Genomic DNA, 105,307 nt, shown 5'->3' with positions numbered 1-105,307 from the left:
CGGTGACGTCCTTTGCCTCCAGGAGGAACTGGAAGTGGGTGGCGTATCCTTCCCAGTCTCCTGATGCTGGGCTGAACGGCATGAAGCTGTTGTCTGTTGCCATTCTGGGTTCTTGGGTCCTGGGGCTGTAGCCTGGATGTGCAGTGCGATGCAGCAGTGCGGCCAGTGGTGGTCTGTGGTGCGGTGCACGGCAGACAGCTCAGCAGGATCCCACCTTCGTCACCAGTGAAATATATTTTGTGTTCTTTATTGCAGCTCATAAAACAGTGAAGGAATCCATCCTTCCCCCAAAAAACCTCTGACTTTATATACATTATTTACACAATGGGTCCCGTCTGGTTGACTGATTCTGCTTCCTTCCTGGAGCCGGATTTGGCTGCTCCTGCAGGCCAATCACGTTCTTGCATTCTAGGCTCCTACCTGCCTATTGTTCTAGGATCCAAGCTTAGTACATAACATGAGACTTAAAATGTTTCATCGCAGCACATCAGATCACTTAGGGATGTTTCTTCATGTCATTTAAAGTTTGCAGTGGCCATCAATCTTCCTTTAAAGCACACTGGCTGGTGGTGGTAACCTCTATTATTGGACTACTGCAGTGTGCTCTCTGTGTGGCTGCCCTTGAGATTGGTCCAGAAGTTGTAGCTGGTGCAAAATAATAAGAATAAGAACTTATTTCTTATATCCACCCATCTGACTGGGTTGCCCCAGCCATTCTGGGGGGTTTCCAGCACATAGGAAAACATAATAATCCCTAAAATTAGGGATTAAAGGGACAGAAATTCCAAAAAAGATGATTAAATTGTCTAGGCACAAAAGTGGAAGGAATAAGAAGTTCCCACCAAAGAAGAATGGAGGATAAGTAAGGTTGTTTCATTATGTTTTGATATATGTTGGAAGCTGCCTTGAGTGGCTTGAACAACCGTCAGATAGGGAGGGTACTAATAATAAAATGGTGGTTGTTGTTGTTGACTGTCAGGTCTTTGACCGCAATAAAGATTGATTGGTTGGTGGCAGTGGTGGCTGCCTATGCTGAACTGGCAAAGTTAACAGCCAAAACAGGAGAACCAAATAATTATTGCTTTGTGGAAGGATAGAAGCCGTTTTTGGACTATTTAAGGAAATATTGCAGTTTGATTAACTCGCAGGCAGGATTAGAAATGATAGCAACAGAAGAAATTAGAGATTACAGTATCAAGAAGGAAGTGTGCAGTAGAGGGGAAGAAATTAAATCATTGTGGAAAATGGGGTGGAAGTCGGAAAGAGATTAATTTCTTATTTGTTGATATATGTTAAATCTTTGAAAACTTAATAGAAAAATTATAAAAAACTAAACATTGAAAACTTCCTTATACATATCTGCCTTCAATGACTTCTAAAAGTTGTGTAGTTATTTATTTCCTTGACTTCTGCTGGGAGGGTGCCACCACCAAGAAGGCCCTGATTCCTTGAAACCTGTCTTCTCGCATGGAGGGAACCACCAGGAGACCCTCAGAAAAAGGCAGAGTATAAATAAAGATATATCAAGAATGATAAATACAGAGCACAAATTATTAGCAGTATTATTTGTATTCATTGCATGCCCAAGTTCCCAGGGCAGGTTGCAACATTTAAGAATGAAATGAAAACAATGGAAGCAGCTGACAAGGGAAAGCAGAGTCCAGCGACACACCAAACAATGAGATGTTTCATAGGTTGCTGGGTTAATCTCCTTTGGGTGAGTAAAATCCAGGTGCCTTCCCTCAAGATAAATCGCTGCCTGTGTCAGGATATTGAGAGGGTGGCTCTGGGCATGTCCCTACCTCTCTCTCCTTTCTCTCTCTCTGTCCTTTTTCACATGGTTATTGCAAGGAGAAAACAGATCCAGCTAATCCCAGGTGCCTAATCTGTAATCGCAAATTCTTCCAAGAAATGGATGGTGATTTCCCAATCGAGGTCCTCGTAGCAGGAAAGCAGGAAACTGGAAGAAGGAGGAAGGGTGGGGAGATGCACAACATCTGCCGCTCCTTGTCTCCCATGGAGCAACTCTGGCCTCTCTCCTTCCACCTTGGCACATGCACAGCAATTTGTAGGACTTTCAGGAGAGAGCCTGCAGCACCCGGATCAGGCCAAATGGGTCCCACCGAATCCAGCATCCCCACCTCAACCACATGCCTCTTCTAGGAAGCAGGCAAGCAGGACCGTCTGAATGCAACAGCCATGGTCACGGGGGGAGCAGGGTTTCCTTTGGGGTAGCCCCTCAATTGGTGGAAGCCGTCTTTATATAGCTATAGACCCATCACCGATATAATAAGCAGAGTCTGCTGGATCAGGCCAATGGCTTACTAGCAGTACATGTGAAAAGGATCGAGGGGTCTTGGTGGACCACAAGCTGAACATGAATCCACAGCAAAAGAAGCTAGCACTATTCTAGGCTGCATCAACAGAAGCCTAGTGTCCACATCAAGGGAAGTCATAGTGCCACTCTATTCTGCCTTGGTCAGACCACACCTGGAATATCCTGTTTCAAATTCTGGGCACCATGTTTTAAGAAGGATCTTGACAAGCTGGAAGGTGGGCAGAGGAGGGAGACCAAGATGATCAAGGGCCTAGAAGCCGGGCCTGATGAGGAACGGTTGAAGGAATTGGATCTGTTTAGCCTGGAAAAGAAGGGACGCGGGTGGCGCTGTGGGTTAAACCACAGAGCCTAGGGCTTGCCGATCGGAAGGACGGCGGTTTGAATCCCCGCGACGGGGTGAGCTCCCGTTGCTCGGTCCCTGCTCCTGCCAACCCAGCAGTTCGAAAGCACCTCAAAGTGCAAGTAGATAAAAAGGTACTGCTCCGATGGGAAGGTAAACGGCGTTTCTGTGTGCTGCTCTGGTTCGCCAGAAGCGGCTTAGTCCTGCTGGCCACATGACCCGGAAGCTGTACACCGGCTCCCTCGGCCAATAAAGCAAGATGAGCACAGCAACCCCAGTCGTCCACGACTGGACCTAATGGTCAGGGGTCCCTTTACCTTTAGCCTGGAAAAGAGGAAACTGAGAGGAGATATGATAGCCATCTTCAAATATATGAAGGGGTGTCACCTACAATTCTATGATTCTATGACTAGTTAGTCTCTTTGCCACTAAAAATAAAACAAAACAGAGGCTCTGTGCAATGCATGCTTCCATGGAGGAAAGCACCTCTGAGTTCATTAGGACTTACTCCTGAGTAAGCCTGCAGAAGGCTTCTTGTCTGCTCCCCTCCCTTCCACCATTTCCCAGGTGATTGAAAAAGCCTGGTTTTTGTGCTGCATACAGTATTTAAATTTCTTTCCTGTCTCCAGGGCAATCTCCCCAAAGATGATAGATTGCATCTCTTATGCAAAAACGCAGAAGAAAGCCAAACAAAGGGTGCTGTCATTAGCCTGACAGAACAAAGATTATGTTGCCTTTTTCATCTCCAAAGGTGTTCAGTGTTGCTGCCACATCATTCTGCAGGAAAAGAGAGGCGTTGGGGGGGGGGGGTTACTTGATTGCTGCATCAGGCAGAAGGACCACTTGGGGCCCGAATCAAGCTCCTGAAATTTGCAGCCCTGAAGTTCGGAAGCCCTGAAATTTGCAGAAATGCAGTTAAAACAGAAAACACCTCTAAACTTTTCTCTCTGTCTCTCAAAAACGAACAAAATCCCTCTGAACTGGACACAGGAATTGTAATGTTTGCTTACGATGGATTTGGAGCAGGATTTGCTCCCAGAGCAAGAAATTTGGTGGAGTTTTCTTGAGTTATATATTTTTCCACATTATTTTTATTAATTTTCCAAATTATTACAAATCAAATCAATTTAATTTTATATAGTTTCTTAAATTTCCCGTTCCTGTTCCATCATCGTTTCTTCACCTTGCCGCATCATTTCTTATTTAGAGTCCAGCTGACATCCTTCACTTGCTGTTAAACCATTCTTCCAGCTGGCCGCTTTTTCCACCTTACAAACAGCACCTCCATTGCATCTTATAAATAAGCGATCCATTTCGCGTGTGTAGTCCTTCATATGCATTGTTGTTCCAGACCCGGTGTGCTGGGAGAGTTCATCTTCCACTGTCCAGTTCTTTGCAGTGTTTATCTGGATGGTACAAGGTCGCATTCTGTTCCTTCCGCTGTTCACCAACTAGTGTATGAGCTGCGGCCATAAATAACCCACAGAGTGCATCTCCAGTCTCCGCCATTAAAATTCCGCTCTGGAGTTCTTCCTTGGCACACAGTTAGAAACATGGTTTTTTCTCAAATTCAGCCTCTTTGCCAGATCTGTTTGGCAGCAGTACATTCTTTTTTCACTACATTGCTCCATCAGCATTCCTGGTGCAGTCCAATAATTTAAATAAAGTCCATTCAGCCTCAGTCGCAGGGGGGTGGGGGGGCCATAGTAAAACCTTGTTAAATTTCTTGTTGAGCATAAATCAAAAGCCTCCCCCCTTGTCCTCCCCTTCCTTTCCCAGCTGTTGTCAGGATTCTCAAGCTTCAAAGAAAACATTCAGATACCTCAAAGAGCCAAGCCCAGTCCTTTCGGCAGCTGACTGATTACAGTCCATTAGCATATGTCAGCCCAGGAGCACCTCTTTATTAAGGTCAATTGTCCGAATTATGGAGGAACCAACCACAAATTATGTTGGACATGGAGGGACACACTCCCAGGTCGCACCCGCTGTGCATTTCAAGTTGGCAGACACGGGCTTGAGCAGCACAGCGGGATGCAGTGAGCTCCTCAGAACCCACTAGGGAACACTGCCAGGATTTTTGCCTCATAAATCCTGGCTTTCCCCTGCCTGAACGGAGGGCAGCGAGGAGCTACCACCATTGAGTTCATGACATGACCGGAAAGCCTCATTGATTTATATTTATTTATTGCATGCATATGTCTATTATTATTGCATTTGCCTTTATAGCGCACCTTTCCTTTTCTAAGGAGCTCAAGGGTGACCCACATGGTTCTCTCCCTCCTCATTTAATCACCACAACAACCCAGTGAGGTTGGTTGGGCTGAAAGGCAGCGATCGGTCCCCAAGATCACATCCATCAGGAAGGATTCTGTCCTCTTGGGGAAAGTCACATTATTCTTTTCTTAATTTTATTAAGTATTATGCCCCTAAATGCCTTTGGCTTAATGTAAGATCCACCACATGTGATAAAATGACCCCTCACTGGCCTTACATTTCCAATACTTATTTGATACATTTTTGTAAATTTGAGCCAGCTTCTTTGGGGGTAAATACCATCTATAAAGGGACACGGATGGTGCTGTGGGTTAAACCACAGAGCCTAGGACTTGCCAATCAGAAGGTCGGCGGTTCAAATCCCCACGACGGGGTGAGCTCCCGTTGTTCGATCCCAGTTCCTGCCAACCTAGCAGTTCAAAAGCACGAAGTGCAAGTAGATAAATAGTTACCACTCTGGCGGGAAGGTAAACGGCGTTTCTGTGCGCTGCTCTGGTTCACCACAAGCGGCTTAGTCACGCTGGCCACATGACCCAGAAGCTGTACACCGTCTCCCTCGGCCAATAAAGCGAGATGAGCGCTGCAACCCTAGAGTCGGTCACAACTGGACTTAATGGTCAGGGGTCCCTTTACCTTTACCATCTATAAAGCATCTTGTAATAGTTTTTTTTAAGCCATGACACGCTATAAATTTCCTTCCTATTTTCCCAAGCTTTTCCTAGGCAGCCATATCTGTATTATATACTTAGCTAACTTAACCATTGTTATTTTAAAATTTTCATCCTTCGTTTCCCATGCTAGCAGCAACTTTTACATTTCAGAAATTCATTTCTCATCCCTTTCACCTAAACCTGTCTCAAAGTTGGAACTTTGCTCAGCAAATCCATTCTTTAAATCCCTTTTATCAATTTCATTTAACTGAGGATATTGGAACCACCAAGTTTTGCACTTCATCAAACTTTTTAAGCTTATGTTCATTCCTCCCTTCCAAACTGACTCCGAAAATCACCCTTCAAAGGCTACGACTGAAAACATTTGTGCTAATCTGGGCAAACTCATTCTTGTGTGACCCACTTCCATTATTCATCAGCCACCCAGAAATAATAATAATAATAATAACAACAACAACAACAATAATAGTAATTTTATTTTCACCCGCCTATCTGACTGGGTGGAAACCAAATGCCGGATTGTTCCAGCTTAATGGAGTGAGTTTGGGGAAAGTTTTACAAAAAAATAAATCCAAAAAAGCAAAAGAAAACCCCAAAATGATTTCTCGCCCACGTATCTCTTCCCATATGTTTTCAGTGTGGGATTAAGCGCTCTTCCCCATAGGATTTTTCCAGGGGAGTCCCCAGGACAGTTTTCTGCATGTTCCTTCCTTCTTCAGTCTTCAGATTGGCATCTCAGGAGGTGGAGACAACTCTCACCTCACCTTGATGTCTCTCCAAGTAAAGGCCTCCTTCTTATCCTTTTTCACACTCTCTCTCTTTGTTTCCACAAAGCTAAGGATGCAAAAGCAAGCAGGGACTTTTGTCTGGAGATGTCGGCTTTCACAGCCAACGCCCAAACGCCACCCCAGGGCGAAACCTGCAGGCAAAATGGGTAACTGGGTCAGGGCAAAGGGGTTCTTGCACCTGTGGAGCCGCTGGCAAGAGCCTCATCCTGCTTCATCCTGAGGCCACAGCAACCGATACGCTGACAGCAAGCGGGCAGCTCTCCAGAAGAAAATACCGCACCCCCAAAAAACCCCAGCGAGAAATTCAGTGTCTGTTTTCCGGCTTTGCTGCATATGTTCATCTGGAAGGCAAATGAGCTTCTGCTCCCGCAAGGAGAGTATGGCGTCTGGGCAGTGGCATAGCAGGGGTTGCCAGAACCTGGAGAAAGGAAATTATTCATAGAATCATAGAATGGTGGATCTGGAAGGGACCCTGAGGGTCATCTATTCCAACCCCTGCAATGCAGGAATCCTGTCCACAGCCATCCCTGAGGTGGGCTTGAATCACCAAGCTTTTAATTAACAGCTAGATGCCCTTTCCGCCAGCTCTGATGTGTGTTTCATTCCAAAATGCAGAGAGAGACTCTCAGCTGTCAGGAGACTGTCTTCTAAGCAGCCCTTTGATTTTTATTTATTAGATTTATTAGATTCCAAGTGAGTGGCATACAAAGGGCGAACAGGTTAAGTCGGTAATGATATAATGGGCAAAGGACTTTGGACATAAAATACAGATGGTAGATTACAAAGGTTATGGAAAGGTTATGGAAATCAGATTCGGCTTGCAGTGTGAAGCTGCACAATCTTTATACCCAATTACTTGGTCGTAAGCTCCATTGACTACAGTGGGACTGAAAAATGGAATAGATATAAGATATATGTTCAAAAATATAGTAAAGGTTCGCTATCTATGTGTCAGGGAACTGCCATCGGAACTAGGGGAGGAGGTGAGGCTCCACAGCGATGCTGGAGAGGGGCCAAGCAGGGAGAGAGGCAGGTCTCCGGCTGGGGAAGAAAATCAGCGCAACACCAGGGATAGAGGGGGGCGGTAACTTACGCACAAGCAACCCCTAAAGCCATTACAGCAATCCGTCAGTCCCTGAAGTTGCTTGTGCGCAGCGACAGGCAGGGGAGCATAATGAGTCAAACCGGAGAAGCCGGCACCACGGAGCGAGCAGCTGGAGTGCAGAATCTGGAGAGGAACCGAGATTTAGAACAGCATGTAGCTCTGCTGACGGCGAGGCTGGACGAACGGAGGGCTCAGGATACCAAGGTCAGACCCACCCCCATCGCAAGGAAGGTGCCGGGGCTGGTGCACAAGTTTGGGGGGAAGCCCCAGGACTACAACGCGTTCCGAACGGAAATAGAGTACGCTTTGGAACTGCAGCATGATGACTTTGCGGATGATGGGGAGAGGGTGGCCTACATCGTGGGGCATCTGGAGGATGGGGCACGGGAATGGATCAGGCCCCTAATGGCAACGCAAAATGCCGCCTTGAAAGACGTCAGGAAATTTTTTCAGGCAATGAATGCAATGTATTCCAGCGAAGTGGAGCAAAATGTGGTTCGACGGCAATTGATGGGTGCAAGCAGGGGAGCCAATCTGTTAGAGACTACTGGTTGCGCTTTGCGATGTTAATCCACCGGCTAGGGTGGGATCTGGACGCTGAACCCATTCAGATGTTGTTTGAGGAGGGGTTGTCCCCAACGGTCAAGGATGAGCTTTCCCGCGCGCCCCGCCCGCAGTTGATGGGCCAGCTGACCAAGGCTGTGCTTGCGATTGGCGTAAGACAGGAAGCGCGGGCTCAGGAGAAGAGTGAGGGGAAGGGGGAAACGGATCAGGCCCAGGGAAACGGCCAAGCTTGGCTGCCAATCAGCGGGGGCAGCAGCCAAGCCAACAACCAATAGAAGTGCCCCAACCAGACCCTCCCAGGGCAGCTATAGCCATAGAAGTGGTGCTAGAACTCCCAAATGGGCACTCAGTCAAGGTGAAGGGGCTGCTGGATTCAGGCAGTTCCTGCAATTTCTTCAGCAAGAGCTTCGCTCTAGAACACCAACTCCACCTGCTGCCTCTGGAATTTCCCTTGCAAGTGACAACCATCGGCGGCAGGGAACTTCTGGGAGGGGAGGTGACGCACCAGACCCCGCCAATGAGAATGAGGGTTTCCAGGCACACAGAGACCATTGCCTTTCACGTAGCCACATTGTCAGGACCCCCAATAATACTGGGAATGAGCTGGCTGGCACTGCATGATCCAGTAGTGGCACGGCATCAGCGGTCAGTCACCTTTGGGTGTTACTGCTTGGAACACTGTATGGGGGGGAAACCCCAAGGATGACAGTGGCCAGGGTGGCTGGAGTGGCTGTGGAGCCAAAAGGGAAGGTGCCACCCCAATATGCTGACCTGCAGGAGTTGTTCAGAGAGAAGGAGGCGGATAGACTACCCCCCCATAGGCCCTTTGACTGCCAAATCAACTTACTCCCAGGGGCTCAGCTGCCGGTGGGTAAACTGTATGCCATGTTGGACAGGGAGATGCAGGAGTTGCGGGAATTTATTGACAAGAACCTGAAAAGAGGTTTCATAAGAGAATCAAAGGCGGTGGGGGGCAGTCCGGTGTTCTTTGTGGACAAAAAGGATGCTAATAAGCCCAGGGTCGTTGTGGACTACCGGGGCGTCAACCTGGTGTCAGAACCCGTGACCTTCCCAATGCCCAGGATTGACGACATTTTAACATGGGTGAGGCAGGGGAAAATTTTTACCAAGCTGGACCTCAGGGGAGCATACAATTTGATCAGGATGAGGGAGGGGGACGAATGGAAAACCACCATGTTCACCCCCCTGGGAGCCTTTGAGTACTTAGTTATGCCCTTCGGATTACAGTCGGGCTCCGCCTGCTTTCAAGCTTTCATGCACCACATGTTGGGATCCCTGCTGTACAAAAACTGCGTAGCCTTCTTGGACGACGTCTTAATCTATTCTGACAATGAGAAGCAACATGTCAGAGACGTCAGGGAAGTGCTAAAGAGACTGCAGAAGCACCAGTTGTGGGTCAAGCTGGAAAAATGCCAATTTCACGCAAGGGAGGTCGAGTTTCTGGGGTACACGTTGTCAGACAAGGGCCTAGCTATGGACCCCAGCAAGGTGCAGGCGGTACTGGAATGGAAGGCCCCCAAGACCCGGAAGGACGTGCAGAGGTTCCTAGGGTTCAGCAACTTCTACAGGAAGTTCATCAAGAACTTCGCCCATTTAACAGCACCCGTCACAGATTGTCTCAGTAGCAAAAAGAAGTTCGTCTGGACGGAAGGGGCCCAGCAATCCTTTGAAGGCCTGAAGAAAGCGTTCGCGTCGGAAGAGCAGCTCCTCCTACACGTGGATCTGGAGAAGCCCATGAGGCTAGAGACCGACGCGTCAGACCGGGCCATAGGAGCCGTACTTTTGCAGCCAGGAACCCAGCAAGACTGGAGGCCGTGCGCCTTTTTTTCGAGGAAGCTGAGCAAGTCGGAGCAGAACTACACGGTGTATGACCGCGAACTGCTAGCTATCTATGCAGCGTTTCGCCGATGGAGACATCTGTTAATAGGGGCTCGGCACAAGATCCAGGTTTGCACGGATCACAAGAACTTGGAGTACTGGAGGACTGCGCGAGTACTCAACCAGAGACAGATTCGATGGGCACAAGAGTTCTCCAAGTTTTCCTTCGAGATCCGGTATGTGCCAGGAGAGGAGAACGTTAGAGCCGATGCTCTCTCCCGGAAGCCGGAGTACATGGAAGGAGAGGGACCGCCGGAAGCCCGACACGTGTTCCCCGAGGACAGATGGGTGTGTGGGGGAGTGTTGGTTGGGAAACGAGAACTAGCCGGTCTCACCAGGGACGACGAGTTCGCCCAAACTAAAATCAGGGAACTACGGGAAGGAAGGGAAAACCATGGAGAGTTTGAGGAAAAGGAAGGGGTACTGTACTATAAGGGAGCGCTGTACGTACCGGGGGAGACCTCGAGGGGAAGGGTACTCAAACAACTCCACGATAACCCAACAGTGGGGCACTTTGGTCAGCACAAGACCATGCTGCTTGTCACCAGGCAGTTCGGGTGGCCAAGGGTAAGGGAAGATGTACGGGAGTACGTACGGGGGTGCGACTGCTGCCAGAGGGTGAAGGGGGAGAGGGCGGCCCCTGCAGGGTTACTGGAACCCTTACCCACGCCAGGAAGACCCTGGGAGGTGGTGTCCATAGATTTTATGACAGATTTGCCCAAATCAAGGGGGAAGACAGCAGTCATGGTAGTAGTCGATCTACTGACAAAAATGTGCCATTTCATAGCTTGCTCACATGCGGTGACGGCAGAGGAAACGGCCAGATTGTTTGTGGATCACATCTTCAGGTTGCATGGGACTCCCTCGAGGGTCATCACAGATCGCAGGAAACAATTTACGTCAAGGTTCTGGAGGAAGCTCATGAGCTTGCTGCAGGTCGAGGTGGGCTTCTCGACGGCGAGACACCCGGAAACCAACGGGCAAGCGGAACGAGCGAACAGTATACTCCAGCAATACCTACGCTGCTACGTCAGCGAGAGACAGAACGATTGGGTAGAGAAACTAGCGCTGGCTGAATTTGCGTACAATAACGCTGAACACGTGTCCACGGGAATGAGCCCGTTCATGGCCAATTATGGGTGTCACCCCAGGGCCTTCCTGGGGAGGGGGGAGGAAGGATGGAGTGTACCTGTGGCAGAGCAGTTTGTAGAAGAAATGGAGGCCTTGCACCAGCAACTCAAGATGAACTTGGAGCGGGCCAAGGAAGTTTACAAGAGGCAGGCAGACAAGCACCGTCGGGAAGGGGAGACCATACGGGTGGGAGACCGGGTGTGGTTGTCAACCCGAGGGTTACCCTTTAAGGGAGGGTGCAAGAAGTTGCAGCCGAGGCGGCTGGGACCTTTTGAGGTAACACAGCAGGTGAACCCCGTGGCATTCAGGCTCAAGCTGCCTGACAGCATGAAGTTACACCCGGTGTTCCATAGGTCCCTACTCTCTCCGTACAGGGAGGGGCGGGAATTCCCGGGACGGGAGGGAGAAGTCACCACACACCCGCAGGTAGAGGAGAGGGAACACCACAACCAAGCCACGGAAATACTCGATTCCAGGTGGCGAGGGCGCAAGGTGGAGTACTTGGTAGCTTGGGAGGGAGAACCCCGGTCAGAAGACACGTGGGTTCCCGCGGAGGCAATCAATGACGGGTATCTAGTAGAAGAGTTCCACAGTCGGTTCCCACACAAACAGAAACCACCAGCGAGATTCTGGGAGGAGCAATTTGGCACCACCAACGACGAGGAGGACTTTGAGGGTTTTCCTGCCTCCGAAGAGGAGGGAGGAGAAGCGTCGGAGAGGGAAGATTCAGACTGGGAGGCCCACCCCGCAGGGAAAGATCAGAGCGGGTGGGAAGCGGGTTTTGAATCCTCTGAGGATGGCGACAGCTCCTTCCGGGGATTCCCTGCATCGTCGGCCGAGGACAGGGACGAAGTTGGATCCAAAGGTCAGGCCGGGGGTGGAGGGGGTTCTGGGGGGGAGATGGATGTCAGGGAACTGCCATCGGAACTAGGGGAGGAGGCGAGGCTCCACAGCGATGCTGGAGAGGGGCCAAGCAGGGAGAGAGGCAGGTCTCCGGCTGGGGAAGAAAATCAGCGCAACACCAGGGATAGAGGGGGGCCGATGGGGGAAGCAGAGAGGAGGCTCCAGGACTCTTCGCAGGAGACCAGCAAGGAGAGCACAGGTCCTCCGCTGCCCACACCCACCCTGCGCAGAAGACTTCCGCGCAGGGAAAGTAGGCGGCGACTTGGCGTCAAAGAACTTCTTTGCTGGAAGAGGTTCAAGAAACGCCCACTGACGGATTCTGCTAGCAACTGAACAGCCACGGAGTGGATGGCTGTCCAGACAGAAACGGTTTAACCAGGCAACCTAGCCCAGAGCGGCGGTAACTTACGCACAAGCAACCCCTAAAGCCATTACACTATGCTAGCATTCAACTGACATTGGAGAGAAATTGAGTTGAGAAACAAGATTAAGGTTACATATTGATATAGGAATGTATTAGATAAAATGTAAAGAAATATACAATAATAAGAGTACATTCATTTGTAAAAAAAAGAATATACAACGAGACTGACAGGAAGTTTGTAGTGCTGGTACAAATGTTATTTTGAAATGGCTTTATGTATTTTTCTTTTCTTTTTTTCTTTTTCTTTTTTCTCTCTTTAGGTACATAAATTTGGTATATAAACTTTGTATACATGTTGGAAATTATATTATAATATGCCCTGTAATGTAATATGCTAATGTATACATATGTGACATAAGAATGTTAATTTTTTAAAAAAGAAACCTGAGTGGGTGAACAGGGTGGAGTGGGTCTCACCCAGCTGTGCCCACCTGGGTGCTCAGTGCAGCCACAGACCAGATTCAAGGGTCAGGGAGGGGGAGTTGCTGTGGTCTATGAGATTCTGTCTCTGTCTCCAGGCTCTGTCCAGTTGGGGCTCCCTGTCTGTGGGAATGCTCTCCCCAGGAAAGTTCACCTGGTGCCTTCATTACAGGTAAAAAAAAGGTAAAGGACCCCTGGACGGTTACGTCCAGTCAAAGGTGACTATGGGGTTGCGGTGCCCATCTCACTTTCAGGCCGAGGGAGTCGGAGTTTGTCCACAGACAGTTTTCCAGGTCATGTGGCCAGCAGGACTAAACCACTTCTGGCACAACAGGACACTGACGGAAACCAGAGCGCACGGAAACACCATTTACCTTCCCATCACAGTGGTTCCTATTTATCTACTTGCACTGGCATGCTTTCAAACTGCTAGGTTGGCAGGAGCAGGGACCGAGCAACGGGAGCTCACTCCATCGTGAGGATTTGAACAGCCAACCTTCCAATCAGCAAGCCCAAGAGGCTCAGTGGTTTAGACGACAGGGCCACCCGCATCCCTGTCTTCATTATACACCTTTAGGCGCCAGGCAAAACTGTTCCGTTTTAACCAGGCCTTTGGTTGATCTGAGTGACATCCTCTGCCCTCTTTAAAATGTGGCACGCCTGGAAGAAGCGGACCATTTGGATCCCTTCCAGTCGGGATTCAGGCCTCATCATGGGACTGAAACTGCCTTGGTCGCACTGGTTGATGATCTCCGGCGGGCCAGGGACAAAGGTGAGAGCTGTTTCCTAGTTCTGCTGGATCTCTCAGCGGCGTTTGATACCATCGACCATAACATCCTTCTGGACTGTCTTCAGGGGCTGGGAGCTGGAGGCACTGTCATACAGTGGTTCCGCTCCTTCCTCCTGGGCCGTGTTCAGAAAGTGGTGGTGGGGGATGAGTGTTCAGACCCCTGGGCTCTCACTTGTGGGGTGCCTCAGGGTTCTGTCCTCTCCCCCATGCTTTTCAACATTTACATGCAGCCACTGGGAGAGATCATCAGGAGGTTTGGGCTGGGTGTTCATCAGTATGCGGATGATACCCAGCTCTACCTCTCTTTTAAATCAGAACCAGTGAGGGCGGTGAAGGTCCTGTGTGAGTGTCTGGAAGCGGTTGGAGGATGGATGGCGGCTAACAGATTGAGGTTGAATCCTGACAAGACAGAAGTACTGTTTTGGGGGGACCGGAGGTGGGCAGGTGTGGAGGATTCCCTGGTCCTGAATGGGGTAACTGTGCCCCTGAAGGACCAGGTGCGCAGCCTGGGAGTCATTTTGGACTCACAGCTGTCCATGGAGGCACAGGTCAAATCTGTGTCCAGGGCAGCTGTTTACCAGCTCCATCTGGTACGTAGGCTGAGACCCTATCTGCCTGCGGACTGTCTCGCCAGAGTGGTGCATGCTCTGGTTATCTCCCGCTTGGACTACTGCAATGCACTCTACGTGGGGCTACCTTTGAAGGTGACTCGGAAACTACAACTAATCCAGAATGCGGCAGCTAGACTGGTGACTGGGGGCGGCCGCCGAGACCATATAACACCGGTCTTGAAAGACCTACATTGGCTCCCAGTACGTTTCCGAGCACAATTCAAAGTGTTGGTGCTGACCTTTAAAGCCCTAAACGGCCTCGGTCCAGTATACCTGAAGGAGCGTCTCCACCCCCATCATTCTGCCCGGACGCTGAGGTCCAGCGCCGAGGGCCTTCTGGCGGTTCCCTCATTGCGAGAAGCAAAGCTACAGGGAACCAGGCAGAGGGCCTTCTCGGTAGTGGCGCCCGCCCTGTGGAACGCCCTTCCAGCAGATGTCAAAGCGATAAACAACTACCTGACATTCAGAAGACATCTTAAGGCAGCCCTGTTTTTAACGTGTGATATTTTATTGTATTTTTGGTTTTTATGGAAGCCGCCCAGAGTGGTCGGGGAGGCCCAGCCAGATGGGCAGGGTATAAATAATAAATTATTATTATTATTATTATTATTTGGGGGGGGGTTACTGGGTTGTTTTTATTTTGATATACCTCTGGGTATAGGGCAGTATATAATTCAATAAATAATTCAATAATTCAATAAATAAATATAACCATCTGCTCCTCCCCTCGCCCTCCCCTGCCTCGACTGTGGTCCTCAGCATCTTCTCCGGCAGAAGCGGCAGGAAATGGCTCACAGGCCTCTGAAATTCTCTGAAAACAGGAAATGGGGTCAGGTGCTTTTTGACGTACCAGCAAATCTCATCTCCGCAACCAGACGTTAGGAGGTTGGCCTGCGCCATCTCTGAGCTCCCTCGAAGGAAGCTCTGCACCCAGCCGGGCACCCAGCGCTGGCCCCGGACTCTCCTGGGATCCTGGAAGGACTTTCCTATGAGAACTCCCAGAAAGGTAAGAGGAAGCGACACCAACCAAAGAGAGGTGGCTTATGAAATGAATGGATTGTGCTGAAATGGCGAAACAGGCTGCAAAACAAATGGAAAACCACAGAATGATAGAGTTGGAAGGGACCCCGAGGGTCATCTAGCCCAACCCCCTGCAGTGCAGGAATTGCAGCCAAATCCTGGGAACTGTAGTTTGTACAGGGTGCTGAGAGTTGCCAGGAGACCCCATTCCTCCTCGCAGAGCTAGAAGAGTGGCTGAGCAGTCAAACCTCGCAGCTAACACAGCTCTCAGCGCCCTGAACAAACAACTCTTCCCAGGATTCTCTGGAGGGAAGCCATGGAGGTCCTAAAGGATCTTCACTGGCTCCCAGTACATTTCTGAGCTCAATTCAAAGTGTTGGTGCTGGCCCTAAATAAACTTGGCCCTGGATCCCTGAAGGAGCGCCTCCACCCCCATCGTCCATCCCGGACACTGAGGTCCAGCTCCGAGGGTCTTCTGGGGCTTCCCTCCCTGCAAGAAGTGAGGTTCCAGGGATCCAGGCAGAGGGCCTTCTCGGTGGTGGCGCCCGCCCTGTGGAATGCCCTCCCGTCACATGTCAAGGAGATAAAGAACTACATAACTTTTAGAAGACATCTGAAGGCAGCCCCACATAGGGAAGTTTTTAATGTTCGATGTCTTACTGTGTTTTTATTATGTCAGAATCCACCCAGAGTGGCTGGAGCAACCCATTCAGATGCGTGGGGTATAAGTAATACATTTATTATTATTATTAATATTATTATTTTATTATTTTGAGGCGCTTCTTTGTGTGCCCCCTCCATAAAGAGCAGCAACCCCAGAAGGAGTGTTTCCTACAGCGTCTCCCCTTGTGACATGCGTTCCCCAGGGAAGCTCACTTGGCACCAGTCAAAAATATTGTTCTGCAATCAAGCCTTGAGATGATCAACATTCTGTGTTTGTGGGCCGGGGGGGGGAGTAGTTTGCTTTTGTTTTATTATGTGATCTATGATCTCATTTTGCGATTTTATGAACCACTCTGTGATCTTCAGATGCCTGGTGGTATTCAAATTTACAATAACAAACAAGGATAATCGGGTTCCCTTTCTCAGTATATTTTGCCCTTCTTCCAAGTCAAGCATCTGCTTCCAGTCTTAGCCCTTGGACAAAGCAGCAGAGATTTTATTTTTTTTTATTTCATTAATATTCACTTATTTACTGCTTAATGACAGAAAGGGCTTGTAAGTGATTTACAATGATAAAATAAAATAAAATCATAAATGTTGACACATAAATATCCTGAACTAAAATACACAACAGAACAATCCTATTAGAAGGCCAAGATAAATCCATAGTTTTAAAAATGCAAGGAACGCCCCACCCCATAAAAACCGCACAGGAGGTAAAACAGAGACGCTTTTCAAGAGACGAAGGGAATGCCTGGGGGCTGCCAAGATAGAGGACCCTGCAGGCATTTCAGATCCAGGAAGGGAGGGTGTTGTGATGCCCATTCCGTATTACAAGTGAGTAAAATCTTAGGGAGACTGTTGGTTCTTGCCAAGCTGCATCGTTCCACGCTGGGATCCTGACAAAGTCATTGCATGTATTTGAAAAGCTGGCATTAATGACTGTAGTTTGTCCGTTTCCCCAAATTAAGAGCTTGAAAGTGATTTTGAATAAATTGACTGCAAAAGTTTTGGGTTTTATTGTACTATCCTCCTCAGTGGGTCGTACAGACGGCTGTTCTGAATCATGCTTTCCATAGGAATGAGTTTATGGGAGCCGAAGAAAGTTTGGCGAAACACTGATTTCACTTCCCCTCTGCACAGGATCTGAGCTTGAATTGTGACTGAGAGCTGGGGGGGGGGGTCTGTCACCTCCAACAGGCCTCAGCGATGCCTCCCGTCAAGGAAGAAGAAACCCCCTTGATCAGCAACAGAAGCAGCAACCTCTCCTTCTCCAAGACAGACGGCCTCCAGGTATATCTCTACCACCAGCTGAACGCGGCACATTCGGCCTCGGATTCAGCCAGCACCCTAAACTTCCCCGTAGGGGAGTACACGGCGGAGGAGCTCTGCATCGCAGCGGCCAAAGCATGCGGTGAGTTTGAACACTTCTCAGCTGGAGCGTCACTTTCCGCCAGCTCTGATGGGTGTCTCATTCCAAAATGCAGAGAGAGTCTCTCGGCCATCAGGAGGCTCTCTCCTAAGAAGCCCTTTTATTATTATTTTTTTGACTTATTAGATTCCTAGTGAGCAACAGTAACATTACTCTCCCACTTTTAACATTTCCACATGCAGCAGTATTGAAATCTGAGGGGAAACACAGATTCGGAAACCCAGCCTTGCTAACACCTGCCTTCTTCTTTGCCAGGAATCCTCCCTGTCTGCCATTCCCTCTTTGCACTGGCCAGAGAGGACCTCTCGGGGTGGTATGCGCCCAGTCATGTCTTCACCGTGGACGAGTCCTTCAGCCAAGTGCTCCTCTACCGGATCAGGTAGGGCACAGCTGTCGAAACTCAGCTATGACCCACCAGCGCTGGTGCCCTCCTGATGTTTCGGACTACAACTCCAGTCATCCACCAACCCGTATTAAACTACAAGTCCCATCAGCCACCAACCCGTATTAAACTACAACTCCAGTCATCCACCAACCCGTATTAAACTACAACTCCCATCAGCCACCAACCCGTATTAAACTACAACTCCAGTCATCCACCAACCCGTATTAAACTACAACTCCAGTCATCCACCAACCCGTATTAAACTACAAGTCCCATCAGCCACCAACCCGTATTAAACTACAACTCCAGTCATCCACCAACCCGTATTAAACTACAACTCCAGTCATCCACCAACCCGTATTAAACTACAACTCCAGTCATCCACCAACCTGTATTAAACTACAACTCCCATCAGCCACCAACAAATATGGTTGTGTTGAACTACAACTCCCATCAGCCCTGGCCAAAACACCTTCCCAACCTCCCCACAAAAGAGTCTTGTTTTCTCCACGCAGGTTTTTCTTCCCCAACTGGTTCGGGTCCCAGAAATCGTTCCGCTGTGGGCTGGCCAGCGACCAAGTCAGTCCGGTGCTGGATTACCCAACCATAGACTACCTCTTCGCCCAGGTGAGTACAACTCCTCCTCCGAGATTCGGGGCGGGAGCAACAACTTGTAGGGTCTGGAGGTGACAAATTTGCAGCAACCCCTTTCCCCAAAGGCAAGGCAACTGGGAGTCCCGGGAAAGGGGCATGAAATTGAGGGGACCCTGGGAACGTTACTTTCCCATGGACCCCTTCCTCCTCACAGTCCCGCAGCGATTTCCTCAGCGGCCGGGAGGAGATATCCCTGAGCATGGAGAACCAGGAGACCTGCCTGGGCCTTGCTGTGCTGGACATGTTGCGGATCTCCAAGGAGAGGAAGCGGAGCCTGGAGGAGACCTTCCGAAGTATCAGGTAAGGAGGAGAGGAAGCTCTCCCAGCAAGCAGGTCAGGGGAGGAGGGATCCAGAAAAAGCGGAGGACTCTTTGGCCCGTTGTGGCCAAACCTGGAAGAGGCAAGAAGCTGCCTCACTCTGAGCCAGACCATTAGAGTTGTGGAGTCGTAGGGTCATCTAGTCCAACCCCTGCAAAGCCAACCTCTGCTTCAAGACCTCCATGAAGGTCCACCACCTCCTGAGGGCGACCCTTCCCCTGTGGAGCAGCTCTAAATGTCAGAAAGTTCTTCTTGATGTTGAGCTGGAATCTCCTTGGAACTTGAACCCATAGATTCAGGTCCTTCCCGCCAGAGTAGATATTTGGAGCTGGCTCTCCTCTCTCCTCTCAGTCTCTTCTTTCCCAGGCTAAACATCCCCAATTCCTTCAACCGTTCCTCATCAGGCTTCGTTTCCAGGCCCTTGATCATCTTGGTCGCTCTCCTCTGCACACCTTCCCGCTTGTCAATCCCCTTCTTAAACTGAGGTGCCCAGAACGGTACTCCAGGTGTGGCCTGACCAAGGCAGCATAGAGTAATATGACTCCATAGGATCTGGACACTGGACTTCGAGAAAGACGAACCCCTTGAGCTGAAGCTGTGGCTTTGGGTGTGTGCTGCAAGAGCTGAGCTGCTATTAAGCTGAGCTGTGCAAGAGCTCAGCTGCCCACCCAGCTCCTTCAGCCCTTCCTGGAGCATCTCCTCCAGTCAGCGCACCTGCCCCTCTCGTCTTTCGTTGCAGCTACAAGTTGTGCCTCCCAGAGCAGATGCGGCTCCAGCTCCAGGCGCAGAACTTCGTCACCCGGAAGCGGATCCGACGCCAGTTTGGGCAGTCGCTGCACAAGGTCAGCAGCCTGCAGACCGAAGTCCGCTTCCTCAAGCTGAAGTACCTCATGGAGCTGAAGGGCCTGCAGGGGGCCACCACTGAGGAGACCTTCCAGGCCTGGGTCTCTGCGCAGGCAGCAACAGGATCTGCCTGGATCATCCATGTCTCCAGCGAAAAAGGGATCTTGACAAGTCACAGCGGCACCAAGGTGAGGTCAGGCTGCGTTGGGCACCCTCAGAGGCCATCTAGTCTGACCCCAGAGTCCGAACAGGGTTCTCGCAGCAACACCTTTCAAGACCCTGCCCCAACCCTCTTCCTAGGGCCTCCAGCGCTAGGCGCACTCTACCTCCCAGCCTGATCCAAGGCAGTAACTCCACTGACTGCACACAGATTTCCCACACTTGCTGCCGGGCAAAGGGAGGCCCAGCTTGTAGCCTGTATGGCATAGTGGTTAGAGCGCTGCACTAGGACCCGGGAGAGCAGGGTTCGAATTCCTACTCAGTCATCCGGGGGACCTCTGGCCAATCGCTGGCTATCGGCCCTCCCTACCTCGCAGGGGCATCATGGGGGCTCATTGAGGACTAGGCTTCCTCCCCCTCAATTCATTTAGTCCCCACATCAGCCCTGCGAGGTGGGATAAGACCAGCCCTCAAACAAGCTTCAGGGATGAGTTGGGGGATTCGAACCCTGGGCTGCCCCAGGTTGTAGTCCAGTGCTCTAACCACTACACCATACTGCCTCTCATGTGCAGAGCCCAACTGTCTCCTCAAGGTGAGCGTAACCAGATATATCTCTCCTTTTCGGCGCATGTGCCCCCCTTGCAATCCTTCAGGGAACCCACCTGTTCTGCGACTTCCCCGAAATCGCTGACATCACTATCAAGCAACCCGTCCGTGAGGGTCAACCTGCGAAGAGCTGCCTGGTCAGCATGACAAAGACAGACAGCCGGGTGCTGGTAGGTGAACCACCATGTTGCTTTTACTCATCATGGAATTAGAATCCTGCCATTGGAAGGGACCCCCAAAGGTCACCCAGCCCAACCCCCTGCACCATGTTCATTGTGGGCTCATTTGTGACAAGGAAGGGGTGAGCTTCCCTAGCATATAGAAGGTCCTGGCATCTCTGGATAGGAGCAGGAATACTGCTGCCAGTCAGTGCAGACAATATTGAATTAGATGAACTCTGTACAAGGAAGCTTCATTTAGCCTTAAATTCAGATCATGAGGACTGCAATCTTGCTTCCTTGTTAAGGAAAGGACCATCGCTGAATGCCAGAGCACTCGCTTGGCATGCAGAAGGTTCACCATTCCTTATTCCTAACTTATTCCCCCAAAATCATATTTTTAAGACCCCTCCCCTCATTTGCAAAAAATACGTTTGATCCACAAAATGGTAACACCATACTGTCTAGTGTCAACAGGTAGAGAATTCCCAAGGCTCACGCTGCCGTTCTGCCCCTGGCCAGTGCCTTTTGGAATGGCTTGCGTAGCCAAAGAAATGGCAAAATCGCAAATTTTACCCTGAAAAATTCAGCTGTGTGGCATTTCAGGAAGCACGAAAGATCCATCTTGGAAATGCCAACGTGGCTGAACTTTCCTGTTGTGTGTCCATCCATTGAAGGGTGGACATGGTGGTTTTGCCTCTTTTCCGGCAGGAGATGGAGTTTGGCAGCCTGGCAGATGCCTTGTCGTTTGTCTCCCTGGTTGACGGATACTTCCGCCTGACAGTCGATGCTCAACACTATTTCTGCAGAGAGGTCGCGCCCAAGAGGCTTCTAGAAGACCTGGAAAACCAGTGCCACGGTCCCATCACGTGAGCCACAGACAAGCCCCAGAGTGGGGGGTGGTCACAGAGTCATGGAATTGAACCCCCAGCAATGCAGGAACCTTTCACCCAAGGTGGGGCTGGGACCCATGACCCTGAGAGGAGGAGTTTTGTGCTGTAGCAACTGAGCCAGCCCAGCTTAGACGGAAGAGATTCCAAGCCCCACTAGCAGGTGGGACTCTGCAGCAACAGAAGGAGGAAGGACGGGACGTCAGGCAGGGCTGGGCTGGCGATGTCTTCAGATCGTCTCTGAGCCGCAGACTGCAAACCGCATGACGCTCTTCCTTCCTCTGAGGGCAATGTGAAAAAGCCTGTGGGCCTTGCCCAGAATTATGAAGTCTTCCAAAAGGCACCTCAAGACTCGGGGCCAAAATTGGGCAGGATCTGCTTTCGAATCAACTAGCAGGGCTATTGATAGAATTGTAGAATGGTAGGAGTCGGAAGAGCTCCCCATGGTCATCTAGTCCAACCCCCTGCCCTGCCTTCTGAAACACCCTCTCCAGGCAATTTATCGCACTCATCATTTTATTTGTACGCTGCCTTTCTGCAGTTCAAACTGTGCTCAAGGCGCCTTATGAAATTGAAGTTCTTCTTTCTTAAATTTGCTAGCCGCTCCTTCTTGCCCAGGGCGATCCAAAGCAAACCCCACATACAGACATTAAAACCAAGGAGGGGGAAAATGCATTTTAAAAATCCCTCCCACGTCTCAAAAGCCACAGATAGTTAAAGGTTTTTACTCATAAGAATGTCGGAAGAGCCTGCAGGATTAGGCCACTTGCACCCTATTGCCCCAGTGGACAAATGCCCCACGCAACCTCAGGATCCAGGTAGTCTGCTTCTGGGCCTAGAAGCTCCCTAAGAGCCCCAGAAGAGCCAAAGGAATTATAGAATTAGAATTATAGAATTGGGCTTGACGATCAGAAGGTCGGCGGTTCGAATCCCCACAATGGGGTGAGCTCCCGTTGCTCGGTCCCAGCTCCTGCCCACCTAGCAGTTCAAAAGCACGTCAAAGTGCAAGTAGATAAATAGGTACTGCTCCGGCAGGAAGGTAAATGGCGTTTCCGTGCGCTGCTCTGGTTCGCCAGAAGCGGCTTAGTCATGCTGGCCACATGACCCGGAAGCTGTACGCCGGCTCCCTCGGCCAGTAAAGCGAGATGAGCGCCACAACCCCAGAGTCGGCCATGACTGGACCTAATGGTCAGGGGTCCCTTGACCTTTACCTTTAGAGCTGGAAGGGACCCTGAGGATCCGCTAGTCCAACCTCCTGCAGTCCAGAAAGAGGCAGCTGTCCCTTTCGGGGATTAAACCTGCAATCCTGGCTCTCACCAAGGGAGACCCAGCATCCTCTTCTGGCAGGGAGCAACCCGGCGCTCCCAAGGGAATCCTGCCCCCAAAGGAAACCTTTTATTGGGGGGGGGGGCATTGCACCCGAGTGCGGCTCTGCATTTGCCGCCTTGAAAAGGAAACAATAAATGAATAGATAAAAACCATGAATTTTGTGTCAAATGTGGGGAGGAGGTTTCGCCACCCGGCTTTCAAACGGGCGAACCAACGGAACTTCCTGCCACTAGATCCCAGCTTCAAATGATGCAGATTATTTATTTATTTTTAATTTATGCCTACGTCGAATTTTGAATTGCAGGTCAGAATTCGCCCAAAACAGACTGAAAGCGTCTCAGAACGAAGGCGTAGCGCATGTCCTTCGACGAAGCCCAGAAAATTTCGACAGTTACCTGCTCACCATCTGCATCAAGGTGGGAGCCCCCCTTGCTTACCCTGGTCCCACGGGTGAGGTTTGGGGTGCAAATATTGTTTGGCCCTTAGCGGTACCCATAGAGGAGGCAAGGAGGATGACGAATGAGGAAGTGGGAGAGATGTTCATCTGGAAGGCAAATGAGCTTCTGCTCCCACAAGGAGAGTATGGCGTCTGGGCAGTGGCATAGCAGGGGTTGCCAGAACCTGGAGAAAGGAAATTATTCATAGAATCATAGAATGGTAGATCTGGAAGGGACCCCAAGGGTCATCTAGTCCAACCCCTGCAATGCAGGTAGGAATCTTTCGCCCAATGTGGAGCTCAAACCCACAACCCTGAGATTAAGAGTCTCATATCGTGTGCACTGACCGTATACTACTTGAGCATTACTTGCACATAGCCATATGAGTGTGCACAGCTCCAACTGCCTGTGCGCACTTGTTGGATATAACATGAGACTGCCCCTCTGAACATGGAGAGCAAAGGGAAGGGCACTCTGCATATGCTCCATTGCGGCCCATCTGCAGAGGTGGGGGGCCCCACTCTGCTCTGTCCTGAATGCACAACTCCAGAATGGAGTCTGGGTCTGCTTCAGAGTACCCACTGAAATACGAAGGTTATCTGTCCCCCTGACCCCTCCTCAAAGGACAGGTCCCTTCCTCGTATTTTACAGGATTCTGCCTCTACTCTGAATCCCCCATAATTGGAGGCAGAATCCGAAAACTTTGGGAAGTCGACAGATGCATACTTTTTAAAAGCCTGCATCATTTGGAGCTTGGATCTAGTGGCAGAGAGTTCTGCTGGTTCACCCATCTGAAAGCTGAGCGACTTGGGTCACTTGCCATCACTTGCCATTGAAACGCATTCCAAAAAGTAACCCAAAGCAACAGAAAACATTGCAAATCATTTTGCAACTTCCATTCACACTAATTTTGGATGCAATTGCTGTTTTTACAAAAACCTTTTCTCTTCCCCTTGCTCCCTGCCCCACCCTGCCCCACTGCCTGGGGTCACCCCGCTTCCCCAAACCCCACAGACGGACATCGGCAAGGACTTCAAAAGCCTCTTGATCCAGAAGGGCAGCGATGGCACCTTCTCCACTGCTGGGGTGGCCAAGAAATTCTGCAGCCTCCGGGAGATGCTGGGTGTCTGCCAGCGCTTTAGCCTCCAGGCCGACGGGGCCGCCATCCAGCTGGGCCCACAGCGCCCCCCACAGCCCAAAGGTAGGCCCTGCAAAGGAAAATCATGGCATTGTACAGCCAGCAGCCCCACAGATCCCATCCGTGGGGACCCTGCCCTCTTCCATCCTGCCATGGGGTGCCCCAAATCTTCCTGGTCCCATAAACTCCTTCTGCCTCTGTTTCTCTGTAGAAAAATCCAACCTCTTGATCGTCCGGGGGGGCAGCTGCCACCAGCTGCCCAGCTCACCATCCACCTCACGGAGGGCCGTCAACCAGATGATGTTCCCGAAAATCCAGGCGGAGAATCTGGTGCAGGTAAGAGGGAGAAAGATGGACTTACGTGACGTGTGTCTAAAACACATAAATCTGTCTGCAACTCCCTGCACAAAAAAAATAATAATCCTGGGAACTGCAAAGTTGGGAGGAACCCCAGGGGTCATCCAGCCCAACCCCCTGCAATGCAGGAACACACAGGTGGCTCAAGAATCTCTGGCAGGTGCCAACCGACCTCAAACCTCTATTTTTTTGGGCTGGCAGGAACCTATCTGCCTGCTTTGTGATGGATCATTTCTCCCTCCATTAAAGTCACAAGCGCAGTCAAGGATAAGCTTTTCCTGGTCAGTTGGCAGCCCCCAGCGGCCCTCTTTCTGCACCCTGGCAATCTTCTTTCCCCCTCGGCAGTGTGAGAATCTGGGGCAAGGGACCTTCACCAGGATCTACCGGGGCTTCAAGCGAGATCCCAAGGAAAGCAGAGAGGAGGAGGAGGAAGAGGAAGAAGACGACTCGAGGAGTCGCCAGATGGAAGTGGCCATGAAAGTCTTGGACGTGGCCCATTGCAGCTGGGCTGAGGTGAGGCCAAGGGAGCGGACGCGGGGGAGTCCTGGGAAATCGGGACGGGGAGAAGCTGAGCCAGACAGACGAAGCTGCAGCGTCAGGGCCTCGGCTCCATCTAGTTCAGTATTCTCTGCACTGGCCGGCAGCAGCAGGGCATCCGGCAGGGCTCTATGCTAGATGCCAGTGTGAAATATCAAAAGGAGAGGGGAACTGAGGTTTCTTGGGAGGTCATATCCTGCACCTTCCATACTTCTGTCCAGAAGGGCAGAAAAACTCCCAAACAAATGTGTTAAATCTGTAGCAATTCCGTCGCATCTCCAACAATGCATTTTTCTCTTTTGGGGTGTAAAACACTTTTATTGAAAGTTGTTTTGTTTTAACATATTAAACACTGAAACAATCCTTACAATTGTGCAGAAAGAGAAAAGGGAAAAGGAATAGAGGAAGTGTAACTGAAAAGACCCTTTATCACAATTAAGTCACGCATCTCTCATCATTTATCTGCACATAGAAAGGCAAGCTCCCGTATTTTCTCTACCTCTCTTCCCAATCTCCCATCCTGAGAAAACCTTCTTGCAGGTACCTCCCACCTCTACCTGTGCCCTTCCTGTGCGGGTCCTCCTTAATTCAAAATAAAGGAATCTTAATTAAAAAATACAAAAATTAGTACCCCATGGTCATCTAGTCTGACCCCCTGCAAGGCGGGAATCACAGCTGAAGAATCCCTGCCAGGTGCCCATCCAACCTCTGCTTAAAACCCTCCAAGGCAGGAGAGCCTGTCACCTCCTTCCGAGGTAATAGAATCGTAGGGTTGTGGGGTTGCAAGGGCTCCCCAAGGGTCATCTAGCTCAACCCCCTGCAATGCAGCAATCTCAACTAAATTATCCATGACAGGTAGCCATCTCAGGCTGGCCCTGGGGCCTTCTGCATGCACAGCAGCTGCTCTGTCCCGGAGCCACCCTCTGTTCTGCTCTCCTCACCAGCAGAGCCACTCTGGCAAATCACATTCAGTTGGGAGCGGGTGTCATTTCGGAAGTGTCCACAAGGTGGCGATGCCGCTGTGAAAAAACCCTCCAGGTGCGCAAGAATCACAGAGAGGCGCCGGGGGAGGGAGGGAGGATATTATTATTATTTATACCCCGCCCATCTGGCTGAGTTTCACCAGCCACTCTGGGCGGCTCCCAAATCGAGTGTTAAAAATAATACTGCATTAAATATTAAAAACTTCCCAATTTAGGCCTGCCTTCAGATGTCTTTTAAAAATAGGATCACTGCTTATTTCCTTCACATCTGAAGGGAGGGCGTTCAACAGGGCGGGCGCCACTACTGAGAAGGCCCTCTGTCTGGTTCTCTGTAACCGAGGGAACCGCCAGAAGGCCCTCGGAGCTGGACCTCAGTGTCCGGGCTGAATGATGGGGGTGGAGACGCTCCTTCAGGTATACTGGACAGAGGCAGTTTAGGGCTTTAAAGGTCAGCACCAACACTTTGAATTGTGCTCGGAAACGTACTGGGAGCCAATGTAGGTCTTTCAGGACCGGTGTTATGTGGCCTCGGCGGCCGCGCCCAGTCACCAGTCTAGCTGCCGCATTCTGGATTAATTGCTGTTTCCGGGTCACCTTCCAAGGTAGCCCCACATAGAGCGCATTGCAGTAGTCCAAGTGGGAGATAACAAGCAGCGTCTGGTTTTGAGTGCGGTTTCTCTCTTCTCCGCAGCCCTTCCTCGAAGCGGCCAGCATGCTGGGCCAACTCTCGCACAAGCACCTGGTCCTGCTCCATGGAGTCTGCGTGGGAGAAGAAAGTGAGTCTCCTCCCCCCAACCCTATATCCCCACCCCAAGTCTGCACATGGGACTCCTCAACTTGCTTTGCATGTCTGTATGTGCGTTCCAGTCTGTGTCACCAACCTCCACTTTCCCCCAAAGGTACAAAAGCTGTGCAATTCAGGGGGGGGGGTTGATTTGCATGCAGGGTGGAAAGAATTAAAAGGGGGGAGACTAGGATGGGCCTAGAGAGAGCCTGGCGCCTGGGTTCTGACTTGGGCCCGGTCTTATTCAACATCTTTATCAACGACTTGGATGATGGACTCAAGGGCATCCTGATCAAATTTGCAGATGACACCAAACTGGGAGGGGTGGCTAACACCCCAGAGGACAGGATCACACTTCAAAACGACCTTGACAGATTAGAGAACTGGGCCCAAACAAACAAGATGAATTTTAACAGGGAGAAATGTAAAGTATTGCACTTGGGCAAAAAAAATGAGAGGCACAAATACAAGATGGGTGACACCTGGCTTGAGAGCAGTACATGTGAAAAGGATCTAGGAGTCTTGGTTGACCACAAACTTGACATGAGCCAACAGTGTGACGCGGCAGCTAAAAAAGCCAATGCAATTCTGGGCTGCATCAATAGGAGTATAGCATCTAGATCAAGGGAAGTAATAGTGCCACTGTATTCTGCTCTGGTCAGACCTCACCTGGAGTACTATGTCCAGTTCTGGGCACCACAGTTCAAGAAGGACACTGACAAACTGGAACATGTCCAGAGGAGGGCAACCAAAATGGTCAAAGGCCTGGAAACGATGCCTTATGAGGAACGGCTAAGGGAGCTGGGCATGTTTAGCCTGGAGAAGAGGAGGTTGATATGATAGCCATGTTCAAATATATAAAAGGATGTCACATAGAGGAGGGAGAAAGGTTGTTTTCTGCTGCTCCAGAGAAGCGGACACGGAGCAATGGATCCAAACTACAAGAAAGAAGATTCCACCTAAACATTAGGAAGAACTTCCTGACAGTAAGAGCTGTTCGACAGTGGAATTTGCTGCCAAGGAGTGTGGTGGAGTCTCCTTCTTTGGAGGTCTTTAAGCAGAGGCTTGACAACCATATGTCAGGAGTGCTCTGATGGTGTTTCCTGCTTGGCAGGGGTTGGACTCGATGGCCCTTGTGGTCTCTTCCAACTCTATGATTCTATGATTCTATGGATCAGGCCCAGGGGGGTACCTAGCCCAGCCTCCTCACAGCAGTAAAATGCCCCATAGAACCTAGAAATGGAGATAAACTGCCTCTGGCCCTGGAGGTTCCATAAGAACCTAAGAAGAGACTGCTGGATGAGGCCAGCGGAGGCCCTCCTAGTGCAGCATCCAGGAGCCGACTGGGGCCCCCGCAAAGGGAAGGGCCCCACAAGGAGGACCTGAGCAAAACTCTCCTCACTTGGGAGCCCAGGAGCTGGTGCACAGAGGCACAGAAGTCACAAGGGACCACGAGGGTCATCTGGTCCAACCCACTAGAAGATAGTGGGCCATGGAGAGCCCGTTTGTCATGCTAGCTTGTGGTCATCACTAGATCTTCGGGAGGGGGAGAGGATGTCAGCCTTCCCAGGCAGGCACCCTCAAGGTGATTTGCGCTACAACTCCCATCATCAGAACATTCGGAGAGCATTCACCCAGCTGGTCAGCACTGACTGGCAGCCGCTCTCTGGGGCTTTGGGGCAGGAGACATTCCCAAGGGGACTGAAGCTGGGACCTTCTTCCGTGATCCTCAGCCATTCCTTTAAAAAGAAAGGTTCTAGTCCTCGTGGGTGGATGCTGGAGTAAGGAGCGTAGGAAGCAGCCTTGTGCAAACTCAGGCACCTCAGGTGCAGCATAGTCCATACTGACTGACAGACATGGACCTCCTGCATACAGAGCAGGTGCTCTACCCACTAGGCTACAATGTCCCTCCATAAACCAGGAGACTGAGACCTCCAATGGGAGTTGTAGCATCCAAAGGGCGCCTAGCTTGGGGAATGGTTTGGGAAGTGGAGAGGGAAGGAAGTGGTGCTTAGGACGCTGGGCGGTCTGATCTGGCCACTTTCCTTCCCGGCAGGTGTCATGGTGCAGGAGTATGTCAGGTGCGGCGCGTTAGACAGCTACCTGCGCAGGAACCAGGCGAGTGGCAAAGTGACGGCCACCTGGAAGCTGCACGTCGCCAGGCAACTGGCTTATGCCCTCAACTTCCTGGTAGGTCCCTCGACGGAGGAGAGGTGGCTCAGTGGGTAGAGAACCGGGCTCTGAATCTCGGGGTTGTGGGTTCAAATCCCACATCGGGCGAAAGATTCCTGCCTTGCAGGGGGTTGGGCTAGATGTTCCCTGGTGTACCTCTCAACTCTACAAGTCTAGGATTCTAGGATTTTAGCCTGCCAGTCAGAGCCTAGGGTCCCTTTGGCAGACCAAACAGGGCTTTCCCCTTCCTGCGTCATTAAGAAGGCAGCAGTGGAGCACTCTGTTGGTCAGAGTGTGGCAACGCATGACGCCAGGGTTGCAGGTTCAAATGGTCAGAGTGGGCGCTGAAAAGAGGTGCTTTGAAGATGTCAATAGGCAGGGAGTTCCACCGTTTGGGCGGAGGCTGCGTGAACATCCTTGTTTTTTCTCTCCCGGCCACAGGAGGACAAGGCCATGGTGCACGGGAATGTCTCTGCCAAAAAGGTCCTGCTGGCGAGGGAGGGGGACGCTGCCAGTGGGTGCCTCCCCTTTATCAAACTCAGCGACCCGGGAGTCAGCGCCGCCGTCCTCCCCAAAGACTGTGAGTGGCTGAGTCTCCTTCCTCCTGTCCGTCCTTCTCCCACTGCGCTCACAAGAGACTTTGGGGCTCCCAAAAGAATGGGGGGGCCTGTCTCCTTGGCCCTACTGGGCGTGCCCCTGCCCTAGAAAAAACATTACTCTCATTTAAAAACACGTTTATTCCAAGTAATATTTAAACACTTTACTTCTCATAAGGTTTGCTTTTTCTTTAATTTTGGTTTTACTTTTAATTAAATAATAATAATTTTAAGATGACATGCTGCTGCACTGCAGGGGAACCTCAAGGCTGTTGTAGAAAAAAGACGAAAGGAAATTTATGGCGATTTCAAACATGCAGAAAGTTTAAACTGCAGCAGACTGTAGGCTGAAACAAATTGCCCATTTCTGCTTGCCAGGGCTGACCAAGCACTTGCATGCGAGGAGACGCCTCGAGATCTCTGAGGAACCTGTTCATTTCTCTCTTTCTCTGTCTCCCATCCCAGTGCTGATCGACCGGATCCCGTGGGTGGCACCCGAATGCCTGGAGGATCCCAAGAACCTGGCGCCCGAGTCGGACAAGTGGGGCTTTGGCGCCACCTTGTGGGAGATCTTCAATGGCGGGATCATGCCCCTGAGGCTGATGGAACCTGAAAGGGTAAATTTCCCTGGGTGTCGCCCCCGACTTTTGGAGTTCGGGAGGGGGGCTACACCAGCGGACACCCTTTGCAAAGCCTCTGCAGTGTTAGAAACTCAGATATATAATCTAATTGCCAAATGGCACCTTAAACCAAGGTTGTAGTCACCACAATGTATTATTAGTAGTAGTAGTAGCAGCAGCAGCAGCAGCATACCACTTTATATTTATATAATATCTCAAAGCGGTTTTCAAAACATTAAAACACCAAGTAAAACAATCCAGAATAAAACAAATTTAAGGAAAATATTTCAGATTCTTCTCTAAGTGACATTTGGCTTTCCTCAGTCTCCAATCCGGCGTCCAGAGATCTTCACATGGTTGCAATTGATTATATACATTGCAGGGCATTGAACTAAATGACCCATGGGGCCCCTTCCAATTCTACAATTCTATGGTAAATCGCTTCAGGGTTCAGCAAACCAACCAATATTTTGGCTCCTTCAGGAGGGGATTATATGTCGTCTTTCCACCCTGCACTGCAGCTGAGCTCTTGCAAAGCTCAGCCTAATGGGCAGCTGAGCTCTTGCAAAGCTCATCCCAAGCAACCATTCTGGCTCAAAGGGGTCCATCTTCCTCGCCACAGTAAGGAAGAAGGAATAGCACGGCAGCAGCAGATTTAGTTGTGCTTCCTGCAGTAATTTATACCCCACCCACCTGGCTGGATTTCCCCGATCACTCTGGGCAGCACACAACAGACTAGTAAAAACACGATAAAACACCAAACATAAAAATGTGGGGGGTAGGACTAGATGACCCTTGGGGGTCCCTCCCAGTTCTAGGAAATCCTCTTTCTTTTTGCAGAAGCTCAAGTTCTACCAGGACCAGCAGCAGCTCCCCGCTCTCAAATGGGCAGAGCTGGCCAACCTGGTGGCTCCCTGCCTGGATTACGACCCACGGAGGCGCCCCTCTTTCCGCAGCATCCTTCGCGACCTCAACGAGATCATCACTTCCGGTGAGTCCCAGCGGCTGAGAAGCGCTGTGCAAGGTGCAAAAGTATGAAATGTTTTGTGAAGAAGTAAAAGCAGAATTTACTTAGGTCGCCTGGGTCTCAAAGCGGGAGTTGCAGCAGCAAAATGGAGTCGGGTCCAGAGCTGCAATCTCAGTTACAAAAGTACAGAATCTAAGTTCAAAAATGGCGTCTGTGTGGTCAACTTGGAAGCGCGGCAATGACAGAGATGGCCAGGCAGGAAGGAAGGATGTAGCACTGCAGCTTCCTGTCAAGGCAGACAAAGGAAGTGATCTCACAGAGTTGTCTCTCTAGCAATTTTGACCCTGTGACTCATCTAGCAAAACATGAATTATTGGTTTGGTGGCAAGTACAGTCATACCTCATGTTACGTCCGCTTCATGTTACGTCCTTTCAGGTTACGTCCTGCAGCGACCCGGAAGTACCGGAAAGGGTTACTTCTGGGTTTCACCGCTCGCGCATGCGCAGATGCGCAAAATGACATAATGTGCAGAAGCGGCGAATCGCAACCCACGTGTGCGCAGACGCGCCGCTGCGGGTTGCGCTCTTTTATGTTGCAAACGGACCTCCGGAACGGATCCCATTCACAACCAGAGGTACCACTGTAGTGATGTACCAAGCTGCCTTTGGCCCCCTGTATCACCCACACTGACTGGCAGCAGCAGCAGCTCCTTACAGCCTCCTGCCCCACCTGGAGCTGCTGCCGGGGGTTGATGCCAAGCAGGTGTCCTCCGCGGAGCAGTGGTCCTCAACTTCTCCTTCCCCCAGATTACGAGCTCCTTTCGGACCTCCCGACCAGCAACACCCCCGGAGGCTACGTGGATGTCTCGCTGTGGCAGGATCCCACCCTCTTTGAGGAGCGCCACCTGAAATACATCTCCGTGCTTGGCAAGGTAGGCGGGGTGCGGAGGGCGGGGTCTGCAGTGCAGTGGTCTTTGGAGAGGACTGGGAGTTGAATCCCAAAATCACTGAGTTGGAAGGGAGTCCCCCAAAGATCATCTAGCCCAACCCCCTGAAACGCAGGAATCCCAACCCACAGCCGTCCATCCTATTTGAAACCACACCAGACCCCTAATTAGCTGTGCAAATGGGCGAGCAGTTTCATTGCTGCATGAATGCATTTGGGCAAAGACCCGGGGGGAATGGATTTGTGAGTGAGTTGGAAGGGGACCCCAGCGGTCATCCAGCCCAACTGTTGTAAACAAAAAATGCCCTTTTCCCTTATGGGGTATCCAAGAGCCCATATAGAGTCCTTACATAGGTTCCCTACTGGTAGGAGAAAATAACAGAGACCAACCAGAGAATATTGAGAAGCAAAGCAGCTAATAAGCCTGATCTTTATTGATCTGATGCAACAGAGTCCTCACTCACCACACTCAAGAGGGAGGAAGAACCTAGAACAATGGCACGCAAGGCCTTATATAGATTTTGAAATTGCCACCCTGTAGCTCAAGACCACCCCCAGAAACATCATACAAACATCACAGAAGGGGTGTAACCTAAGACCACCCCTTAGATACATCACAGCTACATCACAAAAAAGGCGGTCTAAAACAGAAATTTGAATGTTGTTTATCTCCTGTCTGGCAGGTCACTTGATTGGATTGCCTGGGGAGCCTGGCTAGTCTTTTGTAGTGATACTTAGTTCCTGAGCCAGGTCACAGGCTCACACCCTATTCATATCTTAAATGTGCCCTTAAGACAGGATTTGTGAAGGAAAAGACAATGGGGAGGCTTTTCCATTTTCCTTTGACCTTGCAGAGAAAACATTTGGTCAGTTTGGGACAGTTTGGGAATCAAAATGGTTCCAGGTCGGTCTTCCTGTGCTGATCTATGTACGTGCTTGGTTGGCACACTCATGAACATTACCATATATCTAAGACCTCAAAATTCCTATCACACAACCCACTGCAGTGCAGGAATCGCAGCATCAGTTTGGGGAGTATTGCGTGTCAGAGAAGTGTGTTGATTCATTCCTTTCAATGAAGAGCATTTGCACCCCGAAATGGCTCCCAAAGAGGCTCACATCCAATCCCAGTTAAGGTGCGGCAGTCCCTGCCATCGAAAAATCACACTGCAGGCAAGGAAAAGGGGACGAGGAGGGAAGAGGGGGTGAATGAAACTCCAGTCTCAGGCAGCGTGATGGGAGCCTCTAGGCATGGCCTGGAGACAGTGGCCAGAGAAAAGTTTTTCTCCCTCTCTCACAAGACTGGAACTCGTGCACATCCAACACAGCTGAATGTCAGAAGATTGTCACTGGTTTGAAGTGATTTGGACACAGCTGGAATTGGGGGTGTTATCTACAAACTCCATATTTGATGTATCAGTTCCTTGGTTTGTGGGGCGCTGCAAAGCTCGCAGTATACCTGAAGGAGCATCTCCACCCCCATCGTTCTGCCCAGACACTGAGGTCCAGCTCCGGGGGCCTTCTCGCAGTGAGGGAACTGCCAGAAGCCAAGTTACAGGGAACCAGGCAGAGGGCCTTCTCGGTGGTGGCGCCCGCCCTGTGGAACTCCCTCCCACCAGATCTCAAAGAGAACAACAACTACCAGACTTTTAGACGACATCTGAAGGCAGCCCTGTTCAGGGAAGCTTTTAATGTTTGATGCATTATTACTGTATTTTAATATTTTGTTGGAAGCCGCCAGGAGTGGCTGGAGAAACCCAGCCAGATGGGTGGGGTATGAATGAATGAATGAACGAATGAATGAATAAATAAATAAATAAATAAATATTATTATTATTATTATTAATGCAAAACCATTGCAAAACTTTGGCACGCGTTTGGAGGGGATCCCAAATCTGGGGGTTCGGAGTTGGTTCTCCAGTTCTCGTGTCCTTAAATCTGTGCATTGCTGTGGGCAGGGCAATTTCGGGAGCGTGGAGCTGTGCCGGTACGACCCGCTGGGCGACAGCACCGGGGAGCTGGTGGCTGTCAAGCGGCTGCAGCAAAGCACATCGGAGCACCGGGCTGACTTTGAGCGGGAGATCGCCATCCTGCGCTCGCTGCATCACGACTTCGTGGTTGCCTACCGGGGCGTCTGCTGCAACCGAGGTGACCCCGAGGGGGGGGGGTCTGGGAGGGAGAGGGGCAGCCGATTGCTTGGGGAAGGTTCAGCAGAGGGCGATGCAGATACTGCCCTGCGAGGAAGTTGGCAGCGCTCAGGGCTTTTGAGTTTGGAGGGAAGGTGAGGGAGGGATGGCATGGTCACGGAGGTATAATAGAATCCTAGAACTGGAAGGGACCCCGAGGGTCATCCAGTCTGTCCCCCTGCAATGCAGGAATCTTTTGCCCAACACGGGGCTCCGTCCCACAACCCTGAGATTAAGAGTCTCGTACTCTACCCACTGAGCTGCCATGAAATCATAGAATAAATCACAGAATTGTAAACTTGGGAGGGACCCCGAGGGTCATCTAGTCCAGCCCCCTGCAATGCAAGAATCTTTTGCCCAACATGGAACTCGAACCCACAACCCTGAGATTAAGATTAAGCCCCATGTTGGGCAAAAGGTTCCTGAATTGCAGGGGGCTGGGCTAGATTTCAGACTCTCCCATTCTGTAAGTCTATGATTAAGGGTCTTGTGCTCTCCTGGCTGAGCTATCATGAAATCATTGAATTAATGGGGCTCTAACCCAGGACCCTGACATTTAGAGTCTCCTCCCGATGAGCCATAAGGCTTTATCAAATGATGCCTGGCCTGGAGAAGGTTTTCCTGCCTCTCGTAACCCTGGGTCCTGTCGATTCCCCCCTTTTCTTTCAAGGCCACAAGTGACATTGTTCATCTCCCCCAAATTAGCACAAACCTTCTGTGTCTCCCCCCAACTTCAGGCCGAAATTCTCTCCGGCTGGTCATGGAGTACCTGCCCAACGGGTGCCTGCGGAACTACCTGCAGAAGAACAGAGAGAGGCTGGACCTCAGGAAACTGCTCCTCTACGCTTGGCAGGTCTGCAAGGTGAGGCCTCCTCTGCAATGTCGCCTTTTGAAGTCTTTGAGATAACATCCTCGGTCCCTGTTAATTCTGCTGTTCATTTTGGATGCAAACGGCTTTCTTCATCAATGTGTTTTTCCGAGCTGTTTCATTTGATGTTTTAATGTAGGTTTGAGATTTTGTTCTTAAAATTATAAAGCGGTAGAGAGGTGAAATGAATACTAATACCACAAATAATAATAGTAGTATTAACCTGTAGCCTTCCAAACGTTAAAAAATAATAATCCTGGAGTGGGAAGGGGGTCATAGAGCTCATCTGTCCTAACCCCACTGCTCAACCACAACATCCCTGGCAGGGGGGCTGTCCAGGCCACCAGCAGAAGAGCCTCCGCTCCCCCTCCTGATGGTGCTCCTTCCACCACTGCCTTGCCAGGGGTTGGACTAGATGACCCTCAGGGTCCCCTCCAACTCCACAGTTCTCTGATTCTGTGAATGACTCTTGATCTCGAGGAGCTTCACAAAATGAAATCCACTCGCTGGACATTTCTGCCTCTTAGCTCTCATCCGGTCTCTGAAGCCAAATTCATATTTATTTATTGTCTTTTGTAGAATCGTAGAGTTGGAAGGGACCCCCAAGGGTCATCCAGCCCAACCCCCTGCAATGCAGGAACCGCAGCTAAAGAATGACAGAAATGCAGAGTTGAAAGGGAAACAGAGGCTCATCTAGGCCCCCCCCCCAGCCCCCCCCACAATGCACCTTTTTCTCCAAGGAGCAAGCCTGGCTCTCCTACCCCTCCTCATTTCCCCCCTGCGACAACCCTGTGAGGTGGGTCAGGCTGAGAGGCGTGGCGACTGGCTCCCAAGGTGAGCTTGTGGCTTTGTGAGGATTTCAACCCAGGTCTCTCCCGGGTCCAAGTCCAGTACAGTCATACCTCGGGTTACAGGCACTTCAGGTTGTGCGATTTCAGGTTGCGCACTGTGCTGAACCCGGAAGTACCGGAACGGGTTACTTCTGGGTTTTGGTGCATGCACAGAAGCGCTAAATCACGCTTTGCACAAGCGCAGAAGCACCGAATCACAAAACGCACATGCGCAGACGCGGCACTGCGGGTTGCGAACGTGCTTCCCACACGGATCACATTCATAACCCAAACGTCCACTGTACTATATAACCGCTGCACCAGACTTCTAGACAAATTTTAAAAATACGTGCACACGTCCTCTAAGCAGTTGGCAGAAATATCCCTTTTGCCAAAGGAAGATGGGCCTCATTCACTGCAGAGAGGTTTGGGTGAGTGGGATGAATCCTGGGGAGCAGGGCCGAATCCTGACCCTCACCTTTGTCCCTGCAGGGCATGGATTACCTGGGTTCTCAGCGCTATATCCACCGGGATTTGGCCACCCGGAATATCCTCGTGGAGAACGAGAACCACGTCAAGATCGGAGACTTTGGCTTGGCCAAGATCCTCCCGCAGGACAAGGAGTATTACGTTGTGCGGGAGCCGGGCCAAAGCCCCATCTTCTGGTACGGGGGGCGGGAGATCAATGGGGGCAGCGGGGGTCAAAATGTTTTCATTCTCCTCCCAGCAGTGGCCAGAGATGTGTTGCAGAGTCGAAGGGACCCCAAGGGTCATCCAGACCAACCCCTGCAATGCAGGAATCGCAGCAAAGTCATGTCCATGCTTTTCAATGGATCCGCCCTGAATCACTGGCGGAGGAAGAGGCATGCGGGGGGAGTGCACCACCCCCAGCAGCACTATCCCAGTGGGGTGCCATCGTGGCTGCCCCCCCCCCGCTGGGTGCCACGTCCCAGCCCCGCCCCCACCTGCTCTCTGCCCCCCAGTGCTGGAGCATGAAGCTCCGCCACTGCCCTGAATAGGTCTTGGTCGGGGGAAATGGGTCCACAGACGTACCCTATGGCAACGCCATGTAGGACTGGGACATCCCTGGAGAGCCACTACTGCCATTCAGTGTAGATGTCAGGAGTAAGGCACAAATCGCGCCAAGCCAGTTGGAGTAAACTGGTTTTTTTTAGCAAAAACAGGCTCTGCGTGGGTGTCAGGCCTAATGAGCAGAGAGCCTCCTCTCTGGTCGGTCTTGCCCCATGAAATCAGTTGTCGAGTCCAAAAGTTCCCAACTCCCCACAGCCGTCTAAATCCACCCCCCACCTCTGCTCCAGAGTTTTCCCCAAGCAATCAGAGACTAAGCCAACCTCTCCTCCACCCTTTTCATGCCTCTCCTGGTTCTGGGAGACCAGCGGGGAGGGGAGCTTCTCGCAGCAGGAGGGGGAGCCCCCCATGGCTCTACCCCTCTCTGCCTCTTGGTCTCCCTCCTCTCCAGATTTCTCTTCTGCCTCTGGACTTATCTCTGCCACAGACTCTCCCCGCTCACTAAGCCTTGTTGCCACTTCCCTGGCTTCTGACCCCTGATTGTCACCCCCACACACACACTCCCCGGGCTCTGTGCCTTCTTTCCCTGGGGGTTCCCTTGGGGGTTCCTCAGCCAGTTCCTCTCACCATTCCTCTACAAACTGCCTACATCTCCTCCTCTCCCAGGTATTTCCCCAGCGAACTGAGACTGTGCCTGAGGGCAGCCAACCTCTTCTCTGCCCTCTTCATGCCTCTCCTAATTCTGGGAGACCAACGATCTGCCTCAATCCAAGGCAGCTTCCTGGGTGTAGATGAGTCCCTTGTCTATAATCAGGAGGACCAGCATCTAAGGCCCATGAATGGGTGTCTCCCCTTGTTTCCCCAGGTACGCACCAGAATCACTGTCCGACAACGTCTTCTCCCAGGAGTCGGACGTCTGGAGTTTTGGGGTTGTCCTTTATGAGCTTTTCACCTACGGGAGCAAAAGCTGCAGCCCCTCAGAGGTGAGAGAGAGAGAGAGAGAGAGAGAGAGAGAGAGAGAGAGAGTGCAACCCTTTAAGAACTCAAAAAGAGGTTGCTGGATTGGGCCAGTGGCTCACCCAGCCCAGTCTCCTGTCCTCGCAATGGCCAAACACATCTAAGAACCTGGCCATCCAGACAGACTGCGCCTGGTCCTGGAGGCTCCATCAGAATGTTCCAGATCATTGTTTTATCATATGTGGTGGACAAGCCAATTGGCCAAGGGAAACAGGGGTGGGGTGGGTTTAAAGGTCTTTTGTAAAAATACTGGAACCTTTCTTTTAGGTCCCCAGAGATTTTATTTTTATTTTTTTTAATCTGTTTCTTCATGCAACAAAACTGACGGGATATGCAGAAACGGCAAGTTTAACTAGTAAAATAAGAGATCAGGAAAATATTTGCAGATTATTTGAAGAAACATTGCAAGCAAATTGAAGGCTAGCAGGATTAGAGTAAATTCATCAGCATACAATTAAGTTGTGAGATAATGAGAAATAATTAATATGAAGTAATTAGAATATGCAGCAGCTGAGCATAACTAGAATGAACCATGGAAGGGGGGCAAGGAAAGCCCATATATATATATATATTCCGGATCAGGCCAAAGAGGGTCCAGCCCGTTCCTGCCAAATCCTCTTTTGTGGCGACCATCTCTGCCTCCTGTGGCAATGAGTTCCATAGTTTAATGGAGAAGGGCTTTCTTTTAGCTGCCCTGAATCTCCCACTACTTCTATATGTAACATAACATGCCTCACATGACCCTGGCCTTGTCCTCTCCCACACCCTCCCACCTAGGAGTTTCTCCGAATGTTGGGGCAGAGTAAACCCCCCATGATCGTCTGCCAACTCTTGGAGCTCCTGAAGCAGAGCCAGAGGCTCCCGTCGCCCCCCAACTGCCCGGCTGAGGTGAGTCCACAAGCAGAGGGCAATGGATCCGTCTTTGTGCCTGAGGTTTGAGGAGGGGTTGGTCTAGATGTCCTCATGGGGTCCCTCCTTCAAGCCTGGGGTGGGATTTAGACCAAGCAGGGGCAGGCACTGAGTCCTTCAGTCTCCTTGAGTTCATGGCTCTAAGTGAGGTCTCCCCTCCCCAAGCAGCATGGGAACCATAGTTTACCCCCAACAGAGCTACAATTCCCAGCACCCTTAAACTGAAATGTACAGAATGGACACAGCCGTGGTGACCTTCCTCTTCAGAAACTCAGCTGAGGTCTGCTCAGAGACATCTCTAATGCCTTGGAGATTGGAGCACATGCAAAGCTAGAGATCACTGAGAGGCAGCAGTTCAAATCCCCCTGATGTTGCCATGAAGCTTGCCAGGTGTGGGCTTGGGAGCCAGTCGCCGCCTTCTCTCAGCCTGGTCTACCTTGCAGGGTCATTGTGAGAATCAGGATGGAGAGAAAAAGTAAAAGGCAAACAATTTAGACAACCTGAAGGGAAATCAGAGCAAGACACTGATGGAATATGCAGAATTAGCAAGTTCAGCTAGTAAAGTTCAGCCTCCAAGGAGGATTGAAAATGTTAAAATTGGAAAAATTAAATTAAAAAAAATAGAAACATGTTAATATGCTAGCAGGTTTGGAGTAAGTTCAGCAGCAAAAGTTACTTTGAGAATAAAGTTGAGAAAAGAAGGTATAGAATAATTCTAATATGCAGCAACAAAAGATAACCATGAGAACATCACGGAAGGGTGGGAGGGAAGTCAATTTCTTAAGTGAATGTATATTGTAAAATGTTTGATAAATTGTATTTTATTTGTGGGAAATTTATAAATAATCTTTTTTTAAAGAATGTGGGGACAGAGAACCATGGACACATCATTGAGCTCCTCAGATAATGCAATTAAATAGATAAATAAAGGATTTATGGAGGGGGAAGGAAAGCCAAACGTTGGCACAGAGTGGAATCCCACCCGGTCCTGACCTCCGTCCTCCTCTCCCTCTTCCTGGAGGTTTATGCGCTGATGCAGTCCTGCTGGTCCTTCTCCCCAGCCCAGAGGCCTCCGTTCTGCAAGCTGGCGCCCCAAATTGAAGCCCTGAGAAGTAGCCGCTGCAAAGTGCGGGGCTAGCAGGTGAGGAAGACGGGCCGGGAAACTGAATCTCTTAAAATCCAATTTCCAATGCGCAAGCAAAACCACACGCCTAAAAGCCAAACTAAGGAGACCCTCCCCTTCTTCCGAGGGGCCGGCAGCTCTTGGCCCTGAAGTTCTTCCCCATGTTGAGTCGGGATCTCTCTTGTTTGAACCCAGGGATCCTGTGTCCCAGGACTGACTGCAGCAGAGTTGCTGACCTTCTCTTCTGCAGAGTCTGGACCTCGAACCCAGGACTTCATTCCACCCCGCTTCCCATGCTGGGCGCTTTGGGGGTGGCAAAAGGGGGGGCTTTCCTCCGCCTCTCCCTCTCGTTGCTAAAGGATCTTTTTCTTTCCTTCTTTATGGTCGCACAAATTAATAAAATTCTTTAAAAGTTAAAAATAAACAAACCAAGTCTGTTGCATTTCTCTTTCCTCATCCTCTCCAGGACCGAAGAGCAGGCAGAACTGAACCTCTGTGAGATTTTGTTGCAAAGAATAAATGAAAAAAATTGAGGACAGACGCTGTCATTTCTTCAGCTGAAGTGGAGACAGATTAAAGATATTGCAGTATTTTTGTTCAAGGACAAGCAGGTGGATGTGGCCCTCCAAATCTCACCAGGCGGCCCTCAGAATGATCCCCAGCCCCCCTCCACCTCCACCTCCACCCCCTTTTCTTCCTAATGTCTCAACGAAGAAACTGAATTGTAATAATGTTACATGGGGGGGGAATACGAAAGAGAGACATTACACACACTTTTGTAAATCAAGAAAATATTTAATAATAAAAAAAAAGAATGTTCCCCAGGCCACGGCCCTCTCCCTGGGCCACGCCCCTTCTCCATGGCCACGCCCCTTCTCCATGGCCACGCCTCTCTCCAGGGAAGTGAGGGGCGGGTTGTCCACCTGGGAAAGGAGCCCATCTGGGAGAAGGAAAAGCCTGACCCTAAACTTGCACTGCCTCGTGGGATATTTTGGGAGAATAAATGTGTAAACCCTGCAGAAATCTGGAGAGGAGTCCCTAAGGCAGTTGGATGGTGCCTTGTCTGCCTCCTTCCGGCAAATCCTGCAGCCCAGCTGATGCCCAACGTCTTGCTCTGCTTTCCTTTTTTACCCCATCAGTGAGGCCAAGGGGGGAGGTCTCATTGTCTGGGCCATGGGTAGGCAAACTAAGGCCCGGGGGTCGGGTCCAGCCCAAACACAGCTGTCAACCTTCCCCTTTTTTGCTGGAAATCCCCTTATTCCAGCGCCGTTTCCCACTGCTTCCTGCTGCTATCCCGGATTGTTAGATATCCCGTAGACTGTCCCCAGGACAGGTGAGGCTGCTGATGCCTTATTTTCAAATCTGAAAGTGAAAGCTATGGGCCCAATCTCCTCCTCAATCCGGCCCACGGATGGTCCGGGAATCAGCATGTTTTTACAGGAGTACAATGTGTCCTTTTATTTAAAATGCATCTCTGGGTTATTTGTGGGGCATAGGAATTCGTTCATTTCCCCCCAAAAAATATAGTTCGGCCCCCCACAAGGCCTGAGGGACAGTGGACCAGCCCCCTGCTGAAAAAGTTTGCTGATCCCTGGTCTGGGCAGCCCAGGATGCCCAGAGACAAGACCCAGGCCTGTGCCAAGGGGGGGTCACTTGGGTGCTGTTAGTGCAGCAGTTTGACTCCACGCCCCAAAAACACACTCCGTTGCGCCTCAGGAAGAGAGCAAGGGCCAAGATCAAACAATTGCAGGCCTGTGGTACAAATTATGCAACAGGTGTAAGGAAACTTTGTGATGGCTTGCTCGTCATTATGGTGATCATTCCTGGCTCTGGAACAATGGCAGTCCCTGTAAGGCACCACACACCCTGTTTACCTGGCCTTTACGAAGGACATCCTGCTTTAGCGTCTGTCGATCAAGGCCAAAGGAAGCAATTATCTAAGCAAGGGTGAGCACAGCACCTGAATGCAAATCCAGTCAGGAGCCACTGCAAATCATAGCATCCTAGAGTTGGAAGGGGTCGTCCCCCACGAGGAAGTCTAGGCTGAGAGAGAGAGGAGAGAGACTCCAACCACCTCGAAGGTCCACACTGAGCATCACAGCTGAGTGGTGGGATTCAAATCCTCGTCCCTCCTGGGTCCTGGTCCAACACACTAACCACTGCACCACCACTGCCTTTCTTCGTTTGCTGACATGGGAACGAAATATCACCCACACCAGCCTTATGGCTGCTCCCCAAACAGGAACTCCAGGCTGCCCTTTGCCCAACCAAAACCGCAGCTGCCTCTTTTCCACAAGGAGGACAGAATCACAGAACCTTGGAGTTGGAAGATAAAGGAGTTTTGGGGTTCCTGGGCGCAGCACATCCTACCAGGAAGACCCCAGAGGAGTGTTGCATTGTGGGTCAGGATTGTCAAAGCTGCTACAATTTCAATGTTCAATTCTTTATTGCCATCCCTTTTGCAAAGGCTTCCCCCTTCGAAGAAGTCAAACCAGTCCAAGAGAAGCCAGCTGCACCCGAGGCATCTGCTCAGCTTACACTGAAGGGCTAAGGGTGAAGAATAAATTACCCCAACAAGCCCCACCCCACCCCATAGCTGCCGCAGCCCCTCAAATACAGAGACACACACCCTCCCTGCGGTTCTCTGTCCAGGGGAAAAGAGTCCGAGAGAGTGGGAAATCCCTCAAGGAAACATTGCCCTCTGCTGCAGGAGACGAGTTCGAGAGAGGAGCAAATCCTGCAAGGAAAGGGCATCCTCCATTGCAGTTTCTCCCATTCACACACACATCCAAAATCCCCCCCCCCCAGCCTCAGAGGTTTCGGAAAACGACTTTCTTCCCGCAGACCAAGTCTGGTTGGTGGATGGCATCCCACATCACTAGCATCTCATAAGGAACAAATCGGTGCACCAGGAGCAGCTCCTTGTAATAGCAGGGATCAAAGGACTCGAGCTTGGACGAGGGCACGCGCACCCCCACCGTGCGGATGCCCATGTGCGAGGCGGGCGCCAGTCCCGCCCTCTCCAAGCACATGCCCAGGTAGACGTCGTCGATGGGGAACAGCTCAATGCCCAGGGACTTTTGGTAGATGGTCCGCGAGGTGAAGCCGGACATGAGGACCCCTCCGCCGCCGCAATAGGGCGGGTACGACTTGGAGGTGGTCACCTGCTCGGGGACGTAATACTTGCTCCACTTCTCGCGGATGGGGCCCACATTGGTGATCAGCTGCCCCACAAAGAGATGCTCATCTCCCGCACCCGGGATGCCGAGAAGGTAGCGCACCATGTTGTCCGTGTTGGCGAAGACGTCGTCGTCCCCGTTGAAGACGAACCGCACGCCGGGGCAGCGAGCCTCCATCCAGGCGTGGAAGAGGACCTGCTTGAGCGTCAGGTTGAAGAAGCTGTCCTGGAAGCCCCACTGCAGGATGTCCCCGTGCTCCTCCGTCTCCAGCCGCAGCAGCCGGCCAAGCTTGCGGGCATCGCGGGCATTCCCCGGGACCCCCGCCAGGAAGACCCTGCGGATGTGGACGCCCTCAAAGGTCCGCTCACGGCCCCAGGTCTTGCGGATGATCTCCCGGCGCTCGTAGTTCCCCGGAGAGGACTTGATGGCCAGCAGGAGGAAGACCTCGTGCGAGGACTCGGGCCGCCCGCATTTCTCCGGCAAGTCCAGAAGCAGCGGGAACACTTTGCAGTGCTTGTAGCGCAAAAAGTCCTGGATGTGGCCCGGCAGCTCAGCAAAGCCAGGAACGCTGGCCACGGAGACGTTCTCGCGGCACTCGGCAGCGGGGCTGCGCCAGGGCTGGGTGGCGGCAGCAGGCGTGGATGGACTTGGGGTTGCGGCTCTGGGCTCCGTCAAGACAGCAGGGTCCTCGTCCGTCTGGAGGAGAAAGCAGAGCCCCATGAAGCCCACCACACCCAAGACGGCAGCTTCCAGCTTGTAGGACCAACGTCGCGACATTTCCACCTGGGAGAGAAGGGGAGAACAGAGGGGGTGAGAGACACAGGGGATTCCTGTGTTGCAGGGGTTGGGCTGGATGACCCTTGGGGTCCCTTCCAACCCTACAGCTCAGGGAATGAGGTAGAGTCTCTCTCACACACATACGCTCACTGAGGACTGATCCAGGCGAGAACCAGGAGTAAATCACACCATGCAAATAGGAGTGGACTCTTTTCTGTTGGCAAGCACTCCTGGGGGGGACGGCAGACCCCCAGTACCTCCCAGCGTCTTCCAGTGGGCACGTCTCTGGAATGGCATGTCCCTTCACTCCCGAGTGCCCCTCTGCAACACTTCTCATACGAAAAGTCTTTCGGCATCACGCAGCAAGAAGGTAGAGACATCCGAAGATCTAAACTACGTTTTATTCTTGGCCTCCTTCCTCTCCAGAAACCTCTTCTGCCTCTGGTTCTGGACTGCTCTCTGCCACAGACTCTCCCCACTCACCAAGCACTGTTGCCTCTTCAGCTTCCTCCACCTCCTCCTCCCATTCTTCTCCCTCATCTTCGTCCCACCACCAAACCCCTGGCTGTGAGCCTCCTTCTCTGCGCCCAAACAGCCCATGACAGCAGGACCATCCAAATGTCCTTATGGCTGCCTGCCTGCGCTTCGTCTTAGGGACTCGGACGCTATGGGGTGCCAAGCCCCAGCAGCCTTCATCAAGGCCAGTGCTCAGGGATGATGAATACCACCCAAAGATCCTAGTCCTCATGTTTTCCATAAAAAGGGTGACCAGAGGGGAACTGCACCTGATGATCGGATTAAGTTGACAGTCTTTCCTTGGACTTTGCTGTCACAGGAACCCCCCCCCCCCAATCATTCAGTTTGTACAAACTTCACACACGCACACGCACACACGACATACGCTACGCTTCTATTACAAATTCATAGAAAATCAACCATACATCGCATCTGCACCGTTCCACTTTTATTTTACTCCATGAAGGAAGGACTACAAAATGGGGAAGGTTTGATACAGGGCAGCCATAATCCCTTGAGCATACCAGCACATACACGGGAGCCCTGCCCAGTTGCTATGCCAACCCTGATGGTCCCAGACAGAAGACCATCAAGGTCACAAAGAACTTGCATATGGGAGTGGATTCAGCACGGACTGGAACAAAGGACAATAATCAGCTCTTCCCTCTGGGGGCGGGAAACTGCAAACTCCCCTCTGTCACCTGGAAAGTACTCATGGGGAGGGGGGAAAGGAGAAGCCAGCCAGGTGACAAGATACTCAGGTTACCTCCACAGCTCCTCCCTCAACCCCTCCTTTTTGTGATGTAGTCTTAGGGGTGTAGTTTGGGGGATTAGTAACTAATAAAAGTTGGGGTCCTCTTTTGTTCTGGGCTTCCATCTTGTTTCACTTGGTGGCAGGTGGGAGTCCTGTCGAGACAGTCTTCAATAAAGACCAAGCCTACAGGCTGCTGTTTTGCTCTGGTATTCCTGGCTGGTGTCCTTGTTTTTGTCCAAGGGAGCTCTTGGATTTTTCCGTTAACATTGCTATTTTAACTCACGTGCAACTACTCATTCTACATCCTTATTTTACCGTTCTGCTTTTCCTCTCTTAATTTTTGCCTGTTGTTGCAATCATCCTCTCTGTTTTATATACATTATAAAAAGAAAATTGTAACACTAAACTTTACCCCAAAGGGTGTGTGTGTGTGTTCAGCAACACACAGAAGAGGACAGGCTCCTCACTCCTGATGGAACCCATCCCAGTTTTGGAAGAGTAACATTTGAAACTAGCACTAGGATCATCCTAGCCCCAGGGCAGTTTCCACACAGTGAGGAGGAAATGCTGGGAAGGGGGAAAGAGGAGGAGGAAGTAGCTTCTCAGTGGCCGGGGGCAACCAGGGCTGCGTCCAGAGGGAAGATTCGAGTGCCTTGGTTTGACGTCACATCAACCATGCAGCTGATCCTAGCAAATAATAATAATAATAGTCTGACTGCGTTGCCCCAGCCACTCTGGGTGGCTTCCAGCATATACAAAATAATAATAATACATTAAGCATTAACAAACAGAGCCGCCTTCGGAGAGCCTCGTGCTCCACTTCCCACTCTGCACGTGAACAAAGGTGTTCTTGTGCAATTGAAGAAGTCCATTAAGGAAGGATGATTTTGCCGCAAGCAAATAAGTTGGCTTCCCTGAACTGCAGAGTGCAGAGGACACTCTGGCCCTTCGGGGCACGAAAGAGGCAGACTGCAGAGAGGACTCCTGTCCGTCTATTTAAAAGAATCATAATTTAAATCATTTCCTCTATGAGCCTAACTCACAAACAACATACAATAATGCTGTAATACTGATTGCAACACCATTCTTTGGAGCCCTGAACTGTGCATTGCTGGAGGGGGGTAGCTGGGGCAGGAGACTCTTGCTCTCAGGGTCATGGGTTTGAGCCCCACCTTGGCCACTGCAGGGGGTTGGTCTAGATGACACTCAGGGTCCCTTCCAACTCTTACAGGCTTGTCCTTTTGCACCTGGAGGGTTTCTCCTTCTCTTCATCTAGGCAAGCTCTAGACTGTAAACACCCTGCCTGACTCCCCAAAGCACCTGAAGGGCAAGTCAGTTTTGCACATGACAAGAGACAGCAAAGGTTTAAGTCTCTTGAGAGCCAGTGTGGTGTAGTGGTGAAGAGCATTGGACTCCTAATCTGCAGAACCAGGTTCGCGTCTCCGCTCCTCCATCTGCAGCTGCTGGGTGACCTTGGGCCAGTCTCACTTCTCTGAAGTCTCTCAGCCCCACTCACCTCACAGAGGGTTTGTTGTGGGGCAGGAAGGGAAAGGAGAATGTCAGTCGCTTTGAGACTCCTTCAGGTAGTGATAAAGCGGGATATCAAATCCAAACTCCTCTTTTTCCCTTAGTTTCCTTTTCTCTGACCTGCGGTTATAATTACAGTGGTACCTCAGGTTACATACGCTTCAGGTTACAGACTCCGCTAACCCAGAAATAGTGCTTCAGGTTAAGAACTTTGCTTCAGGATGAGAACAGAAATCGTGCTCTGGCGGTGTGGCGGCAGCAGGAGGTCCCATTAGCTAAAGTGGTGCTTCAGGTTAAGAACAGTTTCAGGTTAAGTATGGACCTCCAGAATGAATTAAGTACTTAACCCGAGGTACCATTGTATTCCTAGATCCTCTTCCTCCTTGGTCTCTCTCTCTGTGTCTGTTGTGGCAACAAGTCCCCCAGAGCCACTGGTGCCAAGCGCTTGTTATCTCCCTGTTTGCTTTCTCAAGCCACAGGCTCCAATTAAAGGAGTCCTTATCTGGCAATATCTCCCAGCAAACAATCTGCACAGCCAGCCCAGAGACGTTTCAAAGTGCAAAGGCAGCAAGGAACAAATTCCCAAAATGCAAAAAAGAAAAGAAAAGAAACTTTAAAAATCCTTTCTGGATGGTGAAATGGAGTCATAGAATTGGAGGGGACCCTGAGGGTCATCCAGTCCAACCCCCTGACATGCAGGAAGCACAGGCAAAGAATCCCTGGCAGGTGGCCCCCCAACCTCTGCTTAGAAACCTCCCAACACCTTCTTTCATGGGAGTCCACTCTGCCATCGAAGGACTCTTACCCTCAGAAACTTATTCCTGATGATAAGCCAGAATCTCCTTCCTCTACAGAATCCATTGGAGATTAGAAAGTGCTTCCAGAGATACTTCAAACAACTATATACACAAGGGCCAAGGAAAGAGACTGATTTAGACCAATTTCTAAGAACAAATGGATTACAAAAAATCTCTCAAGAAAATAAGACAATGTTGAATCACAAAATTACAGAACAGGAGGTTGAAGGTGCCATCCAGAACATGCAGTTGGGCAAATCTCCAGGGCCAGATGGTCTAACCTTCAAATACTATAGATCTCTGAAAGACTGGTTAATTCGGCCACTAAAGGAGGTTTGTAATGAAATTCTAGAGGGGAAAAAGGCACCAGAGTCGTGGAAGGAAGCTTACATTACACTTATACCGAAAACTGAGTCTGAAAAGACACAACTTAAGAACTACCGCCCCATATCCCTGCTCAATGTGGATTACAAAATATTTGCTGACATTTTGGCTAATAGATTAAAAAAAGTACTAGTGGAAGAAATTCATAAGGACCAAGCTGGCTTTCTCCCAGGCAGACACTTGTCTGACAACACGAGGAATATAATTAACATTTTGGAGAAGTTGCAAGTAACATTAATACCAAAGCAGTTTTAATTTTTATAGATGCGGAGAAAGCCTTCGATAATATTTCTTGGAGTTTTATGAAGAAAAATCTTCAGGGGATGGGGGTTGGTCAAGGGTTTGAAAATGGTATAAGTGCAATTTACTCAGAACAAAAGGCTAAGCTAATAGTTAATAATGTGATGACAGAGGAATTTAAGATAGAGAAAGGGACACAACAAGGTTGCCCAATTTCCCCATTGCTTTTTATTTCGGTCCTGGAGGTTTTGCTAAATATGATTAGAAGGGACCGTCTGATTAAAGGTATTCAGGTCGGAGCCAAACAATACAAATTGAAAGCCTTTGCAGATTATCTAGTTTTGACGTTACAGGAGCCAGAATCTAGTACGAAAAGAGTATTAGAACTGATTTAAGAATTTGGTCATGTGGCAGGATTTAAGCTGAACAAGTCAAAAACTAAAGTTCTTGAGAAAAATTTAACACCGATTGAGAAAGAGAGGTTTCAGAAGGAGACAGGTTTAACATTAGCTAAGAAAGTAAAATATCTGGGGGTTAATGTGACTGCTAAGAACTTAAACTTATTTAAAGATAACTATGAGAAATGTTGGACAGAAGTGAAAAAAGACTTAGAAATATGGTCAAATTTGAAGCTTTCCTTGTTGGGTCGAATTGCAGCTATAAAGATGAATGTATTGCCAAAAATGCTATTTCTGTTTCAATCATTGCAAATTTTGGACAAGATGGACTGTTTCAAGAAGTGGCAGAGAGACATTTATAGATTTGTCTGGCAGGGCAAGAAGCCCAGAATAAAATTTAAAATATTAACTGATGCAAAGGAAAGAGGCGGATTTGCCCTGCCAGACCTTAAACTATATTATGAATCAGCAGCATTCTGGTGGTTGAAAGACTGGCTGCTTCTTGAGAACACAGACATTTTGGACCTAGAAGGTTTTAACAATGTTTTTGGGTGGCATGCATATTTGTGGTACGACAATAAAGCATTTAAAAACCATATTGTCAGGAAAGCATTGTTTAATGTCTGGATAAGATACAAAGACTTACTGGAAAATAAAACCCCAAGGTGGTTGTCACCAATGGAAGCTCAATATGGAGGCCAAATGGCCGAAATATTGGGAAATATTGGAACAAGAAGGAGACAAATTGAAATTGCAGAGTTTTGAGAAATTAAAAGATAAAGTGCAAGACTGGCTTCATTACTATCAAATAAAAGAGGCCTATAATTTGGACAAAAAAATTGGCTTCCAGGTGGAAAAATCAAAATTGGAAACTGAACTGTTAGATCCCAAAACTAAGATACTTTCAAGAATGTATAACTTGCTGTTAAAATGGAATACGCAGGATGAAACGGTTAAATCTGCTATGATTAAATGGGCACAAGATGTTGGACATAACATTATGTTTGCTGACTGGGAACAGTTGTGGACCACCGGTATGAAATTTACGGCATGTAATGCCTTAAGAGAGAATATTATGAAAATGATATACAGGTGGTACATGACACCAGTCAAGCTCACAAAAATCTATCATTTGCCCGATAATAAATGTTGGAAATGTAAAGAAAATGAAGGTACATTCTTTCACCTTTGGTGGACGTGCCCAAAGATTAAGGCTTTCTGGGAGATGATTTATAATGAATTGAAAAAGGTATTTAAATATACCTTCTTGAAGAAACCAGAGGCCTTCCTCCTGGGCATAGTCAGCCAATTGGTGCCAAAGAAGGATAGAACTTTCTTTATGTATGCAACAACAGCAGCAAGAATACTTATTGCAAAGTATTGGAAGACACAAGAGCTACCCACCCTGGAAGAGTGGCAGATGAAGGTGATGGACTATATGGAATTGGCGGAAATGACTGGCAGAATCCGAGACCTGGGAGAAGAGTTGGTGGAGGAAGACTGGAAGAAATTTAAAGACTATCTTCAGAAATATTGTAAAATTAATGAATGTTAAAATGATGCTTGGATTGAAAATAAGTGGCATTAGCAACAAAGTTAATAAGAATATGCAAAAATGAATTGATAATGGATGAAAATATAGATTATAATATGTTAAGATACAGAGTTAAGATAAATGAAAGAGGGTAAGGATTTGCTGATTTGATTATTTAAATGGGAATACAAAAAGGGGAGGTGTGAGGAGGCCAAGGAAATAAGTTAATGAGTTTAAAGTCACAAAGAACTGACTTGTTTTTAATTCTTTTTTAGTTATTTGTTTTTTGTATTTGTATTTTGTATTTTTATTCCTCTTTTTTCTTTTTTATACATTTTTCTATGTTCTCTTTTTTGTATCTTTTTGTCTTGATATGACCTTTTTTATTTTGTAAACCTATGTCTTTGTAAAACCTCAATAAATATTTTATATATATATATAAAAAAACAGAATCTCCTTCCTCACCCTTTTCATCTGCCGGTTTGGATCCTGCCCTCTGCCAGTTGCATCTTTGACTTGAGCAGTTCTTTGGTCTGTTTCGGAGAAAGGAACTCCCTGCCCCCCGCGGCACGTGACCTCTGCTTGCCCCTCAAGCCATTGCTTCCGCTCTCACTTCCCTTTCTAGCTATTTTGGGGTCTGTTTTGCAACCTCCGACAATTCCCGGAAGGCATTAATAACTCAGTTTCCTGCATCGACTTTGCTAAGGCACAAACTGACTCCAGACCAGTTTGGGAAATGCTCTCTTTGATATATATTTATCTCAGGGTGCTTCACTCAACAAAACACAGGGAGCCGCATCATTTACCAGTCAGGGTGGGTTGTGGACTAGATGACCCTGCAGTGGCTTTCTGGCAGATTTCAGGATTGAACCTGAGGACTTCTGCAGGAGCTAAGTTTCTAGACCTCATGCTTTTGGGAAAAAGGATGGGTTTGAATGGAATGCCAGAAGTTGCTTTGCACTGAGGCCTAATGAGCAACTCTCCGCAGTAGGTCTTGCCCCAGTGAGGCAGCTGCAGACCCTCCAGGGTCCCAGTTTCCCAGGGACAGTTCCAGAGCTACAAAAGCTGTCCCAGTTTCCCTCTTGACCCCAGAATGTCCCGCTTCCCCTTTTTCTCCATGTCTCAGAGAACAATGAAAAGTGGTCTGCGTGTAGGTGCAAAAACAGAGGCCTGTTTATCCGGAAAATAAAATCCCTGGACCAAATGAAGGAAACAGTGAAGCTGGCAGATGGAGCCCGGCTATAATTTTGAAGGCAATGGTCACCACTCCGCTTCAAGTCTTTCATTGTAATGCTTCCACAGCCAGCCATTTCTTGGAAACGCAGAGAGTGTCTCTTCCTTATTTGCAACAGCAAGAACTGATCGACAGTGGAACAGACTCCCATGAGAAGTGGTGGACTCTCCTTTCTTGGAGGTTGGATGGCCATCTGTCTGGGATGATTTAGCTGAGATTTCTGCTTTGCAGGGGGTTGGGCTGGATGACCCTCAGGGTCCCTTCCAACTCCACATTTCTATGATTCTCCCTGCTAACAATTCCTGCCTTGCAGGGGCTTGGATGAGATGATCCTCAGAGTTCCTTCCAACTCTGCACTTCTATGATTCAATACGCCTGTCTTCTCAGGGGCTGGAGATCCCTAAGAACTGAGGAATCCAGATAAGACTGTCCCTGGACCTGGAGGTTCCAAAAGAAGAGCTGGATTGCTAGATCAGACCCAAAAGGGCCCGTCTGTCCAGCATCCTGTTCTCACAGATGCCTGCAAGCAGGATTCCAGAAAAAGTGCCCTCTCCCCTCCTGGGGATGCCAGACACGGGGATTCAGGAGTATACATTGCCTCTGACTGTGGAGCACAGCCACCCTGGCTAGGAGCCATCAATAGCCCTCTCCTCCTCCATGGATTTGGCCAATCCTCTTTGAAAGCCATGCAAGTTGGGGCCACTCCTGTGGCAGGGAGTTCCACAGCTTAACTCTGAGCACCTCTGAGAGCAGGAGCTGGCCTGATCCCATCAGGTGGTTCTTCTGTCACCAGTGGAATGTTGCAGGGCTGCAACCAAACCAGACGCAGCGTCAAAAAAGGGACCCCTCCCTCATCGGGCAGACCCCACCTCAAGTCACATTCCAAGCACACCGCCGCACGGCATTCGCTTCTGCATTGCACACAAAACTGGCCCCAGGAGAAATCCAGCCCAGGACATTCTGCTAGCTCAGAATGCAGCTAAGCTGGTTTCTTTGCGGGTGGAAATTGCCATCAGCCTCTCTGGACTCATAGAATCATAGAATCATAGAGTTGGAAGAGACCACAAGGGCCATCGAGTCCAACCCCCTGCCAAGCAGGAAACACCATCAGAGCACTCCTGACATATGGTTGTCAATCCTCTGCTTAAAGACCTCCAAAGAAGGAGACTCCACCACACTCCTTGGCAGCAAATTCCACCGTCGAACAGCTCTTACTGTCAGGAAGTTCTTCCTAATGTTTAGGTGGAATCTTCTTTCTTGTAGTTTGGATCCATTGCTCCGTGTCCGCTTCTCTGGAGCAGCAGAAAACAACCTTTCTCCCTCCTCTATGTGACATCCTTTTATATATTTGAACATGGCTATCATGTCACCCCTTAACCTCCTCTTCTCCAGGCTAAACATGCCCAGCTCCCTTAGCCGTTCCTCATAAGGCATCGTTTCCAGGCCTTTGACCATTTTGGTTGCCCTCCTCTGGACACGTTCCAGTTTGTCAGTGTCCTTCTTGAACTGTGGTGCCCAGAACTGGACACAGTACTCCAGGTGAGGTCTGACCAGAGCAGAATACAGTGGCACTATTACTTCCCTTGATCTAGATGCTATACTCCTATTGATGCAGCCCAGAATTGCATTGGCTTTTTTAGCTGCCGCGTCACACTGTTGGCTCATGTCAAGTTTGTGGTCAACCAAGACTCCTAGATCCTTTTCACATGTACTGCTCTCAAGCCAGGTGTCACCCATCTTGTATTTGTGCCTCTCATTTTTTTTGCCCAAGTGCAATACTTTACATTTCTCCCTGTTAAAATTCATCTTGTTTGTTTTGGCCCAGTTCTCTAATCTGTCAAGGTCGTTTTGAAGTGTGATCCTGTCCTCTGGGGTGTTAGCCACCCCTCCCAGTTTGGTGTCATCTGCAAATTTGATCAGGATGCCCTTGAGTCCATCATCCAAGTCGTTGATAAAGATGTTGAATAAGACTCAATCCAAGGTGGCCAAAAATGAGGCGAGGCCCACCCAGTGCAGTGCTGTGTGGTGAGGAGGTCAGCCGTTTCACACAGAATCATCAAAATAGAAGGTGTCCCCGAGGGTCATCTAGCCCAACCCCCTGCAATGCAGGAATCTATCACCCAACGTGGGACTCAAACCCATGACCCTGAGATTCCAGCTGTATAGTTCTGATAATCTAGCTGCGATTCCTAGTTGTGAACAGGTTCTCAAAGTCAGGCTGAGAGTGAGCGACTGGCCCCCAAGGCATCATCACCCAATGAGCACTGAGCAGGGAGATTGGGACCCTGGTCCCTCCCTGGTCCCAGTCCAGCACTCTAACCACTGCACCACCGCTGCCTCCACAAATCTCAGCTAGATAGAAACCAAGGCAGGGGGTTGGGCTGGATGACCCCTGGGGTCCCTTCCACCTCTACTGTTCCACGAATGGTCTAGCTCAGCAGAAGGCAGCTTTGGCTACATCAACCTGTCCTATTTCAATCTTTTTGGGAGCCAAATTCAGGGTGACCTCTACTCAGAGTAGACTCACCGAAACCAGAGCAAGCTCAATGAGCCATGCCAGCTGATTTGGGCAGGTTCTGCTCCGAGTGAGATGCCACCTCTGGAGGAAGAAGTGGCTTATTTTATTTTGCAAACGGGACCAAAAAACAATTTCCAGAGAAAAAAGGGATAAATCTGTCCTCTGGGGAGGTTGCCTAATCTCGGCGCGGAGCCCCGGCTGGTTCTGCCACCCAGACAGTCCCCGGGAGTCAACAGTTTCTTAACGGGGACCAGAAATGCCTGTTGGGCGAGTCGCTCTTTTGCAAGAGGCCCCAGGGCACGATAGGCGGTAATAATTTGGCAAAATCTGCCCCACGTTAACAGTGAGTCACCAGAAGCAGCCTGGGGAGCAGGTGAACTTGGAGATCTCACGGGACCTGGAATCCAGGGGTCGGGGGGACCCCAAGTGTAGCAGGAGCCAAAAAGGGGGCGAAGCAGCTCACCTAGTCCAGCACCCTGTCCTCCCAGTGGCCAAATGTCCCCAAGGACTGGGGAATGGAGATAGACTGCTTCTGGACCTGGAGGTTCTACAAGAGTACAAGAACCTGCTGGATCAGGGAAATGGCCCACCTAGTCCAGCATTCCGTTCTCACAGCAGCCGACCTATTGCCACTTTTGGGAAACCCCATAAGCAGGATTGGAGTGCAAGAGCAACTCTCCCCTCCTGGTTTCCAGAAGCATTGCTACCTCAGACTCCGGAGGGCAGAGGAGCATGAAAAATAAAAAACGCCAATGCTATTCTAGGCTGTTGCAGCTTAGAAATTTGATTTATTCACATATTCAGGCCTGGATTTAGATGGAGAGAGTGCAAACCTGACAGCCTGGTCATCTCATGAGGGGTTTGTTCCCCACTAGAGACCAAAGCATCTCCAGAGGGAAAATGTCAGGTTCTGCACTTAGGCAGGAAGAACGAGATGCACAAATATAAGATGGGGGACACCTGCCTTGCCAGTAGAATCATAGAATGGTAGAGTTGGAAGGAACCCCAAAGGTCATCCAGTCCAACCCCCTGCAATGCAGGAATCTCAGCTGAAGCATCCATGACAGATGGCCGCCCAACCTGTGCTTAAAAACCTCCAAGGAAGGAGAGTCCATGTGAAAAGGACTGAGGGGTCTTGGTGGACCAAAAGCTGAACATGAGTGAACAGTGTGATGCAGCAGCGAAAAAAGCTAATGCCATCCTAGGCCACATCCACAAGTCTAGTTTCCAGATCAAGAGAAGTCACAGTGCCACTCTATCCTGCCTTGGTCAGGTCACACCTGGAATTCTGTGTCCAGTTCTGGGCACCACAATTTAGGAAGGATGTTGACAAGCGGGAAGGTGTGCAGAGGAGGGCGACCAAGATGATCAAGGGCCTGGAAACGAAGCCTGATGAGGAACAGTTGAAGGAGCTGGGTATGTTTAGCCTGGGAAAGAGGAGACTGAGAGGAGATAGGAGAGCCATCTTCAAACATCTAAAGGGCTGCCTCAAGGAAGGTGGAGCAAGCTTGGTTTCTCCTGCTCCAGAGAGTAGGACTTCAAGTGACAAGAAAGGAGCGGCTCTCCATGGGTTTAGTCTAACCTGGAGATGCCCTCAAGGGATTGAGCTCAGGTACCTGCACGCAGAGGGAATGTTCTGTGGGTCAAATAGCAGCTATAAAGATGAATGTATTGCCCAAAATGTTATTTTTGTTTCAAACATTACAAATTGTGGACAAAATGGACTGTTTTAAGAAGTGGCAGAAAGATATTTCTAAATTTGTCTGGCAGGGCAAGAAGCCCAGGATAAAATATAAGATTTTAACTGATGCAAAAGAAAGGGGTGGCTTTGCCCTGCCAGACTTCAGACTGTACTATGAATCAGCAGCATTCTGCTGGTTGAAAGACTGGCTGCTTCTTGAAAACACAGACATTTTGGATTTAGAAGGTTTTAACAATGTTTTTGGATGGCATGCATATCTGTGGTATAAGGTTAAAGCTCATAAAGCATTTAAAAATCACATTGTTAGGAGATCTTTGTTTAATGTTTGGATCAGATACAAGGATTTACTGGAAAACAAGACCCCAAGGTGGTTGTCACCAATGGAAGCTAAAGCCCAGAAAAAGCTCAATATGGAGGCCAAATGGCCAAAATATTGGGGAATTTTGGAACAAGAAGGAGACAGACTGAAATTACAGAGCTTTGAGAAACTAAAAAATAAAGTGCGAGACTGGCTCCATTATTTTCAGATAAGGGAGGCTTACAATTTGGACAAGAAAATTGGCTTCCAGGTGGAAAAATCTAAATTAGAAACAGAAGTGCTAGAACCTAAAACTAAGATTATGTCAAAAATGTATAACTTGCTGCTGAAATGGAATACACAGGATGAAACGGTTAAGTCAGCTATGATTAAATGGGCACAAGATGTTGGACACAACATTATGTTTGCTGACTGGGAACAGTTATGGACCACAGGTATGAAATTTACGGCATGTAATGCCTTAAGAGAGAATATTATGAAAATGATTTACAGGTGGTACATGACACCAGTCAAGCTTGCAAAAATATATCATTTGCCCGATAATAAATGTTGGAAATGTAAAGAAAATGAAGGTACATTCTTTCACCTTTGGTGGACGTGCCCAAAGATTAAGGCTTTCTGGGAAATGATTTATAATGAAATGAAAAAGGTATTTAAGTATACCTTCTTGAAAAAAACAGAGGCTTTTCTCTTGGGCATAGTCGGCCATTTGGTGCCAAAGAAGGACAGAACTTTTTTATGTATGCTACAACGGCAGCAAGAATACTTATAGCAAAGCACTGGAAGACTCAAGATCTACCCACTCTGGAGGAATGGCAGATGAAGTTGATCGACTGTATGGGACTGGCAGAAATGACCGGCAGAATCCGCGACCAGGGAGAAGAGTCGGCAGAAGAAGATTGGAAGAAATTTAAGGATTATTTACAGAAATATTACAAAATTAATGAACTCTGAAAAGATGCTGGATTGAATTTTTGTGGTTTCTAGCTGCTATGATAAAGATAATAGGGATTAAAATTGTTTAAGTCATAAAACTTAAAAAGTTGATTGGGAAATATGGTGTTAATTAAAAGAAATGTTAAGAGATTAGGATTTGCTGGATTAACAATTTGAAATAGAAAACAAGAAGGGGAGGTATGAGGAAGTCAAAGAAACATGTTATTGAAAAATTGTTACTGAAATTGACTTGTTTTTAATATTTTTCTTTTTCTTTTTGTGTTTGTATAAAATTGGAAAATCTAATAAATATTTATATATAAAAAAAAACAGAGTGAATGTTCTGCTGAGCTACAGTCCTCCCTAGAAATGAATGAAGAGTCTAGTCCTCTTGGTTCCCAACAAAAGGATGGCATAAGTAGGAACACTGGATGCTGCTGAGTCTTCCAGCTCAGCCGGCAGCAGATCTCCGGGACTGGGGGAAGGGTGCCTCTTCCAGCCCTACCTGGAGACATTGTGGGGTTCAAATCCTCCCACCTGGCCACAAATGGTCTGACCTGGGGAGCCAGCTGTGTGGCCTCTCAGTCTAGCCTTCCTCAAAGGATTGTTGTACAGTTCACATGTAGAGAGAGAGAGAGAGCCACATTCCCCCTTCTTGCTGGCTGGGATCTTTGGAACTCCCTACCTCAGGAAAACAGCCCAGATCCTTCCTGGCTGAAGATTTCCTTGTTCCAACTGTCTTTGGGGAGCTGACTGCTTGAATGAAAAGTTGCTGCTGTTTCTATTTAAAACAGATTTTATAGATATAGATAGTCTTATGTCTATCAATGTTTAACTGCTTTTTAATGACCCCCCCCCCCCCGAAAAAATGTCAGTTGCCTTGAGTCCCTTTCACGTGGCTTATAAATAAATACATAAGAATAAATGAAAGCATCTTCTGGAACAGCCTGCAGGGCTCTTCCAGCTCTTCCAAACTACAACTCCCAGAGGCCCCAAACCAGCGCCGCACGGAGGACATCAATCCCTGCAGGGCTGATCACCGCTGCGCCCGTTTACTGCTCAGTATGGCTCTTCATTTTTTGGATTATTTACTTTTTATACCATTTAACTCTTGCCAGTTTTTTTTTAATCTTCATCCAGAAATAGTGTTTAACAGCTGCAAGGATTTATAATAGCTAAAAAGCAAACACTAAGATTATAAAGCAATAGCTAAAAGGTAAGCGCTAAGGTTATAATAGCTTAAAAGTGCTTAAGATTGTAACAGCTAAAAACTGGAAGGGAAAAAAGCACATGTCCCACTACACCTGAATGGGTTGAGAAAAATCTGGAAACTCCGAGTAAGATAATAATTACAACCAGCTCTGTGTGTTAGTAGGGAGGAAATAGATTTATTTATGTTTTTGGCAATGTTTTGGATCAACAAGTTCAGAGACAAAGTCCAGCCTAATGCTGCTTTGAACCTGCTGTGACAATATTTCTTTATCATGGGTTTATTGTGCTTATCTGGAGAATAATAATAATCATAATAATTTATTATTTATACCCCGCCCATCTGGGTGGGTTTCCCCAGCCACTCTGGGCGGCTTCCAACAGAATATTAAAATACAATAGTCTACAGACACACATCCTAATTCTAATTGGGTTTTTTTTGTCCCCCCCCCCCAAAAGCACCAAGGCTTCTGAATGGACTCACCCAGAGACTGAGCCTCCTCTCCGCCTTGCAGGACTTCGGCAAAGAGTCCGTCTGCCTCGCGCACCTGGCAGCCTGACTCACCTGGGCAGGTAAGGGGGCGGGGCCAGGCACGGCCAAGGGGCGGGGCTTGAAGGTACCCCCACGCCCAGAGCAAGGTCGGCTCCAAGCACCCCAAAAAGGAAGGGGGGAAGGAGAGCGAGGTCCTGCCTGGCTTGTGGAAGGAGAGCCTGATAAGATTACAGGTGTGTGTTTGAGCGAGAGAGAGAGAAAAGAGGAATAATCTCCAGGGCGTGGAGGAAGGGAACCAGATCTCCCAGGCAACACCTGGGCGGCTTAATTTCCCCTCGCTGGACCCACAGGGTCCAATTTTGTATTCTCCCCACCCCGTTTTGGAAAAAAATAGTAGTAGTAAATAAATGAATAAATGCACTCTACAGTTCTCTGACAGTATTCGTGTTTATCATGCTTTTTATCATGTTTTTATTACTGGTGCAATATTACCCTGTGATCTTTTAATAAAAGGGTATATAAATGGAATAAATAATAATAATGTTGCAACAATATGTAGCAAAAAGGGGGGGAAAGAAAGAGGGGAAAGAAAACAGACTTTATAAATTGTTATTTCATACAATTTATCTGCCAGTTGGTTTTAAAGGGAAAGCGGTTTGCAAGGAAGATGAAATGATAATGTTATCACTAAAAATTTAATTTGGCTAATTAAACCATCTGTTGCCTTTTAAACGGGGTGGGGCGGCGTGCTGTTTTCATTTGTTACTTTGCTATGTAATTTTCTGTTTTTATATTGTACGCCGCCCTGTGATCCTCAGGTGAACAACAGTATATAAATGTCATAAATAATAATAATTTAAAACCTGCAGAAAGTGTGCAAACCACAATAGATTAAAACTTTAGAAAGAACACATCTTTTAACTGCTGCGAGAGTACAACTGGCAGGACGGGGGGGGGGGTCAGAATCATGACAAGGACTAATCATAGTACGATGCAAACAGCATTATTGGGGAAAGTGACTCAAAAATCAGCAGCAGCAAAGAATTAAGATTAAATTGTGAGTGGTTAACTTCTACTCTGGATCAGAAGTCTGTAATTAAGTCTCTGTTGGCGATTCATGGAGGCTTTGTAAAGAATCACAGAATCATAGAATTGCAGAGATGGTGGGAACCCTGAGGGTCATCCAGTCCAACCCCCTGCAATGCAGGAATCTTTTGCCCAAAGCGGGGCTCAAACCCACGACTCTTGAGATTGAGTCTCCTGCTCTACCAATTGAGCCATCCCAGACTCTGTTCCACTTGCCTGCGCAGTGACTGAGCTCAGGTAACCACAGTTACAAAATGTATTATTTGAGCGACCTGCATAGACAAAGGCGGAGAAAGCCAAAGAGATGGCTATTCTTTGAAACTGATTTATGACTCTTGGCTCATCTGAGAATAAAACTGTATGTTTAAAATGTTGAAACTTGATAAAAATTAAATTGGAAAAAAATGAATTGAGGGGACACCAAACTAGGAGGGGTCACAGGAGATTCAAAATGACCACAACACATTGCAGACCTGGGCGCAAGCTAACAAATGAATTTTAGTCGGGACAGATGTCAGGTTTGGCACTTGGGCAAGAAGAACCAGATGCAAAAATATGGGAAGGGGGACACCTGGCTTACTAGCAGGACCTGTGAAGAGGATCTCTAGGGGTCTTGGTGGACCACAAGCTGAACATGAGTCCACAGGGTGATGCAGCAGCAGAAAAAGTGAGTGCTCTTCTAGGCTGTATAAAGAGAAGCATAGTGTTCAGATCAAGGGACATGGGTGGCGCTCTGGTCTAAACCACTGAGCCTTGGGCTTGCCGATCGGAAGGCCAGCGGTTCCCGTTGCTCAGTCTCTGCTCCTGCCAACCTAGCAGTTCAAAAGCACGTCAAAAGTGCAAGTAGATAAATAGGTACCGCTCTGGCGGGAAGGTAAACGGCGTTTCCGTGCGCTGCTCTGGTTCACCAGAAGCAGCTTAGTCATGCTGGACACATGACCCAGAAGCTGTACGCCGGCTCCCTCGGCCAATAAAGTGAGATGAGTGCCGCAACCCCAAAGTTGGCCATGACTGGACCTATGGTCAGGGGTCCCTTTACCTTTAGTGTTCAGATCAAGGGAAAAAACAGAACTGCTCTCTTCTGCCTTGGTGAGACCACACCTGGAGTCCTGTGTCCAATTCTGGGTGCCACAATTTAAGAAGGGTGCTGGCAAACTGGAATGTATGCAGAGGTTGTCTGCATGCCAGCAAGAGCTTTTCTACCACGGAAAGGAGGTGGCGGACTCTCCTTCCTTGGAGGTTCATAAGTGGAGGTTGTTTGACCATCTGCCAGGGTGCTTTAGCGTAGATCCCTGCTTTGCAGGTGGTTGGACTGGATGACCTTTGGGGTCCCTTCCTACCCTATAATCCTGAGATTCTTTGAACTCAGAAGATGTTGGAGAGTTAATTGGAGAGTTCTGAAACTGGTAGGGTGACCATGGGGGGGGTATAGTTGCGATTCTGGCCCTGCAGTAACTAACTACACCAGGGGTCAGCAAACACCAGGGGTCATTTTCAGCAGGGGGCCGGTCCACTGTCCCTCAGACTTTGTGGGGGGCCAGATTATATTTTGGAAAGAAAAATAAAGAACAAATTCCTATGCCCCACAAATAACCCAGAAATGCATTTTAAAAGACATCTGAAGGCAGCCCTGTTTAGGGAAGGTTTTAATGTTTAACAGACTATTGTATTTTAATAATTTGTTGGAAGCCACACAGAGTGGCTGGGGAAACCCAGCCAGATGGGCGGGGTATAAATAATAATATATTATTATTATTTTAATTATTGCAGTGGGTTGGGCTGGATGACCCTGGGTGCCCCTTACAAAGCTGTTTCTAGGAGAACAGCACCTGCAGCTATGCTGTTTGTTGTTCCCCAGGCATGATGAACGCCTTCCGCAGCGGCCGTGTCACCATCCCTGAGCAAACAGTCAGGGGCTCTGACCAGACTTTCCTGTTCTACCTGCAGGCTTACTTGCAGACACCCTGTTTGCACTGGATGTTCTCTCTCTCACACACACACACATTCCTTCTCCCCTTCCACCATCGTCTTGCACAGCCTGAGGACGTGCAATGAAGCTGAGTGTTGTGAAATTCAGCAGAGCTGAACCGTGGTACTCCCTGCCACAGGATGTAGCGATGGCCAGCAACTTGGATGGCTGCAAAAGAGGATGAGGGCCAATTTGTGGCTATGGATGGCTGTGCTCTGCCTCCACAGTGGAAATGCTTCTGGGTGGCAGTTGCAGGAAACCTCAGGAGGAGAGGATGGTCTTGTGTTCGAATCCTGTTTGCGGGTTTCCCATAATGGGCATCTGCTTGGCCACTGTGAGAACAGGATATTGGATGATGATGATGATTTGCTAGGCATGATCCAGTAGCCCCTTCTTATGTTCCAACAATTTAAAAAAACAAAAAAATACTGTTATATTACCAAGCATTAATATATAGTGGTGTATATTTTTATTATCCTAATGTGCATATAATTGTCAATAACCTATTTTTCTTTCTTTTCCATCCTCATTTGCTCTTTTCCTTTTCTTCTCTTTTTAGAAATGAAATTCTTCTAATAAAATATTAATAATAAAACATTCCAACTGTCTATTATTATTATTATTATTATTATTATTATTATTATTATTATTATTTACTATGCCTGATCCACTGCCTCTTGTGGCAAAGAGTCCAGTTTATCTAAGAAGCCCTTCCTCTCCTGTCTCAAATCTCCCAACGTTCAGCTTCACCTGATTGTCTGAGAGTTCTAATGAGAAAAGGAGGAAAACTTCCAGTGGGAGGGAGTTCCGCAGTCCAGCTAAGCGCCGGGTGACACAGGTGCTTCATTTTCTGCGTCCTGAATTTGCCAGCGTGGAATCTGCTTATGCTGTAAAATGTGTTTCAAAGAAAGATTTTAGGAAACTTTAAAAACCAGCGCACACAAAGTCATTTTTTAGAAAAACAAGTGGTTTTTATTATTAAAAGAGCAACTTTTCCAACAGCAATTCTCTCCCCCCCTTTTTTTTTCACCCTTAGCAGCTTGGAGAATGGGAGAGTGCCTCCTCTTGACTTCTGGGCTCTGACGCAGCTTAGGAATGAAAGATGGAGAATACAAAATAACAAAAATAATATGGAGCGATTTGTGGTAAGGGAGGAACGTCTCGCCCTTCGGTGCAAAATCCCTTCCGCCTCGAACTGCGCACGGATCCGCCTCCTCCATTCCTCCATTCCCGGGTGGCTGCTTCTCTCTCCCCAACTCCAGTATTTTAAAATCCAGGCGAAAAATAATTTAAAAACACGCAAACATCTCCTTCCTGTCGCAAGACACACTTTTGGAACAAACCGGAGGCGACTGCTGGGACGGGGTCTGATCAGGAGCCAGCGAGGTAAATCCCTGGAAAAGGAGAGCAAGGGGGGAACTTTGGGATTCCTGCCTTGCAGCAGGTCAGACTAGATGACCGCTAGTGCCCCTCCCGACTCTGCCAGCCCCCATTCCTACTACCTGTGGCGAACCTCTTCTTGACCAGCGACATGCGGTACCCGCTGCCCACCAGCTCCACATCTGCCCCGGAAAGGGTGCTCCCCTCGCTGGTGAACTGGGCTGCCACAGGGCTGGGCTTGCTGGGACCAGTCAGGGGTTCCCAGCTGGCCAGGAGGCGGCCGGATCCTGCAGAGAAAAGAGAAGAAGAGATGGACCCAAGCGAAGGAGATGGGGCCCCCCAGGTTCCAAGGAGCCGCTGCTTCCCTGCACAGGGGGCGGGCAAGAGGAAGAAGAGCCGCCCACCAGCCGGACTGGAGCCTGGCATCCGCGCCACCCCTTGGCCAGCTCACCTGGGTGCCCTTGGGTGCCAGGGAGGTCCAGGAGCCGCCACAGCAATCGCTTCTCCTCCAGGTTCCTGCAAGAGGGGAGAGAAAGAGACAAGCTGGTTGAGTCATTTGTACATTTTGCTGCAGAGCCCGGTTGGTGAGAGCCTGGTGCTGATGACGCCAAGGTCGCAGGTTCGATCCCCATAAGGGACAACTGCCAATCCTGGATTGCAGCGGGTTGGACTGGATAACCCTCAGGGCCCCTTCCAACTACCATTCTATGATTCTAGGATATATATATATATATATAAAACCAACAACCAAAACACAGACAGTGAAAACAAACAGTGAAAGCCCCCCAGGCGGCTGATGCATTGGGTATACATAATCAATAATAACATATTCAAATCAACCATATGTACAATTCCATATACCTTAACACTCCTCCCTCCACAAGGTTTATTTAACTTTTAACATTTTAATTGCCACAAATTGTTCAAACCTGCCCAAATAATTCAATATTTTCTCAAACCAATCCTCCTCCTCCCTGACCTTAAACCCTTTCATTTTATGTATCTTCACAGTTAGATATTCTAATATGCTAATATTTTTCAATTTTTCCCTCCATTGGATTCTAGGATTTCTATCCCTGAGGGACTCCCCTGGGAATGGCTTTGACTGGCCAGGTGAAGCAGGTGAGGGGAGCCAAAGGGTCTCAGACCCCCGGTCAGTTAGGGGCTTCCCCTGCGTGCAAAGACAGGCTCTGATGGAGGGAGTGGACAAGACCAAGAGGGGGGTCCAACGGTCAAGAAGGCGGTTTCTGTTTGTGCTGTGGGATCTGTCCACCTGGGAAGGAAGGAAAACTTGGACCCTAAACCTCCGCTGGCTTGTGGGAGAAGAAAAGGCTCAGGAGCCAATCTGGAGTTGGGCCCCTAAAACAGTCTTGTGTCTCACCTTCCAGCAATTCCTGCTGCCAGGCTGGGGCCCAACGCCTTGCTCTCACAGAATAAAAAAAGAGGAGAGTTGGGACCCCAAGAGTCATCCACCCAACCCCTTGCAATGCAGGAAACGTCCGTCACCCAGGCCGGGGGGGGGCTCTTGCCCTCTGGGCAGCCCCGGACCCCCAGACACACAGCCCTGGCTTGCCCCCCAAGGAGGTCACTTGGGGGCTGCTGAGGCTTCATCCCCGGAAGCGCACTCCATTGCTTCTCGAGCCAGACGGATGCCAGCCACAAGACTCCCTTTCCCCTTTGGGAAATGCATCTGCTTGGTTTTGGGGGCCAATGAACTGGGGGGTGCAGAATCCTAGAAGTGCAAGCTTGGGAGGGTCACCCAAGGGTCCTCTAGTCCAACAAGGGAGGAATCTTTTTGCCCCACATGGCTTCAACCCACGACCCTGAGATTAAGTCTCTCATGCTCAAGCAAAAAAGCAATAAAACCACTTGGTATCTGAAAAACAGTTTAAAGCCTTCTTAAAACAGGGGAGCCTTTTAGCCCTTGTGCAGCTATGATTCCCAGCATTGGCGTTTTTTATTTTTCATGCTCCTCTGCCCTCCGGAGTCTGAGGTAGCAATGCTTCTGGAAACCAGGAGGGGAGAGTTGCTCTTGCACTCCAATCCTGCTTATGGGGTTTCCCAAAAGTGGCAATAGGTCGGCTGCTGTGAGAACGGAATGCTGGACTAGGTGGGCCATTTCCCTGATCCAGCAGGTTCTTGTACTCTTGTAGAACCTCCAGGTCCAGAAGCAGTCTATCTCCATTCCCCAGTCCTTGGGGACATTTGGCCACTGGGAGGACAGGGTGCTGGACTAGGTGAGCTGCTTCGCCCCCTTTTTGGCTCCTGCTACACTTGGGGTCCCCCCGACCCCTGGATTCCAGGTCCCGTGAGATCTCCAAGTTCACCTGCTCCCCAGGCTGCCTCTGGTGACTCACTGTTAACTTGGGGCAGATTTTGCCAAATTATTACCGCCTATCGTGCCCTGGGGCCTCTTGCAAAAGAGCGACTCGCCCAACAGGCATTTCTGGTCCCCGTTAAGAAACTGTTGGCTCCCGGGGACTGTTTGGGTGGCAGAACCAGCCGGGGCTCCGCGCCGAGATTAGGCAACCTCCCCAGAGGACAGATTTATCCCTTTTTTCTCTGGAAATTGTTTTTTGGTCCCGTTTGCAAAATAAAATAAGCCACTTCTTCCTCCAGAGGTGGCATCTCACTCGGAGCAGAACCTGCCCAAATCAGCTGGCATGGCTCATTGAGCTTGCTCTGGTTTCGGTGAGTCTACTCTGAGTAGAGGTCACCCTGAATTTGGCTCCCAAAAAGATTGAAACAGGACAGGTTGATGTAGCCAAAGCTGCCTTCTGCTGAGCTAGACCATTCGTGGAACAGTAGAGGTGGAAGGGACCCCAGGGGTCATCCAGCCCAACCCCCTGCCCTGGTTCCTATCTAGCTGAGATTTGTGGAGGCAGCGGTGGCGCAGTGGTTAGAGTGCTGGACTGGGACCAGGGAGGGACCAGGGTCCCCATCTCCCTGCTCAGCCTTACAGAGCTCATGGGGTGATGCCTTGGGGGCCAGTCGCTCACTCTCAGCCTAGAATACCTGGCAGGGGGGGGGGTTGTGACCAAGTGAAGATGTTTCTGTCCCCTCCTTTACCTCAATACAATTAATTTAACACAAGTATAAAATTTAATATGCATTTCAAAGTTGGCCTGCCGGGCTTCCAGGATGTTTCTCTTTCCTCCCGCCCTGGGGAACGCCCTCCTGTCAGACGCCAAGGACTTTTAGAAGACATCTGAAGGCAGCCCTCTTTAGGGAAGCTTTTTATGTTTGATGTTTTATTCTGTTTTTAATATGTTGGGATCTGCCCAGAGTGACTGGGGAAACCCAGCCGGATGGGCGGGGTATAAATAAATGTATTATTATTATTATTATTATTATTATTATTATTATTACTCACTGCTCAATGTAACAATTAAAAAATAATAATGATAAAATGTTAAAATGCATCAAAGTATTTCCTAATTCCATTTCCATACTTAAGACTTCCACAGTTAACATAGGAAATACTTTTCCCAATTCTATTTCAATATATTAACACATTTTAGCATTTTTTCCCCTTTTCTCCCCTCCTTTGCTTCCCATTGACTTAGACTTTTATTTAACTATCACGTATTCCCAAACGTTAAGCAGAGTCCCTTTTGACTTGATCAGCCCACAAAAACCAAACGTTATAAATCAATATTCCACAAACGCAGCAAGGGCGGAATATTAATTTAATAAACAGCAATCATGAACTTGTCCGTGAAGCTGGAGGTCTCCCCAAGACAAACCCCCCACCCCAAAACCAGACCCAGGTCTCACCACGAGGCGCTCGGCTGGGGCTGGACGTTGGCAGCCGGTTCTTCAATGGGCAGGAGGATCTGGACGTTGCCCAGGGCCGCGGCCGAGGCCAAAGCTCCCGTGTTGTAGCTGTAGTCAATGCGCACCCGAGTGGCCTCCGACCCACACGCCCAGTCCACCGAGAGCTGCAAGGGGGCCCAGCACGGGCCTTGCTTGGAGTACTGGAGTCGAGGGGCAGAGGGGGGGGGGGAGAGTCGGAAAGACAATCCTTTCTCTCTCCCTCTTTCGGGAAGGGTCATCCAGCCCACCCCCGGCCATGCAGGAGCCACGGGGGAGAAATCATGGAAAGGTTGAAGCAAAAGGGACCCCGGGGTCATCCAGCCCACCCCCGGCCATGCAGGAGCCACGGCTGGTTCCGGACTCCCGGTGGTCCTGGGCTGCTTAGAGAGGATGGGGGTCTGGAAGCACTGGGGGGGGGGAGGAGGTTCCTCAGTTCTTCCCTCCCCCAACCCAACCACCCGCAGGGCCCGTCTGTTCCACCTGGTATCTGAGGAGGGTGACGTTGTAGTACGGGGCGCCCGGCGCCTGCTCCGCCTGCTTCTGGAGGTGTGCAGTGAGGGCGGCCATGTTGAGCCAGAAGTCCTTGCTGTGGGGGTCGCTCTGCGAGGCGTCACTTAGGAGGGGGGCGGAAGAGAAATCCATCACCACCCAGGAGGTCAGTCTGGTTCTGTGGGGTGCCCCCCACAATCCGAGAGGAGAAGGACCCCCTCCTCTTTGCTCTCCCTCCCTGCTCCAACAAAGTCCTACTCAGAGTAGGAACAACAGGCCAACTTGGCTCTCCCCTGCTTTCGGAGGTCTGGCTCTCTGCCCCACGGATTGAGCTCCCCTCTCATTCTCCCCCCAACCACGTGCAATTCTTGGGGGTCCACATAGTCCCCCGCAGTGGATTTGGGGGAGCCCCGGGGAGAAAGCAGAACAGGGCAGCTGGATCCGACCCTCTGAGCGGAAGGGAGCAGAACCCCGCCTGGCTTTTCCAGTTTCTCACATGCAGACTGTCTCCCACAGGGGCACCCTATGCCCCCCATCCCCCCCCGTGGTACCTGAAGAGGAGTTCGGTGTTGGGCAGGAACTGGTCGATGGTGGCCGTGTGGCGCAGGCGGAAGCTGAGGACGGGGGGCGCAGGGGCGCTGCTGAAGACGCGCAGGATCCCCGCCGGGAAGGACATGGTCAGCTCCCCCGTGACCTTGACCAGGCAGCTGCAGGAGAGGCGAGAAAGAGCCTGGCATTATCACCCCTGACCCTGTTTGCTCCCCCAAATCCAGGCACTCTCCGTCCCCTCCCAGGAGCCCCTTCACACCCCAGGAAGGACTGCCACTTGCTTCTGCAAAAGAGCGCCAGCGGGATAGCCCACTGCCCCACATTGCCGCATCTGCTTGCAAGTCATAGAGTTGGAAGGGACCCCTGAGGGTCATCCAGCCCCACCCCCTGCAAGGCAGGGGGCTTGAACCCACGACCCTGAGCGTCAGAGCCTCATGCTCAACCAACTGAGCAGAGAGATCCGGGCAGAGGCAAAGGGAAGTTCAGTGAAGCTGGTTGATGTTTCATTGCATTTTAAATTTTTTGTTGGGAGCTGCCCAGAGCGACTGCGGCAACCCAGTCGGATGGGCGGCATGAAAATAATAAAATTGTTGTTGTTCCACAAAACAGGAAAAGTGTATAGATCTGAAACCGTGGCTGTGAGAGAGAGAGACCACCCATATTCCCAGAGCCCGAGTGCAAAGTAGGACGGAGACCTTAAAAGCCTTGTTTCGCATCAGGTACCCAAGCTGACCTGTCATGAGCAGAGGGAGCAAGCTCTCCACCTGCCTTGGGCATCAAGGCCAGGATTGGCTCTGGGAGCCGAGGGGCGACTGCACAGGATCTTGCAGGAACTGGGACGACTCCGCAAGACGTCACATGGGGTTGGGGAACTGAGCGGCCCTGGACCCTTCAAAGCTGTTTTTGCACCCCTCAGTCGCCTCAGTGGCCACCAGCTTCTTCAAACGCAAACCCAGAACTTTTGAGATCGCATCTAAACCAGTGTCAAAGTTTCATACTCATTCTGTGCAGTTTCACACCAGTTTGGAGTGAATTGGAAAGTGCCAGGTTTTGGGGTGTTAAGTACAAACACCAGTTTTGTGCGTCTATTACACTGGACGCTCGGGTTGTGAACGTGATCCGTGCGGGAGGCATGTTCGCAACCTGCAGCGTCCGCAACCCACAGTGCCGCATCTGCGCACGCACGAGTTGCGATTCGGCACTTCTGTGCATGTGCAAAGTGTGATTTAGTGTTTCTGCACATGCACGAGCGCCGAAACCCGGAAGTAACCCGTTCTGGTACTTCCGGGTTTCAGCGCGTCCGTAACCCGAAAACACACAACCTGAAGTGCCTGTAACCCGAGGTATGACTGTATTCAGTTGGGGGGGGGAATATGGGACTTGCAGTACAAAAGAAGCCCGAAACTTTGGCATCGGCTTGGAGGTGGTCCCAAATTTTGATGCTTAAGAGAGTGACGGCATCGAGAAGCAGAGCCAAGACATCCAGATCTGGTGCGAAAATGGCAATGAGGTGAGGGGTCCCCCAAAAAAACACCCCCACAAACACACACTGCCCTCCGTCCTCCGTTTATTACCTGTCTGGGCTGCGGCCTTTGAAATAGGCGTGGATGTATTCCGTGAAGGCCGTTGCCACGGGGAGAGCGCCCTGCGAACCCAGGACAACGGGAGACGGGCCCCGCGAGACACCTGCCAGAGAGAGAGAAAGTCAAGTGATCACGGGGGAAACGCGACATGAAAGTAACAGCCAGGGAGTGGGAAGCGAGTCCCAAGAAGATCAGGGGTATTTGGCTCAGAGGAGCATAGAATTGTGGAGGGGAACCCAGGAGTCATCTAGCCCAACCCCCAGCAAGGTAGGAATCCTAGAATTGTAGAGCTGGAGGGTTGTCTAGTTCAACCCTCTGCAAGGCAGGAATCTTTCCCCCCAACCTGAGGCTCAAACCCACAACCCAGAGATTAACCCAGAGTCTCCTTCTCCAGCAACTGAGCTATCCTGGCTTGGGTGGGGCAATTAATTGCACATTTTGTTCAAAACCAGTTAAAACTATTTCGTTTGATTCAACGAAACAAAGGAACTGGATCTGAGGATATCAGCTTTCCGAAGTCAGACCCCCATTGGCACCTGCTGCCCCCCAGCGCCCCTAGGGAATCCCACCCACCCTGAGGGGCGCCAGCACCCACTTTGGCTTAACTGAAGGTGAAAGCGGGGGCCACCCTTTGCGTCAGTCACCCCTTAAGTCATTCTCGTTTTCTCTGCTGTAAAAAAATTAAGGCATTTTGAAGAAGTCGGGGGCCCCCGAAGCATTTCCCGTTCCTCCTCCTCCTCCCCCCAGAATCACTCTGCGACTCGTTGAGCAATGGGGCGAGGCCTCCACAAAAGAAAGCCGTGTGCCCACACGCCCCCTAACCCCGCAGCCCCCTCCGTGGGGCACCTACCGAGTCCCGGCTGCGTGGCCATGAAGAAGGCCCGCTCCGTCATCCCAGCCGAGCTCTGCGGGGTCGACAAGGCCCAGAGACGCGAGGGGCTGAGCGAGCGAGGCTGGGGGCACAGCGAGAGAGATGGGCGGCGTGTGAATTATGAAATGATGACCATGCTTATTGTTCTGATTAATACTACCACTTCTGACGACTCACAATCGTTTCACCAACAACCTGTTCACAATTCTATAGGGCTTCTGTTGCATTTGCAATGTTCTCTTTTCTAAATCTTATTTATTAATTTTTCACATACTCACACAAAAAAATCTGAACGTATTTTAACATAAACTGTAAATTACTTGATCCATTGACTTCCTATCCCCTTCTTCCATGGTTCCCATATTTACCCTTAAATCACCTGTGCTTTTCAATATGTGCAATCTATCCTATTTATCTTAATATATTATCGCTGTTGCTCATAGTTCAAGTCCTGCTCGTGTTTTTATCTCGCTTTAGTTGTTCTTTAAATACTTTCTAATATTTTCTGTCGGTCTTGCCAGTTCCGCATACTCCAGCATTTTCAAAAGCCATTCTTCTTTGCAGCAAATTCTTAAATCTCATCCGTACACTTTACAAGCTTTTCCTTGCGACAGGATTCAGAAATCCTTTGCAGACTTTATTTTATTATACCCTAAGTAGGCTAGCCTTAGTTAATGTTTCTCAGCCTCTGGGAGCCAAGAGCAGAATGGAAAAATAAGGGCTCAACTCAACTCTGAGAAGGCTTGGATCGTGACGGAACAAGACTTCTACCCCAAACCTCCCCAAATTAAACAACCCGCAGTTTGCTAAATTGGGGGGCATCTCTGCACAACAGCACATCCCCCCAATCGTACGAGGAAACACAACTCTGTGTGCACAGGTGGGTCCAGGGTGTGTGGGGCTCACCGTGTCGCTGCCAGTTGAGACTGCCGAGGGCCGTTTTGCGCGGCATCGCCGAGGGGGGGCCACCATGGGGGTCAATCCGGGTGCAGCGGACGGAGGGAGAGAAGCTGCAAGCCAAAGGGAGAGAGAATAGGGGGTTGGTTGGAATAATCAAGGATTGGGATAAGCAACGTAAATAAGTATTTAAAAGAGAGAGAGCGAGAGAGCTTTGTGGCCATGTGGGGGGATTCGCACCCAGCTCTCTCCGGTGCTCTAAATCCTGTCTCTCCATCCATCCATTCATTCATCCATCCATCCACAATCAGTTTGCCCAGCCATCGTTTATTGGGCCATTAAGCAAAGCTCAGACCGCAAAAAAGAAAATGCAGAGGCCAATTGTTAATCGTTAACCATAACGAGGTTGAAAGAGCTGTGCAAGATTTGGAGCTTTCGGAAATGAGATTTATTAAGGCCTTCAAGGGAGAAGACGCCCTGGAGGGATCAGCCAGGAAACCACGTTGTCAAGGGGATCAATGGTGCCTGCGCTGATCACCCCGGGGCAAAAGCTATGGCAGGAGGAAGCGAGAGGATCTCAAGCTCTGGGCGTTTGCCAAGAGAGCAGTTGAGAGGAACTGAAGCACCTGTGAGACCCAAGGAATCCAAGACTATAGAATTGTGGAATTGTAAGGGACCCCCAAAGCTCATCCAGCCCAGCTCCCTGCAATGCAGGAATCATAGCTCCAGAATCCCAGAGAGATGCCCATCTGCTGAGAAACCAGATTGTCCTGCACAGTCTCCTTTGCTCTTAATGTTTTCCATAAAAATCATGTTTTTATCATTGACATTCTGGAATGTGTTTTTAATGTTGTACGCTGCCCTGGGATCTCCTGATAAAAGGCAGTATATAAATTGAATTCAATAAATCGAATAATGACAATAATAATACTACAATAATACTGTGAGATGTGGAAAACTAACTTTTTAAAGAAAAATAGACAAAAACAGCTTCAAAAAGAGAAGAAAAAGCAGGAAGAGAGTGAAGAAAGGGGGGGGGAGGAAAATGGGAAGAAGCAAGACAAAAAGAGAAAAGGGGCATCTGATTTTCCTTCCGGCGGTTACATAAAAAAAGGTTTTTTAAGGCATTCAGTCCAGAGCAACATCCATCTTCTCCGCTGTCAAACAACATTTCTTCTCAATCCAAAATCATTCATTTCCTTTTCCCAAAACAGTCCAAAAGCAGTTCCCAAATTATTTTTATTAATAATAATAAAAAATCCCCCTTTGTTCCGAGACTCTGGCCAACTTCTTATTTCTGTTGCCTGTAATAAATCGGCCAATTGATTGATGGATTGATTGACAGAAAACCCGGACCTGTCAACCCAGACCTTTCATTCCCCACCTTCTTTTAACTGATTTCTTATCCAGTGATCCAAAACGACGGGAAAAAAGAAAATGAGAGTGCAATAGACACTAATAAATATATGGTTCTTATAGATACGAAGGCATGTAGGATTCTCCACTGCAGAAAGACGTGTCTCGCACCCAGATCCGAAGGCAACAGATGAGAAGGGACCCGACCTGCGGCGTGGATCCTGGCAAGAGGAAATGGCAACTCACCGGGGTCCGGCGGCACGTCTGGGGGAGCGCCCTCCAGGTCTCTGCCCCGTGGTGCCCAAGGAGAAGGGCTGGTGGAGTCTCCGCTGCTGGGGGGCGCTGGGGACGAGGAGGAGGAGGAGGCCGAGTTCGAGGAGAGGCAGCTGTCGCGCTCGCCCCCCCGCGGGGGATACTCCGCAGCCGACCAGCCCCGCCGACCTCCGGGGGCCGCGGCCTCCAGGAAGGGGTCACTGAAGGGGGACTCATGCTGGCCCGGGGGGGGCCCGGGGGGCGCCGGGGGCCAGGCCGAGACGGAGTGGGCCCACTCGGGGAGCTCCTGGGAGCCCGGCTGGGGGAGCCAGGGGTCCGGGGTGTCGGCCGGCTGGCAGCAGTGGGGGCCGTCCTTGGGGGGGCGCTTTCCGGGGGGGCTCTGTGGGGTGCCAGGCCGGGGGCTCCAGAGGCGGGCATCCGGGGAGGGGCCGGTGGCCAGGTGAGACGGGGAGTCCAGGCCGGAGTCTTCCACGTTCTCGGGGGATGAGGAGGAGAAGGGGGAGGGGCTGGAGGCCAACAGGTAAGAGCGGGGGGCTGCGGGGGGGGGAGGGGAGAAGAACAATAAATAGACACTGATATCCATATAGAAAGATAACGATATAGGTATCAATACTGATAGAGATGTCAATATCAAAATCAATAGGCATTGATATTTATATATCTATAGATCTATATCGATGTTGATAGATAAATAAATATAGATAGATATAGGTAGACATAGATAGATGTATCGATATATCAATATCAATATCAGTACAGATCTAGCTATCTATATCTCGCTACAGATCCATATCACACCTTTAAAAGACATGGCTTTCTGCTCCCCCTTTGGCCACATTTAAAGCCCTGCGATCCCACTTTCAACAGACAGCCCCCCCCCCAAGAATCCTGGGAGCTGTAGTATGTTCATGGCACCATGAGTTGCTGGGGAAAACCTCTTCCCGCTCACGGAGCCACAATTCCCAAAGTTCTCTGGGAAGAGAGGTTAAATGTCCCCTTGATGCAAACTATGAGGACTAGAATCTTATTTTATTTGTAGACAAAGGCATTGTTTGCAGAAGGTCCCAGATTCATTCATCCAGGAAGGTTTGGGAAAAAGAAATGACTTCTCCAAAGAATCCTGGGAGTTATAGTTTGCTAAGGGGGCTGAGAGTTGCTAGGATCTCCCCCCCCCCCCGCAGTACCCTCTCCCAGAGTGACAATCCCCATTAAAAGGTAAATTCCTTTTCTCAGGGAACTCTGAGAACTGTAGCTCTGGGAGAGGGTGCAGGGGGTCTCCTTCACAAACTACAGTTCCCAGGATCCTTTGGGGGACGCTAGAGCTGTTCAAAGAGGCATCACGGTGCTTTCATAGCATGGCATGAATGTGGCCTGAGTGACATGCAAGTCAAGCCCACTGGGCTTCCCGGGAACCGTAGTTTGATAAGGGCGCTGGGAGATGTAGCTCTGTGAGGGTTAAACCGCGGCTGCCAGGATTCTTCAGGGGAGGAAGCCAGTTCTTTCAAGTGGTGTCACAGGGGTGTAGATGTGGCCTCAGAGAGAACCTGGGGGAATCGGAACACTGTAGAGTTGGAAGGGACCCTCGGGGTCATCTAGCCCACCCCCGTGCAGTGCAGGGATGCTGGGGACCTTTTTCACCTGAAAACTCCTCGTTTTCAAAGGCCGACTCCAGCGGGGGGCCAAAGAGGGCGCTGGCAGGGAGAACGTCGGGCTCAGGTTTGCTGTCACAGCTGCGGAAGAAGAAAACGCTGGACTTGAGAAACTGTGATCTGAACAAGGGCAACAAAATTGGTGGAACTGGCCATCTTTCAGTGTGCCAGCACCGAGCCTGTGGAACTCCCTGCCTCTTGACACCAGCCGGGCGCCTTCACTCTATTCTATTTGGCGCCTGCTGAAGACGCTCACATTTAGACAAGCTTAGAAAGTTTGAGTTTGGAGTTTTAGTCCGTTCCGTTGTGCCCTTTCCCTTTCTGTATGCCTTTGGTTACGGCTGCAAATTTTTCAGCAATGGTACTCTTGTTTTCTCTCTTTTGCAAACTGCTTTCTGTAATCGAGCAGCAACAACAACAACAACAACAACAACAACAATAATAATACATGCTTTTAAGTGATTTTGTCACGAACCACCCTAAGGTCTATGGGTATAGGGCAGTTTACAAATTTAATTAATTAATTAGTCACTTTAATTATTTTTTTGTACCTCCTACATCTGAACGGGGTATAAAAATATTTGTGGGTTTGTTTGCATTTTTGGTGTGTGGAAGCTGCCCAGAGTGGCCGGGGCAACTGAGTCAAATGGGCAGCACTGGCCTCAAGTGGAAGGGAGTTCCGCAGATGTTTGCACGCAGACACAGATATCAGAGTGCAGAGTGGAATCTGCTCTCTGAAGACCCCAGAGTTACCTTGTCATACGGGTGCCAAAGAGAGGTGCCTGTGAGTTGCCAGACTTATCCCCTGTACAAAGCAAATTGGAAATACATATTTAGAGAACTGTAGAATTGGAGGGTTTGGGGGTCCACCCCCAGTCTCCCCCCTCCCATCTCCCCCTTTTTCTCACCTGGGGCAGGGGCCGTGTCAGAATCCGTCTCGGCTGAGGCCGAGGCAAGTGCTTTCAGGTGCCCTGGAAAAGAATCAAGAAAACCTAAGAATCACCTGCCAGATGCCCCCAAAGGAAGCACCCACAAGCAGGATCCGAGTGCGAGAGCAACTCTCCTGCAGTTCCCAGAACCTGGGATCGAGAAGCATGGCTGCCCTGACAGCGCAGGCAGAGCCATCCTGGCTAGGAGCCCTCGCTGGCCCCCTCCTCTTCCATGCTTTGGTCCAACCCTCTTCTAAAGCCACCCAGTGGCAGGGGGTTGCGCAGCAGCAACCCTCTCCCAACCTCACCCAAAGAGCACTCACGGGAAGAATGCCTCTTCATTGTGCACTGCGGAAAGAGGGAGAAAGGGGAGAGGTCAGGAAGGTGCTGTGGTCCCCAGCCCATGCTCATAACCATCAAGATCAAGGGCAGGCCCCTACGGCTGCCTTCCTCCCTGGGTGGTTTATTTATTTGTTTCGTAAAATTTACACTGAGAAGGCGGGGAGGTTCACAGCCATTTGGGGAAAGCAATCAGTCAGGAGAATGTGCAGCCATAAATCAAGATCCAAACAAAGATGTTTTTCCCCCAGGCATCAAGAAAAAGGTCAGGTTAGCACCTCAACGAAGGTGGAAGAGGCGTTAGGCGGCAGATGGGGCTCTGGAGGGCACCACGTTGCCAAGCCCTGGTCTAGAAGAAAACCTTTGCCCTCCCAGACCCCCTCCCTCAAGCAGGCAGACTTTGTCAACCGGGCGCCCTGCACCCAGTGCTTTAGACCACATCTCCCCATCAGTCCCAGTGAGACACTTGGAGGGCACAGATAACGGCAGCCTACGCCGCCTGGAAACCATAGTGTCCTGGGAACCATAGCGCCCAGAATTCTGGTGCAGAAATTAAAGCTAAAATCTGGATACAAGTGGAAACGGGTGCCAAGGTCTTTCTGCCAGGCCTGCCACTTCCATTTCTCTCTCTCTCACCCCCATGCTGGGGGGCAGGATGAGGTTCCCCACGGAGGCCTTGAGCTGCTCCACGGCCGCGGCGCTGCTGGCCCGCTCCCGGGGCTGCACCGGCTTGATGCGGATGTAGAACTTGTGGGGCTCCTCATCATCGTAATCCGAGTCGCTGGAGGAGCAGAAGCGCGTGGGGTGTTCGCGTGGGGAGACAGAGTCAAGGGGCCAAACTGGTGGCAACAGAATCACAGAAGAGTTGGAAGGGATCCCAAGGGTCATCCAGCCCAACCCGCTGCAATGAAGGAATCTTTTGGCCAACATGGGGCCCTGAAGTTTTTTATTAGATTTTCACAACTTTTAATTATTAGATTTTCACCAATTAATTTCAAATTTCAAATCTGTTATACATGTCTCATAATTTGTCTTCCCACTTTCCCTTACACGCATCCCTTTTACATACTGCATAATATCACACATTTTGCCTAATACATGGAATCATAGAACTGGAGAGCTGGAAGCCCCCAGGGTCAATGGCCCTGAAATCAAGAGTCTCAAGCGAATGAGCCATATTCCTCCATTTCATATATTGCCATGGTCCTCCCATTGCTCACATTTCAAATCCTGCCTGCAATTTCATTGGGTTATGGTATTATTATTTTTTTGCAAATAATCCAAAAACAGCTTCCGCTTGTCCGTCCATTTATCGGAGCTCCTGGGTAAATCCATGTCCCCATTGATGCTTCCCTGGAACAAGAGGAACAGTCTTCCCCATTGGACTCTGGACACCCCACCTCTCCCCCTATTTCTGAGACACCCCTCCCACTCCCCCCCCAAATCTCACCCTCCCCCCTTATGAGGAAGAAGGCCCTGCAGCCACCTATTCCAAAGGATATCGTTCTGATTTGTTTCGGGCCGGACGGTGAACCCTTCCTCATCCACGTCGGGGGGCTGAGGAGAGAAGAGAAGGAGCAAAAGGTTGGGGTGGGAGCCTCTCTTGGGGCAGCATCTTCCTTGGGGTTCAAATACCCCCCCAAAAAAAATAATAATGGGAGGAGAGACCAAGATGTGAAACCTCATGGATTATTTGCTTGCAAAAGATGCATCATTCTCTGATCCGTAAGACTGGAACCCAGAACCCTCTGACTCCCAGAGCCAGCTGGCTGCTCTTTCTTTCTTTTTTTTAAAAAAACAATTCTATTGAAGGCTTTCAACATATTGAGCTGAAACCCAAACACGTTTATTAAAAGGTCATAAAAAGCAATATAAAAATAGAAGAACGAGAAAGAACCATTGTTTAACAACTATTATTATTATTAATATTATTCCTACTCTGCCAATCCAGCTAGGTTTCCTCAATTTGTACCCTAACTGCTTTTTTTTATATAAAAAAGGCTCTTTTCAAAATCCTTTTAAATAAACAGCAGTTATTCTTTAAGCACAGTAGCAGTTTTTAGGACCTACCTAGTAAACCGTTTAAACTGATTTTAATAAATGCTGCAATCTGCCCTGGGAATTATGGTGAAATTTGGGTAAGGAACCTAATATATATTTCTCTTTTTATTAAATCAAAATTAATACAGTCTCCACAAAACAACAACAATGTAACATTAAGGTTAGAAATCAAATAATAATTGTAAGTTTTCATTAAATTTCTTAGTCGCCCTTCTCAAAATGGTCAAAGGTGACTCACAGAGAGATAAGATAGATAAGTTTACTTGTTACTTATTAATCACCTTCCACAGGTGCCCAAAGACTTAACACCAAAAAAACGAAACAGTGAATTTTGTATTTTTAAATGATGGGTAAAGAATCCAAATAAAGGACAGCAATAATAATGATTAATTATAGCAAAATAGCACAGCCCAGTAAGGAATGAGCATTGCACTATTCAATTTATCCTGTGCCAATTTGCCAAATTGTTGATTTTTGTTGTTTTTGAATTTACTGGCAAGCTCTGTATTTTATATATAAAATAAAATTTCAGAAGTGCTGTGCTCTGTATTTCACTATGCTTTGGACACAGCTCATGGCGGGAAAGCAGCCTAGAAATGAACTCAGCCAATCCATCAATCAATTCTCAGGAACATTCAGTGGCAGCTTAAAAAGAAAAGAAAAAAGCAGGAAACGGAATGGAGTAGCTATGGGGAGGGACTAGCTGGCCAGCCGGCTCCTGAAATGGCCCTCAGGCTGGGGCATTAGGAGAAGACGGCGACACTTTCCTGTGGGTCCTGTTGGCTAATGATAAGTATTACTCACCCCTGACTCGGCATCTGGAGATTCCCTGGGTAAAAGGAGAGAGGGAGAGAGAGAGAGATTGAAGAGCATGCGCAGACTTGGGGAGTGAGATTGGTCTCTGTGGTCGGGGAGAAAGAGGAGCAACTCACACAGAGTCCCGCTCCCGTTCTTTGCGGCTCAGGCCAGGGATGCGGAAGGCTTTGCTGCGGGTTCGCTTGGGTCCTGCAAGAAAAGAGGAAGCCCCTCCTTGATGAAGAGTGCTGTGGAACCCAAAAGCTTGCACACTTAAAAAATCACAATCATAATAAATTGCCGCAAGCTTTCCGAAGTCCTTTGTAAAAGGGTCTCTGGATGTTATCACACGCCAAAAAAGCTGGCGGTTCCTCCAGGTGGTCCCACGCACCCCTTTTCCAACCCGGCTGGATCTGGGGTGCTGCCACTCCCACGCTCAGACGTACTTGCCTTCCTGCGCAGGAATGATGCTCAGCTCCTCAAAATCCAGCGGTCCTACGGGGAGAGCAAAGAGGGGAATAAAGGGGAGAGCAAAGGCTAAAGGCGTTTGGGTTAAGGCAAGCCAAGCCGGAGAAATGTCCTCATTTCACTTGGTTCCCAGTTGCCTGATCCGGGCGAATCCATCTGCTGCGGATTCCTGAGCTGCGGCACCTACATTGCTGGGGGCTGGACTAGATGACATTTGGGGGACCCTTCCAACTCCGCAATGCTATTATTCTCCCAGAAATTCAACCCACCCGGCGGATGCCGCCCGGTCCCTTTGCTCTCGGCGAAGTTCCGCAGGAGGGTCTCCACTCCAATGTTCTCCATGTTCTGCTTGAATTCTTCATGGACCTGCGGTTGGGGAGGGGGGAGAGGAGACAAGGCTGAGGCCAGGATGGACCCCCCACGGACCCCCCCAAGCACCCGGGGGTCCTCTGGGGGCGCCCAGCCCAGTTGCCCTTGCTGGCCGACCGGCCTCTTGTGGGGGTCAGGTGGGATTACCATGAGGAATTAGGAACATATGGAGCAAGCCATTGTGTCCGCAATGAAAGCATGGCGTTGACTGGGCTTGGGTCATGGACAATAATTTCTGATCAAATCCCACAAGCCTCTGCATCTCTGCCCATTTTCTCTACTGCCCATTTTCTTTCTCTCTGCCTGGCAGGCACGTATCAGCATTCTAAACACAGGCCAGTTGTTCACCAGGCACCTGGGCCATAAAGATAGGAGGGAGATTCTCTGATGTACATTTCCTTGGTTTTGTTAATCCCAGGGCCAGGAGGAGAGTTCACAAGGAGATGATCAAGATGCCCATCTTTCCTTGCCATCCTTCCTCTCCTGTTTATGACCTCCGGGGTTTGCTAAAAGCATTCTTCCTTGATTCCTATTTTATTTACTCTGAACTACGTGTGCGTGCTCAAGTACGAAATAGTTTCTTTGTAGTTAACAGGATTTCTTCTGATCTAACTTTGTCCCCATGTGGGGTTTTTGAAATGCTCAGAGGAAATCTGATTGGTTTTTAAGAACACTCTGTAAAAAGTTCTGTTGTGAATAAAACGACCTGGGCCGAGGGGTGGACCGTTTATTATTGCCACTTCCTCCCAGAGTCTTGCTGGTCAAGCCTCGTGTGTATTTTATTAATCCAAGTCCAATCCTTCCTTGCTTTGGGAACGCAACAGCCTCTCACCTGCCCGATCTGGACGTGGGTGTCTTCCACCGAGTGGACGTAGGAGCCAATCAGGACCTTCATCTGCTCCAGGTGCGATTCCTCCACCTCTTGCAGGCGCTGGGAGGGGGAGGGCAGAGAAGAGGCAAAGCAGCAATGGGGATTGCGGGGGGCAGCTAGATGACCCTCAGCGGTCCCTTCCAACTCTACCGTCTATGAGAAAGGCTCAGGAAAGGGCCCCCGAAACCATGCAGGGGATGCAGAGACAAGGAACGTGTGGGGATTTTGCGAGGCCACAGCAGGGCCTGGCCCTGACGCCTTCTGATACCTCAGACATGGAGGGAACCACATAAGAACTGGACCATCTAGTCCAGCCTTCTGTTCTCCCAAGGGCCAGATCCCCCAGTGCGAAGCCCACAAACAGGATTCAAGCACAAGAGCATCCAAGTTGGCCATCCCTGCCTCCTGTGGGAGGGAGTTCCACAGTTTAACAGCCCTTCCTTTCACCCTTTCCCAAATCTTCCAGCACTCAGCTTTGTTGGACGCACACCAGTTTTCACAGTGGACCCTACGTGCTTGCAAGAGAGGAGGAGCCCTCTGTGCCGGGACTGCCTTCCAGGGAATAGAAATTCACAGAAGAATTTCTGTTTTTTCCCATAATATGAGAGAATGGGGGACAAGCTTTTTCCCCTCTGTCCATTACATGCATGATTTGATCAACGTCTGTCTTCCTCGCCTTTTATGTAAACCAAAAAGTCCCTGCGCATTTGGAGGTGATTTCCTGAACCCTTTTCCAACTCTGCAATATCCTTTTTGAACCAAGGCGACCAGAACCACGGCCCTCCAATCGCGGCTGCACCCAGGATCCATGCGATGGCATCAATGACGCATTTCCAACCCCTTTCCAAAGATCTCTCCCCCCCCCTTGCATCCTAAAGCCAGGCCGCCTGCGGCAAGGGAGCTGCTCCCATCCTGCAAGGACTCTGGGTGCAGAGAGAGGAGGAACGACCCGCTGCAAGGATTCGCATCCGGGGAGCCCAGGAGGGGGCCAATCTTGGAGCAGATCGCCAGGGCCCATTCGCACTCCTGGCCACACTGGGAGGACCCTGGGGTACCCTCCGCCCTCCACCGTCGCCCACCCAGCCCCCCGTACCACAGCGGAGTCCAGCATCTTCTGCTGAAAGTCATTACGCGCTGCGTTGTACTTCTCGACAGCCCTCCGCAGGGCCTCCACCGCCTTCCGCGACTTCAGCTCCGCCTGCGGAGACCATTATTATTATTATTATTATTAAAAATGGAACATCCCCTTATCCCCAAAATAATAAATAATAATAAATTCCTATTTATACCCCACCCTTCCCGGTTCAGAAAACCAGGCTCAGGGTGGCTAACAACAAATTTAAAACACTTAATTGATGCAACAAAAAACAGCATAAAATACAGTATAAAACGTGAATAACAATAAATTCAGAATTCAAAAATCAGTTTAGGGGGAAAATCCATCAAATAAACATTAGATGTTTATTTAGCCAGGGCTAGCTGGCTAAATTAGTCCTATTTGGGCCAGCAAGGAGACCAGGGGAGAATTAGCTGTGGGGTCTCAGAGCAGGTAATCTTCATAAAAGGGGAGGGGGAGGGAAGGAAGGGGAATAAAAGATCAGGCTAAGTTCAAATTAAAGGCCAGGCGGAATAGCTCTGTCTTACAGGCCCTGCGGAAGGAGGTTAAATCCTGCAGGGCCCTGGTCTCATGGGACAGAGCATTCCACCAGGTTGGAGCCATCACTGAGAAGGCCCTGGCCCTGGTGGAGGATAGTCTCACTTCCTTAGGGCCCAGGACCTCTAACCTAGGATTATTCATGGACCTTAAGGTCCTCTGCAGGGAAGACCAGGAGAGTCAAAATAAAAACCTCAAAAAACCATTTGCTCAAAAAAATCTGAATTGGCTAGTGGAATGGGGGGGGGAATGCTGCATTCTTTCAGGATTATCTCTGCACTTCTAATTAAATAGCTGAGATTCCTGCACGGCAGGGGGTTGGAGTAGATGACCCTTGGGTCCCTTCCAACTGATGATGATGATTCTATGGTTCTAGGACTGTAACATCCTCAGGCCTGGCGAGCGGTTTCGTGGGAGCACCTTCCTTCTCTTCCCCACCCCGTTGCAAAAAAAGAATAACCCACATTTGTACCCCAAACTGGGGCATTCCCTCCCCACAGAGGGACATCAGGGACCTTCTTCACACACAGGAGACTGAGCTTTTCGCCCCAGCCGTCAGCAAGAGAGATCAGCAGTTCCCAAACTCCCCTTTCCCACCTGCGGACCCCATGGAAATGCTGTTGCAGTTGGAATGGTCTGTGCTGTGCAACTGTTAACTGTATTTGGGGGTGGTTTTTTAGTGTTTTCTGTATGGGATTGTGGGACGTGGGTGGCGCTGTGGGTTAAACCACAGAGCCTAGGACTTGCCGATCAGAAGGTTGGCGGTTCGAATCCCCGTGACGGGGTGAGCTCCCATTGCTGGGTCCCTGCTCCTGCCCACCTAGCAGTTCGAAAGCACATCAAAGTGCAAGTAGATAAATAGGTACCGCTCCAGCGGGAAGATAAACGGCGTTTCCGTGCGCTGCTCTGGTTCTCCAGAAGCGGCTTAGTCATGTTGGCCACATGACCCGGAAGCTGTACGCCGGCTCCCTCAGCCAGTAAAGCGAGATGAGCGCCGCAACCCCAGAGTCGGCCACGACTGGACCTAATGGTTAGGGGTCCCTTTAACTTTACCTTTACCTATATGGGATTGTGGCCACGCAGCTTCTAGGAGCCGCAGGTGGAAGCTGGGCCAACCACCCCAGGAGGAGCAGGACTTGGCCCCCACCAGAGGGACCCCCCCTAAAAGCCCAGATAGACAGATAATTAGTAGAATAGTTCAAGAGATGATGAAGAAAAAGAGATGATAGCTAATCAGTAAAGTAGATAATAGACAGATGATTAATAAGATCAATGATAATTAGTAAAAAAGATGATTAATTAGATGAATGATAGATGATTAGTAGAATACATAGGTGATTAATCAGGAAGAGAGATATATGATAGTAAACTAGGTAATTGGATAAACATGATTTATTAGTAAGACAGTCTATAGCTAGACAGGCAGAAAGGCATCGACCAACACAGAGAGAGAGGGATGAAGCGAGGACTCAGCCTCCGGACTGTAAATTGCTTCAACTGATTGTAATACATCAGTTAAAGTGTGTATCTGAAGAAGTGTGCGTGCACACAAAAGCTTATACCATGGGTAGGCAAACTAAGGTCCGGGGGCCAGATCCAGCCCAATCGCCTTCTCAATCCGGCCCATGGACGGTCCGGGAATCGGTGTGTTTTTGCATGAGTAGAATGTGTGCTTTTGTTTAAAATGCATCTCTAGGTTATTTGTGGGGTGTAGGAATTCGTTCATTTCCGCCCCCCCCAAAAAAATAGTCTGGCCCCCCACAAGGTCTGAGGGACAGTGAACCGGCCCCCTGCTGAAAAAGTTTGCTGACCCGTTTATACCCAGAACAAACGTAGTTGGTCTCTAAGGTGCTACTGGACAACTTTTGTTATTTTTTTATTTATTTCAACTGCGTCAGACCAACACAGCTACCTGCCTGATTTCAACATGGTATTTTAACACTGCAATCTGCCCTGGGAACTGAGCGCAAGGAAGGAATGCCATATTTCCCCCCCTTCTCCACACCCACACGGATCCCCTTTTGCAAGATCACTCAAACGTCTCCGCTTCGGCCACCCAGAGAGCTGAGCCAAATATCTCTCACCTCTGACGACGACCTGGGTGTGCAGGCCCCCTCCCCTGTTCACGCATAATCTCCCCCCCTTGTTGCCCCCCCCGGGTCACCTTGTCGATCTCCTTCTGGCTGCCCCCTTCTCTCCGCAAGCGATCCAGCTCTTGGCAGCGGCTGCTGTACGTCTCCTTGGCTTTGGGGAGGTGCTGAGCAGCTCCTTGCAGGATCTGGACCGCTTCCAGGGTCCCGGCCACCTCGTCCTTGGACTGGCGATGGGACGACCAGGGTGGGGTGGGGGGTACACAGATAATACTTTGGTGGGTTTGCGGGGGTGGGGTGGGGGTCAGTATTGCGCTGAACTGGTCAGGCAGGTTTATCCGCGAGACGTTAACCGGCCCCAACATCCCCCCAACGCGGCCCCCGCTACCTTCTTGTGCGCCCGCAGCTGCTCGTCCCCATAGCGCCCAATCTCCTTGATCAAATCCTGCAGCTTCTTCACCAGCTCCGCGTGGCACAGCGCCAGCTTGTCCGACGAGATGCGGAAGACCTCCCAGAGGGGGGCAAAAGTCCTGGGTGGGTTTGGGGGTGGGGGCGCAGGGGAGAGAAAGGAGCCCAACCGGAAATGTTAATCCACATCTGCTTCACTTGCCTTGAGAAGAAACCGCCATGCAGTTCACTGGCCCCCTTTCCACAATTTTTAGCCGTTTCTGCCCCTTGCATATTTTGTATTGCTCTGTTCCCCTGCTCCAGGAACGGAAAACATTCTGTGAGGAGCTATAAAATACTGCAAATCAATAATAATAATAATAATAATAATAATAATAATAATAATAATATGTTTTACTGTTTTTATATTTTGTTGGAAGCTGCTGCCCAGAATGGCTGGGGCAATTAATTAATTAAATTCATATGCTGCCCATCTGACTGGGTTGCCTCAGCCACTCTGGGCAGCTCCCAACAAAATATTAAAAACACAGTAAAAATTAGATTTATGTACTGCTCTTCATCCTCAGATCTCAGGGGCGGTTCACAGAATAAAATACAGGGCAGAAACAAGAAAATAATTAGAAGCAAAACAGCAAAACAATACCCCCTCCCCTGGTCAGATGGGCGGGGTACAAATAATAAAACTGTTGCTGTTGTTGTTGTGAGTGCTTTGGGGGGGGGGACCTGGGGGTCCCTCCCGACTCTGCGGTTCTGTTCTCTAGGGCTCACCCCAGCTGAGTGCTGTTTCCGGCCATCTTGGACATCTTGGCCATAGACTTGGCATAGGTCTCCTCTACAGCCGCCCTGCGGAGAAGAAAGGAGCAGAAGAGGGAAGAGGAGGAATAAGGAGGGTTCCGGAGCGGGATCTCAAAGAGCCCAAGCATGTCTGAAAAGCCCTCGTGGATCACAAGGAACCCTCTTTTAAAGCCACCTACGTTGGCTCCTGTGGCAGGGAGTTCCACAGTTAATAACTGCATGCTGCATGAATTATCTGCCCTGAATATTCCAACATTCGTGGGGCGTCTGCCAGTTTAGGCTTTTTCTACAGAGGGAGAAATCCTTTCCTCTCTCCACTTTCTCCATGCAATGCAGTGCTCTGATGAACTCTTGCAACCTAGGAACGGAACACTTCCAGGTTTTCTATGGACAAATTTAGTGATATTTGGAAAGTATTTATCGAAACATATACACAAGGGATACAATAAGTCTATCTATCTATGTATTATATATTTTAGTAATCCCATTTCTATTTTAATGACATTTCACTATTGCTGATATATTGTGTTTTCTCCCTTTCTTTCTTTCTTTCTTTCTTTCTTTCTTTCTTTCTTTTTTCTTCTTTATTCTAACCTGTAAAAAAAAAAATTCTCTCTCTCTCTCAACCATTATAAACTTCTACCTCTTCCTTGCTTTTTCTCTGAACCAAAAAGTCCCTCCTGGAAGAATTGCTCCAACCATCCCTTGACCATTTATGGCTATTTTCATCTTGACTGCCTCCCAAAAAAGGAACAGGATCGAGTTCTTATAATTTCACTCCTCCGGGAAAACAGAGAACGGGTGGGATTACCTGACATAGCACTGGAGAGCAAAAAATGAAGAACCTGGTGGGGTTTTTGGCATGCAATTGAAGGAAGATGCTTGATGCTGCTTAAAAGGAGAGAGAAACATGGCCCAGGCCGGATTCTGCACTTAGAAGCTACCCACTTATAAACATACCTGGCCACTGATTTGGGTGATTCACCTGTCCAGCTGGGACCTGGGATCAAGAGAAGTGCAGCTCTGCCCCCCAGTGGCTACTGGAGGAGACGCAAAGCCATTTCCTTCCCTTTTGCAGATTTAGAAACCCCATCCATGCCGGATTAGGAACAGAGGCTTCTCAAACACAGATTTGGGGTGCTGGTCGGTTAAAAAAAGAGCAACACCTGAGATTTTCCTTGCTTTGCAAGATTTCTCCCCCTTAAAAGAAATCACATGGGAATGAACAAGCACCTGGCATGAATTTTGCAAAGGTTTCTTTGCTTCTGTTGAATCAACCCAAGGAAACTTTTATAAATCTGCAACTAGGCTTGATAATCCAAGAACATGAATATTCTTTTCTTGGGCTTATTTTAACCCCTGTGCAACCGGGGCAGCTCAGCATGACGACTCTAAGTCTTAGGGTCATGGGTTCGAGCCCCACATTGGGCAAAAAATCCCTGCATTTCGGGGGGTTGGACTAGATGACCTTCGTGGTCCCTTCCAACTCTACAATTCTAAGATTCCATTATTTGCTTGCTCTGTGCTGGATCCAAAGCTTCGACAAACAGAGAAGCGAGATCTGCTGGGGTGCTGATGCTGGGAGCGTTCATCTGTCCCAGCGCTTTAGCTGTGATTCCTGCATTGCAGAGGGTGGGACTAGATGACCCTCGGGGGAACCTTCCAACACTACGGTCTTATGAGCCCCTCCATCCTATGCTCAGGCTCTTATCTACACGCCCATTCTACAATTCTGTTCTTCACATTTTATTTCCCAGCTGTTTTGTATACATCACAAAATGAAATTATTTCATTATTATTTATTCAACTTATATACCGCCCTTTATCAAAAGATCCCAGGGCACTGTGCCTCCTTGCAAGGAGGGCGGGGATCTCTGTTGCAGCAGAAAAATAAAGATCTGCCTTGCTTTGACTGGATCCCTGCCTCCAGCCACTCTTCTCCTGCCATTAACAGACTTAGGGAGTTTGGCTGCAAAATCCAATCACAACATAAAAAATCTTATGAAATGAAACATCTTTGCCAAAAGGAAACAAAAAACCTCAGGCAAGCTATGGGCGAGTTATGGAGAAGAGGTCTTGCAAAGAGATCTCCTTCAGGCCGGCAGCTCACCTCTTGCAAAGTTGACCCCCAATTGCAGAATGTCAGGGAGATTTGCAAAACAGGGCTCTGTGAGCAAACTGGCACTAGGAAATTGGTGCTTTGATAAGTGGGTGACGGTTTGCAGACTGGGAGGGGGGGCGCAAGGAGGAAGTGGACGGAGCTCTGCCCCCCCCCAGCTGTCAGTACCTCTCCCGCACGAAGTCCGCCAGCTCCTTTGCCGAGATCTGCCCATGCTTCATGTTGTGATAGAGGACGTCAAAGCCATGGTTCTTCTCACCCTGTGGTGAAAAGCAAGAAGGCAAAAATGAGGCGTGGCTCCAGAATAAGGGGGGCTGCCCTGCCAGGAACCAACATTTCAGGGACCCAAAATACGACTTTGGAGCTGTCTCCCCCCCAATGGCAACTGTAACCTTGGTTGGAGGAGCCATTTGGCACCTGGCTTATATATCTGAGTTTCTCACGCTGAAACCAGGCGGATTAAATCTGTGGCTTTTAAAACTGTGCATTGCAAAGTTACTGTTTTGCTTGTTATTCTGCAATGCATTTTTGTAGCATACCATCCAGCAAAGGGCAGCGCAGAAACGTAATTAATAAATGCTCTGTATTTTCCAACTCCCATCGGCGCAGCCACACCCAGAGGGACGCATCCCTGCACCTGCCGCACAGGTAATGCCAACAAGCAGTTTTTGTCCTTTCTTGGGTAAGAAGCCTCTGCACGGACAGCTGCCCCGTTGCCATCCAGTGAGGACTGCAGGCGCATTTTGAAACAGGATAGGGCCCTTTTTATCCTGAAGCCACGTGGCGAGAGGGGGCTGAGCCCAGTTTTGAGTTGGCTTGTGAGGGAGCAGCAGCAGCAGCCGCCAAACAAAGCTCATGTCACTTCTTAAATCTGTGCGCCACCCTTCACTGGAAGAGCTCAGGGTGCAGCATATTCTGGGCTGCATCCACAGAAGCATAAGGTCCAGGTCAAGGATGTTGACCAGCTGGAATGTGTGCAGAGCTGAGATATCTGGGTGGCAGGGGGCTGGACTGGATGACCCTCAGGGTTCCCCACAGCTCTATGACTCTATGATATAGTATATGGAGAGAGAGAGCTCCCCCAAATCTACCCTCCCTCTCCTTTTAATGCCCAGCTGCCCAACCAGCCTTCTCTCCCCCACCCCCCGCTCTGTGCGTGGAGCCTGGGTCTCTGGGGGTGGGCTTCCGCTCCCCCCCCCGTCCCTTGTCAATCACAGCCCCTCCCCACCCGCCCCCCGCAGAGCAAATCTCCCTCCTTGGCATTCCTCCTGGGGAGATGGCAAGGTGTGTGTGTCCGCGGTCGCTAGGCAACCTGCCTCCCTGCAGAGGCGGCTTTGGTGTTGATGGCTGAGTGACAAAACAGGTCCTGTGCATTCTTTTTTTGCATCCTTCCATGCCTTTCTGAGCCCTGCAAGGTGGTTGCAAGGCCACGCGATGTGGCAGGGAGTTCCGGAGGGCACAGAAAGAGAGAAGGCGGGTCGGAAGCCTTCCCAGGATGCGAGCAGGACCACTGCTCCATCGCAACGCGGTGTTGTCTGTGCTGAGCAGTTTAGACTCAGGGGGACAGCCCCAGTGGCCTTTCCCCTTTAAAAATAAAGCAAGATCCTGGTCCTCATCATTCTGAACAAACACTTGGCTTAAAGAGAAGAATCAGAAGCTGCCTCAGACCCAGCCAGACCTATGGGTCCGTTCAGCACAGCAATGCGGACCTTGACCAGCAGCAGCAGGTTGTCAGCATCAGTCATGGCTGATTTAGTTGAGATACCAGGGGGTTGGACTAGATGACCCTTGGGGGTCCCCCCAGCTATATCATTCTATGACCCACAGTGGAGATGCTGTTGGGGATTGAACCTGGGACCTTCAAAGCAGCTGAGCTGCCATCCAGCCCCTTGAAAAACAGAGTGAGTCTCCAGGGCGGAGAAGAGACTGTTGAAACAGGGAAAGTTTATAGTCCTCATGAATCTGAACGAAGGACTGCAGAGCTGCTGCCGGTCAGTGTAGTCACTACTGGCCTTCCTATTTCAAATCCGCCCTTTTATTCAGGCAGCTTGGCTTTCCTTCTTTAGGGGAGGGGTGCGACTCAGTGGTTTTGCAGACGTTGCTGAGCCCAGCAGCTTAGATAATCCAAGCTTTGCTTTTGTTTTGTTCAAACTAAGAGAGGCAGTGTTGCGTAGTGGTTAGAGTGCCGGACTATCACCTGGGAGAGGCCAGGGTTCAAATAACCCCCGTCCGGCTGCAAAGCCTCTCCCAGCCTCTCTGACCTCGCAGGGTCGTCGTGGGGCTCCACGGGGACCTGGGAGAAGCCAGGGTTTGGCTTGCTGGGGGAGGGGGGCTGGCCCTGCCCCCCTCAGCCGGACCCATCTTGTGGGGCTGGAAGGGACCCCAGGGATCATCCAGCCCAACCCCCTGCCATCTTCTGAGGAGGGAGGAGGGAGAGAGGGCCCCTTCTGCCCCCGGGGCTCGTTGGGGAGGAGAAAAGGGGGGGCAGAAGGAGAGATTTGCTGCCTGTTCCTCCGGCTGTTTTGGAATCTCCCAGCTGCATCCGCAGACAATGGCGCCTGCCACCCTCCCCCCCCCCCCGGTGGCACCACCCTGACGCCCGCTCTGTTTACTTGCGGCTGGCACTGGGTGTCCCGGGAGTCACAGAGAGGAGCTGTTGTTTTGTTTTGTTTTGCCCACGTTGCTTGGAGGGCCTTTGACCCGCAACATGCCTGAATTCAAACCCGGAGCTTTTGAGTCGGCAGGTGGCTTCACGCAGGACGCAGATCCGCTAAGCAGCAAACAGAGCACCCCAGCCCAGTATCCTGCTGCCGACAGGGGACAGGCGCAGGGGAGCTTTCGAGAGGAACAGAAGCTGTTTTGTTTGACTTACTTTTACCCTGTATTTTATGAACTGCCCTGAGATCTTAGGATGAAGAGCAGCATATAAAATGAATTAAATAAAATTAAAAAAATAAAAGAACCTCCTTTCTTTTCCTGATGCTTAGTCAAAATCTCCTTTCTTGTAAGTTGAAGCCATGGGTTCCAATCCTACCCTCCAGAGCAGGAGAAAACAAGCTTTCTTTCTTTCTTTTTTTTTTTTTTATTAAATATTTATTGGTATTTTCAAAAAACACACAACAAACAAAAACAAAAAAAATAAACAAAATAAAAACAACACAAAAAAAGCATATTCGAAACTAAACAGAAAAATAGAAAAAACACATACAGTTTCTGATACTTATTTTCCTCAACCTTGTTTCTCAGACCTCCTCACACCTCCCCTTCTTGTATTCCAATTTAAATTGTCAATTCAGCAAGTCCTTAACTTATTTCTTCACCTTAACTTAAACATTTATTCTAACATACTGTTATTTTACTTTATTTCTTTTTTCCATTTCCTCCATTTATTTTTAACAGCCTTATTTTCACTTAATTTAAAAAAAAGAAAAAAAACCAGTTTCACCTTATTGAAATTACTCATCAATACTTATACCTCATTAATTTATTCTTAAACCTTTTTCCTAAGGTCGACCAAAATTTCCCTTCCACGGTTTACCCAATTTCCTTACCACTAACAAAATATAAAACAAATAAAGCAATGCAAATTATCCTTATGTACCCTTTGGATTCCCAACCTCCACCCACCCTTCTCCCGGTTCCAGTCCCCAACCAATATCCATCAGTCTTTATATTATTTATTTAGCCTGGAGATCTCAGGTCCGAGGCCCTTATGTCTCTCTCAGTTCCTTTCTGCCGGTCTCTTTGATAGACCTTGATGTTAAGCCCCAGGTCTCGGAGGGGCTCCGGCCCAACAGAATCGGTGTTACTTCTAGCCAGTCCTCCATACTTAAAAGCAAAAGCAAAGCCTATGGGGTATTCCAACTCTTGTTTCAAATTTCTTTCAAATCCAAATGTCCCCACAGCTCCAGCTTCCACCTTCAACAAATTTATAATCCTCAGGTCTTCAGATCTCCTCAAAAGAGGATCTCTCCATTTTCCAAATTCCCAATCAAACCAGGCTTTCCGCATCCAGTTTTTATTGTCCTTTTTTATCATCATGTCAGGCCTCATATTGTAGCTCTCCTTTGACTCCTGCAAACCTCCATCTCCTCCTTCGTTTTCTTCAAAAAGAACATATTGCTCCATCGTGTCTACGCTTTCGGTTTCATTTATTTGTTCAGTTAAATAGGCTTCCTGTTTCAAATCCTTATCAGACTCCAAGCTGTTGTTTACTGTCCAATGTAATAGCGATACCTCTGTAGACAAAGCATCGTACTCATCTTGTAAGTTTCCCAAGAGAACCAGTGCTCTGTCCAATTCTGCTTGGAATTTAGACACTCCAGCCATTTTTGTAATGTAGTATCCTTGTTACCCCTCTAGGGGGATTTAATTCCTTAATCTTCCTTTCAGCTCAAAAACCAAAAGTCCAGTTATTTTGTATCAACCTTATTTTCAACAAGTTATCCCGAATAAACCAGCAAAAACAGCAGAAACAATGTTCTCTTTTTCCAGCTGACAACCAGCTGACTAGCAGCTCACTTGACAGCTGTCAAAATCTTCCATGCAACAGGCTTTCTCATCGGACGTTCCCGGGTCTAGGGGGGGGTGTAATTTCAGCTCCCAAAATTCTTTTTATCCTCCAGAATATCTTCTTATAATGTCCAAACCGTGAGGTCAGGATCTTTGTTAAGAAAAGCAAAAAACAGATTCTCTCGACCTTAGCTGCCCAGTCCTTTGCTTTAAGTTGTTTACAAAGAGGGGGGGTGGACTTCCTTTTTAGCCCCTTCCCGCTCGTTCCAAATCCAAGATAAGAAATTTTTTAAAGTTCCAATCTCCGTATTACTCACGGGTTGATGTTTTAGAATCCAATCAATCTTAGAAGAAGTTGGCGCTCTCTGTCAATGGCTTGCGGCTTCACTCCGTAGGCGAGGGAGTACTCTCAGCACCACGCCTTACCCTGCCTCCGTTCCGAAGCCTTTAAAGAGGCTCCGTCGCGGATTGGGGGGGCGCAAATGGTGCCCGCCGAGTCTCTGTGTTCACAGGCATCCGCGCCTGTGATTTTAAGGGTCCCCGCTTCGCCGCAGCGGCCAGACCCAGACGCTACGGAGCCGATTCCCTCCGGAGCTCGGAGGGAATCCGCCATTAAACAGTGGCACCAACCCGGAAGTCCGAGAAAACAAGCTTTCTCCCTCTTCCATGTGGCAGCCCTTCAGATATCTGAAAATGGCTCTCAGTCTCCTCTTTTCCAGGCTGAACATCCCCAGCTCCTTCAACCGTTCCTCATCTGGCTTGGTTTCCAGACCCTGGGTCATCCTGCACTGCTCCTCTTGCTGCTCCGGTGAGTCTTTGGGAAGATCGCTCCCTCATCAGGCCCAAGGAGAGGGGTCCACACGCACACATACTCTCAGCAGCAAGTGGCTAAAATGGTTTCAAATGTTTTAAGTGTTCTTAATCTGCTGCACCTCGAATGGCTGTTGTTGTTGTTTTTAAATATTATATTATTTTATTATTTTATTTCTGTTTGGGGTGGGACAATGTTTAGCCATGGTCAGATCACTTCCTGGTGCAACTGGACTTCTCCGCGACCCTTCCCCCTGCAGGGAGGTGGGACCAATTCGGATGGTCCGCCCCCACCGCTTAATGGATCCAATTGGCTTCCAGAGAGTGGTAGGGGATGTTTTATCCCATGTTGATGGCCTGGTGGCCCATAGGAATGCGGAATTAACCAAGGCTATTGACTGCCTGGCTCCGACAATCGTTGAGACGGCTAGAGCGCCAGTGGCGGAAAACGCATTCTGAATCAGACCAGGCATGGGCTAGAGCTCAACGTCGAGCCTACCAAGTGACAAAGGTGACGGCGAAGAGGACCTTCTTCACTGCCTTATTGCATCTGCAGAAAACAGCAGCAGGAGACTCTTTCAGGTGGTTCGCAATCTACCAGAACCACCTTCATCACCGGGGCCTGGTAGGGACCCCAAGAACTCCTGCAATGCTTGTGCAAAGTTTTTTGCAGATAAAGTCACTCAGATTCGGAAGGAGGTAGACTCCACCGTGGGAGCAGGGCAGGGCAGGAGAGTGCTAGAGTCCTGTCTAGTCAAGTTGTGTGGGATCAATTCCAATCTGTTACCCCCGAAGATGTGGACAGGCTGCTTGGATGAGTGAAACCAACCACTTGTCTCCTTGACCCTTGCCCATCCTGGCTAATAAAAGTGAGCAGGAAGGGCTGGGCGATGGGCTCTGCGGGGTGGAAAATGCTTCCCTCTGCTAGGGAGCCTTCCCAGACCCGCTGAAAGAGGCGGTCATTAAACAGCTTCTTAAAAAAACATCTTTAGACCCGGCCAGTATGGCCAACTATCGCCCAGTCTCAAATCTTCCATTCTTGGGCAAGGTGATTGAGCATGTGGTTGCTGAACAACTCCAGGCACGCCTGGAGGATGTGAACCATTTGGATCCCTTCCAATCGGGATTCAGGCCTCATCATGGGACTGAAACTGCCTTGGTCGTGCTGGTTGATGATCTCCGGTGGGCTAGGGATAAAGGTGAGAGCTGTTTCCTAGTTCTGTTAGATCTCTCAGCGGCCTTTGACACCATCGACCATAACATCCTTCTGGACCGTCTAGAGGGGCTGGGAGCTGGGGGCACTGTTATACGGTGGTTCCGTTCCTTTCTCCTGGGCCGTGTCCAGAAAGTGGTGGTGGGCCCTCACTTGTGGGGTGCCTCAGGGTTCCATCCTCTCCCCCATGCTTTTTAATATCTATATGAAGCCGCTGGGAGAGATCATCAGGGGGTTTGGGCTGGGTGTTCATCAGTATGCAGATGACACCCAGCTCTACCTCTCTTTCAAATCAGAACCAGTGAAGGCGGTGAAGGTCCTGTGTGAGTGCCTGGAGGCGGTCGGAGGTTGGATGGCGGCTAACAGATTGAGGTTGAATCCTGGCAAGACAGAAGTACTGTTTTTGGGGGACAGGAGGCGGGCAGGTGTGGAGGATTCCCTGGTCCTGAATGGGGTAACTGTGCCCCTGAAGGACCAGGTGTGCAGCCTGGGAGTCATTCTGGAGCCACAGCTGTCCATGAAGGTGCAGGTCAATTCTGTGTCCAGGGCAGCTGTTTACCAGCTCCATCTGGTACGCAGGCTGAGACCCTATCTGCCCGTGGACTGTCTCGCCAGAGTGGTGCACGCTCTACTTATCTCCCGCTTGGACTACTGCAATGCACTCTACATGGGGCGACCTTTGAAGGTGACCAAGAAAGTGCAATTAATCCAGAATGCGGCAGCTAGACGGGGGACTGGGAGTGGCCGCCGGGACCACATAACACCGGTCCTGAGAGATCTGCATTGGCTCCCAGTACGTTTCCGAGCACAATTCAAAGTGTTGGTGCTGACCTTTAAAGCCCTAAACGGCCTCGGTCCTGTATACCTGAAGGAGCGTCTCCACCCCCATCGTTCTGCCCGGACGCTGAGATCCAGCGCCGAGGGCCTTCTGGCAGTTCCCTCATTGCGAGAAGCCAAGTTACAGGGAACCAGGCAGAAGGCCTTCTCGGTGGTGGCACCCTCCCTGTGGAACGCCTTCCCATCAGATGTCAAGGAAATAAGCTGCTATCCTATTTTTAAAAGACATCTGAAGGCAGCCCTGTTTAGGGAAGTTTTTAATATTGAATGCTGTATTATTTTTAACACTCGATTTGGGAGCCGCCCAGAGTGGCTGGGGAAACTCAGCCAGATGGGCGGGGTATAAATAATAATTTGTTGTTGTTGTTGTTGTTGTTGTTGTTGTTGTTGTTGTTGTTGTTGCATCTAAACGCCATTGGATGGCAATGGGGCCAGTCTCTGTGCCGTGGCTGCTTTCTCTCAGTGGCAAACAGAATGTCAGAGCTGTCTCCTCCTCCCATTCTCATTTGCCCATCTAAGGTAGACTGAGGTAGACAGTACTCCTGGAGAAGAGTGACTAGTGGGGTGCCACAGGGTTCTGTCTTGGGCCCGGTCTTATTCAACATCTTTATCAACGACTTGGATGATGGACTCAAGGGCATCCTGATCAAATTTGCAGATGACACCAAACTGGGAGGGGTGGCTAACACCCCAGAGGACAGGATCACACTTCAAAACGACCTTGACAGATTAGAAAACTGGGCCAAAACAAACAAGATGAATTTTAACAGGGAGAAATGTAAAGTATTGCACTTGGGCAAAAAAAATGAGAGGCACAAATACAAGATGGGTGACACCTGGCTTGAGAGCAGTACACGTGAAAAGGATCTAGGAGTCTTGGTTGACCACAAACTTGACATGAGCCAACAGTGTGATGCGGCAGCTAAAAAAGCCAATGCAATTCTCGGCTGCATCAATAGGAGTATAGCATCTAGATCAAGGGAAGTAATAGTGCCACTGTATTCTGCTCTGGTCAGACCTCACCTGGAGTACTGTGTCCAGTTCTGGGCACCACAGTTCAAGAAGGACACTGACAAACTGAAACGTGTCCAGAGGAGGGCAACCAAAATGGTCAAAGGCCTGGAAACGATGCCTTATGAGGAACGGCTAAGGGAGCTGGGCATGTTTAGCCTGGAGAAGAGGAGGTTAAGGGGTGATATGATAGCCATGTTCAAATATATAAAAGGATGTCACATAGAGGAGGGAGAAAGGTTGTTTTCTGCTGCTCCAGAGAAGCGGACACGGAGCAATGGATCCAAACTACAAGAAAGAAGATTCCACCTAAACATTAGGAAGAACTTCCTGACAGTAAGAGCTGTTTGACAGTGGAATTTGCTGCCAAGGAGTGTGGTGGAGTCTCCTTCTTTGGAGGTCTTTAAGCAGAGGCTTGACAACCATGTGTCAGGAGTGCTCTGATGGTGTTTCCTGCTTGGCAGGGGGTTGGACTCGATGGCCCTTGTGGTCTCTTCCAACTCTATGATTCTATGATTCTATGACTCTGTCCATGAAGGCTCCATTTATGAATCCCAGGAAACGTAAGGAGAAGCTCCCCAGAAGGAGCAGGATGCGGCGTCCCCCCACAAGTGCCACCCCCCAAACACCCCCCACATCCAGGGGTTGTATATGACATTTCCCCCGAGAAAATATCCCCAGACGCAGAAGTGTGCCTCAACCTCCCTGTACACCAAAAACCTTCAGGGTTCCTCCCTCTGCTCTAAGCCGTGACTCAGACGCATGTTGCTCATTTTCTTCATTTTTGCAGCTCCCTATTCCGCTGCTGCTGCTGCTGCTCCTCCTACGACCAGCTCGTTCGCCTCCCTTTGGTTGCCCCGGTTTGCAAATAAAAAATATGACTTATTGGCACGACGCATTTATCCTGGGAAGGCGTCATTATTTGCAGATAGAGACGGAAAGAGAAACCGCCTGGGGAAAAGGCACCAGTGTAAACAGATCAAGAGAGAGTTGGCAAAATGAGTTTTCCATGCACATCAGGGAGATTTTCTTACCCAGAAATGCTCCGCGAAATAAGACATGCTGCCAGCCCAGGATGGAAGCCTCCTTTGTCTCAGCTCTTGGAAACCTAGAATGCAAAAGAGATTGGAAGTAACCAGGCAAAATGACACACACAGAGAGCACTGGGACAAACTGGGGATGGTGGGAGTCATGGTCCAAAGCAACCTCAGGCTGACGAAGGCTGGAATCAGGAGGAAGACGTGCGAGGAAGGCTCAGGGCACGACAACCCCCCCGGCAGCTGCCTCCACCTTCCCCAGCTCTGCCTCGCCTTGAGCGCCAGAGACAAGCCCCTAGTCCTCAGCGAGGTCTGGGCCTGGAGGCTCCACAAGAAGCTATGGAGAGCCTGAAGGATGTATCAGACCCTTCAAGCTCAGTGTCCGGACCTCGCAGCGGCCAAATACCCCAAGGAACCTGGGGGTCCAGATAGACTGCCTCTGGGCCCAGAGGCCCCACAAGGAGCGAGGCTGCTGAATCAGGCCACTTAGCCCAGCATCCTGTCCTCACTGTGAACAACCAGGTGCCGCAAAGGGAAACTGAGCAAGCAGGATTCGAACACAAGAGCAACTCTCCCTTCCTGCGGTTTCCAGCAAGGAAGAAACGGTGGAAGCAGAACAGAGCTACTGTGGCTAACAGCCAGCAACAGCCTTCTCTGGCTCCATGGATTTGTCCCATCAAATTGTAGAGTTGGAAGGGACCCTGAGGGTCATCCAGCCCAACCCCCTGCAAGGCAGAATAGGCAGCTGTCCCTTACAGGAATCGAACCTGCAACCTTGGCATTATCAGCACCACCCAATCCTCTTTTATCAGGGAGCATGCGAAGATCTCTCGTGCAAGCTGGGCGGAAGTTCCCCAACCAGGGGGCAGGTGGGGGGGGAATGTTGCTCCACATTCTCTGCATGCTGAGGTGGGTTGGACTAGATGACCCTTGGGGACCCTTCCAACTCTTTGATTCTATATTACATTACATTACATTATATTAATTTCTATTCTGCCTTTTCCCCCAGGCTGGTTCTCAGGGCGGCTTATGACAAATTAAATTAAATATAAATAAGACGCAAAAAAATAATAATGAAAGATCACCATTTAAAAGTAATGTTCTGTTCCGTTATTGTTTGCAGTTTGTGATCCATGGAAATGAAAAGCAGCATAGGAAAATGAAATGAAATGTGAGAGAATTAAAACAATACTAAAAAAAAAACCCACAATTTTTTTTTTAAATTGAGATATTAAAAATGCCACAGCCCTATGAAAAGCCCTTTCCTTAACTGATCTATTGATGGCATTTCTCCGGGGGGGGGGTTTCTCCTCCTCCCTCTCCTCATTGGGCCCTACAACAACCCTACAAGGCAGGCCCAGCGGGGCGAGCAGGGGGGATTCGAACCCTGGTCTCTCCCAGGTCTGACTCCCGAACTGCGACAGGCGGGTGGCTCTCTCAGGAGCCCAGCGCCTGGCCTTCCTTACCCCACTTCGGAGGGAGCACAACTTCTCCTCCCCTCCCTGAAATGCAGAAAACTGCAAAGGCACTTTCACCCTCCAGCGCCGGATGGAAACAGAAAAGAAAGCGCAGGAAACGGAAGAATTGCAAGAGAAAATGGCCGAGTTTGTTGCTGCCCTTAAGCAAACTGAAGTTTGAAGCTGGGTGCTGGAACCTGAACCCAGGACCCACCCTAGATTTTAAACAGCTGACATTTGCAAGCCAGACCTCGTGCCACCCCTCCTCTCGTGCTAAAAGAGAGAGGACCCAGGCATCCTGCTCTAACCACTCATCGCCCCTCCCCAGTACTGTCAACCTCCTGCAAAGTCGGCCCAGGAGTGTGCATTTTGCAGAGAAAACCGCCCTGCCACTCACCCTTTGTTGTAGGGAAGTCTGCCCTCTCCGAAGGCTCATATTCTCAGTTCCTGCACACAAAGGATCTCGCGGGAAAGCACCCTGGGGTGGGGAACACAAGCAAATAAAGGGAGAGCGGAAAGCAGGTGATTCGAACCCAGTTCCAGTTTTGCTTCTGTATTTCTGCAACACCGAAAGCAGAGAAACAGAAGTGGAGATAAGGGAGTGTTGAAAATCCTTGTGGTTCCGCTGCAGCCACGGTCCACAACCTTCCTTGCAAACGCAGCTAATTTGTGTGTTTTAACGGCTTCTTGTTAATTGCCTTTTTTGCAACGGTGACAAATATCAGCCGCCAGACCCTCCGATAAGCGGGAAAGGGATCTCCCCAGAGGGCATCCAGAGATTAAATTTTAAAAAGTAAATAAATGCACATCCTGCAACGGGGGGGGGGGGGGTGTTGCATGGGTTAGGGCAATTTAATTTTGGAATTGAAGGATGGTAAGAGTTGGAAGGGAACCCTAGGGGTCATCCAGTCCAACCCGCTGCAATGCAGGAATTTCAGCTGAAGAATCCCTGACAGATGGCCTCCCCCAACCTCTGCTGAAAAACCTCCAAGAAAGGAGGCAGATTTTTCTGCCAGGAAGTTCTTCCAAAGCACAGAACTGAAAGGGACACCCAAGGGTCATCTAGCCCAACCCTCTCCAAGCCAGGAGCCCGACAGCTGGGATCAGGCCGAAGGGGGACTATCCAGTCCAGAATCCTCTTCTCCCTCGGCTGCGCCCCCCTTTGGCTCTGATCCCACTATCTGGCTCTTCTCATGGATCTTTCAGGTCCACAAGCAGTCTATCTGGATTCCTAGGTTCTTAGCGGCATATGAGCACCAGGCTGGGCTAGGTGGGCCCCCTTGGGGTCTGATCCAGCAGGCTCTTTCTTATGAGACCCCAGGCCGGTCGCAGAGGTCGCCTGCCTTGCGCAAGGAGAAGGAATCGCCCCAGGCGACTCACTTGGCCTTATTGACATGTCCAAGCCGGACGGAGAGGCAAACCTGCAGGGGCCAAAGGAAGGGAGGGAGGGAGGGAGGGAGGGAGGGAGGGAGGGAGGGAGGGAGGAAGGAAGGAAGGGAAGAGAAGAAGGAAGGAAGGAAGGAAGGAAGGAAGGAAGGGAGGGAGGGAAGAAGGAAGGAAGGAAGGAAGGAAGGAAGGGAAGAGAAGAAGGAAGGAAGGAAGGAAGGAAGGAAGGAAGGAAGGAAGGGAAGAAGGAAGGAAGGAAGGAAGGAAGGAAGGAAGGAAGGAAGGAAGGGTGTTTGTTGATGCCATTTGCTGGAAACCACAGGAGGGAAGAGTGGCTCTCGTGCTCGGATCCTGCATGCGGGTTTCATAGAGTCATAGAGTTGGAAGGGACCCAGGGGCCATCTAGTCGGCCGCTGTGAGAACAGGGTGCTGGGCTAGACAGGCCCCCTTTGGGTCTAATCCATCAGTCCAGCTCTTATGATGTCCTCATGGAGACTCCAGGCCCAGAGGCAGTCTATATGCCTTCCCAGGTCACATGGGGCATTTCGCCACTATGAGGACAGGAGGCTGAGCTACGTGGGTCTCCTTTGGGTCTGATCCAGCAGCCTGGCTCTTATTATGGAACTTCCAGGCCCAGAGGCAGTCTATCTGAATCCCTAGGGTTAGTGGGGTGTTTGGCCACTGTGAGGCGGACGTGATGGGGCTCCCCCTGGGCCTGATCCCACCCCTCAGCCTCTGCATAGGAGTGAGGGTCTGATCCAGTTCCCAATCTGGGTTGATGGCGTCTTCCAAAACTGTATTTGAATATGCAGTTTTATTTCACTATCTCAAGGGGAGGCGTTGCCATGGAAATGAACAACAAGATCTGTTCCATCAGATCCTCAGGATACAGATCCGTTTAAAGCAAAGTCATAAAACAAGCGCCCCCACCCCAATGCTCCAGTGACCGTCACCCCAAAGGGAGCGACCCCAAGATAAGTACTGGCACCACAAAGTCCCTCAATTTTGCTGCATTGCCGGGGGTTGGGCTGGATGACCCTCGGGGTCCCTTCCAACTCTGCAATCCTATGTCCCAGTCACTCACTGTGAAAATTAGGCGTAATTTGAGATTTCTATGAGGACTAGGACCCCCCCCCCGGCACTTTCTATATGATTTTGCATTCCTTTATTACATTGGATATCGCTAATAAAAAGGAATCGGTTGTTTTAACCGATGTGCAATTGGACTTATTCTGCACACCAGTTTTACAGTTTTCAGTTCAGTTTTCACCTACGATTACAACATAAAGCGATATAAGAAAATCCTTACCAATAAAAGAACAGACGTTGGCACAGTTTAAGGATATATATGTATATTTACTCCAGCCTGTGCTTCTGCAGAGGCAAGAACAGGCCTTTGACCCCCCCACTGCAGACAGGGCCTAGCAAACATTGCGCACCTGGGGGGACAGGTGTCCTGCCTCTCTCTCCCCCCCCCCGCCCGAAAAAAGCCACCTGTTCACACACACAGAAGATATATATCTGCAGAAATATATTCCATCCAGGTGGCAGAGAGATAAGGAAAACAAAGGCTTCTTCCTTGCAGCAAATCTGGCCTGGGAGAGGTTCCTGCAAAAATTACCTGTCCAGGTAAGGAGCAGGGAAGGAAAAGAGGTTCAAGGATGCACCTGCGCTCATTTTAAGGTTTGATGTTTTATGGATGTTTTTTAGTATTTTGCAGGAAGCCGCCCAGAAGTGGCTGGGGAAACCACATATTATTATTATTATTATTATTATTATTATTATTATTTCCCCCATTTTGTTCCCCAGAAAGGAGCAACTGGTGCTTGGCCGCCTGGCAGGAAGGCTTGCAGAAAGAGCATCCCCACCTCCGTCCTTCTGATACCAGTTTTGGCATTTGCCAAGGGCCAAAAGGTGGGCAGGATGAGGAGCCAATCCTGACCGGGTGCTGCGCGTCTCGTGCAATGGAGAAAGGCGGACGAGTTGGCACAGGTCCAAAGCCAGAGCAACAGCATCGTGACCATTTCAGGCCTTTGCAAATGGGATCCTGACCCAGCCTGAACTGCCCCCTCCACACACCCCTTTCTCAGGTGCAGTTGGCCCTCCATCACTGCCTTATTTTTGCAGGATCTCGACCTGTCTCCGTTTAGCTACGCAGCCAGACATGGCTTGGCCATAGACAGCACCCACAGACATTTTTTTACATGCACACACATATATATAATTTGCGCGCACACACACACTTTTCTCAGGAAATGCACCTTCCAAAATATTATTATTATTATTATTATTATTATTATTATTATTATTATTATTATTATTAAGCTTCCTTCTCCATTCTCATGAATAACAACACCTTCGTCCAAGCCACAACAACGCATCAGGCAAGTTCATGCAATGCCCTGCAAACATGCAATGGAAAATATATATTACCGTAATTGTTTTTCTCCCACGGTGGGATTCTAATTTTTTTGCGCTGTGTGTGCTGGATCAGAACCAAGAAATTTGGAAGCAGCTTCCCCCACCCCCTAAAAATTAACCCACAGCGTCCGCCGCTTGATACAGCTAATTAGGGTTTTTCTTTATCTCCCCCACCCGAATTAAATATTGCAAACAGGGGTCTTGGGGGGGGGTGGCCGGATCCACCCCCGATCTTAGAAATTCTTGCATGGGCAGTTTTCTTGCAACGCTGCAGGTCCCCCCCTCCCAAAAGAAAACCTGCATGGCTGTGCAAAAGGTGGGTGATAATAATACCAGGCCGGGGGGGGGGCAAATGCACTGACCTGTTTCCGCCCCTCGGCATCCCCGGCACCTGCTCCGCTCCCCTCTTTCGTTTTTGCAAAAAAGAGGGGGGGAGGGGAGAAGGGGGGAGGAGAAAAGGCTGCCCCCCCGCGCTGCAGGGAGGAGGAGGAAAGGGGCGGGGCTCCGAGGAGGAAAGGAGGCTGGCTCCTGATTGGCTGCCCCGCCCGCCAGCAAACGCGGCTTCTGGGCTAGCCTCGCCCCCCCGTCCCAGCCCCCCCCACCGGGAAGCTCATTTGCATATTTAAAGAGGCCGCATCCTTTTCACCTGCTTGTAAACTGTCATTTTGGGGATGGGGGGGCAGCGTAGGGAGAGAGGCAAAAAATGCATCTCTGTCCAACTGCACAAAGCCAACAATATAAAAACCCCTCCCCAAGAACTACAAAATAGGGGGGGGGGGCTTAGAATCATAGAATTGTAGGTTTGGGAGGAACCCTGAGAGTCATCTAGCCAACCCCCTCCCCCCGCAAGGCAGGAATCTCAGCTATTGAACCTGACCTATGTGCGAGAGAGGAGGAGCCACCCCATTTCAGGCCCCCCAGGAACCACCAAGAAATCACAGAATTGTACAGTTGAAAGGGGCCTCCAAGGGTCATCCAGTCCAACCCCCTGTAAGCAGGAATATGCAGCTGTCCCGTGTGGGGATCGAATCTGTGACTTTGGTATTGTCAGCACCAGGCTCCACCCAACTGAGCTATCCAGGCTCACAGCAGCCCTATGATGGATCTCTCCATCCACACCAGTGGCATAACAGCCTGCGTGGCTTGCACTTCAATCCGACATGCAAACGCCCCGCCCCACTTGGCCTAAGGCAGGACTGAGCCTCGTCTTCCAGAGCTGCATCCCCAAGATCAAAGGTTTGTGTTGATCCAGGTGGCATCCTGCGTCCTTGCAAGGCTCAACTCAGCACTGCAGGCCTCAGAAGACAGAAAAAGCCCAAGTTGCAAAAAGCAGGCCAGAAGGAGGAAGCTCAGAAAAACAGCAGGTGCAATTAAAAAAAGAAACCAACCCACAAAACGAAGAGCTTGCTTGGCAGAGGAAGGCGGTTCGTCATCTCCTGTATGAAACTAGAACTTGTTCTGCTAAGACAATGAATGCCTGTGATGGTCAACAGTGATGCAGTGCGGAGCCCTGGGTTAGATCACAGAACAGAATTGTAGAATTGCAAAATTGGAAGGGACCCTAAAGGCCATCCAGTCGAACCCCCTGCAAGGCAGGAATCTCAGCAAACACATCCCTGACAGATGGCCTTCCAACCTCTGCTCAAAGATCTCCGAGGAAGGAGAGTCCACCACCGTTCCGCTCTTGAACAGCTCTTACAGTCAGAAAGTTCTTCCTGATGTGGAGTCAAAATCTCTTTTCTTGTAACTTGAAGCCAGGGGTTCAAGTCCTGCCCTCCAGAGCAGCAGAAAACAAGCTTGTTCCCTCTTCCATGTGACAGCCCCTGAGCTCAACATACCCAACTCCCTCAACTGCTCCTCATCAGGCTTCGCCATCATCCTCTGCTCACATTCCAGCATGTTTGTTTGGCAATCTCCTCCTTAAATTGTGGTGCCCAGAACTGGACACAGTATTCCAGGTGTGATCTGACCAAGGCAGAATAGAGTGGCACTATGACTTCTCTTGATGCAATCTAGAATAGTGTTAGCTCTCTTTTTGCTGCTGCATCACACTGTTGACTCATGTTTGGCTTGTGGTTCACCAAGACCTGTAGATCCTTTCCCCATGTACTACTGGCAAACCAGGTGTCCCCCTTCCTACATTTATGCATCTGGTTCTTCCAGCCCAAGTGCCAAACCTGACATTTGTCCCTTTGAAAATTTGTTTTGTTAGTTTTGAGCCCAGGTCTCCAATCATTTTGATTCTGTTTTTTGCGGCATTCGCTCCCCCTCCCCGTTTGGAGCTGTCTGCAGATTCAGTGAGCATCCCCTCGACTCCTTTGCCCAGGTTGTTTGTAAAGATGACACAATCATTAAGATCGAGGCAATGCAGAATTAAATGGGGCAACCTGAAGGCTGCACCGATTAATGGGTTAGATCCACCTTCGCCAACCTGGTCTTCCTGAGCGCAGCTTCCAGTCAAAATGGGCTGCCCAGAAATTCTGTTTTTACATCTCCAAAGGGCTACCTCCGACTTTTAAAGCTAGTCGGTCTGGAATCAAACACACTGACACACACCTCCCCAAAGCATTGCTTCTGAACCTGATCCATTTTCTCCCGAGGAAGCCCCTATCAATGAGCTCAAGATGCTCCCCCTTCCTTTGCTTAAGCCGCCCTGCACAGACAGGGAACCCTTTGTCAGTAAGGAAGGTGGCAAAGGATGTCTGCACAGGTGTGGCAGGTGAGGCGAGTACCTGGTGGTCCAGCCTGGGGATGCTTTGAAACAGCATCTCTTCCACCCAGGCGGTTGCCATGGCAACAAACTCTCTTCCCCCTCCATCCCTTCTTCCTGCGCAACCAATAGCAACAGAGCTATTAAAGGACATAAATGGGGAGGGGAGAGCCATGGACTCAGTCCAGAGCATCTTCCCTTTGTAGTGGTGGGTGGATCTGATGCCACTTGCAGCTGCCCCTCCCTTGGCAAGAGGTGCAGGAATCATGGGACTGTAGATGGAAGAGACCTCAAGGGTCATCCAGTCCAACCCCCTGCAAGGCAGGAATATTTCTGTCCAACATGGGGCTCCAACCCACGACCCTA

General features: G+C 49.7%; 3 protein-coding genes across 14 annotated transcripts; 1 reads left to right on the top strand and 2 right to left on the bottom strand.

Moving 5' to 3' along the window:
• Nucleotides 1-15,101: 15,101 nt before the first annotated feature.
• JAK3 (Janus kinase 3) lies at nucleotides 15,102-40,748 on the top strand. 7 transcript variants are annotated; one of them, XM_083594296.1, is made up of 25 exons: nucleotides 15,128-15,264; nucleotides 17,085-17,355; nucleotides 17,629-17,752; nucleotides 18,274-18,385; nucleotides 18,567-18,712; nucleotides 19,470-19,761; nucleotides 20,386-20,508; nucleotides 21,208-21,365; nucleotides 23,020-23,131; nucleotides 24,167-24,353; nucleotides 24,502-24,626; nucleotides 24,993-25,160; nucleotides 26,859-26,943; nucleotides 29,008-29,141; nucleotides 29,565-29,703; nucleotides 30,185-30,336; nucleotides 31,180-31,330; nucleotides 32,114-32,238; nucleotides 34,211-34,400; nucleotides 35,176-35,300; nucleotides 36,629-36,801; nucleotides 38,031-38,148; nucleotides 38,960-39,070; nucleotides 40,113-40,232; nucleotides 40,410-40,748. In XM_083594296.1, the coding sequence occupies exons 2-24, from the start codon at nucleotides 17,151-17,153 to the stop codon at nucleotides 40,227-40,229; spliced, it is 3,372 nt and encodes a 1,123-aa protein (XP_083450422.1). In that variant the 5' UTR covers nucleotides 15,128-15,264; nucleotides 17,085-17,150; the 3' UTR covers nucleotides 40,230-40,232; nucleotides 40,410-40,748. The 7 variants fall into 7 exon arrangements, 6 of the variants coding, with proteins under 6 accessions (XP_083450419.1, XP_083450422.1, XP_083450421.1 ...); XM_083594295.1 differs by having other exon boundaries at nucleotides 17,021-17,355; nucleotides 40,410-40,642; XM_083594293.1 differs by having other exon boundaries at nucleotides 15,102-15,264; nucleotides 40,113-40,748.
• Nucleotides 40,749-42,641: 1,893 nt separating this feature from the next.
• On the bottom strand, nucleotides 42,642-58,817 carry B3GNT3 (UDP-GlcNAc:betaGal beta-1,3-N-acetylglucosaminyltransferase 3). 3 transcript variants are annotated; one of them, XM_083594792.1, is made up of 2 exons: nucleotides 58,723-58,817; nucleotides 42,642-44,176 (listed from the first exon to the last, which is right to left on the bottom strand). In XM_083594792.1, exon 2 carries the CDS (start codon nucleotides 44,168-44,170, stop codon nucleotides 43,025-43,027), a length of 1,146 nt encoding a protein of 381 aa, XP_083450918.1. In that variant the 5' UTR covers nucleotides 44,171-44,176; nucleotides 58,723-58,817; the 3' UTR covers nucleotides 42,642-43,024. The 3 variants fall into 3 exon arrangements, with proteins under 3 accessions (XP_083450918.1, XP_083450919.1, XP_083450920.1); XM_083594793.1 differs by lacking the exon at nucleotides 58,723-58,817 and adding an exon at nucleotides 47,773-47,810; XM_083594794.1 differs by lacking the exon at nucleotides 58,723-58,817 and adding an exon at nucleotides 44,315-44,526.
• Nucleotides 58,818-62,735: 3,918 nt separating this feature from the next.
• Nucleotides 62,736-102,719, bottom strand: FCHO1 (FCH and mu domain containing endocytic adaptor 1). 4 transcript variants are annotated; one of them, XM_083594417.1, is made up of 29 exons: nucleotides 102,594-102,719; nucleotides 98,822-98,983; nucleotides 96,965-97,038; nucleotides 87,716-87,807; nucleotides 85,402-85,476; nucleotides 84,614-84,755; nucleotides 84,300-84,452; nucleotides 81,575-81,679; nucleotides 80,443-80,541; nucleotides 79,511-79,607; nucleotides 79,224-79,268; nucleotides 78,911-78,983; nucleotides 78,783-78,807; nucleotides 77,420-77,474; nucleotides 76,554-76,729; nucleotides 75,902-75,926; nucleotides 75,558-75,620; nucleotides 75,403-75,454; nucleotides 74,639-74,730; nucleotides 72,974-73,534; nucleotides 71,381-71,484; nucleotides 70,454-70,556; nucleotides 69,595-69,706; nucleotides 68,023-68,178; nucleotides 67,463-67,595; nucleotides 66,944-67,143; nucleotides 63,618-63,682; nucleotides 63,289-63,453; nucleotides 62,736-63,180 (listed from the first exon to the last, which is right to left on the bottom strand). In XM_083594417.1, exons 3-29 carry the CDS (start codon nucleotides 96,989-96,991, stop codon nucleotides 63,158-63,160), a joined length of 3,018 nt encoding a protein of 1,005 aa, XP_083450543.1. In that variant the 5' UTR covers nucleotides 96,992-97,038; nucleotides 98,822-98,983; nucleotides 102,594-102,719; the 3' UTR covers nucleotides 62,736-63,157. The 4 variants fall into 4 exon arrangements, with proteins under 4 accessions (XP_083450543.1, XP_083450545.1, XP_083450544.1 ...); XM_083594419.1 differs by lacking the exon at nucleotides 102,594-102,719 and adding an exon at nucleotides 102,244-102,265; XM_083594418.1 differs by lacking the exon at nucleotides 98,822-98,983 and having other exon boundaries at nucleotides 102,594-102,678.
• Between the last annotated feature and the right edge of the window lie 2,588 nt (nucleotides 102,720-105,307).

The sequence above is a fragment of the Podarcis filfolensis genome (assembly GCF_964270895.1).
Source record: "Podarcis filfolensis genome assembly, chromosome: 18".
NCBI lineage: Eukaryota > Metazoa > Chordata > Lepidosauria > Squamata > Lacertidae > Podarcis > Podarcis filfolensis.
Note: the sequence above shows the minus strand (reverse complement) of the source record. Positions and strands in the feature narration are given on the sequence as shown.

Excerpts from the sequence above, each read along its gene's own strand:
- JAK3 (XM_083594292.1), top strand. The coding sequence starts at position 17,151 with ATGCCTCCCGTCAAGGAAGAAGAAACCCCCTTGATCAGCAACAGAAGC. Across the intron at positions 17,753-18,273 it reads GTGCTCCTCTACCGGATCAG|GTTTTTCTTCCCCAACTGGT; the intron begins GTAGGGCACAGC and ends TTCTCCACGCAG. Across the intron at positions 23,132-24,166 it reads TGCTCACCATCTGCATCAAG|ACGGACATCGGCAAGGACTT; the intron begins GTGGGAGCCCCC and ends CAAACCCCACAG.
- B3GNT3 (XM_083594792.1), bottom strand. The coding sequence starts at position 44,170 with ATGTCGCGACGTTGGTCCTACAAGCTGGAAGCTGCCGTCTTGGGTGTG.
- FCHO1 (XM_083594417.1), bottom strand. The coding sequence starts at position 96,991 with ATGTCTTATTTCGCGGAGCATTTCTGG. Across the intron at positions 84,453-84,613 it reads AGCTGCGGGCGCACAAGAAG|TCCAAGGACGAGGTGGCCGG; the intron begins GTAGCGGGGGCC and ends TCCCATCGCCAG. Across the intron at positions 81,680-84,299 it reads GCCAGAAGGAGATCGACAAG|GCGGAGCTGAAGTCGCGGAA; the intron begins GTGACCCGGGGG and ends TGGTCTCCGCAG.